This window comes from Prionailurus viverrinus, chromosome X (genome assembly GCF_022837055.1).
Source record: "Prionailurus viverrinus isolate Anna chromosome X, UM_Priviv_1.0, whole genome shotgun sequence".
Classification (NCBI taxonomy): domain Eukaryota; kingdom Metazoa; phylum Chordata; class Mammalia; order Carnivora; family Felidae; genus Prionailurus; species Prionailurus viverrinus.
The window spans coordinates 56,426,719-56,570,897 of record NC_062579.1 but is presented as its reverse complement, the minus strand read 5'-3'; the positions used below and the strand labels follow the sequence as shown (position 1 = coordinate 56,570,897).

The 144,179-nt window shown below is 36.6% G+C and overlaps 1 protein-coding gene across 5 annotated transcripts; it reads left to right on the top strand.

Annotated features, from left to right (window-relative positions):
- The first annotated feature begins 41,056 nt into the window (after positions 1-41,056).
- On the top strand, positions 41,057-89,028 carry CYSLTR1 (cysteinyl leukotriene receptor 1). Of its 5 annotated transcripts, XM_047844820.1 has the most exons (5): positions 41,057-41,486; positions 43,295-43,444; positions 62,760-62,817; positions 81,994-82,079; positions 85,530-89,028. In XM_047844820.1, the coding sequence occupies exon 5, from the start codon at positions 85,557-85,559 to the stop codon at positions 86,577-86,579; it is 1,023 nt and encodes a 340-aa protein (XP_047700776.1). In that variant the 5' UTR covers positions 41,057-41,486; positions 43,295-43,444; positions 62,760-62,817; positions 81,994-82,079; positions 85,530-85,556; the 3' UTR covers positions 86,580-89,028. The 5 variants fall into 5 exon arrangements, with proteins under 5 accessions (XP_047700776.1, XP_047700775.1, XP_047700777.1 ...); XM_047844819.1 differs by lacking the exon at positions 62,760-62,817; XM_047844821.1 differs by lacking the exons at positions 43,295-43,444; positions 62,760-62,817.
- The last annotated feature ends 55,151 nt before the right edge of the window (positions 89,029-144,179 follow it).

Sequence of the window (144,179 nt, the reverse complement as noted above, 5' to 3'; positions counted from 1 at the left end):
ACCAAAACTCAATCAGGAAGAAATAGAAAATTTGAACAGACCCATAACTAGTGAAGACATTGAATCAGTTATTAAAAAAATCTCCCAACAAATAAGAATCCTAGACCAGATGGCTTCCCTGGGGAATTCTACCAGACACTTAAAGGAGAGTTAATACCTATCCCTCTCAAGATGTCCCAAAAGATACAAATGGAAGGAAAACTGAACTCATTCTATGAAGCCAGAATTACTTTCATTCCCAAACCAGAGAGAGGCCCAGCAAAAAAAACCAGAACTACAGACCAATATCCCTGATGAATATGGATGCAAAAATTCTCACCAAGATACTAGCAAATTGAATTCAACACCATATAAAAAGACTTATTCACCATGATCAAGTGGGATTCATTCCTGGGCTGCAGGGCTGGTTGAATATTCGCAAATCAATTGATGTGATACATCACATTAATAAAAGAAAAGAACAATATGATCTTATCAATCGATACAGAAAAAGCATTTAACAAAATTCAGCATCCTTTCTTAATAAAAACCCTCGAGAAAGTCGGGATAGAAGAAACATACTTAAACATCATAAAAGCCACTTATGAAAAGCCCACAGCTAATATCATCCTCAACAGGGAAAAACTGAGAGCTTTCCCCCTGAGATCAGGAACACGACAGGGTGTCCACTCTCACCACTGTTGTTTAATATAGTATTGGAAGTCTTAGCATCGGCAATCAGACAACAAAATGAAGTCAAAACCATCAAAATTGGCAAGATGAAGTCAAACTGTCACTTTTCACAGACGACATGAAACTCTACATGGAAAACCTGACAGACTCCACCAAAAGTCTGTTAGAACTGACACATGAATTTAGCAAAGTCTCAGGGTACAAAATCAATGTACAGAAATTGGTTGTATTTTTATACACCAATAATGAAGCAACAGAAAGACAAATAAAGAAACTGATCCCATTCACAATTGCACCAAGAACCATAAAATACCTAGGAATAAACCTAACCAAAGATGTAAAAGATCTGTATGCTATAAACTATAGAAAGCTTATGAAGGAAATTGAAGAAGACACAAAGAAATTGAAAGACATTCCCTGCTCATGGATTGGAAGAATAAATATTGTTAAAATGTCGGGGCGCCTGGGTGGCTCATTCGGTTGGGCGGTCGACTTCAGCTCAGGTCATGATCTCACGGTCCGTGAGTTAGAGCCCCGCGTCAGGCTCTGTGCTGACAGCTCAGAGCCTGGAGCCTGTTTCAGATTCTGTGTCTCCCTCTCTCTGACCCTCCCCCATTCATGCTTTGTCTCTCTCTCTCAAAAATAAATAAACGTTAAAAAAATTAAAAAAAAATAAACATTGTTAAAATGTCAATAATACCCAAAGCAATCTACATATTCAATGCAATCCCAATCAAAATTGCATCAGTATTCTTCTCAACGCTAGAACAAGCAATCCTAAAATTTGTATGGAACCACAAAAGACCCCAAATAGCCAAAGTAATATTGAAGAAGAAAACCAAAGCGAGAGGCATCACAATCCCAGACTTTAGCCTCTACTACAAAGCTGTAATCATCAAGACGGTATGGTATTGGCACATAAGCAGACACATAGGCCAATGAAGTAAAATTGACCCACAAACATATGGCAAACTAATCTTTGACAAAGCAGGAAAGAATATCCAATGGAAAAAAGACAGTCTCTTTAACAAATGGTGCCGGGTGAATTGGACAGCAACATGCAGCAGAATGAAACTAGACCACTTTCTACACCATTCACACAAATAAACTCAAAATGGACAAAGGACTTGAATGTGAGACAGGAAACCATCAAAACCCTCGAGGAGACAGCAGGGAAAATCCTCTTTGACCTCAGCTGCAGCAATTTCTCACCAACGCCTGTTATTTCTTGTGTTTCTGATTTTAGCTATTCTGACATGTATGAGGTGATTTATCATTGTAGTTTTGATTTGCATTTTCTTGATGGTAACTTATGATGGATATCTTTTCAAGTGTTTGTTGGCCATATAGATTGTCTTCTTTGGAGTATTATCTGCTCATGACATCTGCCCACTTTTAATTGGATTATTTGTGTTTTGGGTGTTGAGTTTGATAAGGTCTTTATATATGTCAGATACTAACCCTTTATCAGATATGCCACTTGTAAAAATGTTTTCACATTCCATAGGCTGCTTTTTAGTTTTCTTGATTATTTCCTGCACTATGCAGAATCATTTTTATTTTGATGAGCTCCCAATAGCTTATTTTTGCTTTTGTTTTCCTTACCTTGGAGACGCATCTAGGAAAAAGTTGCTCCAGCCTATGTCAAATAGACTACTGCCTACATTGTATTCTAGGATTTTTTATGGTTTCAGGTCTCACATGTAGGTCTTCAAACATTTTGAATTTCTTTTTGTGTATTGTGTAAGAAAGTGGTCCAATTTCTTTCTTTTGCATGTTGCCATTCAATTTTCACAACACCATTTGTTGAAGAGATTTTTTTCCCACTAGATATTCTTTCCTGATTTTTCAAAGATTAATTGACCACATAGTTGTAGGTTTATTTCTGGTTTGTCTATTCTGTTCCATTGATCTATATGTCTATTAGTGTGCCAGAACCATACAGGTTTGAGGACTATATCTTTGTAATATAACTTAAAGTCCAGAAATGTGATGCTTTAAGCATTATTTTGTTTACTCAGGGTTGTTTTGGCTATTTGGGGTGTTTTGTGGTTCCATATAAATTTTAAAATTGTTTGTTCTAGTTCAATGAAAAATGCTGTTAGTATTTTTTTTTTTTAATTTTTTTTTCAACGTTTATTTATTTTTGGGACAGAGAGAGACAGAGCATGAACGGGGGAGGGGCAGAGAGAGAGGGAGACACAGAATCAGAAACAGGCTCCAGGCTCCGAGCCATCAGCCCAGAGCCCGACGCGGGGCTCGAACTCCCGGACCGCGAGATCGTGACCTGGCTGAAGTCGGACGCCTAACCGACTGCGCCACCCAGGCGCCCCGCTGTTAGTATTTTGATAAGGATCACATTAAATGTGTACATTGCTTTGGGTAGTGTAGATATTTTGTAAGTTTGTATTCAAATTACAATTAGTTAACATACAGTGTAATATGAGTTTGAGATGCAAATTACAGTGATTCACACTTCCACACAAACCTAGTGCTCATAACAAGGGCACACCTTAATCCTCACCACTTATGTTTTAAACATTTTTTAATGTTTATTTATGTTTGAGAGACAGAGAGTGAGTGGGTGAGGGGCAGAGAGAGAGGGAGACACAGAATCTGAAGCAGGCTCCAGGCTCCAAGGTCTCAGCACAGAGCCCAATGCAGGGCTCAAACTCACGAACTGTGAGATCATGACCTAAGCGAAGTCGGACGCTTAACCAACTGAGACACCCAGGTTCCCCCATTCACCACTTATTTAACCAATCTCCCCATTCACCTCCTCTGGTAACAATCAGTTTGTTCTTTATAGTTAAGAGTCCCTTGCTTGGTTTGCGTCTCTCTTTCCCTTTTTTTCTCTTTTGTTCATTTGTCTTGTTTCTTAAATTCCACGTAGGAGTGAAATCATATACTATTTCTCCTTCTCTGGCTGACTTATTTTAGTTAGCATAATACACTCTACCTCCATTCACATCAGTGCAAATGGTAAGATTTTTTTTCTTTTTTATGGCTGAGTTATACACCATATCTTCCTTATGCATTCATCAGTCAATGGACACTTAGCCTGTTTCTATAATTTGGCTATTGTAGATAATGCCACTACAAACATTGTGGAGTATGCTTCCCTTTGAATTAATATTTTTGTATTCTTTCAGTAAATACCTGAAGTGCAATTGCTGGATCATAGGGTAGTTCTATTTTTAACATTTTGAAGAACTTTCATACTGTTTTCCAGAGTGGCTGCACAAGTCTGCATTCCCACCAACAGTGCAAGAGTATTCCCCTTTCTCTCCATCCTTACCAATATCTATTGTTTCTTGTGTTGTTGATGTTAGCCATTCTGACAGGTGTAAGGTTATATTTCATTGCAGTTTTCATTTGTATTTCCCTGATTATTAGTGATGTTGAATATATTTCCATGTCTCTGTTTTGCCATGTATATGTCTTCCTTGGAGAAATGTCTGCTTATGTCTTCTGCCAATTTTTAATTGGATTATTCAGTTTTTAGATGTTTGATTTTATATATTTTGATGTATTTTGTATACTAAGCCTTTATAAGATAGGTCCTTTCCAAATATCTTCCCCCATTCAGTAGGTTACCTTTTACTTTTGTTGATAGTGTTCTTCACTGTGCAGAAGGTTTTTAACTTTGATGTGGTCCTAATAGTTTATTTTAGCTTTTCATTTCCTTGCCTCAGGAGACATATCAAGATGTTATGGCTTATGTCAGAGAAATTATTGCCTACACATTCTTCTAGGATTTTTATGGTTTCAAGTCTCGAGCATAGGTCTTTCATCCATGTTGAATTTATTCTTGTGTGTGGTGAAAGAAAGTGGAAAGATTTTATTCATTTGTATGTTGTGCTCCAATTCTCCTAACACCATTTGTTGAAGAGACTGTTTTCCCAATTGCATATTCTTTCCTACTTTGTCAAAGATTGATTATATAATAGTGGTTTTATTTCTGTATTTTCTATTCTGTTCCATTGATCTATGTGTCTATTTTTGTACCAGTACCATGATGTTTTGATTATGACAGCTTTGTGACATAACTTGAAGTCTGAACTTGTGATACATCTATTTTTTTTTTAAGATTGCTTTAGCTCTTCAGGGTCTTTTCTGGTTCTACACAAATTTTATGATTGTTTATTCCATTTCTGTGGAAAATGCCCTTAGTGTTTCGATAAGGATTGCATTAAATCTGTATATTACTTTGGAGAGTTTAGGCGTTTTAACAATATTTGTTCTTCCATTCCATGAACATGTCATTTCATTTGTTTGCATCATCCTCAATTTATTTCATCAGTGTTTTATAGTTTTTAGAGTACAGGTCTTTTACCTCTTTGCTAAGTTTATTCCTAGTTACTTTATTATTTTTGGTGCAATTGCAAGTGAGATCTTTATTTGATTTTTCCTTCTGGTGCTTTCTTATTAGTATTAGAAAAGCAACATATTTTTGTACATTGATTTTTGTATCCTACCACTTTACCGAATTAATTCAGCAGTTCTGGTAGCTTTTTATTGGAGTGTTTAAGGTTTTTTATATATAGTATCAGGTCATCTTCAATTACTGAAAGTTTTGATTTTTTAAACAATTTACATGCCATTTATTTCTTTTTCTTGTGTTATTGCTGTGGCGTGGACTTTCAGTACTATCTTGAATGAAAGTGGTGAAAATGGAAGAGAATCTAAGATGGCATGCTTACTTCCTTGAACAGAGCTAAATAACTATTGAATAATTCTGAATACCCAAGAATTTTTTTCCTGAGAACTGATGGAACAAATTTCAAAACTAGAGAGAGAGAAGAGGTCACATTGAAGAAGGTAGTAAGTGCAGAGACGTGGTTTGGGGGAGAAATGGATCAGGGGTGCTGCAGAAGGAAAGGAGCCCTCTTCATATAAAAAGGTGAGAGACTGTGGAGTGCACAGGGGTATGCACAAGACTACTTCCCCCAAAGCCATTGGCTTGGAAAGTGAGAAGGGATGATTTTTCTGTTTTTACAACCAGTGCGGCTCAAAGACTGGAGTTTTAGAGGTCCATGGGCTTGGATGGGATAGAGTTCTGAGAGTGCTGCCCTAGTCCTGGAGAGAAGGCAGGCAAGCAACCCCAGAGAAGAATGTGCAATCTGAGGATCTCCTAAGTCACACAGGGAGAGACTGCTTGTACTTCTTCTTGGAACACATCTGTGAGAGGAGGTATTACCTTTCCAAGTACAAAAGAGCTGGAAGGTGCAATTTCCCTCCCCACCCTTCAGCATAGGCACAGAAATACCTGCTGTGGGTGGCTGACCAGGACACTAGCTGTTTAGCTTGCTTTTCTCCAAATCCCATGCCCCAGTGCTCTGGTGTGACTACGTTTCTGGGTCAAGCCTGCATCCATCCAAATGTGGAAAATCCCTTTTCCAGAAGATCAGCATGGTCCCTGCCTGAAAGGGTCCAAAGAGACCCTGAAAGTTTGGAGTTTTAAAGTAAGCAGTCTTGGCTGTGGTAAAGCTAAAACTGCACCGCACTGCTCCAGGCGCCCAAGCAACCCAGAGACAGACAGTGTGAAAACAGCAATATGAAAAATGCCTAGGATGCATGAAAGGTCATTATTCACTCTTCTGAAAGTGTTTCTTTGAGAGCAATGAGCATGGACTCCCCACTCTGGGAGAAAAGGAACAGGCTGGCACCATTTTCCTCCCCCATGATGCAGCATTAACCAATTTCAATAAACAGCAGAGTGCCAACACAAGCTACCTAATCTGTGTGCACAAAGTCCTGCCCCCCAGAACTCTGCTGCTACTGATTTTCTCCAGCAAGTGTGCCTAAAGACCAGCACAGCTGACCCCTTCCATAGAAGACCAGCACAAACACCCACACACACAGTATCTACTGATCATAGAGTTCTACAAAGTTTCGGTTCTAATGGAGATAGCATCAGGTCAATTTTAACAAGCACACCAAAGCACACCTGGCTAAAACTCGACACACTCTGTTCAAGGTCCAAACGTTGCCCACTGCAGGCAGGAAAGGCCACTTCAAATGACTGAAATAAGGGATAGAGGAACCAAAATATAGCAGCACAGTGCATGCAGCCCACACCAGAGACTCTTCCTGAAGCACCAGGCCCTGGGCAATATATGACTTTTTTTTCATAAAGCCACTACTCTCAGGAGCAGAAAACATAATAGGATTTTCTAACACAAAAAAGAAAATAGACCTAGACAAATGCTAAGATGGAATAATCCATCTAAAAAGAAAGAACAAGAAAACGTCAAGGCCAGAGATCTAATTGAAACAAATAAAAGTAAGATGCATGATGCACAATTTAAGGCAAGAATCATAAGGATACTCTCTAGGCTTGAGTAAAGCATGGAAGACATCAGAGAGACCCTTACCTCACAGACAAAAGAGCTTGAAAACAATCAGAAATAAAAATGCAATAACTGACATTCAAAACCAACTGAACAAAATAACCACACGATGGAAGAAGCAGAGGAATGAATAAGTGACATAGAAGATAGAATTATGGAAAATAATGAAGCTGATCAAAAGAGAGAAAGAAGAATGATGGATGAGAGGAGATTTAGGAAACTCAGTGACTCCATGAAACACAATATTTGTATTATAGGACTCCCAGAAGATGAGAGAAAAAGGACAGGTTTAATTGAGGGAAAAATTAAATTAAATTAAATTAAATTGAGGGAAAAAGCATAGGTTTAATTGAGGGAAATAATAGCTGAAAACTTCCCTAATCTGGGGAAAGATACAGACATCCAAATAAAAGAGGCAAAGAGAAATCCCATCAAAATCAATGAAAAAGGCAAACACCAAGACATATTGTAGTTAAATTTTCAAAATATAGTGATAAAGAAAAATCCTAAAAGCAGCAAGACAAAAGTGACTAACTTACAAGGGAAGACACATCAGTCTAACATCATATCTCTCCACAGAAACATGGCAAGCCATAAGAGGGTGGCATGATATATTCAATATGCTGAATGGGAAAAATATGCCACCATGAATACTCTATTGAGCAAGGCTATCATTCAGAATAGGAGACATAATAAGTCATACAGAGAAGGACAGATTCCATATGTTTTCACTCCTATATGGATCCTGAGAAACTTAACAGAACAGAAGACCATGGGTGAGGGGAAGAAAAAAAATGGTTAGAGAGGGAGGGAACCAAAGCATAAGAGACTCCTAAAAACTGAGAACAAACTGAGGGTTGATGGGGGGTGGGAGGGTGGGGTGGGTGGGTGATGGGTATTGAGGAGGGCACCTGTTGGGATGAGCACTGGGTGTTGTATGGAAACCAATTTGACAATAAATTTCATAATGAAAATAAATAAATAGATAGATAGATAATCTATTGAAAAAAAAAACAGAATAGGATACATAAAGAATTTACCAGACAAACAAAAACTAAAGGAATTCATGACCACTAAACTAGCCCTGAAAAAAATGTTAAAGGGGACTCTTTGAGTGGAAATAAAAGACCAAAAGTGACAAAGACTAGAAAGGAATAGAGAAATTCTCCAGAAAAACATGACAAAACAAGTACCAAAATGGCACTAAATTCATATCTATCAATAATTACTCTGAATGTAAATAGACTAAACACTGCACTTAAAAGACATGAAGAATTAGAATGGATTTAAAAATGAGACCCATGTACATGCTGCCTACAAGATATTCATTTTAGACCTAATGACACCTGCATATTGAAGTGAGGGGATCGAGAAATATTTATTATTAAAATTAATATCAAAAGAAAGCGAGAGTAACAATATTTATCTCAGACGAATTAGAGTTTAAACCAAAGACTGAAGCAAAAGAGGGGTACTATATGATAATAAGGGAGACTATCCAACAAGATTTAACAATTGTAAATATGCCCACAACATGAGACCATCCAAATATATAAAACAATTAATACCAAACATAAAGGAACTTATTGATAATACAATAATAGGAAACTTCAACACCCCACTTACAGCAAGAGACAGATCATCTAAGCAGAAAATCAACAAGGAAACAATGGCTGTGAATGACACATTGGATAAGATTAACTTGACATATATTCATAACAATCTATTCTAAAGCAGCAAAATACACATTCTTTTCATGTGGACATGGGACATTCTCCAAAATGGAACACATATTAGGTCACAAATCAGGTCTCAAGAAGTATAAAAAAATTAAGATTACACCATGGATCTTTTTGTACAACATTATGAACCTTGAAGTCAACCACAATAATAAATTTGGAAAGACCACAAACACATGGAAGTTAAAGGATATCCTACTAAAGAATGAATGGGTCAATGAGGAAATTAAAGAAGAAATTTGAAAAGTACATGGAAACATCTGAAAATGAAGACATGACAGTACAAAACCTTTGGGATGCAGGAAAGCGGTCTCAAGAGGGAAGTATATAGCAATACAGGCCTACATCAAGAAACAAGAAAAATTTCAAATTAAAAAACCTAAACTTACATCTAAAGGAGCAACAACAACAACAACAAACAAAGCCTAAAGCCAGCAGAAGAAGGGAAAAACTAAAGATTATAACAGAAGTAAATACTATAGAAATAAAAAGTACAATAGAGCAGAAGAATGAAACCAGGAGGTGGTTCTTTGAAAAAAATTAATAAAATTGGTAAATATCTAGCCAGATTTATCCAAAATTAAAAAGATAAGATGGGGTGCTTTGGCGGCTCAGTCGGTTAGGGATATGACATCAGCTCAGGTCATGATCTCATGGTTTGTGTGCTCGAGCCCCACATCAGGCTCTGCACTGACAGCTCAGAGCCTGGAGTCTGTTTCAGGTGCTGTGTCTTCTTCTCTATACATTCCCCCCTCCCCGCTCATGTCTTGTCTCTCTCTGTCTCTGAAAAACAAATAAATGTTAAAAAAGTTTTTTCTAAATGAAAAGAGCTAAAGCAAAAAAAAAATCACTACAGAAAGAAAAGAAATAATAAACACCACAGTTATTCAAACAATTATAATAGAATATTATGAAAAATTATATGCCAACAAATTGGGCAGTCTGGGAAAAATGTATAAATTCTAAGAAACATATAAACTACCAAAACTGAATCTAGAAGAAATAGAAAACTTGAACATACTGATACCAAGAAAAGAAATTGAATCAGTAATCAAAAATATCCCAACAAACAAAAGGCCAAGACCAGATGGTTTAATAGGGCAATTCTACCAAGCATTTAAAGAAGAGTTAATACCTATTCTTTTCATTCTATTCTAAAAAATAGAAGTGAAAGAAAAACTTCCAAACTCATTCTATGAGCCCAGCATTACCCTGATTCCAAAACCAGACAAAGACCCTACTAAAAAAGACAACTACAGGCCAATATCCCTGATAAACATTGATGTAAAATTCTCAACATAATACTAGCCAATCAAATTCAACAATACCTTAAAAGAATCATTCACTACAGTCAAGTGGGATTTATGCCTGGGCTGCAAGGATAGTTTCATATTCACAAATCAATCAATGTAATTCACCACATTAATAAAAGAAAGAATATGAACCATATGACCTCTCAATAGATGCAGAAAAAGCATTTGACAAAATACAACATCCATCCATAATAACAACCCTTAACAAAATAGGGCTAGAGGGAATGTAAACTCAACATCATAAAGGCCATATCTGAAAAAGCCACAGCGAATATCATAATCAATGGGGAAATACTGAGAGCTTTTCCTCTGTGGTCAAGAGAAGACCGAGATGTCCATTCTCACCATTATTATTGAACATAGTACTCGAACTCCTAACCTTAGCAATCAGACAACACACAAAAAAGGCATCCAAATTGGCAAGGAAGAAATAAAACTTTCACTATTTGCAGATGACATGAAATTCTATATAGAAAACCCAAAAGATTCCACAAGAAAATTGCTAGAACTGATGCATGACTTCAACAAAGTCACAAGATACAAAATTAATGTGCAAGAATCTGTTGCATTTCTATACACCAATAATGAAAAAGCAGAAAGAGAAATCAAGGAATCAATCCCATTTACACTTGCAACAAAAACTATTAGATGCATAGGCATAAACCTAACCAAAGAGGTAAAAGATATGTACTCTGAAAACTATAAAACACTGACAAAAAAATTGAAGATGCAAAGAAATGAAAACACACTCCATGCTCATGGATTGGAAAACCAATATTTTTTTTAATATATGAAATTTATTGTCAAATTGGTTTCCATACAATACCTGGTGCTCATCCCAAAAGGTGTCCTCCTCCATACCCATCACCCACCCTCCAGAACCAATATTTTAAAAATGTTTATACTACCCAAAGCAATCTACACATTTAATACAATCCCTATAAAAATAACATCAACATTTTTCTCAGACCTAAAAAAGCAATCCTAGGGCCCATGGGTGGTTCAGTTGGTTAAGCATCTGACTCTGGCTCAGGTCGTGATCTCATGGTTCATGAGTTCAAGTCCCACATCGGGCTCTGTACTGACATCTCAGAGCCTGGGCCCTGCTTATGCTTCTGTGTATCCCCCTATCTCTGCCCCTACCTCGCTCACATTCTGTTTCTCTATCTCTCTCTCAAAAATATGTAAACATTAAAAAAGAGGAAAGGAAAGGAAAGGGAAGGAAGAGAAGAAGAGAAGAGAAGAGAAGAGAAGAGGAGAGAAGAGAAGAGAAAGAAGAGAAGAGAGGAGAGGAGAGAAGAGAAGAAAAAGCAATCCTACAATTTATATGAACAACAAAAGACCCAGAATAGCCAAAGCAATCTTGAAAAAGAAAAGAAAAGCTGGGGGCATCATAATTTCGGACTTCAAGTTATATTACAAAGCTGTAGTCATCAAGACAATATGGTACTGGCACAAAAATAGACACATAAATCAATGGAACAGAATAGAAAACCCAGAAATGAACCCAAAACCATATGGTAAACTTATCTTTGACATAGCAGGAAAGAATATCCAATGGGTAAAAAGACATTCTGTTCAACAAATGGTGTTGGTAAAGCTAGACAGCTACATGCAAAAGAGTGAAACTGGACCACTTTCTTACACCATATACAAACATGAATTCAAAACTGATGAAAGACCAAAATGTGAGACAGGAAACCATCAAAATCCTAGAGAAGAACACGGGCACCAACCTCTTTGACTTCAGCCAGTACAACTTCTTCCTAGAGACACATCACTGGATGCAAGGGAAACAAAAGCAAAAGTGAATTATTGGGACTTTAGCAAGATAAGCTTCTGCACAGTAAAGGAAACAATAAACAAAACTAAAAGGCAACTGACAGAATGGGAGAAGATATTTGCAAATGGGATGTTTGATAATGGGTTAGCATCCAAAGTCTACAAAGAACTTCGCAAACTCAACACCCAAAAAACAAATAATCCTGCTAAAAAATGGGAGAAAAGATGAATAAGCATTTTTCCAAAGAAGACATACAGATGACTAACACACATGAAAAGGTGCTCAACATCACTCACCACCAGAGAAATACAAATAAAGCAACAATGAGATACCACCTCACACTTGTAAAAATGGCTAAAACTAACAACACGGGAAACAACAGATGTAGGTGAGGATGCAGAATAAGGGAAACCCTCTTACACTGTTGGTGTCAATACAAACTGGTGCAGCCACACTGGAAAACAGTATGGAGGTTCCTTAAAAAGATAAAAATAGAACTACCCTACAATCCAGCAATTGCACTACTAGGTATTTATCCAAATGATACAAAAATACTAATTCAAAGGGGCACACGCACCCCGATATTTATAGCAGCATTGTCTATAGCAAAATTATCAAAAGAACCCAAATGTCCATTTACTGATGAATGGATAAAGGTGTGACATATGCACACACACACACATGCACGCACACACACACACACACACACACGCACACATGCACACAAACAGTGGAATATTATACAGCCATGAAACGAATGAAATCTTGCCATTTGCTGGGGCGCCTGGGTGGCTCAGTCGGTTAAGCGTCTGACTTTAGCTCAGGTCACGATCTCGCGGTCCGTGAGTCCGAGCCCCGAGTCGGGCTCTGGGCTGATAGCTCAGAGCCTGGAGCCTGCTTCTGATTCTGTGTCTCCCTCTCTCTCTGTCCCTCCCCCATTCATACTCTGTCTCTGTCTCAAAAATAAATAAACGTAAAAAAAATTTAAAAAAAAAAGAAATCTTGCCATTTGCAATGACATGGATGGAGCTAGAATGTATTATTCTAAGCTAAGTACCTCAGTCAGAGAACGATAAATACCACATTATTTCACTCATATATGGAATCTAAGAAACAAAATAGATTAAAAAAGAAGGGAGAAGAGAGGCATACCAGAAAACAGACTCTTAACTATAGAGAGCAAAGTGAGGGTTGATGGAGGGTTGATGGGTGGGTAATGGGTTAAATTGGTGATGGGTATTAAGGAGGGAACTTATTGAGATAAGCACTATGTGTTGTATGTATGCATTGTATGTAAGTGATGAATCCCTAAATTCTACACCTAAAAATAATAATAATAATAATAATAATAATTCTGACTTATTAATGTGTCTTATTTTCTCTTTTATGCTTAGATAAATCTTTTAGAATGTAATATCCTAGCAATTTCATTTATCTTAAACTAAAATAAATTTAAATTTAATAGTTTTATTTAAACTATAATCTCATTTATCGCTTCTTGGCCTTTTGGCTAAGATCAAGTGTAGATTATAATCTCATTGAAAACTAATTCCACCCTAAAATTTGTGAATGTAGACATCCTAGTATTATTTCTGACCTTAGTGGAAAAGCTTTTAGTTTTTCCCTTTGAGGGTGATGTTACCTGTGGGGTTTTCATATATGGCCTTTATTATGTGGAGGTGGTTCCCTGTGGCCATTCTTTGTTGTGGGCTTTTATCATGAATTGATGTTGTACTCTTTCAAATGCCTTTTCTGCATCTACTGAAATGACCACGTTTATCCTTTATTTTCTTCATATGATCTATCACATAGATTAATTTACAAATATTAAAACACCCTTCAATCCCAGGAATAAATACCACTAATCATGGTGAATGATTTTTTAAGTATATTGTTTGGTTCCACCTGCTAATATTTCTTGAGGATTTTTGCATCTTTCTGCATCATACATATTGGCCTGTAGTTCTCTATTTTGGGGGCTGGTGTCTATCTGCTTTTGTATCAGGGTACTGCAGGCCTCATAGAATGAACTTGGAAGTTTTCCTTCCTCTTCTACTTTTTGGAATAGTTTGAAAAGAGTAGGTATTAACTCTTCTTTAAATATTTGGTATAAATCACCTGTGAAGCCATCTGGTCCTGGGCTTTTGTTTTGGGGGGGATTTTTTTCATTACTGATTCAATATCATTGCTGGTAGTCAGTCTGTTCAAATTTTCTATTTCTTCCTGATTTAGTTTTGGCAGGTAATATGTTTCTAGGAATTTATCCATTTCTTGTAGGTTGTCCAAATTTTGGCATATAATTTTTTTAATATTCTCTTACAATCATTTGTATTTCTGTGGTGTGGGTTGTTATTTCTCCTCTTTCATTTTTGAATTTGTTTATATAAATCATCTCTCTCTCTCTCTCTCTCTTCATGCCTCTGGCTTGACGTCTATCAATTTTTTTTTTATCTTTTCAGGGAAACAGTCCCTGGTTTCATTGATATGTTCTACTGGGGTTTTTGTTTGTTTGTTTTGTTTATTTTAATTTTCTATATAATTTATTTGTGATCTATCTTTATTATATTATTTTCTTCTTTCTACTGGCTTTAGGTTTTGTTTTTTTCTTTTTCTAACTCAGGTGTAAGGTTAGATTTATTATTTGAGATTTTTCTTGCTTATTGAGGTAGGTCTGTATTGCTATAAACTAACATCTTAGGACAACTTTTTCTGCATTCTAAAGATTTTGGGCCATTGTGTTTTCATTTTTATTTGTCTCCATGCATTTTTTTTTAATTTTTTTTCAACGTTTTTTTTTAATTTTTATTTTTGGGACAGAGAGAGACAGAGCATGAACGGGGGAGGGGCAGAGAGAGAGGGAGACACAGAATCGGAAACAGGCTCCAGGCTCCGAGCCATCAGCCCAGAGCCTGACGCGGGGCTCGAACTCACGGACCGCGAGATGGTGACCTGGCTGAAGTCGGACGCTTAACCGACTGAGCCACCCAGGCGCCCTCCATGCATTTTTTGAGAGAGAAAAAGTGAGAGCATGAGCAGGGGAGGGCAGAGGGAAAGGGAGAGAGAGAATCTTAAGCAGCCTCCATGTCCAGCATGGAGCCCAACTTGGGGCTTGATCTCACAACCCTGAGATCATGACCTGAACTGAAATCAAGAGTTAGACGCTTAACTGACTGAGTCACCCAGGCGACCATCCATGTATTTTTTAATATTTTATTTTTAAATGATCTCTATGCCCAACATGAGGCTCAAACCCACAGCCCTGAGATTCAGAGTCACATGCTCTACAGAGTAAGCCAGACAGGTCTCCATGTATTTTTTTTTCTCTCTGATTTCTTGGTTGACCCATTTATTGTTTAGTAGCATGTTATTTAACCTCCATGTATTTGTGGTCTTTCCATATTTTTTCCTTGGTTGATTTCTAATTTCATAGCATTGTGGTCAAAAAAGATGCATGATATGACTTCAATCTTTTTGAAATTGTTGAGATTTCTTTTGTGGCCTAATATGTGATCTGTTCTAGAGAATGTTCCATATACATTTAAAAAGGATATATATTTTGCTCTTTCAGGATGGAATGTTCTGAATATATGTATTAAATCCATCTAGTCTAATCCAAAGCCAGCATTTCTACATTAATTTTCTGTTTAGATGATTTGTCCGTTGATGTAAGTGGGTGCTAATATCCCCCACTATTATTGTATTACTATAGGTTTGTTCCTTTGTTTGTTGTTAGCTGTTTATGTATTTGGGTTCTTCTGTGTTGGGGGTATAAATATTTTTAATTATTATATCTTCATGTTGGGTTGTTCATTTTATGATTATATGTGTCCTTTGTCTCTTGTTACGGTCTTTGTTTAAAGTCTATTTTGTCTTATCTAAGTATTGCTGCCCTGGCTTTCTTTACACATCCACTTGCTTGATAAATATTTTACAGTCTATTTTGCCTGATATAATTATTGCTATCCTGGGTTTTTTAAACATCCACTTGCATGATAAATGCTTCTCTATCCCTTCACTTTTAATCTGCCTGTGACTTTAGGTCTGAAATGAGTCTGTTATAGAGAGTATATAGATGAGTCTTACTTTTTAAATCCTTTTTGTTGGCCTAAGTCTTTTGATTAGAGCGTTTAGTGTATTTAAATTGAAAGTAATTATTGATAGATATGTTTATTGCCATTTTGTTACTTGTTTATGGTTGTTTTGGTAGTTCTTCTCTGTTCCTTTCTTCCCTTGCTCTCTTCTCTCATCATTAGTTGGCTTTCTTCAGTGATAAAATTACATTCCTTTGTCTTTATTTTTTGCATATCTATTATAGGTATTTGATTTCACATTACCATTAATTTTGCATATAATTATCTAAGGCATATAGCAGTGAATATTAAGTTGATGGTCGCTTAAGTTTGTTTTTTTAATATAAAATTTATTGTCAAATTGGTTTCCATACAACACCCAGTGCTCATCCCAACAGGTGCCCTTCTCAATACCCATCACCCACCCTCCCTCCCTCCCACCCCCTATCAACCCTCAGTTTGTTCTCAGTTTTTAACAGTCTCTTATGTTTTGGCTCCCTCCCTCTCTAATCTTTTTTTTTTCCTTCCTCTCCCCCATGGTCTTATGATGGTCACTTAAGTTTTAACCCATTATCTACTCTTCCCCACACGTTTTAGGTTGTTGATGTCATGCTTTATATTATTTTATTTTGTGACTCCATTGACTGATTTTTACAGATATAATTATTTTTCTCTTTTTGTGCTTCCTACTATTCTTACTCTTACATTTGGCCTTTCCACTCATAGAGTCCTTTTTAACATTTCTTGTAGGAGTTGTTTAGTGGTCATGAATTCCTTTAACTTTTATTTGTCTAAGAAACTCTTTATCTCTCCTTCTATTTTGAAGCATAGCCTTGCTGGATAGAGTATTTTTGGCTGCAGATTTTTTTTCCTTTTTCACTTTGAATATATCATGCCACTCCCTTGTGCAAGATTTCTGCTGAAAAATGTGCTGATAGTCTTATTGTGTGTCCCTTGTATGTGTTTTCGTTTCTCTTGCTGCTTTTAAAATTTTGTCTCTATCACTACTTTTTTTTTTTCATTTGTATTACTGTGTGTTTTGGTATGGACCTACTTTGGTTGATTTGGAGTGGGGGTTATATTTGCTTCCTGGATCTAGATTTCTTTACCTTTCACATATTCAGTAAGTTTTCAGCTGTTATTTCTTCAAATAAATTTTATAACCCCCTTTCTCTCTCTCTCTCGTTCTTCTAGAATCCCTATAGTGTGAATTATACTATACTCAATGGTGTTGCTAAATTCCCTAAGCCTATTCTTATTTTGCATTATTTTTTTCTCACATGTGTTCAGCTTGTTTATTTGCCATTACTCTGTTTTGCAGGTCACTGATTCGTTTTTCTGCTTCCTGTAGCCTAGTATATATTCCATCTAGTGTACTTTCCATTTCATTTATTCTGTTCTTCATCTCTGATTGGTTCTTTTTCATCTCTTTGTCAAGGGTCTCACTGATGTCCTGCACTCCTTTTTCAAGTCCAGTGAATATCTTTATGATCATTAATTTAAATTCTCTAACAGGAGTATTTCTTACCTCCATTTTGCTTAGGTCTCTTGCTGTGATTTTGTCCTGTTCTTTCATCTGGGACATATTCCTGTTTACTCATTTTGTTTATTTAACTCTCTTCTTCTCTTTCTTATGTCAGGAAAGTCAGCTACATATCCTGTTCTTGAAAGTAGTGGCCCCTCTCCACCAGAACCTCGTGCTCAGGAATGTCTACTAAGTATGTTGTGTGTGCCCTTCTGTTGTGGCTGAGCCACATTTTGCTTTAGTCCAGGCATTTTCAATGACTCTTTTTGACTCTTGTGAGCACTGTTTGGTCGCTGTGGTGGTAGTGGGCCATTCTGGGGCTTCATTGGGTTGATTTGAATCAGACCAGACATTTATCAGTGATGCAGTAGCACCAAACTGCAAGGTATTTTCCATCTGTTGTCACCTGAGCTTTTCTTTTTGGTGGGCAGGCCCTGCAGTCAGACCATGTGTCTACCCCCAGCCCACTGCTGGGGCCACATTCTTACTGCTGTATGTGGTTATCTTTCTCTCTCCCTGGGGTAAAAGTCACTTTGGAGTTGTGCTGGACCCTGTCAGGACTAGTTTCACACAGCCAGGCTTGTGGCACTGCTTTAGATGTGCTCTGGCCACAAGAGTATTGGAGGAGGCAGAACTGCAATGTTCCCAGGGTTCAGAGTTGCAGTATTAGCAAAAATAAGGTTCCAGTCCTCTGTGAGTGGAAACCTGCCATGGCTGGAACCAGGGCTGGTCAAGTGGAGGGGATGGATCCACAAATTTCATGAAGCCAGGAGATGTGGTGTTAACAGTTTGCTCCAGCCTTCTGGGTCTAGGGACCTGCAGTTCTAGTACTGAGTCAGGTCTGCCTGGGGGTGGGGATGGATTCACTGAAGGGGTGCAGGATGCATGGTGTTAACAAGATATATAGTGAGTGTGGACACCATGCTCGTTCCCATATGTGGCCAAGTTTTTATGCTGGAGGTTGGGTGAGGGAAATGGCACGTGCCAGCTCCTTTGTTCCTGGAGGAGTCTCCCAAAGATCTCTGTCCCTGCAGGACATGATTTGAGATTAGTAAACAACTCTTCCTCCTGTATGCCTTAGGTATTTTTCAAATTGCTGCTTCTCTGTTGTATCTCTTGGAGCTCTTTGCTGTGTTATCTCTTGAAGTGTGAAGACTCAGTTTCTTCTTGCGTTCCCAGCTTTCCCAGAACAAAACCAGCTGATTTTCAAAATTTCAGGTTTTCAGACTGGCTGGTTGTAAGAACTCACAAAATTCAGCTCTTCTGGTTTTCAAAGACAAATGTTATGGGGATTCTTTTGCCCCATGTGGGCTCCCCAGTATGATAGTCTATTTATCTCCCATCTCTGCCCCTTTTAGGTCACTCCCTCACACAGACAATCCAGTGAGTCAACCCTTCCTACCTTCATCAATGTGGCCTCTTTTCTATGTTAGGTTGTGGAGTTTGTTCTGCCAGTCTTCAGGTCATTTTCTGGGTTATTTATACAGATGTGAGTGTTACCCTGCTGCGTCCATGGGACAAAGTCAACTTAGGGTCCTCCTATCCTGCCTTCTTCCCCTTAGTCCTTCCCAACATATAATTGTAATTTTACAAATTTTAGCAAGTTTCCCCACCAACATATGCTGTGTGACTGGTGGAGGGTGGCCCCACTTTCTGAGCTACATTCATTCAGGGAAAAGCAGCTTTCTTCACCAGATCCTGTTATGGTGCACAATTGGGTACACTGAGCAACATTGGGGTGGAGGGTCCAGCTATCTAAGGCCAACCTAAGCTGTGTAGTAGCACTGCCATATAATTCCTCCTGGGTGGTATTTTGACTTAGAAGCGTTCAGGCATAATACAACAAATGGTGTCTTTGCCCCATTGGTTCCCCAGTGAAGCACATACAACATTACATTTTTTTTGCATTATTTTTTTTTTTACAAAACTTTGTTTGGAGTGATGACTTTCAATAGATCACAGCAAGGGAGATGCCCTGGAGATGACTTAGAATAAGGCTGCATACAAATGTTTTAACACCAGGAAAGAAAATAATGAAAAGAAACCCATATATAGAGAAAAGAGAGATTATATTTAATGTTACAGAAAAAAATCAATAATAATTTCTAAATAAAAATAGTGGTTTGAGGATGTCCATTGATAGACAAATGGATAAGGAAGATATGGTATATATACACAATGGAATGTTATGTAGCCACTAAAAAGATGAGATTATGCCACATATGGGAACGAGCATGGTGTCCACACTCACTATGCAACAACATGGTTGTACCTAGAGGGTGTTATGCTAAGTGAAATAAGTCAGACAAAGAGAAATACCATATGACTTCATTCACATTTGAAATCTAAAAAACAAAACAAATGAATAAACAAACAAAAAAATGGAATCGGACATGTAAATGCAGAGGACAAAACTTATGGTTGCCAGAGAATAGAAGGTTGTAGAATGGGCAAAATGGATGAAGCAGCGTGAGAAATACAGGTTTCCAGTTATGTAATGAGTAAGTCATGGGAATAAAAGGCATACCATAGGGAATATAGTCCATGATATCATAATAGCATTGTATGGTGACTCACAGTAGCTATACATGTGGTGAGCATGGCATAATGAGTAGAGAAATTGAATCACTATGCAGTACACCTGAAACAAATGTAACATTTTATGTCAACTATACTCAAATAAAAAAAATGTTTTAAAGACATAAATAGCTGAAAAAAGAGTTTGAAAACAATATTTTTAATTTGAATCCATTTTGATTAATACATCTATGTATATATGTAAAGAAAAGAGTATAAAAGGCTATACATATCAATATTAAGAGTGGGTTAATTCAGAAAGGTGAGATTATGGATGATTTCCTTAATTGATTTCTTTAATTTTTGTTTCATGATATTTGTAATTTCATATAACTAAAACAAAATAAAGTTACTTCAGGAAAAAAGAACAATTTGAAGTTATTTATGCTGAAATGTTAGCAATATCTCAGATCCACTTTCCTTCAAAACTTTGGAACTCAGCATAAGAAGAGAAGGACTGGATGCCTGGAAAGCTGAAGAGATAAAAATTGGAAAACATGAAAAGGATTAAAAGGCACAACTTTGAGTTATAAAATAATAATTCACAAGGATGAAAAATACCCCATATGGAATGAGTTAATCATATAGTAATAACTTTGCATGGTGACAGATAGTAATTACATTTGTGGTGAGCATTTAGGAATGTATAAGATTTCCTGGTTAATCCATTCATTCTTTGTTTTTTAATTTACACCCAAATTAGTTAGCATATAGTGCAACAATGATTTCAGGAGTAGATTCCAATGAGTCATCCCCTGTATATAACACCCAATGATTATCCCAACAAGTGTCTTTCTTAATGCCCCTTGCCCATTCAGCCCATCCCCGCACCAACAACCCCTCCAAACCCTCTTTTTCCTCTATATTAAATAGTCTCTTATGTTTTGTCCCTCTCCCTGTTTTTATATTAGTTTTGCTTCCCTTCCCTTATGTTCATCTGTTTTGTATCTTAAATTCCACATAAAAGTGAAGTCATATGATATTTGTCTTTCTCTGACTGACTAATTTCACTTAGCATAATACCCTCTATTTCCAACCACATTGTGGCAAATGGCAAGATTTTGTTCCTTTTGATTGCTGAGTAATATTCATATATATATATATATATATATATATATATATATACACACACACACACACACACATACATATTACATCTTCTTTATCCAGTAATCTATCAGTGGACATTTCTGTTTTTTTCCTTATTTTGACTATTGCCAATGGTGCTGCTATAAACATTGGGGTGCATGTGCCCCTTCAAAACAGTACACTTATATCCCTTGGATATATACCTAGTAGTGCAATTGGTGGATTGTGGTGTAGTTCTATTTTTAGTTTTTTGAGGAACCTCCATACTGTTTTCCAGAGTAGATACACCAGTTTGCATGCCCACCAACAGTGAAAAGGGTTCCTCTTTCTCCACATCCTTACCAACATTTTTTCTTTGCCTGAATTGTTAATTTCAGCCAATCTGACTCGTGTGAGGTGATATCTCATTGAGGTTTTGATTTGTATTTCCATTATGATGAGTGATGTTGAGCATTTTTTCATGTGTCTTCTAGCCATCTGGAAGTTTTCTTTGGAAAAGTGGATATTCATGTTTTTTGCTCATTTCTTCACTGGATTATTTGTTTTTTAGGTGTTGAGTTTGATAAGTTCTTTGAAGATTTTGGATACTAATGCTTTATCTGATATATCATCCACAAATATCTTCTCCCATTCCATCAGTTGCCTTTTAGTTGTGCTGATTGTTTCCTTTGCTGTGCAGAAGCTTCTTATCTTGATGAGGTCCTAATGGTTAATTTTTGCTTTTGTTTCGCTTGCCTTCAGAGACATGTTGAGTAAGAACTTGCTTCGGCTGAGATCAAAGAGGTTTTTATCTGCTTTCTCCTCTAGGATTTTGATTACTTCCTGTCTTATATTTAGGGTTTTCATCCATTTTGAGTTTATTTTTGTGTGTGGTATAAGAAAGTGATCCACGTTTATTCTTCTGAATGTCACTGTCCAGTTTTCCCAACACCATTTGCTGAAAAGACTGTCTTTAATCAATTGGATATTCTTTCCTGGTTTGTCAAAGATTAGTTGTCCATAACTTTGTGGGTCCATTTCTCGGTTCTCTATTCTGTTCCAGTGATTTGTCTCTTTTTGTGCCAGTACCATACTGTCTTGATGATTACAGTTTTGTAATACCTCTAGAAGTCAGGAATTATGATGTCTCCAGGTTTGGTTTCCTTTTTTTCAACTTTACTTTGGCTATTTGAGGAGTCTTCTGGTTCTATACAAGTTTTAGGACTGTTTTTTCCAGCTCTGTGAAGAATGCTGGTGTTATTTTGACAGGATTGCATTGATTGTGTAGATTTCTTTGGATAGTATCAACATTTTAAATATATTTGTTCTTTCAATCCATGAGCATGGAAAATGTTTCCATTTTTTTGTGTGTCTTCTTCAATTTCTTTCATAAGCTTTCTATAGTTTTAAGTGTATAGATTTTTCATCTCTTAAGCTAGTTTATTCCTAGGTTTTTATGGTTTTTGGTGCAATTGTAAACAGGACTGATTCCTTGATTTCTCTTTCTACTGATTCATTATTGGTGTATAGAAATGCAACTGATTTCTGTGCATTGATTTTATATCCTGCAACTTTGCTGAATTCATGGATCAGTTCTAGCAGTTTTTTGTCGAATCTTTTGTGTTTTCCATATAGAGTATCATGTCGCCTGCAGAGAGTTAAAGTTGCACTTCCTCTTTGCCAATTTGGATGATTTTTATTTCTTTGTGTTGTCTGATTACTGAGGCTAGTACTTCCAGTACTATGTTGAATAACAGTGGTGAGAGGGGACATCCCTGTAGTTTCCTGACCTTAGAGGGCAAGATCTCAGTTTTTCCCCATTGAGGATGATATTAGCGATGGGGCTTTTGCATATGGCTTTTATGATCTTGAGGTATGATCCTTCTGTCCCTACGTTCTTGAGGGTTTTTATCAAGAAAGGATACTGTATTTTGTCAAATGGTTTCTCTGCACCTATTGAGAGGATCATATGGTTCTTGTCCTTTCTTTTATGGATGTGGTGGATCACATTGATTTATTTGTGGATATTGTACCAGCCTTGCATCTCAGGTATAAATCCCATTTGATCATGGTGAATAATTATTTTAATATATTGTTGGGTCCAGTTGGCTAGTATTGTTGAGAATTTTTGTATCCATATTCATCAGGAAAAAATGGTCTAGGTCTATAGTTCTCCTTTGTAGTGGGGTCTCTGGTTTTGGAATCAAGGTAATTATGACCTCATAGAATGCATTTGGAAGTTTTCCTTATATTTCTATTTTTTGATCAGCTTCAAAAAAATAAGCTTATTTAATAACTCTTATTTAAATTTTTGATAGAATTCCCCTGGAAAACTATCCAGTTTTGGACTTTTGTTTGTTGGGAGATTTTTGGTTACTAACTCAATTTCTTTACTGATTATGGGTCTGTTTAAATTATCTTTATCTTCCTGTTTCAGTTTTCATAGTTTATACGTTTCTAGGAATTTGTCCATTTCTTCCAGATTGCCCAATTTATTGGCATATAATTGCTCATAATATTCTCTTATTATTATTTGTATTTCTTCAGTGTTGGCTGTGATCTCTCCTCTTCAATTCATTTTATTTACTTGGTTCCTTTCCTTTTTCTTTTTGATCAATCTGGCTAAAAGTTTATCAATTTTGTTTATGCTTTCAAAGAACTAGCTCCTAGTTTCATTGATCTGTTCTACTTTTTTAAAATTTATTTTGATAGCATTGATTTCTGCTCTAATCTTTATTATTTCCTGTCTTCTTCTGGTTTGGGGCTTTATTTGCTACTCTAGGTGTAAGTTTAGGTTGTGTATCTGAGACCTTTCTTCCTTTTTTAGGAAAGTCTGGATTGCTATATACTTCCCTCTTATGATGGCCTCTGCTGCATCCCAGAGGTTTTGGGCTGTCGTGTTATCATTTTAATTGGCTTCCATGTACTTTTTAATTTCCTCTTTAACTTATTGGTTAACCCATTTATTCTTGAGTACTCTTTTTTTCTAATGTTTATTTATTTTAGAGAGAGAGGAATGAGCCAGAGAGGGGCAGAGACATAGGGAAACACAGAATCTTAAGCAGGCTCCAGGCTCTGAGCTGTCAGCACAGAGCTCAACGTGGGGCTCAAAAACACAAACAGTGAGATCATGATCTGAGCTGAAGTTGGACACAACCAACTGAGCCACTCAGGCACCCCATGTTAGGATGTTCTTTAATCTCCAAGTATTTCTTGTCGTTCCAAATTTTTTTCTTGTGGTTGATTTCAAGTTTCTTAGCATTGTGGTCTGAAAACATGCACAGTATGATCTCAATATTTTTAAACTTGTTGAGTGCTGATTTGTGCCCCAGTATGTGATTTATTCTGGAAATATTCCATGTGCATTTGAGAAGAATGCTTATTTCACTGCTTTAGGATGAAATGTTCTGAATATATCTGTTAAGTCCATCTGGTCCAGTGTGTCATTCAAAGCCATTGTTTCCTTGTCGATTTTCTATTTAGATGATTTGTCCATTGTTCTAAGTGGAGTGTTGAAGTCCCTTACTATTATGTTATTATCAATGAGTTTCTTTATGTTTGTGATTAATTAATGGGGCATAAATGTTTACAATTGTTAGATCTTCTTGGTGGATAGACCCCTTGATTATGATATAATGTCCTTCTTCATCTCTTGTTACAATCTTTATTTTAAAATCTAGATTGTCTGAGATAAGTATGGCTACTCTAGCTTTCTTTTGGTGACCATTAATATGAGAGATTGTTCTCTATCCCCTTACTTTCAATCTGAAGGTGTGTTTAGATCTAAAATGGGTCTCTTGTAAACAGCATATAGATGGATTTGGTTTTCTTATCCATTCTGCTACCCTATGTCTTTTGATTGGAGCATTTAGTCCATTGACATTTAGAATTAATACTGAAAGATATGAACTTAATTCTGCTGTGTTTCCTGTAGAATTCAAGTTTCTGATGGTGTTTTCTGGTCCTTTTTAGTCTATGTTGTTTTTGGTCTTTTTTGCTTTGTCTTTTCTCCCATCAGAGAGCCCCTCTTAAAATTTCTTGCGGGCTGGTTTAGTGTTCACCATACTCGCTTAGTTTTGTTTGTTTGTTTCTTTGTTTGTTTTGGTCTGGGAAACTATCTCTTCTTCTATTTTGAATGACAGCCTTGTTGGATAAAGAATTCTTGGCTGCATATTTTTCCAATTCAGCACGTTGAATATATCCTGCCACTCCTTTCTTGCCTGCCAAGTTTCTGTGGGTAGGTCTGTTGTAAACCTGATCTGTCTTCCTTTATAGGTTAATGACTTTTTTCTCTTGCTGCTTTCATGATTCCTTCCTTGTCTGTGTACTTTGTGAATTTGACTATTATATGCCTTGTTGATGGTCAGTTTTTTTGAATTTAATGGAGGTTCTCTGTGATTCTTGGATTTTGATGTCTGTGTCTTTCCCCAGGTTAAGAAACTTTTCCACTATGAATTGCTTGCATAAACCCTCTACACCTTTTCCTCATTTTTCATCTTCTGGGACTCTTAGGATTTGGATGTTCTTCCTTTTCAGTGAGTCACTGACTTCTCTAATTCTTATATCATGCTCTTTTGCCTTAGTTTCCGTCTTTTTTTCTGCTTCATTACTCTCCATAATTTTGTCTTCTATATCTCTTATTCACTGCTCTGATTCATACATCCTTGCCACTGTGGCATCCATTCAAGATTGCACCTCAGTTATAGCATTTTTAATTTAGTCCAAACTAAATTTTACTTATTTTATCTCCACAGAAAGGGATTCTATGCTTGTTTCAATCCAAGCTAGTACTCTTCTTATCGTGATTCTAAATTATAATTCAGACATCTTGTTTATATCTGTGTTGATTAAGTCCCTGGCTGTACTTTCTTTCTGTTCTTTCTTTTGGGGTGAATTCCTTTGTTTTGTCATTTTGGAGGAAGAAAAACAATTAATAAAATAAAAACTAAAAATTAAAAAGAGCAAAAACAAAACAATAAAATCAAATAAAAGAACCTATATCCTATGTATGTTTTGGTCTGATTGTTGGAATAAGCTTGACTGAATAGAGAAAAAAGGGAAAAAGAAAAGAAAAAAATAAGAAAACATCTAAAATTTTAAAAAATGTTTACAGGGGTGCCTGGGTGGCTCAATTGGTTGAGTGTCCGACTTCAGCTCAGGTCATGATCTCACAGCTTGTGGGTTCAGGCCCTGCATCGGGCTCTGTGCTGATGGCTCAGAGCCTGGAGCTTCTTTGGATTCTGTTTCCCCTCTCTCTGCCCCTCTACCACTTGCACTCTGTCTCTCAAAAATAATAAAATAATAAAACATTAAAATTTTCTTAAATAATTTATACAATAAAATAGAATAAAATTAATTGAAGAAGGTAAAATAGAATAAAAAATAAATTTATAAAAATAAAAATATAGTAAATTTTTTTTAATTTTATATAAAAACAGAAAATAAAAATAAATCTTTTTCTGTATCCAAGAATAAGAAAAAAAATAGATGGACCAGCAAACAGAATGATATCTGAATGAAATTACATCCACTTTCCCCTAGAAGTCAAACTATGAAGCACTTTATTGTCCATACATTAAACAGGTAGACAGACTTGTGATGGTCCTCTAGGGCTTGGTTGGTGAAGTTGGATGGGGCTTGGTGTAACGGCTCCATTCTCCACTAGGTGGTGCTTCTTAGTTTACTGGGGTGGATCAGTGTGGTGCTCCAGCCTGTGTGTGTACATGTGTAGAAGAGGTGAAAATGGCGCCACCCAACTTCCCAGTCTCTAGTACCAGAACTCTGTGCTCTCACCAAATGGCAATCAAGCACCCCCCCCTTCATCTCTGGCTTCCATGCACTCCCTGCTTCTCTACTGTCTGCCTCCAAACCATTGGCCTGTCAGGCAGCACCTCCCCCCTGAATTTTATCTCAGATGGGTCTGTGTTTCCAAACCCCTCACTTCTGAGGGCCCTGCTGCTAGGACCCAATCTGACCCTCTGGGGGAGGGTCTCACCAAGCAATGGCCAAGTGCCAGAATGCCCCTGGGAACATACTTGTGATCACAATGTTGCAGAGGCTCAGAAGTTGTGGCCAGGTGTTGGCTTGCCCCAGAATAAGTTCATGATATCACAAAGAGACAGTGGTTCAGGGATTATGGTAAATCACAACACACAACCAGCTCCAGGTTTCACTGCACCCTAGACACTTTGTCCAATACCAGCAACTGTGTTCCCTAGGGTCCCCTAGGACCTTTGCCTGTGGGGAGGCTGTACAGCCTCTACCAAATTCTCTCCTAGTAGGGGACCCCCTTATCCCAGTGTGGCCCACAGACCCCTCGGACCTTGCTACCAGCTCCTGAGGATTTGCCCTTCCAAACAGAATGTTTCCAGCCATTGGGGAGTGGAATTCCAACACTGCTCTGCCTTTTTTATAGAGTCCTAATGGTATTGGAAGCCTCTCCTTTCTCCCTTTCTTGTTCAGTCACTTGTGGATGTTTCCACTCTTTCTCTTTCTCCCAGCTACTTTCAGGGTGAGTGCTTTTCCTGTACTCTCCCCACTTTCTCTGTCTTCTCTCTATAAATACTGCTCACTACCTCCCACAACTTCTCTATCCCCCAATTCACCTCGCTGCACCATGTGTCTGCCAAGTTCTGCAGCTCTAGTTATGCAGATTGTTGTGTTAATCCTAAGATCAGTTTTCTAGGTGTGCAAAATGGTTTGATTCTGATTTAGCTGAATTTCAGGGAGGAGAGAAGCAGAGAACTTCCATGCTGCCCCACCATGTTGGGACCCTGCCACTGCTCTGCCAGCCTACATTCATTCTTTAGTAGGATGTTCCTTCCAATTTTTTTTCTTGTGGTTGACATCAAGTTTAACAAGAGTTTTTCTCTAAAAATATGCATGGTATGATCTCGATCTTTTTTGACTTCTTGAGGGCTGATTTGTAACCCAGTATGTGATCTATTCTGGAGAACATTCCATATGCAATTGAAAAAAAATGTGTATTCTGATGTTTTCAGATGAAATGTTCTGAATATATCTGTTACCTATCTGTTCCAGTGTGTCATTCAAAGTCATTGTTTCTTTATTGATTTTCCACTTAGCTGATCTGTCCATTGCTAACAACCAGGACATTTAAGAAGAAATTACAAAATACATGGAAGCAAATGAAAATGAAAACATGACAGTCCAAAACCTGTGGGATGCAACTAAGGTGGTTCTAAGAGGGGAGTATATTGCTTGCAATACAGGACTACCTAAAGAAGTAAAACTAGTCTCAAATACACAACATAACTTTATGGTAAAGGAGCTACAGAAAGGAACAGCAAATAAAGACTAAAGCCAGTGGAAGAAGAGAAATAATAAAGATTAGTGCAGAAATAAATATGGAAATAAAAAACAGGTAGAACATATCAACAAAACTAAGAGCAGGTTCTTTGAAAGAATTAATAAAAGTGATAAACCCCTAGCCAGAATTATCAAAAAGAAAAGAGAAAAAACTCTAATATATGACAGAGGAGAGAACACAACCAACATCACATAATTATAAGCAATTATAAGAGCATATTACACACACACACACACACACACACACCAACAAACTCAGCAATCTGGAAGAAGTGAATAAATTCCTGAAATCATGCAAACTACCAAAATGGAAGCAGGAAGAAATAGAAAATTTGAGCAGACCCATAACCAGCAAAGAAATTGAATCAGTAATCAAAAATCTCCCAAAACAGAAAAATCCAAGGCCAGATGGCTTCCCAGTGGAATTCTACCAGACATGTAAAGAGTTAATACTTATTCTTCTCAAACTGTTCCAAAAAATAGAAAGGGAAAGAAAATGTCCAAACTCATTCTATGAGACATTACATTGATTCCAAAACCAAAGATCCCAATAAAAAAGAGAATTACAAGCCGATATTGCTTGAACATGGATGCAAAAATTCTCAACAAGATATTACCAAATCGGATTCAACAGTACATTAAAAGAATTATTCACCACGAACAAGTGGGATTTGTTCTGGGACTGTAAGAGTGGTTCAATATTCACAAATCAATCAACGTGACACATCACATTAGTAAAAGAAAAGAACCATATGATCTTCTCAATAGGTGCAGAAAAATTATTTGACAAAATACAGCATCCATTCTTGACAAAAACTCTCAGTTGAGTAGTTATTAATGAAACATACTTCAACATCATGAAGTCCATATATGAAAGACCCACAGCTAGTATCATCCTCAATGGGGAAAACGTGAGAGCTTTTCCTCTATGGTTAAAAACAAGACAAGGATATCCACTCTCACCATTACTATTTAACATAGTAGTGGAAGTCTTAGCCTCAGTAACCAACAACAAAAAGAAATAAAAAGCATCCAAATAGACAAAGAAGAAGTTAAACTTTCACTATTTGCTGATGACATGATGTTATATGTATAAAACCTGAAAGACTCCATGAAAAAAATTGCTAAAACTAATACATGAGTTCAGCAAAGTTGCAGGATATAAAGCCAATGTACAGAAATCTGTTGCATTTCTATACACCAATAATGAAGCAGCAGAAAATTAAATCAAGGAATCAATCCCATTTACACTTTCAGCAAAAACATTAGATAACTAGGAATAAACCTAACCACAGAAATAAAAGATCTGCACTCTGAAAACTAAAGAACACTTATGAAAGAGGTTGAAAAAACACAAAGAATCATTCCATGTTTGGAATATTCATAGATTGGAAGAACAAATATTTTTAAAATGTCTACAGTATCCAAAGCAATCTACAGATTTAATACAATCCCTATCAAAATAACACCAACATTTTTCACCGAGCTAGAACAAACAATCTTAAGATTTGTATGAAACCACAACAGACCCCAAATAACCAACGCAATCATGAAAAAAGAAAGCAAAGTGGGGACATCATAATTCCAGACTTCAAGTTATATTATAAAGCTGTAGTCATCGAGATAGTACTGGTACAAAAGCAGACACATAGATCAATGGAACAGAATAGAAAACCCAGAAATGAACCCACAATTATATGGTTAACTAATCTTCAACAAAGCAGGAAAGAATATCCAATGGTATAAAAACACTGTGTTCAACAAATGGTGTTGGGAAAACTGGAGAGAAACATGCAAAAAGAATGAAATTGGATCACTTTCTTACACCATACACAAAAAATAAATTGAAAATGGATGAAAGATCTAAATGTGAGACAGGAAACCATCAAAATCCTAGAGGAGAAAACAGACAGCAATCTCTTTGACCTTGGTCTAAGCAACTTCTTACTATACACATCACCAGAAGCATGGGAAACAAAAGCAAAAATGAACTATTGGGACCTCATCAAGATCAAAAACTTCTGCACAGCAAAGTAAATAAGCAACAAAGCTACAAGACAGCCTAAAAAATGGGGGAATATATTTTCAAATGACATATCTTATAAAGGGTTAGTATCCAAAATACATAAAAAACTTATCAAACTCAACACCCAAAAAACAAATAATACAGTTAAGAAATGGGAAGAAGACATGAATCAACATTTTCCCAAAATTGACATAGAGATAGCCAACAGACACATGAAAGATGCTCAATATCACTAATCATCAGGGAAATATAAATCTAAACTGTGAAGAAATACCACCTCATACCTGTCAGAATGCCTAAAATTAACAACACAGGAAACAACAGATGTTGGCCCATATTCAGAGAAAGGGGAACCATCTTACACTGTTGGTGTGAATGCAAACTGGTGCAGCTGCTCTGGAAAACAGTATGGAGGTTCCTCAAAAAAGTTAAAAATATACTTTAATAAAATACTAAAATTTAAAAAGGAAAATAGTTTTTTAAATAAAACAGAAGTCAAGAAGTGCTCACTTCACTTATTCCTAATTTTCTTCAGGGGTTATCCTATTGGACTGACAAGTTCTGACTTAATTTCACATGTGCAGTAGACAAAACATGGCCCCAAGAAAAATGTAGTATGAAGAGATTTTTAGGTTTCTAGCCTCTTTCTTCTGTGTTTAAAATGTTCTTCTGACTTGCTGCCCTGAGAACCTATTAAGTACAACTAAACTATCTGATACACTCTTAAAAGTCTGAAAGGAGGCACAGTTATGCAACATGGAGTGCTTATTTATATATAATGCTACCAGCACTTCCTGCTTAAAACAGGAAGGAAGAGAAGGACTGACAGTTATAAAACAAAAATAAGTAAATTATGAGTCCTCTTTATCTCAGAAACAAAGAGACAGACTTTTACAGGTACCATTTTGACTAATCCTGATGACTCCTCATTTGTTTAAATGATAATGGACTCAAGACAGCCTAGAGATTGAATAGTCATCATATTCAAAAACAAAAAGTAGAATCAGACCTATAAATACAGAAAACAAGCTGATGTTTACCAGAGGGAAGTGTTGTGAGGGGATGGGCAAAATGCGTGAAGGAGAGTGAGAGATACAGGTTTCCAGTTATGGAATGAAAAAGTCCCAGGAATAAAAGGCACATCATAAGGAATATGGACAGTGATATTATAATAACATTGTATGGTGACAGATGGTAGCTACGCTTGTGGTGAGCATAGCATAACATTGAGAATTTGAATCACTCTGTTGTACTCTTGAGACTAATACAACATTTGTATCAACTATATTCAAATAAAAAGAAAATTTTAAGAAAAATCTTAAAAATAAGTCAATAATTTTTAATCTATTTATAAATTGAGTTTGACCTAAATATAGTTACCATCTGATTATGTTCTGTATGTGGAAATTTTATTGGCAGTAAGAATAAACAAATAATATTTGTGCGAATCCAAAGAGAAAAAAAGTGCTTCATTTAGAAAAAAGTGGACATTAGAACCATTTCAGAGGAGGGAGCATACAAATAATATCTTTATGCAAATGATAAATTTCAATATTCTCTAACAAGAGCATTTCTCCATCAACATTAAGCTAATAACAAATAATGATCTCAGAATTTTACAGTGAATTCCTATTTTTTAAAGTGCTTTCATAAACTTCATTTGATCAACAGTGAAGAATTGGAAGATAACAGTTCAGATTCCATGCTAAGAGATGTAATAGGGGCGCCTGGATGGTTCAGTCGGATGAGCACCAACTCTTGATTTTGGCTCAGGTCATGATCCCAGGTGGGATCATGTTGTGGGATTGAGCCCATGTCCAACTTTGTGCTGAGCATGGAGCCTGCTTGAGATTCTCTCTCTCTCCCTCTGCCTCTCTCCCTGGATCACATTCTCTCTCTCTCTCTCTCTCTCTCTCTCTAAAAAAGAATAAAAGAAAGAAAATATATGTAACAAAAGTGATCAGTTTATGTTCCTGAACACCAGATAAACCTTTACTCCTCATCCTATTAAGTGTATTTTCCTGCTATAAGGAAAATGTTCAACCAACCAGTAACCACACATTTGTCTCCTTCCTTTCCCATATTTCTTCTCTATGGGTGAGAAATAAATTGTCATGTACAACTTCATGGAACAAAAGGTAATCTCTAAACTAACAAAATGAACTTGAGGTTGATCCATAGAAGTATGTTCAAAATCAAAAATCATGAAATTAAACAAACTAATCCCTTTTTTCCATAACCATATCTATTATACTTCTAAGGATTCAGCTTAGTCCCATGAGACAAATACTATATTCTGTGTGTTTTTTTTAGAACAGTAAACAAAATCTTCATTTTTGTTTGTTTTAGTCAAGTTCAAAGCTTCAAGCAGCCAATCTAGGTACCAGGTACTAGGTACTAGGTATTTAGTAGTGAGGAGCCTTCTGGGCTAAATTGTGATGCATGTATTTATTAGGATATAATCAATATCAAGTAAAGCACTTTGGTCACCTGAAAGCAAAAGTAAAAAAAAAATTACCAAAAAGTGTAAATTGGAAAAACTGCGGAAATAGAAATGAAAAGAAATAGAAAAAGTAAAGATTCTACATTGTATTCAAATTTGTGCCTAATATTTCCTGAGGGTTGGCTCACTTGTACAAATCACCAAATCACCAAACCAGAAAGGCTACAATGTGGGAAAGTTCTTAACACTCCAAACCAGAAGTCATCCTTCAGGACAGTGTCTAATTCCTGGTTGGTAATTTTAAAATATAATAACTCTGAGTGAGCAAAACCATAGTGTGAATAAAAATAAAGCTATGTTTATTGGAAACATTATGCCAGGCACTATTGCATTTAAGCCTTGTAACAACCCCATGAGGTAGTGTAATTATTGGTTCCATTTTACAGACCAGGAATTTAAGGAGCTAAGAGGTTGAATAACTTACCCAAGATCACAAATAGTAAATGGTGGAACCAAGATTGAGCCCAGATCTGTCTGTCTCCAGAGCTTACACTATTAACTACTAGTGCATACAATGCCTCAGAATATAGTTACTTCTGCTACCAACTACTCCATCTAAAGGAGGGGTTCTGAAAGGAAAAATGAAAAAGGGGAGTCATTGAAAACACTTCCATTGAAGCACTTTCCCTTCTTGGCCAGAGAATTGATTGGTCCCTGCCTAAATAAAGGAAATGCATCAAAGACAGCTTCTAAACACGTCCCTGGGGCATTTCCCAAGATACTAGGAAATAACAATTACGTTGTTTGTATAGCTACTGACAGTTCACAAGCATTTTCACATGCATTAGCTCACTCTTATTTCTAATGAAGTGATATAGTCGCAATTATTAACCCTTTACTGTTATTAATTACAAATGGGAGAACTGACACTCAGAAAATTCAAGTGACTTTCTCTCTTCCAGGTCACACCAAAAGTGATGTAGCCACAGTGAAACCAGGTTTTGGGATTTCATTTTCAAGTCAAATAAATGGTTTCACTTTACCTTCAGAAATCTCAGGTAGCTAAGGCAGTTTTACAAATAGCACTTCAGTAGCCCATACACACAGAAAACACATACAAGTAGGCCTGTCAGATATTGTCTCTGTGCAAACTTACCTCCAGGTATAAAAATAGCCTTTTGCAACTAGATCCTCAATGGCATCAATTCTCTGCTCTTGGATTATAACACCCTACAGGGTCCCAAATTATCTCAAAGTTACCTAAATTTCCCTCAAAAAATTTGCATGAGAACTCATGCAATATTTTAGGTGAGAAGTAGCACTGTGTAGAAGAGAATGGAGAAATAGTTAATGAAATAATTTTATCTGCATATTTCCTTATAGCTTATAAAGCATTTTTATGGCTCTCATTTTATTTTAAATGTTACAAAATAGGGATTGTTGATATTTTTTTCTAATAAGAACACTTAGATTCCCCATCCATAGTGGATGACCTCTCCTATGAGAATCAGTTCTTGGTTCACTTCTCCTTGGTGAACTTGGTTTTAAAGGCATCTAAGAGAGGACTCTCAGTGTGCACTACATTTAATAGTATTTCAGGCTTATGCTAGCAAGTATGGAGTAGCAAGAGCTTTGAGGAACTGTGGATTTCTTAAATACTCCTAAAATAACTCTTAGTAGTTGCCAGTCTCAACAGGAATTTATACTACTGTGATTTCATAGAAAATTTTGTTTCCCTGAAGAAACCTGAACTAATACACTTTTAAGTTGTTGTAGATAATCACTACAATTAAGGAAAGACCTACTTCTCACTAAAGATTTTGTCTAATTACTCCATTACTGGTCATCTCCTGGATCAAAAGCTGAGGTGGTGTCAAGTCCAACCAGCCCTAGTTCCTAGGTTTGCAGTCTATTTGCAGGTTCCCTGACCACACACATCCAGCATACTCTCTCTTATTTCAGTGGCCAAACTGACCTACCAGTCCAGCCAGTTTCCCCACAAACACCCATCTCTGCTCAACTCAGGGGCATTAAATGTAAGGAAGTAAAGCTGGAGTTGATCATCATTACTACACTTTCCATTTGTATACCTTTTTTTTTCACTCCACTTTTATGTATACTATCGCTTTTTGTCCTGTCAGGGAAGACAGATAAGAACTGTACAAATCCATGTAAAGGAGGTCCCTCATTCATTCTAACTAGATGCTTTCCTCCCAAAACTTCAAACCCACAAATAAAGTTACATACAGTCAGTGTACCTCAGTTATGCCCATAGATCTATAATGAAATAGAAATAACTGCAGGGTATGGAAATAAATCTGTTTACTCTTTGTTTTCTATTTTTTTAATGTTTATTTATTTTTGAGGGGGAGAGAGACAGAGCATGAGTGGAGGAGTTCAGAGAGAGACCGACACACACACAGAATCTGAAGCAGGCTCCATCCAGGCTCTGAACTGTCAGCACAGAGCCTGACAAGGGACTCAAACCCAGGAGCCATGATATCATGACCTGAGCTTAAGTCAGATGCTTAACTGACTGAGCCACCCAGATGCCCCAAACTGCTCATTTTAGATTGGGAATTCCGAAACCTGATTCTTTTTACCAATTTTGGCAGTTAATTATATGACCTTGCACTTGTGATATTTCTTACTCCAATCTAGATATTTATTTTTAAATCTGTTCTATTTTTGGGGCGCCTGAGTGGCACAGTTGGTTGGGCATCCGACTTCAGCTCAGGTCATGATCTCACAGTTCATGAGTTTCAGTCCCGCATTGGGCTCTGTGCTAGCAGCTCAGAGCATGTATGGATCCCTCTCTCTCTCTCTCTCTCTCTCTGCCCCTCCCCTGCTCATGCTGTTTCTCTCTCTCTCAGAAATAAATAAAAATTAATTTTTTTAAGTTCTAACTTGTCAATTATTTTAATGAAAGCTGTAAAGTTTTACTTACAGTGCTTTTGGAAAATGTCATATACTGTTAGAAGCAACATTTTTTTAAAATTTAGATTCAAATTAGTTAGCATGTAGTGCAACAATGATTTCAGGAGTAGGTTCCTTAGTTCCCCTTACCCATTTAGCCCACCCCCCTCCCTCTTTTTGTTCTCCATATTTGTGAGTCTCTTATGTTTTGTTCCACTCCCTGTTTTTATATTATTTTTGTTTCCCTTCCCTTATGTTCATCTGTTTTGTCTCTTGAAGTCCTCATATGAGCGAAATCATATCACTCATATGAGGACTTCAAGAGATAAAAAAAATTTTAATAAAATCTATTCTATTTTTTATTTTAATTCTAGTACAGTTAACATACAGTGTTATGTTAGTTTCAAGTGTACAAGATAAATGTACTCTCACTCCCATTCACTTATTTCACCATTCCCCCAACCACCTCCCCTCTAGTAACCATCACTTTCTTCTCTACAGTGAAGAGTTTTTTGGTTTGTCTCTCTTTTTCTTCCTTTGTTCATTTGTTTCTTAAATTCCACATACGACTAAAATCATGTAATATTTCTCTTTCTCTGACTGACTTCTTTCACTTAGAATTATACTGTCTAGCTCTATCCATGTTGTCGCAAATGGCAAGATTTTGTCCTTTTTTTTCTGGCTAAATTATGTAACACCTTTATCCATTCATCTGTCAGTCGATAACATGGGTTGCTTCCATAATTTGGCTACTGTAAATAATATTGCAATAAATATAGGGGTGCATGTATCCATTTGAATTAGTGTTTTTGTACTTTTTGTGTAAATACCAAGTAGTGTTGCTCCTGGACCATAGGATATTTCTATTTTTAACCTTTTGAGGAACTTCCATACTGTTTTCCACAGTGGTTACACCAGTTTACATTCTCTCACCAATAGTGCAAGAGGGTTCCCCTTTTTCAACATACTTGCCAACACTTGTTATTCCTTGTGTTGTTGATTTCAGCCATTTTGACAGGTGTGAGGTGATATCTCATTGTAGTTTTGATTTATATCTCCTTGATTATGAGTGATGTTGAGCATCTTTTCATATGTCTGTTGGCCATTCTGAATGTCTTCTTTGCAAAAATGTCTATTCATATCTTCTGCCCATTTTTTAACTGGATTATTAATTTTTGAGTGTTGAGTTCGATAAGTTATATTTTGCATACTAACCCTTTATCAGATATGTCATTTGCAAATATCTTCTCCCATTCCATAGGTTGTCTCTCAGTTTTGTTGGTTGTTTCATTTGCTGTGCTTTTTATTTTTATGTATTTTTATGTAGTCCCAAGAGTTGTTTTGTTTTTGTTTTTTGAGAGAGAAAGAGAGAGAGAGAGAGAGAGAGAGTGTGTGTGTTTGAGCAGGGGAGGGGCAGAAGGAGAGGGAGAGAGAGAATCTTAAGTAGGCTACATGCCCAGCAAGGAGCCTGATGTGAGGTTTGATCTCACGACCATGAGATGAATACCTGAGCCAAAATCAAAAGTTGGACACTCTACAAACTGAGATAACCAGACACACCAGTTTATTTTTGTTTTTTTTTCTCTTGTCTGAGGAGACATATCTAGAAAAATGTTGCTGTAGCATATGTCAGAGAAGTTACTGCCTGTGTTCTAGGATTTTTATGGTTTAAGGTCTCCATTTTGAGTTTATTTTTGTATATGATGAAAGAAAGTGGTCCACTTTCATTCTTTTACAGGTGGCTGGCCAGTTTTCCCAATACCATTTGCTGAAAAGATTTTTGTTTTACGTTGCATATTCTTGCCTCCTTTGTCAGAGATTAATTGACCATATAATTGTGGGTTTATTTCTGGGCTTTCTGCCCTATTCCATTGACCTATGTGGGGTTTTTTTTCATGCCAGTAGCGTACTGTTTTGATTACTACAGCTTTCTAGTATAACTTGAAATCTGGAATTGTGATACATCCAGCTTTGTTTTTCTTTTTCAAGATTGCTTTGGCTATTTGGGGTTTTTTGTGGTTCCATAAAAATTTTCAAGATTGTTTTTTCTAGTTCTGTGAAAATGCTGTTGGAATTTTGATAAGGATTGAGTTAAATCTGTATATTGCTTTAGGGTGCATGGGAATTTTATCAATATTTCTTCTTCCAATCCATGAATATGGAATATCTTTCCATTTGTTTATATCATCTTCAATTTCTTTCATCAATGTTTTAGTTTTCAGAGTACAGGTCTTTTTTCCTAGGTATGTTATTATTTTGGGCGCAATTATAAATTTGATTATTTTTTTTAATTTCTTTTTCTGTTGCTGCATTATTATGGTATAGAAACAAAACAGATTTCTGTAAATTGATTTAGTATCCTGCAACTTTACTGAATTCATTTATCAGTTCTGGTAATTTTTTGGTGGAGTCTTTAAAGTTTTCTACATATAATATCATGTATCTGAAAATAGTGAAACTTTTTGCTTCTTCCTTACTAATTTGGATGCTTTTTATTTCTTTTTGTTGTATGATTGCTGTGGCTAGGATTTCCAATACTATGCTGAATAAGAGTGGTGAAAGTGGACATCCTTATCTTGTTCCTGACTTTATGGGAGAAGCTCCCAGTTTTTCACCATTGATCGTCACTAAAATCTATTTTAAATCTGTGGTTTTCAATGCAGTTGCCACTATCCACATTACATGTGCCTATGAGCATCTGAAGATGGCTAGTTTTATTGAAGTATTTTATTTTATTTTATTTTAGTTTAGTTTATTATTCTACATTTTAGTTTAAATAATCACTTTGACTAGTGGCTACCACATTGGACAGAACAGAATAACATAAGGATGTTGACTTTAATGACCTGTATGATCTGTCCTAGGTTATCTATGCTATTCTGTACAAGTTTTATTCAAACTCATCTAAAATTCTGTTAGTGTACCCTGACCTCACCAGAAGTGAAAATCCGGGGTTGCTTTATACTCATGCAGTGAGTGGGCCCTGAGGCAGGAAGAAAGTGTTGAATGCCATATTTTCACAGCTTAGACTGATATATTTTTATTGTCTCTGAGTTTCCATGAATTGAAATAAAAGGATGAATAACAGCTATCTCGGTCTCTGTGAATGAATGTACATGTGTGTATATCACTGTACTATGAGTATAGTAATACTCTTTATCTTCCTTTCCAAAGTGCCATTAGTGTTTATTGTGGAACAATTTCAGTTCTTGGAGGAAAAAAAAATGATTCCTCTTGATTTTATGGTGAAATGAATACATCTTAAGAAAGTCTCTTTCTCTCTGGTTTCAGTTTCCTCATCTCTAATATGAGAGAGTTGGACTAGATTTATTTGGTTGACAAAACAAACAAGGCAGAAAGCTAACAGCTGGTGACACATGATAAATTAGACCTGTGATCAATTAGACCCTCAGGGACTCTATTGAATAAAAAGTCTAAGCAAAATGATTTTAAGGCTCCTTTTTCAGCTCTATAAGCTCATGTAAACTATGAATCCTGTAGCTCATAATTAATGAGTAAACATTCTATGACTGAAAATCCTTTAACCTTGTACCAAAGTCCTAGTTAATTAAGACAGTGTCTCCATCCAACTATATATTATTCCCCCTCTTCTTCACCATTCCCTACTTGGTCCTCTCCAACTCAGTAATAAAATAAGAACTGAAATAATCTGGGAAAATGAGAAAGAGTAGAGAGAAGGCAGCAAAGAGGTATCAGTTTTGGCATTTCATCATTTCCTGGAATGGTAAAAAAAAATGTTAGTTATTATATCAAACATGATATAAATTGATGCAGCTATACAGGGAAAAGACCCAATTGTGGATGGATGGAGCACTGCCCTTCCCATCACTCAGGAAGCAGAGAAGCAGCTAAGGAAGGAAATAAGTAGGGGAGCACACATGAGCATCACATGGCATCCCCTCTCTGTCATAGCTATTGTGGTGACATCTTGAAGCTCAAATATGTTAAAACCTTTCTCTTTTCTTCATTATCTGAGTACAAACTACTTTTCCACTATAGCTCAAGATGACTGTAATAGTCCAGACTAGAGATGAAGTGATAACTCATATTCTGCCTCCCTTATTAACTTTCCCCTAGGCCTCTGGGGATCCAAACTCAGCTGAAAAAATTCTAGTTATAATGTCACTTTAGCTAGTAAACGCCCCAGGGGAGGATTGAAGAGTCTGGTCTTGGATCCAAATGTTATCTCTCCCTTTAATTTGCTTGGACAGCTTTCTCTCTCATCCACTACCATAACTAAGAATTCTATGAAAGAAAAAGTAGGTTTCAGAATTTTTAGTGCCCTTGCCTCAAGTTTCCTGTCATATAATTGAGGTACCTACATATGCAAAGTTTGAGTATATGACTTTGCATCTACAGCAAGTAGTAAACAGAGGGCTGTTGCTGGGCTCATGTTTTACTGAGTACCAAATTAATTATTAATTATTAGTTATGGGAACATGTTTAAAAGGTGTTAAAATGAACATACTTGTACCCATCCCCATATATACCACCCTAATGTAGCTCAATATAATTGATGTAAACAATTCACACCTTGTTGTTCTCATCCATTTTGTTTATAATATCAAAGTGCCACCCCAAGCTCCAATCAAGGCATAGCAGACTGCCATATCCCTATTCTCCAGAAGACAGACAGGGCATCCCATTGTTCCAACACTCCAGAGCCTAACCAAAATCTAAGAGTATTTACCTGCCTTCCAGATTCCTAATACAAGACTACTGATGGCAAGTCTAGCCATTCCAGGTCATTCTCAGCGTGATGGAAACAAAACTACCTTTAATCCAATGGAGGCAATGTCTGTCATGGAGATTTGGGGAAATCAGACTCTAAGACAATTATTTTCCAGAACATAAGTCACCAAAAAGAAAAAGAATTTTTTAGAGTATGGATAGAGCCACAAATACAATTAAGGAAAGAGAGACAGACACAGAGAAAGAGACAGAGAAAGAGAGAGATACAAGGAGGGTGAGGGAGACAGAGAGAGATACAAGGAGGGTGAGGGAGACAGAGAAAAAAAGAGAGAAAGAGAGGTGAAATTTATCTTGCCTAAAATCAAGTTTCACATAATGGCAGTTAGATTACCATATCCTGGTAGGACTATCTTTCTCCGCCTACAAATACTCTAACCACCCTTAAGTCGTAAAAATTAGAACTAAACTTCACAGAGTATACGCCTTCCTGCTTCCCATCTCAGTGCAGCTACAAGATTTCCCGAGGATTCTGTTGCTAGAGCTAGGCATAAAATCTCACTTATATACACAACAACCTGCACGTCTCCAGTTTCTATTCCTCCTCCTTCCCTCTGCTTTCCCCTCCCCCACTTTGCACCAGAGAAGCCAAATTTAGGCGTGCTTTACAGTATGAGGACTAATCTGAAAGAGGAAGAAGAATCTGTATACATTGGCTAGCATATGTGCCCTGCCCTCTCTCTTCTTGAAAATCGCAGCAACTCATCTTTTCAAAGAAGTCTGCCTAAAGAACAGGCACCCTGTGAATGGAGTGTGCTTTTAGAACCCTCTAGGGTATTGAAATTCATTGTGGAGCTCACTAAGAAGGTTACCTCTCCAAGGGACGACTTATGGAAGACTTGGAGCTTGCCTCTGAGAATGAATGCAAAAGGACCCTAAACTGTCAGTCTTGAAGGTAGCAGGTAAGAAGATTTGATGTTTCAATGCTATGACTAAAATAGTTTGTAGTAAAATTCTTCTTTTGGCTTTTTGGCTTTTGGCTTTTTGGGATTTTAGCAAATTCCCAGGAGTTTGAGGGTAGCTAATCTGCCTTGCCTGTTTTAAATTAGACTGCTACTATGAATTCTTTATACTTTACTTATTGGCCAGAGATTTGATAATCTAATCAGTCTGTCAACAAGTGTTGTTCAGTGCTTCTGTTGGGGCTCAATATGGCAAAATATACAGGGGACACTACCCAAGTCTCCAGCACATTTGCAATTAAGTTAGAAATATATGAGTGAAGTCATATGATTTTTGTCTTTCTCTGACTGACTAATTTCACTTAGCATAATACCCTCCAGTCCCATCCACGTAGTTGCAAATGGCAAGATTTAATTCTTTTTGATTGTCGAGGGAAGGGAAACAAAAATAATATAAAAACATGGAGGGGGACAAAACAGAAGAGACTCATAAATATGGAGAACAAACTGAGGGTTACAGGAGGGGTTGTGGGAGGGGGATGGGATAAATGGGTAAGGGGCACTAAGGAATCTACTCCTGAAACCATTGTTGCACTATATGCTAATTTGGATGTAAATTTAAAAAAATAAAAAATAAAATAAAATAAACAAATAAATAAAGTACCTCATAATAATTTTTAAAAAGAAAAAGAAATATAAGGTATATTTTAGAATCTTATTTCAAGGGCTCAGAGGAGTTTCTCTAATCTGTAGTGGCAGTTTCTTTCATTATGGAAAAAAAAAACTATAAAGGGTTATCCTGAGTATACATGCAAACTCTCAAGTTTGGCCAAGCAGACAAGTTTCCACATTGCTGATAAAAGTAAAACAAATAGTGAAGAATGACCTAGCTTATTCACAAAGTAGTTTCACATTCATTATCCCACTTGAACCTCTCATCCTCATGCATTTTAGACAGGGTAAGTGTTACTATCCCTGTTTTGCAAATAAGGAAATAGACTCAGAGGCATTAATAAATTTTCTAACAGATTCTAACTAGCAACTGCAAACAGAAAGCTCTCACAACTATAAATCGATATAAGGAAATTACATGATCTATTTAGTAATTTAGACATATCTGACATACACCAGGTTTCCACAGAGCCAACACTGTATACATTTCAATGAAAATTTTTGACCAGGAACATAACTCTACTTAGCAGCAAAGAAGCTTTTTTCAAGGGTAAACAAATGAGTCGGTGAGTTCCACCCTTAGATAAAAAGAAAAAAAATCCTTGAATTTAGTGGTTCTGCCTTTCAGTACTCTGATTGTTTTGAAGACTAGAGAGAGGCCATGACATATAATTATCAGCTGATTATTCTAAAATAAAATGTAAGTAAACCTGGACTTCAGACTGTACTATGTTTCAAATACATTAGTGAAATTTGCTTCTAGATAATTTTAAGTTTTGGTATCTATTGCAATCACTCAAAAATATTTTCTGTTGTTGTTTTGCTATTAATTTCCCAATTAGAACTAAAGGTGGTCTCTGTTTATATATCAAATTAATGACCTCAGGTACTACATTTACATCCTTAATACACCCTTAATAAAAACTGTTTCCCTGGTCCCCAAAATAATCAAATGACTGCACTAGCCAATCAGTTCCTATAAATGACAGTGAACCCAAACAGTATAGGTAAAAGAAAGTTTCCAGATTGAGTCCAGTCTGAATCCAGCATTTTTGTGTCTTCCTAGCCCAAAATCATCAATTTCATTTTCTACTACTTTGCTTTCTTACTCTTAATCAAACTTTTGATGTGTTTAGGAAGTACTTATCTGAGAAAAAGCAAGATTCTACCATGGTGCAGGAAATTATAAATTTGCCTTTGCGAATCACTGACTGATAATAAGGCATTAAAGGATGGCACTGATCCTAAGGGACATATCTAATATTGTGGATTTGATGCCATGAAAGGTAACTATCATAATCTCTTAAATAACATAGCTCTGCATTGATCTACTTTGATCCATTTTGTTATTTCTTATGTTCTTATTAAAATATCTAGAATCTATTGTAATCCAGTTAAACAAATGTCAGTTAACCTCAATACAGTGTGTGACACAAAGGTAAGATGAAGTTCCTGCTCTTGGGGAACTTACAATGTTGGTGGGGATATAAGACTTACAGAACATAAAAATATGAGACAGTAAACCAGTGTTATATTTTTAATGGCAAAGGGGTTTGGAGAAGAAAGATAGCAGTGGGTTGGGCTGAATGGAGATGGCTTCATAGAGGAGATAAAATGAGATAGGCTTAAATAAACGTCTACAATATGGGACCATGCTAAACAAACCTTCTGTGCACATAGTAAGTGTTCAATGTATGTTGTTTGCATTCAATTCTAGTCATAGAAATGACAGAAATACATTGTATCAAAAGTGAATTTGGTACCTGTAGTGTACACCAAAGAACCTGATTTGGCTAGAGTAAAGGGACTGAGTTGAGGAGTAACAGTAAATAAATTTGGACAGAAATGTAAGCCCAGATTATTAGACTTTGAATTCTGGGCACTTTTTAATGGGAAATCATATCAGCAAGCTTTGAATAAATGAGTATATGATGGAAAAACATTTTTAGTTGATTAATCTAGCAGAGTTTCATAGGCTTAAGTACATTTGAGAAAACTGGAGATGGAGAAGCCACTTAAAGAGTAGAAATTAATTAGACTATAGGATAGGTGGATGCCAGTGGAAATGGAATGGAGAAACACTCAAGGAGACATTTAAGAGGAATAATAGATGGAAATTGGTGAGTGATTAGATATAGGCAGCATAAGAAAGTCAGAGCTGTCCCTAAAATTTTGAACCTGTGGGATCTGGGAAGTGGTGCTACACTATACACAATAGGTAATTTGGGGATGGAAATTGGGAATGTAAGACGTGATGAGTTCTGTTTTTGACCTGTCAAGTTTGAGGAGATGGCAAAAATTCCAAGAAGCAATGTCTTATGGATAGTTGGAAATAATGACCCTGACTGTGAGTGATGGTTAAGTGGTGGAAGCCAAAATTAAATCTGGGGCATGTGACAACCAAGGCCATAAGATTGGCCCATCTTAGAGAAAGCAAATCTAAGAGATGACCAAAGACTGAAACTTGTACAGTGCATACATTTTCGGTCAAGAGAAAGAAGAGACTCCTGAGAAATAAAAGCCACAGAAATATAGTTCTTCTCAAAATATACCAAGAGTCTTGACAAAAGGTGTCAGGTTATATATTCTTTTAAACTTCCTCTCCCCAAGTATAACTAGCATAGTGCCTTATACATACCATGAGCACCCAAAAAAATATTGTTATTCTACTATAAACAAGCATGGAGATATTTTGTTTCAAGTTATCTTTGAAACTGGACTCTGTCATAAACTCTGCAACCTAACAGTGGTATCTTTAAACTACCTTGCTGCATGTATTTCAATGGGAAGGAAACTTGGCCTGGGTAACTGGAAGTTTATCCTAGATTTGCCTTTTAATCAGTTGTGTGTCCTCTAGGAAATTGTTGAACATCAGTATTTCTTGGTTACCTCATGTATCCAATGTAATAATGAGCTTATAAAGATATTTTTCAGATCTGCTAAAATGATAAAGTGAAAGGGACTTGAAAATACAAACCATCATCCAAAAGGATTTTGTTTAAATTCCATTCTAGGAGAATAAGACACATAACAAGACTGCATGTGGACTGAGTAGGACCAGATACTTTCTGCTCCCAATACTGTACCTCTAAACAGGGGCCTCATTCTAAGTAAGCATCAGCAACTGCAATCAGCAATTCTAAGTAAGCATCCTATTTTTAGGACGCCAGTAGGAGCCAACTCTCTGGTTACTTTTAATTCTACCATACCTATGCAGTCCTCAATGTGCATGCCAATTTGTTGATTTGCATTGAGGAAATACAACTGCTAAGAGGTCTGCTGTACTCATAGCAGGTGGTGGCACATTCTCATCCTTACAGAAAAGGCACCAAAGTAAGCCATTTAACTTGATTTGATAAATCCAGACATCTCAGATCCATTAATTCATGCTACAGTACTGGTGTTAGTTACAATTACTTTTGCTTTCAACTGATAATTCTTCATAGGCCGGTAGAAAAGACCACTGTTTAAACAAGTTGTGCACAGCAAAACTCTTCTATCTTGCTTCCTCATTCCATCCCATTTTACTACATCCTATCATAACTTCTCTTTTCTTTGTGCCCCACCAGTTTTTCTTCTGGATTTAGGAGAGAAAACAGAAACAAAAATATTTAAATATTTGGGGCAAGTTAGTTAGAGATGGGCTCTGGTAGAAATAGGGGGAAAGACACAAAACAGAAAAGTAAACATAGACCCCTGAGCATTTAAACACAGAGGTGGTTTTCCTTTTGATGAATAAAATGTCATTATCATATTTACAGTGTTTGTAGAATCAATACATCCCAGACATTTGAGATCCTACTTAAATGTAGCTAATGGAAAAAGAAAAGGAGCTGATATCTAGACCTAGAGTCCCCTGGAACATTCAGGCTTTCTTTTATTATTTTTTAATTCCCTCCTTAAAAAGGAAAGAAAAATCCAATTTGGTATCACATTTTAAGATCTCTAACATGTAAGAATCCTAAAATTTCTCATCTATTTGAGATTAACAGTCTGTTTTTACACATGGCTGTATTTGTGTTGTCATGGATTTAAAATAAGTGGAATTAAGCTAACAATAACAACACTCAAACCTCTCTGACACACCTTATGTAAATATTCCAAAGTTCATAGGAAATTCAGGCCTCAGAAAATATAAAAAGTTTCTTTTCATCATAAATTGGTTACCTATTTGTTTAATCTGAATTTAAATTATTTGAAGACCTTATTTGGGCCTTCAATAAAAAACAGTCTCCTAGAAAACAGTTATCCTGCTTCCAAGATCCAGGCATCTAAATTCCAAGAAGTTAGAGGTAGGCCTCAGAGTCAGCTGTGATCAATGGTTTCAGAACGTAGGGGGATTCCAAGTTGCTGGTAATTAGGTAAAGACTTAACAGGTATCCCTGGAAGAAAGTAGGTCCTCTAGTTAGTGCTTTATAAAAAGTCCAAAAGTATGTAAGCTGTCTGTAACATATTTCTATCACCCAGACTAAAGTTAGAACTGTCTTCACACTATGCACTCCCACCACACCCATGCACTCCTCAATATCTCTATTGCTATTTTGTGACTTGTGTATCCCTTCAGGTATGTTCCCGATCACTTTATTCTGATTATACAGGATAAAACATTTGTGTCACAGTACTATGTAAAGGGACACACTGTGTCTTTAGCTCTGAATACCACATTCCAAGTTCGTTTGGGGCTTAACACTGTCCTGGGTTTGGAATCCAGCTGTCTGACAACAGAGTGGCCCAGTGTTATTAATGTAATGTTCTCCCCTTAATGGTAAATAAGCTATTGGAGGGAAAAACTTCTTAGAAATGTCAACAATGTAGTGACTCCCATGTAGTTTCTAATACCAGTGAGGATGCCGCTAAGCATTTCCATGGAAATGCCAACGTAAAAAGCTACTTATTGTGATAATAAAGTTATAGTGATGAGAGGAGGGTCTTTCTGCTCCCCTCCACAAAATTATTTATTGCCATGGAGGAAAGCCACTGAAATCATTAATACAAGCCATGTTGTTTATAGATTAAAACCTTATGGAGGATGTGTAGCTTTGCTCCAATTAATGACCAATCACTCAATAAGCACTTATTGCACATTTTTCTTTTTTTAATTCTATTTTTTAGAGAGAGAAAACACACAAGTGGGGGAGGGGTAGAGAAAGAGGGAGATAGGATCCAAAACAGGCTCTGCACTAACAGCAGAAAGTCCAATGTAGGTCTTGAACTCAGGAACCGCGTCATGACCTGAGCAGAAATCAGATGCTTAACCGACTGAGCCACCCAGGTGCCTCTATTACACATTTTTCTATTTGCAAAACATTGTGACAGGCTAGGTTTGTGGTTCACAGAGCTTAAGAATAAAAAGGCTGGACTTTTTTTCTCCCACCCTATGGGAGTTCACAATCTACCTATGGAGACAAGATTTATTTTCATTAAAAGATACAAGATAATAGAATAATGACTGCCATATTATTGGTAAAGACAATAAACATAATACAAGTTGAAAGAAGAGAGATATTAGTGTAGAATGGGGTGGCCAAAGTAGGTGTCAGGAAAAGGAACCTGAGCTGAGCCTAGTATGAGTATGAAAAAGAGTCATAAAAATTTACATCTGTGTAGTGTTCTACAGTTAACAAAACATTTATATTTGCTGGTTCTCCTATTTATTATGCATCATTCAACAAACACCTGCTGTATTAAAAAATTAACTAAACTTTGTCCCCATTTATTAAGTTGATGGGGAGAATCCCTTCATAATGTATATGTACACTTTAAATACATTACAATTTTATTTGTCTATTATACTTTAATAAAGCTGGGGAAAAATTGTACCTCACCTCCTTGAGATTATCTTTATAGGGTAAACAGAACAACTAACTTTTATCATTTGGCAATAATAGGATCATAAAGAAAGCAAAAAGGTCACTGTGGCATTGGCCAAATAAAAGTAGGGCCCCACTGAGCTGTACTTTCATGAAAATTAAGCTTCCTGCATCTTGCCGCTGCTCAGCAGAAGTATCTGCCTTAGAAGACTGAACCCTATGTCCTAACCTCCCCCACTTCCTCTTCTGCCTTGGCCCTGCCCTCCTCACCCTATCCCTGTTGGCAGTCGTCCAACACATGCACACACCATCCGGTGCATGCTAGCATTTATTAGAAAGGTAAAGGAAGTCTTGAGTGAGGCATTATGCTTAATGTAATCATAAACTACCCCCAAATATTGATTTAATCTTTAAGTCTCTCCTGGAGGCTGAATTAAAAAATACTCATAAACCCCCAAACCCCAAACCTTGTATAGCCAGACACATCCTTGGGTCTTGGGATTCTCATCAATCTCTCACCTATACCACTTCTGATTTCTCCTTCAGTCCCACTAAACTACTTTTGCTTTCTTGGTTTTATGTTCTTTTCCTTCTGTTCCTTCCTAAATATGTGGATTCTTCTGCCCCACCCCTTTTACTCTCTTCTCCAGTGATTTGTAGCGTTCATCCACAGGTCACAGTCCCTTACACTTTTTTTTTTCAGGTTTCTTTTTTAATAGACTCTACCCTGCTAGCGAAGTCCATATTTTACTTCCACTTTATGCCATTATCTAGATTCCTGCACAATAGCATCTGTGTTTCCACACTAAAAACTTGCTCCTTCCTCCACCCACCCCTAGACACCCATCCTGAGGAATTAAATACTGTATTACTCAAAAGTGCCTAATACTGCACAGTTATTCTTCCAAAGTTGCTCGATTAGGAGAGGAAGAGAGCAAAACTGAATAAAGCAGACTCACTGTCGTTAATAGGCTCACTGTCTAAATGGATATGACAGATATGTAATCAAAAAGAGTGATTACAGCACTCTAATAAATATGGTAATAGTATCACAAACAAGGGAACATTTACAAATAATAAAAACTTCAACTTAAATCTTGAAGTATAAGTATACATTTTCCAAGTTCACCTCTTTGTCTAGTGAAAGAAGGTACATAGTTTGAGTATCTTCAAGTAGACAAGATATGCTGATATAAGGATCCTGATCTAAGTTGGTGAGAGAAGGTCAGGAGAACTGCAAGATAAGCCTCAACAGAACTTTGAATTTACACATGAGAAATGAGGTCAGTAAAGATCAACTCTGACTACCAGCTTCTGTGCCAGAGTGACTGGAAGATGTTTAATGTCAATGAAAAAAAAAGTCCTTTGGAAGAGTTGATTTGGGAAGGAAGATAATATATTTGTATTTAAGCATGTTTAAATTGAGGGGGGAAAACATAAGATTCAAGAAGAGCAATATTCTAGGCAGTTGAAAATTAAAGACTAAAGTTCAGGTGAATAGTTTGTGGCTAAGACAGAGATTTGAGTCATCCACATGAAAGTGATCATTTTAAAACATGAGAGTTAAGTTATCCAAGGGAAAGAGAGAACCAAAGAGATAAACACCAAACATTCGCATTTCACAGATCTTAGATACACTAACAACCTCAATTGGCTATCTGAAAAAAACTGTCATTGACGAAAGGAGACCAAAGGGAAGAGTGGGTATTGGGGTATCAGTGTGGTAGTAGCAGATTTGGACTGAAGGTTGTAGTGCCTGGGTTCTAGTCCCAGCCCTGTCATTATCAATACACTCTTGAGCAAGTCATCACTACTTCACTCCCATTCATAGGTTTCATTTTTAAACATGTAAAAGTACATTGGAACAGGATCTCTAAAATCACTTCGACTCAATCTGGCACCTGTTCTTTGAATAGCAAAAAGCACATTCTACTGACATGGCTCAGTAATACAATTTTCTTTTAAAATAATGGTATAGAGGGGTGCCTGGGTGACTCAGTCCATTGAGCATCCAACTCTTGATCTCAGCTCAGGTCATGATCTCACGGTTTGTGAGATGGAGCCCCACATGGAGCTCTTTGCTGACAGCACAGAGCCTGCTTGGGATTCTCTCTCTTTCTCTCCCAAAATAAATAAACTTTAAAAAAATAATGGCATAGAATCTCACTAGACATTCATTGTGTTCCTGCTGTGTATGCAAATTACTATGGTAACCACTCTAGAAGAAAACTGGGGAAGTATAAAAGGAAGTAAAGTGGGAAAAGAAAACATGAAGATATAATCCCTGTTTCCAAGGAACTTGAAATCTAGTTGAAATTACTGGCCTCATATTCAGCTTATGCACAGTAAGTCATAATTCTGCTGCCAGACTTGTGTATCATTTTTTATATTGTTTGTTTAAATGTTTATTTGTTTATTTTGAAAGAGAGAGAGAGCAGGGAAAAGGTAGAGAGGGAGGGAGACAAAGAATCCAAAGCAGGCTCTGCACTGTGTAGGGCTTGAACTGACAAACCATGAGATCATGACCTGAGCCCAAATCAAGCATCAGACACTTAGCCGAATGAGTCACCAAGGTGTCCCCATACTTGTGTATCACTGTAGTTTGATGAGAAACAAGCAGCTTAAATTTATCTCTTATACAAAGTTGTACCTATTTTTTGCTTTCATAAAATGCTCTGGAAAAAAATCCCTGCTCCTGTTTCAAAAGTTACAACAAAGGAAAAATAAGTAGTAATATAATAAAAGAACTATACATCTAAGGTGACTCAGTAAAACAATTCTGAAATGAGTTGGTCTGATTCAACATATTTACTGAGCAACAAGTGTAATGTTCCTTACTAGGTTCTACAGAAACTATTTTATTATAAATTATATCTTATCTTTGTCCTCAAAAGTGTCTAAAAGTTAGTAGTGGACATTATGTAAATATACAAATTACTATAAGAAAAAATAAAAACAGGTAGAAATACAAAATTGAATTCTGTAATTGAACCATTGGCCACTGTGGTCAACTGCTCTCCAAGGTTCTGTCGTCCTGAGAATATCCTGTTCTTCCTGATTCTTCCTTCCACATTTAACCTTTCTACAAACTCTCTCTTCACTGTGCCCTCTACAACACCATTTTCATTATAAGTTCTTCTACATCCTAAATCGCTTCAAATAATTCTCCCACCACTTCATTGTCTTATGTAAAACTTGGTCCTCCCCATCAAAAGTAAGCTGCTTATTTTTCTACATCTCATCTACTGTGAAACCTAGAGAGTCTGTTCAATGTCTCCTGGCTTCCTAGTGCCATTTTAAATCATTACTTTTCTACTATAATGCAAACAGCCATTCACTTCTGCCACCCTTTAATCTTCCTTATTAATATCACCATTTATTGACCTCCTAGTTATTTTTCCCTAATTCACTGAATAATTTAGCATTCGGCTTGTGGTTTTCCTCTTTACCCCAAATCCTGCTATCACCTTTGTAACTTCGTATTCCATATAAACAACTAACCTAGGAAACTGATTTTAACTTATTTGACCTCCTTATTTAGAACAATATGCATTCACATTCTACCTTACCTACTCATTCCATGGCCATACTTGGAACCTCAATTTATTATCACACAACTGAAATCTGAAACTCCATTGTACCACACGCTCACCACAAACTCCTAGACTTTCAGTTCTCTCACACCCTTATTGCTACTACACCACTTCTTAAATCTCAGTGAATCTTCCAGTCCCTTGGTCCCTCCCTTTTCTCCCAATCTGTTAAAACTTCATAGTTTCATTGTTAACCACCCTTTTGGTAGCATTCTCAATCAATCTCCTTACCTATTGTTCTTCCGTAAGTTTTCTCTGTTACTCCCAATTTACCATTTGTATTTTTTCTTTCCTACATGCATGCTGTTGAACACCACTGGATAAATCACATAATTGTGTAGACTGGGGCCACTAAAAATCTACACTATCCAATTTCTCTTGGGCCTTCAGAGTCTTGGTCATAGTTCTCTTCCATTTCCCAGAGCTACCATTCAAACCTTTACCAATTGTCAGAAGACCTGAACCCAAGTGAAGCCATCTTTTTCTCACCAGACACCATCATTTCTTATTTTACCAAGAAAATTAAACCTCAGGGATGACCAACCTCTATTTTTTTCTGCTCCACTTCCACTTTCATTTACATGTCAGTATTTTCTCTCACTCTGCACCCTCTAATAGCTCCCTAATCCCTAGAGGATAAACCCAAATTCTCTAGAATTTCAAACCCCATAGTCCAATGACATACAGATACATACACCCAAATATGCACAGCTGCACACACCTTTATCTTATATTTCATCCTTATCACATTGTTACTTTTCCCTACACATATCAGGTTATTTCTTATCTCCAAGGCTTTGTTCATTCTACTTTCTAAACCTGCCTAAAATGCTCTTCTCCACTGCCCTACTCTTCTATATTTTATGAAGCCTTTACTAACATACATGAACAATTTGTATTTCCATTCTGTGTCCTTTATATTCTTCTATTGCTACAGCTGTAGTGGTGCAGTGAATTAATTTGTTAACACATCTGTGTCTCCCTTTAGTGGAGTGTAAACTTTTGATGGGCAGGGTTTGTGTCTTATTTTCCAAAGTGTCTAGGATAGAATTGACATATAGTAAGCAGCTAATACATCCTTTTTGATATGACTAACATATCACAATGGTACAGAAGACAAGGAAATTTTTTAAGAAGGATATGATGTAAGAGATAGTCATAAAGATTATTAGAATTACATATGATAGCAATGAGGAAAAAGAATATATCAGATGACAAAATGGCCTGAGCAAAGGAAAAGAGACCAAATAAGGATGGAGCTTGTCATAAGTTCACATTTATATATTATACATATAATAAATGATGGAGAGTGAAACTATAATGTTAAGATAGAATATTATTGTGGTCTTAAATGCTGCATCAAGCTTAACTTAAGTCACTGGAGACCTTTGAAAGGGAAGTGATATGATTAAAACTGTGCTTTAAGATGAATAATCTGGCATAAGTGATAAGGATAGACTGAATAGAAGAGAAGCAAGAAAGTTAAAATGAAAATTGTAACTTCTAATATTCATTAAAAATAGTCTCATATTATAACCAAAAAGAGGATCAAGAAATAGATCGATCCTTGGCTTATGTGCAGTTGTCTTCACAACAGTTTGTTCAACTGCCATGATTTGTACCAGTATTTGAATTTGTCTTATGTCAGTGTTTAGTGCTAGAGCTTGTATTATCTATAACGTAACAGTGTTGTGTAGTAAAAATAGCAATGGACAGTGAGTCAAGCATCCTGACTCTGCCACTAATTCTGTGTGTTACTTTTGCAATCATTTTATCTTTCTGGGTCATAAAGAGAGTTGAATTAGATGCATTCTAAGTTTTGTTCTACCTCTAAAATTCTATAAAACTACGTCATTGAATCCTAATCAGAGATTTTTATTTCCCTTTAGGGAAGCTTCAGTCAATGGAGTATTTCTGTTTAAGAATTGTTTTCAGTATCCTGACATGTACTTCCTTTTTTATTGACTTGTTCACAGTGACCTGGTTTCACCTAACAGTTGTGTGGGAACATAACTATTACCCCTTCTCATATGACTCAATCTGTGATCACGTTTGGTCTCAAATCCTCAGGAAAGCCTGAACACTGGGACACTGCTAAGTTACGTTTTTTCCTGCCATTTCTTATTGTAAAGAGTGCCCAGGTATCACAGGTAAAATTTTTCAAATAATTGGATATGTCTTAGAGAAACAAATCTGATATTATGCTAACAGATTTACAGTAACAAAAGGGACTCTAAGAAGCAACTTAGTATAAGTTAGTGGGAAAAAATTTATATTTGCTCCTATAGGCAATTAGAAGATTCTGAGGAGGGGGTGCCTGGGTGGCTCAGTCAGTTAAGCATCCAACTTCACCTCAGGTGATGATCTCACAGCTGGGGAGTTTGAGCCCCATATTGGGCTTTTTGCTGACAGCTGAGAGCCTGAAACCTGCTTTGGATTCTCTGCCTCCCTCTCTCTCTGCACCTTCCCTGCTGGCTATCTCTCTCTCTCTCTCAAAAATGAATAAACATTAAAAAATTTAAAAATGTATGATCAAGATGGTGTTCAGTGAGAACAACCTCCTCACTGCTGATTTATGAACAAATTAAAGCTTGCTTTTCACATGTATACCTAGCTTGTTCATTCTTCCTTCCTTCTTTCCTTTCTTCCTTCCTTCCCTCCTTCCTAGTTCTACTTGCAACAAAACACTACATTTCCTGACTGATATTTAAGAAACTATACAAACTTCGGGGTGGGGAAGAGCTAAGATGGCAGAGGAGTAGGAGGACCCTAGGCTTGCCTCCTCACTCCAACACAGGTAGATAAATATCAAACCATTGTGAATACGCAAGAAATTAATCTGAGGATGTACAGAACAAACTGCACAACTAGAGGGAGAGAAGAGGCCACATTGTGGAAGGTAGGAGGTGTGGATATGTGATTTGGAGGAGAAATGGAACACAGGTGTTGTGGAGGGGAGGCATGTCTGGCCACAGGGAGAGATGAGACAGAGACAGAGACAGAGACAGAGACAGAGACAGAGAGAGGAATGCACAGGAGATCACACAAAGAAAACACTACCTCAAAGCCATTGGTTGGTAAAATTAGAGGGGCTGATTTTCCTGAGATTTACAACAAGTGAGGCTCGAAGACTGGAGTTTTAGAGGTCCATAACATGGCCAGTATGGAGCCTGGCAGGTGCTGAAGTGTTCCTGTGGAGAAAGGGGGCAGATAGCCCAGTAACAGATGACATGATCTGAGGATCTCCTGTGACACATTGGGAGAGATGGTTCCCCCTTCTTGGAGCACAGAACGTAAAGGTGGCATTGCCTCTCTGGGGACAAGAACCATCAGGAGCCCCCACTCCTCAGCATAGGTGCAGAGGTACCTGCTGAGGGCAGTTAACCTAGGCACTGACTCTTTGCTGTGCTTTACTACAAAATCCAGGCTCTTGCACTTTGATGCAACTGCCCTTCTGGGACAAACCTAGATCAGTCCCAGTGCAGCAAGACCCTCCCTCAGATAAGCATGAATCCCCACAATGCCAAGTCTTTAAAGTTTGGGAGAGTTTTAAAACACCCTGCCTGCCTGCCTGGAATAAAACACATGTGCAATGCACTACTGGGAAGGCACACAGCTCAGACACAAACAGGGTGAATGCAGGGATCTAAGGGATGACAAGACACAAGAATGGAGATTATTTGCTCATCTTGGAGGGCTTCCTGGACAGTGGTGGGTGTAAAATCCCCTCTACAGAATGAGGGAAGGGTCTGGTGCCATTTCTGTCCTCCCCCCCCCCTTCAGCATAAACTAACTTCTGTAAGCAGAACAGACGGCACCAACACTAGTGGCCAAAACCGCTTACAACAAGGTCTGCCCCCTGCACTCTGCAGGTGCTGTTTTTCTGGGCAAGTGTGCCTGAGAATCAGAGCAGCAGGCCCTTCACACAGAAGACCAGCACACACCCACACCCACACACACACACCGTGTCTACTGACCATAGAGTGCCACAAGGCTTCAGCTCTAGTGGAAATCACATCAGATCTCTTTTAACAAGCAGACAAGAGCTCGTCTAGAAGAAACCAACCACAATCTGGCCAAGGTCCAAACACTCCCCAATGCAGTCAAGGAGAAACACTGCACAAGACAGACATGGGAAAAAGAGCAGCCAAAACACAATAACAGAGTGCACACAGGAAACACCACAGATACTTACTTCTTGCAGTGCCAGGCCCTGGACAATATATGACCTCTTTTATATAAAGTCATTACTCTCAGGAGCAGGAAACATAACAGGTTTTCCCAAACCTAAAACACAGAGGAAGACAGAGACCTAGACAAAATGCCAAGATGGAGGAATTCATCCCAAAAGAAAGAACGAAAAAGGTTCTCACCAGGGATCTAATCGAAACAGATATCAGTAATATGCCAGATCCAAAATTTAAAGCAACAACCACAAGGGTACCAGCTCAGCTTGAGAAAAACATAGAAGACACCAGGGAGTTTGTAACCACAAGATAAAAGATCTAAAAACTAATCAGGCTGAAACAAAAATGTTATAACCAAGATGTAAAATCAACTGGTGTAATGACCATAAGGATGAAAGAAGCCAAGAATGAATAAGTGATATAGAAGATAAAATTATGGAAAATAATGAAGCTGAAAAGACACAAAGAAAAATATTGGACCATTATTGTAGATGTAGGGAACTCAGTGACTCCATCAAATGTACTAACATTCATATCATAGGAGTCCCAGAAGAAGAAGAGATGGTAAAGGAGGCAGAAGGTTTATCTGAGGAAATAATAGCTGTAAATTTCCCTACTCTAGGGATAGAAACAGACATCCACATCCAGGAGGCACAGAGAACTCCCATCAAAATCAACAAATTAGGCCAACACCAAGACATATCATAGTTAATTGTGCAAAATATAGAGATAAATAAAAAAAAAATCCTAACATCAGCAAGAAAAAATAAGTCCCTAACTTACAAGGGAAGATACATAAGGTCAGCAACAGATCTGTCCACAGAAACTTGGCAGGCCAGAAAGGAGTGGCATAATATATTAAACATGCCGAATGGGAAACATATGCAGACAAGGATACTCTATCCAACAAGGCTGTCATTCAGAATAGAAAGAGAGATAAAGAGTTTCCCAAACAAACAAAAACTACAGGGGTTTATGACTACGAAACCAACCCTATAAGAAATATTAAACGGGACTCTTTGAATAGGAAATTAAGACTAAAAGTTAAGAAGACTATAAAGGAAAAGAGAAAACCTCCAGAAACAACAAAAATAATCATAAAATAGCACTAAATTAATATCTATCAACATTCACTCTGACTGTAAATGGACTAAATGCTCTAATCAAAAGACATAAAGTGCCAAAATGGATAAAAACACAAGACCAAATCTATATGCTGCCTACAAGAGACTGATGTTAAACCTGTAGACACCTGCAGATTGAAATTGAAGGGATGGGGAAATATTTATCTTGCAAATGGATGTCAGAAGAAAGCTAGAGTAGCTATATTATAGAAAACAAACTAGATTTTAAACAAAAGATTTTAACAAGAGATGAAGAAGGTATTATATCATAATAAAGGGGTCTATCCAACAAGATCTAATAATTGTAAATATTTATGCCCCCCAACCTGAGCGCCCAAATATGTAAAACAATTACTAGCAAACATAAAGGAATTCAATGATAATAATGAAATAATAGTAGGGGACTTTAACAACCCACCTACTTACAGCAATAGACAGATAATGTAAACAGAAAATCAACAAGGAAATGATGACTTTGAATGAAACACTGGGCCAGATGGACTTAACAGATTTATTTGGAACATTTCATCATAAAGCAGCAGAATACATATTCTTTACAAGTGCTCTTGGGACATTCATCAGAAATGATAACATACTAGTCACGAATCAGGCCTCAATCAGTAAAAAACGATTGAGATTATACCATGCATATTTTCCAACCACAATGCTATGAAACTTAAAGTCAACCACAAGAAAAAGTTTGGAAAGACCACAAATACATGAAGGTTAAAGAACTCCCTACTAAAGAATAAATGGGTCAATCATAAAGTTAAAGAAGAAATTTAAAAAATACATGGAAACTATGAAAGTGAAACCACTAAAGTACAAAATTTGGGGGATGCAGGAAAAGCAGTCATAATAGGGAAGTATATAGCAATATACACCTACCTTAAGAAGCAAGAAAAATCTCAAATACACAAACTAACTTTACACCTAAAAGAGCTAGAAAAAAATAACAAATGAAGCCTAAAGCAAGAAGAAAAGGGAAAATAATAAATATTAGAGTAGAAGTAAATGATACAGAAACAAACAAAAAAATAGAACAGATCAATGATACCAGAAGCTGATTCTTTGAAAGAATTTTTAAAAAATGATAAACCTCTACCAAGACTTACCAAAAAGAAAAGAGAAAGGACCCAAATAAATAAAATCATGAATAAGAAATGAGGGATCAGAACCAGCACCAGAGAAATACAAACAACTATGAGAATATTATGAAAAATTATATGGTAACAAATTGGGCAATCTTGAAGAAATGGAGGAATTCCTAGAAACATATAAACTACCAAAAGTGAAACAGAAAGAAATAGAAAACTAGAACAGATTGAGAACCAGCAAAAAAATTCAATAACTAATCAAAAAATCTCCCAACAAACAAAAGTAAAGGGCCAGATGGCTTCCCAGGGGAATTCTATCAAATATTTGAAACTATTCGTACCCATTCTTCTTGAAGTGTGCCCAAAAATAAAAATGGAAGAAATCTTCCAAACTCATTCTATGAGGCCAACATTACCTTGATTCTAAAACTAGACAAAGACCTTACTAAAAATGAGTATTGCAGGCCAATATCCCTGATGAACGTGGATGCAAAAATTCTCAGCAATATACTAGCAAATCGAATCCAACAGTACATTAAAGAATCATTCACTGTTATCATGTGCGATTTAATCCTGGGCTGCAAGAATAGTTCAATATTTGCAAATCAATCAACATGCAGTACCGCGTTTTTTTTTAAAAGATTAAGAACCATATGCTATTCTCAATTGATTCAGGCAGAAAAAGCATTTGACAAAGTAGAGCATCCATTCATGATAAAAATCCCTCAATAAAGTAGAGATACAGACAACATACCTCAACATCATACAGGCCATATATGAAAGACACACAGCTAATATCATCCTCAATGTGGGAAAAATGAGAGCTTTTCTACTGTGATCAGGAAGAAGACAGGGATGTCCACCCTCAACGTTGTTATTCAACATAGTACTGAAAGTCGTGGCCTCAGAAATCAGACAACAAAAAGAAATGAAAGACCCCCAAATTGGGAATGAAAAAGTCAAACTTTTACTATTTGCAGATGACATGATACTCTATGTAGAAAACCAGAAACACTCCACGAAAAAAATTGGGTAGAACTGATATGAATTCAGGTAAGTCGCAGGATACAAAATCAATGTACAGAAATCTGTTGCATTTCTATACACCAAAAATGAAGCAGCAGAGAGATAAATCAAGGAATCTGTCCCATTTACAATTCCACCAAAAAACTATAAGATACCTAGGAATAAACCTAACCAAAGAGGCAAAAGTTCTGTACCCTGAAAACTATAGAACACTTATGAAAGAAATTGAAGATAATGCAAAGAAATGGAAAAATGCTACATGCTCATGGATTGGAAGAACAAATATTGTTTAAATGTCTATAACTACCCAAAGCAATCTACATATTTAATGCAATCTGCACCAAAACACCACCAGAATTTTTCACAGAGCTAGAACAAGCAATCCTACAATTTGTATGAAACCACAAAAAAAAAAAACAAAAATGAATAGAGCAAAGCTGAAGGCATCATAATTCTGGACATCAAGTTTTTAATACAAAGCTGTATGTAGTCATTAAGACTGTATGGCACTGGCACAAAAACAGATCCATAGATCAATGGAACAGAATGGAAAACCCAGAAGTGGACCCACAGCTATATGGTCAACTAATCTTCAACAAAGCAGGAAAGAATATCCAATGGATAAAGACAGTTTCTCAACAAACGGGAAAACTGGAGAGAAACATACAAAAAATGAAACTAGACCACTGTCTTACACCATACACAAACATAAATGCAAATCGATGAAAGACCTAAAGGTGGAACAGGAAACTATCAAAATCCTAGAGAAAGACATGGGCAGAAACCTTTTTGACATCTGTCATAGCAACTTCTTACTAGATATGTCTCCTGAGACAAGGGAAACAAAAGCAAAAATGAGCTATTGGGACTTCATTAAAATAAAAATCTTCTGTACAGTTAAGGAAACAATCAACAAAACTAAAAGGCAACCTTCAGAATGGGAAAAGATATTTGCAAGTGACATATCTGATAAAGGGTTAGTATCCAAATCTATAAAGAACTTATCAAACTCAGCACCCGAAAAAAACAAATAATCCAGTGAAGAAATAGGCAAAAGACATGAATAGACACTTTTCCAAAGAAGACATCCAGACGGCCAACAGACACATGAAAAGATGCTCATCACTCATCATCAGGGAAATACAAATCAAAACTGCCATGAGATATCACTTCAGACCTGTCAGAATGGCTAAAATTAACACAGGAAAAAACAGATGTTGATGAGGACACAGAGAAAGGGGAACCCTCCTACATTCTTGGTGGGAATGAAAACTGGTGTAACCATTCTGGAGAACAGTATGGAGTTTCTTTAAAAAGTTAAAAATAGAACTATCCTATGACCCAGCAATTGCACTACTAGGTATTCACTCAAAAGATACAAAAATACTGATTCAAAATGACACATGCATGCCAATATTTATAGCAGCATTACCAACAATAGTCAAATTATCAAGAGCCAAATGTCCATCAACTGATTAACAGATAAATAATATGTATACATATATTTCATAAAATGGAGTATTACCCAGCCATCAGAAAGAATGAAATACTGCCATTACCAATGACATGGATGGAGCTAGTGCATCATGCTTTGTGAAATAAACAATAAGTTAAGTGAAATATACTGAGTGAAATAAAACAAATACCATATTGATTTCACTCATATGTGGAATTTAAGAAATGAAAGAGATGAAAAAAAGGGGGGAAATGAGAATGACTAACCATAAAACAGACTCTTAACTGTAGAGAACAAACAAGTTTGCTGGATGGAGGTTGGTGGCAGGAAGGGTTAAATATGTGATGGTTATTAAGGAAGGTACTTGTTGTGATGAGCACTATTATATGCAACTGATGAATCACTAAATTCTACTCCTGAAACTAATATTACACTATATGTCAAATAACTGGAATAAAAAGAAAACTTGAAACAATAACAACAAAAAGGAAACTACACAAACTTACTAGGCATTCACCCTAGTTACATCTCCTAACTCATTTTTCAAAATTATTCAGTTTTAACCTGTAGCTACCAACTGGTTACATCTGCATAAAGTAATGATTCTGTTTCCTTGCCTGTTATTAAGGATATCAGTTAAGAGTTATTGGCCAAGGCCCACACTGTGTAATATGGCTTATTCCAGTCTCAGGCCAATGCAGATCAGTTATCATTCTCAAGAATATTCCTGCCAATTCAATACCAATCAGTAACACCTTTGAGGACTTACCATGTCCCAAGCCTGGACTAAGATTGTTGAGAACACAAAGATGAGAAAGACATGGTACCTTCCCCAAAAGCTTCAGGTGAGAAGAGCTAAGCCAGGTACATAAATATAAATAACAGAGGCTTATAAAATACTTTTAATAAATTGATATAATATTAGGCATAAAGATATAAGTTCTATAGTTATACCACATTTTTTTGCTTTATTATTGAGTGTGTTATGAAGAATAAATGTAAATTTTAAAACAGGCTAATTGGCTCTTCTGTTTACAAAGTCAGCTTAACTTCTTTTTAAAAAATTTTTTAATGTTTATTCATTTTTGAGAGACAGAAAGAGACATAGTGCAAGTGGGGGAGGGGCAGAGAGAGAGGGAGACACAGAATCCAAAGCAAGCCTCAGGCTCTGAGCTGTCAGCACAGAGCCCGACATGGGGCTTGAACTCATGAACCATGAGATCATGACCTGAACCAAAGTCAGATGCTCAACTAACTGAGCCGCCCAGGCACCCCTTAATTTCTTCTTAATACAACTAGCACTCTTACTATATTTTCTTATTTATTTTTTAAGCTTTTATTTAAGTTCCAGTTAGTTAACATACAGCATAATATTAGTTTTAGGTGTACCATATAGTGATTCAACACCTCCATACATCACCCAATGATAACACAAGTGCACTCCATAATCTCCAGAACATATTTAATGCATTCCCCACCCAAATCCCCTCTGGTAACCATCAGTTTGTTCTCAATAGTTAAGAGTCTATTTCTTGGTTTGCATTTCTCCCACTGTTTTTTTTTACCTTTGCTCATTTGTTTCATTTCTTAAATTCCACATATGAGTACAATCATTTGTCATTTGCCCTTCTCTGACTTATTTTGCTTAGCTTAATACTTTCTAGCTCCATCCATATTGTTGCAAATGGCAAGTTTTAATTCTCTTTTATGACTAATATTCCATTGAGTATATATGTTACATCTCCTTTATCCATTCATGAATCAGTGGACATTTGAGCTGTTTTCATAATTGTTTTTTGTTTCCATACTTTGGCTATTATAGATAATGCTGCTATAAACATTGGGGTGCATGTTTCCCTTTGAATTAGTATTTTTGCATCCTTTGAGTAAATACCTAGTAGTAAGATTGCTGGATCATAGGGTAGTTATATTTTTTTAATGTTTATTTATTTTTCAGAGAGAGAAAGAGAGAGAGAGAGAGAGAGAGAGAGAGAAAACTGGGGAGGGGCAGAGAGAAAGGAAGACACAGAATCTGAAGCAGGCTCCTGGCTCTGGACTGTCATCACAGAACCTGACGAAGGGCTCAAACTCATGAACAGTGAGATCATGACCTGAGCTGACATATGATGCCTAACGGACTGAGCCACCCAGGGGCCCCTGGGCAGTTCTATTTTTAGCTTTTTGAGGAACCTCTGCACTGGTCTCCACAGTGACTGAACAAGTTTGCATTCCCACCAGTAGTGCAAGTGGGTTGCCCACTTTCCCCATCCTCACCAACACCTGTTGTTTCTTGCGTTCTTCATTTTAGGCATTCTGACAGAGTGAGATGATATTTCATTGTAATTCTGATTTGCACTTCCTTGATGGTAAGTGATATTGAGCATCTTTTCATGTGATGTCTCTTCATGCCCTCTGCCCACTTGTTAATTGGATTATTCATTTCTGGAGTGTTGTTTTATAAGCTCTTTATATATTTTGAATACTAACCCTTTATTGGATATGTCATTTGCAAATATCTTCTCCCATTCCTCAGGTTGCCTTTTAGTTTTGTTGATTTTTTTCCTTCGATGTGCAGAAGATTTTTATTTTGATGTAGTCTCAATAGTTTATTTTTTATTTTGTTTCCCTTGCCTCAGGAGACATATCTAGAAAGAAGTTGCTATGATCTATGTCAAAGAAGCTACTGCCTATGTTCTCTTCTAGGATGTTGATGGTTTCTTGTCTTGCATTTAGGTCTTTCATCAATTTTGCATTTGTTTTTGTGTATGATGCAAGAAAGTAGACCAGTTTCATTCTTTTGCATGTTGCTGACCAGTTTTCCCAGCATTATTTGTTAAAAGAGACTTTTCTCATTAGATATTCTTTACTGCTTTGTGGAAGATTAATTGACCATATAGTTGCAGGTTCATTTCTGGGTTTTCTGTTCTGTTCCATTGGTCTATGTGTTTCTTTTTCTGTCAGCACCATGTGGTTTTGATCACTACAGCTTTGTAGTATAAATTGAAGTTTGGAATTGCCATGCCTGTGGCTTTGATTTTCTTTTTCAAGGTTGCTTCTTTTTGGAGGTCTTTTGTGGTTCAATACGAATTTTGAAATTATTTTTTCTAGTTCTGTGAAAAATGATGTTAGTATTTTGACAAGAATTGCATTAAATGTGTAGATTGCTTTGGGTAATATAGACATTTTAAAAATATTTGTACTTCCAATCCATTAGCATGGAATGTCTTCTGTTTCTTTGTGTTATCTCCATTTTCTTTCATCATTGTTCTACAGTTTTCAGAGTACAGTTCTTTAACCTCTTTGGTTAGGTATATTCCTAAGTGTCTTATGGTTTTGTGTGCAATTGTAAATTGGATCAATTACTTGATTTCTCTTTCTGCTTTGTTATTGCTGTATAGAAATGAAACATATTTCCATACATTACTTAATTCATTTATCATATCTAGCAGCTTCTTTGGTTGAGTCATGTTTTCTATATAGAGTAACATGTCATCTGCAAATAGTTAAAGTTTTACTTCTTTGCCAATTTGGATGCCTTTTATTTCTTTCTGCTGTCTGATTGCTTTAGCTAGGACTTCCAGTACTGTGTTGAATAAGTGATGAGACAGGACATCCCTGTCTTGTTCTTGACCTTAGAGGGAAAACTCTCAGTTTCTCCCCATTGAGGATGATATAAGCTGGAAGTTTTTCATATATGGCCTTTATTATACTGATGCATGTTCCCTCTAAAGCTACTTTGTTGAGAGGTTTTTTTTTTTTTATCACGAATGTATGCTGTATTTCGTCAAATGCTTTCTCTGCATCCACTGAAGTGATCATATGATTCTTACCATTTCTTTTTCTAAGGTGATGTATCATGTTGATAGATATACAAATATTAAACAACACTTCCAACCCAGGGATAAATCCCACTTGATCATGTTGAATGACTTATTTAATGTAATACTGGATTCAGTTTACTAGTATTTTGTTGAGGCAGAATTAGTGTCTGTAGTTCTTTTTTAGTGGTGTCTTTATCTGGTTTTGGTATCAGGGTAATGCTGGACTCATAGAATGAATTTAGAAATTTCTTTTCTTTTCCATCTTTTGGAATAGTTTGAGAAGAATAGGTATTAACTCTTCTTTAAATGTTTGGTAGAATTAGCCTGTGAAGCTATCTGCTCCCTTCAGTTTTGTTTCTTGGGAGTTGATTATTGATTCAATTTCTATCCTTATTATTGGTCTCTCCAAGTTTTCTATTTTTTCCTATTTCAGTTTTGGTAGTTTATATGCTTCTAGGAATTGATTCATTTCTTCCAGTTTGTCCAATTTATTGACATATAGTTTTTCATAATATTCTAATTATCTGTATTTCTGTGGTACTCATTATTATTTCTCCTAATTTCTGATTTTATTTATTTGAGTCCTTTCTTTTTTTCTTGATAAGTCTGGGTAGAGCTTTTTCAATTTTATTAATTTTTTCAAAAAATCAGCTCCTGGTTACATTGATCTGCTGTATCATTTGGGGGGAGGGGTTTAGCTTGGGTTTTTTTTTTTTAGTTTCTGTATCATTTATTTCTGCTCTAATCTTTATTTTTCTTTCTTCTGCTGGTTTATGTTTTGTTTGTTGGTTTTTTCTAGATCATTTATGTGTAAGTTTATATCGTTTATTTGAGATTTATCTTGCTTCTGTCAGTAAGCCTATATTCCTATAAACTTCCCTTGTAGAACTGCTTTTGTTGCATCTGAAATGTCTTGGATCAGGGGCACCTGGGTAGCTCAGTCGGTTAAGCATCCAACTTCAGCTCAGGTCATGATTTCACAGCTTGTGAGTTCGAGCCCTGTGTCAGGTTCTGTGCTGACAGCCTGGAGCCTGCTTCTGATTCTCTCTCTCTCTGTCTCTCTCTCTCTCTCTCCCCCTCTCTCTCCCTCTGTCAAAAATAAACATTAAAAAAATTGAAGCATTTTGGATCATTGTGTTTCAATTTTCTTTTGTTTCTATTTAGTTTTTTTTATTTCTTCTTTGATTTCCTGGTTGATCTATTCATTGTTCAGTAGCATGTTATTTAATCTCCATGTATTTGTGGTCTTTCCACATCTTTTCTTGTGGTTGACTTCTAGCTTCATAGCATAGTTGTCAGAAAAGATGCATGATATGAGGTTGATATTTTTGAATTTGTTGAGGCTTGTTTTTTGAGCTAATATGTGATATATTGTGGAAAATGTTTCATGTGCACTGGAGAAGAATGTGCATTCTGCTGTTCTATGATGGAATGTTCTGAATATAGCTGTTTGGTCCATCTGGTCCAGTGTTTCATTCAAAGAAGTTGTTTTCTTGTTGATTTCCTGCTGAGATGAGCTGTCCATTGATGTAAGTTAGGGTGTTAATGTCCCTTACTATTATTATGTTATTATCAATTCCTTTATGTTTATTATTGTTTTATATATTTGGATGCTCACACATTGTGTGCATATTTATAATTGTTTTATCTTCTTGTTGGATTGTCCCCTTTATTATTATGTAGTGTCCTTCTTTGTCTCTTGTTACAGTCTTTGTTTCGAAGTTTATTTTTTCTGATTATGAGTATTGCTAGTCCAGCTTTCTGTTTGACATCCATTTGCATGATAGTTTCTCCATTTCCTCACTTTCAATCTGCAGGTGTCTTTAAGTCTAAAATGAGTCTTGGAGGCAGGATACAGATGGGTCTTGATTTCTTTTAATATTTGAGAGATAGAGAAAGACACAGAGTATAAACAGGGGAGGGGCAGAGAAAGAGGGATACACAGAATCTGAAGAAGGCTCCAGGCTCTGAGCTGTCATCACAGAGCCCGATGCGGGGCTCAAACCCACGAACTGTGAGATCATGACCTGAGCCAAAGTCGGATGCTCAACCAACTGAGCCACCCAGGCGCCTCAGATGGGTCTTGATTTTTTATCCATTATGACACCTTATGTATTTTCATTGGAGTGTTTAGTCAATTTACATCAAAATTATTTTTATATGTATTTATTGCCATTTCATTACTTTTTTTGTGCTTGTTCCTAGAGATTTACTCTGATCTTTTCTTTCTCTCATGTTTTGCTGATTTTTAGTGATATATTTGGATTTCTTTCTCCTTATTCTTTGCATATTTATTAGTGGCTTTTGATGGTTAACCTTAGGTTTGCATATAACCTCTTCTGCAAATAGCAGTGTATATTAGGTTGATGGTTGTTCAAGTTTGAACTCATTCCTTTCTCCTCTCCTTGTCACATTTTTGATGTATGTTATTATATTTTATATCCCTTTTTTGTGTGTGAATTCCCTGACTTATTTTTTTAGAAATATTTATTTTTACTGCTTTTGTGTTTCCTGAATTTATATTGTTTCCTTTGGTCTCTTCTTTTTACTCAAAGAGTCCCCTTTAATATTTCTTGCAGGGCTGGTTTAGTGGTCACAAACTCTTTTAGGTTTTGTTTCAGAAACCGTTTATCTGTCCTTCTATTCTGAATGATAGCCTTGCTGGATAGAATATTCTTGGCTGTGGGTTTTTCACATTCAGCACTTTGAATGTCATGCCACTGCCATCTGGTTTGCCAAGTTTCTGTTGATAAATCTCCATAGCCTTATGGGGCTTTCCTTGTAAGTTAAGGACTTATTTTGTCTTGCTCCACTTACAATTTTTCTTTATTATTTTTCAAAGTTAATAACAATTATGTCTTGGTGTTGACTTACTTTTGTCGATTTTGATGGAACCTTTTCAAAATGATGTATATTTCCCCAGTTTATGGAAGTTTTCAGTTATTATTTCTTTTTTTTAATATGAAATTTGTTGTCAAATTGGTTTCCATACAACACCCAGTGCTCATCGCAACAGGTGACCTCCTCAATACCCATCACCCACTTTCCCCTCCCTCCCACCCTCAATCAACCCTCAGTTTATTCTCAGTTTTTAAGAGTCTCTTATGGTTTGGCTCCCTCCCTCCCTAACTTTTTTTTCTTTCCTTCCCCTCTCCCATGGTCTTCTGTTAAGTTTCTCAGAATCCACATAAGAGTGAAAACATATGGTATCTGTCTTTCTCTGTATAACTTATTTCAGTTAGCATAACACTCTTCAGTGTCGATGGAACTGGAGAGTGTTAGGCAAAGCTATTATTTCTTCACATAAATTTTCTGCCCCCCTTTCTCTCTCTTCTTCTAGGACTCATATAATATGAATATTACTATGTTTGATGGAGTCACTGAGTTCCTTAAGTTTGTTTTTGTGCTATATAATTCTTCTTTCTCTCTTTTGTTCAGCTTTATGCTTTCCATTATTTTGTCTTCTAGGTCATTAATTTGTTTCTCCGATTCTTCTAATCAGCTGTTCATTCCATCAAGCATGTTTCTGATCTCATTTATTGCACTCTTCATCTCTGATTCTTTTTTAACTTTTTTATCTCTGTGGTAAAGGCCTCCCATATGTCTTCCATTCTTTCCTCAAGCCCACTGAGTATCCTTATGATCACTGCTTAAGTTCTCCATCAGATATGTTACTTATATCTGTTTCACTTAGATCTCTGGCTGTGACCTTATCTTGTTCTTTCATTTGTGAAAAATTCCTCTGTCTTCGTATTTTGTCTAAGTCTCTACTTTCTCTGTGTTAGAAAAGCCATTTATATCTTCTTCTCCTGAAAGTAATGGTCTTATGAAGAAGATACCATGTAATGCCCAGGTCGGCTTTCAGTAAATGCCTCCATTGTGTATTGTGTGTGCTCTGCTGTTATATTCTGGCTCCTGTGTCCTTCATCCCAGTCATCTACAGAGGCTCTCCTTGCCTACTGCGGGCAATGTTTGGTCTCTGATCTGAATGTGATGAGTTTTAGCTAGGTGTGCTCTGGTCTGCTTGTGAAATGAGACCTGTCACAACCCTTACTGGAACTGAGGCCTTGTAAAACTCTCTGGTTGGGAGACATGGCATGTGTAGGGATTTTACTGGTTTTCCAGTGGAAAGTCCTGCCAGACTAAGGAAAGCATGACTGAGAAGGGAAGTTCCACCAGAGCCAAAGGGTTGGAGCTTGGTATAAGCAAGTTAGGCAGCCAGTGTCTGTGCTGTACTGCTTCCTGTAGGTGGCTCTGTGTTTATGCTGAGGGGTAGGGAAAGGAAATGGTGGCCAACCAGTTCCTTTCCCTGACAGGTGTGTCCATAAATGCTCTCAGTGATGTGCTCTGATAAGAGCAAATAATATCCCCACTGTGTGCCCCAAGTGTTCTTCAAATGATTGCTTTCATGCTGTCCTCCTCTGGGGTTGTTTGCCTGTCTTCTCTATAGGAGCAGCTCAGTGCCTTCCAGGGTCTATCCCAGCCAATCCTGCTGACCTTTTAAACTCTAGATTTTAATCCCTGCTGGTTGCAAGAACTCACGAAATTCAGCCCCTCTTGTTTTCCACACCAATGGCTTTGGGGAAATGTTCTCCTTGTGAATTTCCTTGTGTTCTTATCTCTCTCTTGCCCTTCTCCAAGGACCATAGAACTTTTTTTTCCAAAGCACATGAAATCCATTTGTCCGCTATACCATGTCTTGACACTTCCTGCTTTCTTAAGTGTACAGTCTTCTCTACCTTTAGTTGTGGAGTTTGTTATGTCCAATTTTAGGTAAATTTCTGGAGTATTTTGGATGATGTGATAGTTATCTAGTTGTGTTTGTGGGACGAGGTAAGCCTAGGGTCCTACTCTGCTGCCATCTTCCTGCTCCACTTTTAGTATTTACTACATACTGGTCTTGTATTTTTACCAATATCTTTATATTGTAAATGTATTCTCTAAGGTCACCACTGACCTCCTAATCCAATCACTATGAACTTCATTCTCTTTGGTCTTTTGGAAACATTTAAAATCAATTGTCATATTTTTCCTAAAGATTGTTCTTAAATCTAAATATTTTCTATTTGGATGTTTCTTTCAAATTGTAAACTTTAAAATAACTACAGTTTATAACCTAACTGTGAGTTTTGGGTATTTTAAACAACAGTAGTCCTCTTGCTTGTTCATGATGTAAACTGAAGAAATTTTCTGCTATCCCCTCACCACCATAACCAATATCTACCTTTCAAAAACATACATTTTTAAAGCAAACAAACTTATCTTAAAATCAACCATGTTACTTTACCTCTAATTTTGAAATATTTCACTGGTTTCCTATATTTTGGAAAACAAAGTGGGCTCAATGTAAATGTTCACATCATCTCCTTGCTCCTTATAGAAAGTATATTTCTCCCCTAATGCAGACTAACTTTTTTCCTTGGGCACTTAATAATCCAAATGAGTGAGTCATTTTTCCCACGTAAAAAGATTTGTAATTTGCTTTATTCCAACAAAATGCGATCAGTAGTATAAAGTCCCCAAATTCAGATTAATACAGCTGCTCTTATTTTTGTGTTTTCAAACTCTTTTTCACAGTATTTAGGGAGCAAATTTCAGAATTAAGTTCTCCTAAGATCATTTTAGAGTCCAAATGACAGAACACAAACAAACTCCCACCTGTCATTCTGTTGATTAAAGTTGGCTCTGGCATCTCCCCTAATTAGGGTTATTAGAGACATCACATACACTTGACTACCTCTCAAGATGTTACCTATAAGTAAACAAAAATGTTTCTGATTTGTTTATATTGGATAAATAACAACTTCAAAATAGATGTTTTATTTCTCAAAAGATGATTCAAGTGGGGCAAAGCTGGAAGTGGACCTGGGGGGGAAGGGGTTGGGTAAAAACAATGGATACTTATAAATGATGACAAGATAACATTAAAAATAAATTAAACAATGGTATTATAACACATAGTCTAGGAAAAAAAATCACTGATCTGAAGAGCAAGGATATTAGCTTACTTTGGTGCATTCCTATTCTACACACAAGACACAGGCCTGTCTCAACAATCAGAATTTTAAACTAGCATGTCAGAGGAACCTTGTACCTGACCAAAGTTTTGTCAAGAGTCACTATTACAATAGTTGAACTGTCACTTTCATTATACAGAATATCTTAGTTTGAGAAAACTGTACGTCCAAAAAGATGCCACATATTTCAGGGCTCTCTGTCTGAGAACTCTAAGCACTCTTTCGTACTTACTAGTGGATTTTTCCTTTCTCCAGCTGGTAGTTCTTTGGCCTCTTCCATTATTTTCTTTCTCTGTAAGACAGAAGGTTGGATAGGAGATTAAGGCTAGATTGTGGAAGGGGTTGCCTGAAATATAAGGTTGGCATTTTATTATAGTCATTGTAGGCTCTTGAACAGCAAAAAGATTGGTGTATCCAAAGGTTAAAGAATGACCACTGTAAAAAAATAAATAAATGAATAAAAAGAATGACCAGTGTGGCAGTGGTGTGTAAGATGATTTTGAGAGAAAAGAGCCTGAAATTAATGGGGTATGAGAAACATCTCCAGGAATTACAAAAGTTCAGCATGGCTAAAATACAAAGTGCATGTAAAAAGTAGGTAATAATGTCACCTATGTATGAGGTAATGAGAGCCAGAAGTGAAGAAGTAACAGTAGGAATGAAGATAAATGAAGAGGGAAAGATTAAGACTTAGTATCAGACTATATAAAAGTTAGCTGGAACTGGAGCAAAATTGGGAAGGAGTCAGATTCCTCCTCCCTTCCCCCACCCCCAGCATCTATGGTGTTTTCCCTATCTGTAATTTTAACTTCAGTGTTTTCAAGTCTCAGATTTCCAGTGCCTTTTTGCTATTTTCCTCTTTCCACTATCAGCTTTAACAAAACTCTTCCAGACTCTTTCCATCTAATGGCAATGACAGAGTCTGATAAATTTGGGGATTGAATGACCTAAAGACAATGTCATTTTAACAGAAATTAAGGCTTATTATATACTCTGCAGGATAAATTTCACATATTAGCTAAGATATGAATGGATGTGCTGTTCATCCTGGCACCCTAATACCATATGATCAAGTAGGATGGGCATCTCATACAAGAGATGACAAAAAGGAAACAGCAAAGATGACTTTAGGGGCTTCTCTGTTAGATCTGAAGAATGGTGTTCATACTACCAAAATAAGAATGGTGTTCATAATACGAGAACAAGAGATGGTGTAACTTGTTATTGTAAAACAAAAAGGGTAAGGCTGGCTAGAAAGACTTCTGAGCCTTAGAAAGTGGGACAGCTTGAGGGAGGAGCCAAGATGGCAGAATAGCATGGAAGGTTTTTGTGTGTCTCGCGTCCATGAAATACAGTCAGACACCTAGAAAACTGATTAGAGGATTAACACAACAATCTGCACAACCTGAACCACAGAATTCAGCAGGTACGTGGCGTGGAGAGGTGAATTTGGGGAGTGAGAAGCCGCAAAAGGTAGGGAACCCCTTTTGTGGGTGGAGAGAGGATGGAGACTGGGGGGGGGGGGGAGCATACCGGAAAAGCACCCCTCCCCAAAAGCAGCTGGAGAGAAAGTGAAAAACTGGAAATAGCTGCAGGGACTAAACTAAAAAAGGAGAAAGAAGAAAGGAGAGGGTTTAAGTTCCGTTAAGACTGTAAATAAGGGGAGTGCAGTCTGCAACTCCACAGATCAATACCTGGAAGTGCTCTGGTGGGAAGGGTGAATCCCCAGGCACAGAGTGGGGTCCAGGAGGTTCTCAGGCCACACAGGAAAAAGCAGTTCCACTGCTGGAAGGACATTTGGTGAAGACTGTTGAAACCACCTGGTCCCAGCAGACCTCGGAAAACGGCCACATTCACTGGTGCTTGAACAAGGTCATTAAGGGTGAAGCCTGGTGCCAGATGTATGTTGTGATTTTCTGTAATCCCTGAAACGCTGCTGCTACACTATCTTGAAAATTTTTTTCTGGGGTGGGCTGGCACTTGGCCGCAGTCTCGGGGCACCGGCAGCAACAGGGTCCAGCAAGCAATCCTGGGTGCAGCCAACATTCGGCCATTGCTCAGTGAGACCCTCCTGCAGAGGGGCAGAACGGGTCAAAGCCGAAGTCCTTCAGAAGTAAGACGCCAAGGAAAACAGCCACATCTGAGACAAAACTTGGGAGAGAGGTACTACCTGGGACCTGGTCATGAAGAGTGAAAAGGCGGGGAGTGGACAAGAGCTGAAGACAGAGGACAGGTGCACGATTGCTGATCCGGAAGAGACTGGGTAGCTGGGTGGCGACATATTCACTGCTCCTGCTCATGCACATAAGCATCTACAAACACTGCAACAATCCACCCCAGTAGGCTAGCAGCGCTACCTAAAGGCGAGTGGAGCTGTTACACTGAGCCCCTCCCAACTGGGCCAACTTCACTCTTTAAGAACACAAGTCTTACTGCCGGTTTAGATTATGGACTACAAACTGCTACATAGACTGACTTCTATGGGAAAACAAAGTAATTTCAGTCCTACTTCAATCTGTTAGCAGGTTCATCTATTCAATTTTCTTTTTTATTTTTTTTCTTTTTCTCTTTTACACTTCTTTTCTTTTTCTTGAATACAGAAAGAAAAAAATTCATTTTTATTTTCAATTTTTATTAAAAATATTTTTTTAATTTTTATTACTATACTTTTTAGTTTTGTGTAAATTTTTTTTCAAATTCTATTTTACTTCTATCATTTTATTTTAGTCTACTTCAGTGTATTCAACATTTCAAATTTTCAAGCAATTTCCTTTTTACTTTTTTCTTTTCTTTTTTTCTACTTTTCATTTTGTTTCTTGAATGCAGAAAGAGAAAAACTTCATTTTACTTTCAATTTCTATTAAAAATATTTTTAATTTTTTACTATATTTTTTGCTTTTATGTAAATTTTTTCAAATTCTATTTTATTTTCATCATTTTGTGTAGTCTACTACAGTGTATTCACTTTTTTAAATTTTCAAATGATTTCCTTTCCTTTTCTTTCTTTTTTAAATATTTTCTCTTTTTAATTTCTTTTCTTTTTTCTTGAATACAGAAAAAGAAAAACTTCATATTTATTCTCACTTTTATTAAAAATATTCTTCTTTAATTTTTTTCTATTGTATTCTTTACTTTTGTGTATACTTTTTCAAATTCTATTTTACCCCATCATCTCATTTTAGTCTACTTCCGTGTATTCGTTTTTCAAATTCTCAAACAATTTCATTTTTTTTTCTTTTTCACATTTTTTTTTTCTCTAATCTGTCAAAGCACTTTCAACACCCAGACCAAAACACACCTAGGATCTAGCATCATTTATTTGATTTTATTCTGTGGATGTGTTTTTAATTTTTAATATTTACATTTTTTAATTTTAATTTTTTTGTAATTTCAATTTTTCTACCTCATTAATTCCTTTTCTCCATTCAAAATGACAAAAGGAAGGAATTCACTCCAAAAGAAAGAGCACAAAGAAACGACAGCCAGGGATTTAACCAACACAGACACAAGCAAGATGTCTGAACCAGAATTTAGAATCACAATAATAAGAATACTAGCTGGAGTCAAAAATAGATTAGAATCCCTTTCTGCGGGGAAAAAAAAAGTCAAAAATAGCCAGAATGAAATTAAAAATGCTATAACTGAGCTGAAATCACAGATGGATGCAGTGGCGGCAAGGATTGATGAGGCAGAACAGAAAATTAGCGATATTGAGGACAAACTTATGCAGAATAATGAAGCAGAAAAAAAGAGGAAGATTAAGGCAAAAGAGCACGATTTAAGAATTAGAGAGATCAGTGACTCATTAAAAAGGAACAACATCAGAATCATAGGGGTCGCAGAGAGGAAGAGAGAGAAATAGGAGTAGAAGTGTCATGTAAGCAAATCATAGCAGAAAACTTTCCTAACCTAGGGAAAGACACAGACATCAAAATCCAGGAAGCAAAGAGGACCTCCATTACATTCAACAAAAACCTACCATCAACAAGGCATATCATAGTCAAATTCACAAAATACTCAGGCAAGGAGAGAATCATGAAACCAGCAAGGGAAAAAAAGTCCCTAACCTACAAGAAAAGACAGACCAGGTTTGCAGCAGACCTACCCAGAGAAACATGGCAGGCCAGAAAGGAGTGGCAGGATATATTCAGTGTGCTGAATTAGAAAAATATGCAGCCAAGAATTCTTTACCCAGCAAGGCTGTCATTCAAAATAGAAGGAGAGGGGCACCTGGGTGGCTCAGTCGGTTGAGCGTCCGACTTCGGCTCAGGTCACGATCTCGCGGTCCGTGGGTTCAAGCCCCGCGTCGGGCTCTGGGCTGATGGCTCAGAGCCTGGAGCCTGCTTCCGATTCTGTGTTTCCCTCTCTCTCTGCCCCTCCCCCATTCATGCTGTGTCTCTCTCCATCTCAAAAAAAATAAACGTAAAAAAAAATTCAAAATAGAAGGAGAGATAAAAAATTTCCCAGACAAACAAAAATTAAAGCCGTTTGTGACCACTAAACTAATAAATTTTAAGGGGGACTCTCTGAGGGGAGAAAAGATGAAGAAAAAAAAAAATATATATATATATATACATATATATAAATACCAAAAGCAACAAAGATTAGAAAGGTCCAGAGAACACCACCAGAAACTCCAACACTACAAGCATCATAATGGCAATAAATTCATATCTTTCAGTACTCACTCTAAACATGAATGGACTCAATGCTCCAATCAAAAAACATAGGGTAACAGAATGGATAAGAAAAAAAGATCCATCTATATGCTGTTTACAAGAGACCCACTTTAGACCTAAAGACACCTTCAGATTGAAAATAAGGGGATAGAGAACCATCTATCATCCTAATGGTCAACAAGAAAGCTGGAGTAGCCATACTTATATCAGATAATCTAGACTTTAAAATAAAGACTGTATCAAGGGATGCAGAAGAGCATTATATCATAATCAAAGGGTCTATCCACCAAGAAGACCTAACAATTGTAAACATTTATGCACAAAATGTGGTACCACCCAAATATATAAATCAGTTATCACAAACATCAAGAAACTCACTGATAGTAATACCATAATAGTAGGAGACTTCATCTCCCCATTCACAGCAATGGACAGATCATCCAGTCAAAAAATCAACAAGGAAAAAATGGTTTTGAATGACACACTGGACCAGATGGACTTAACAGATATATTCAAAACATTTCATCCTAAAGAAGCAGTATATACATTCTTCTCCAGTGCACATGGAACAAAATAGACCATATACTGGGACACAAATCATCCCTAAGTAAGTACAAAAAGATTGAGATCATACCGTGTGTCTTTTCATACCACAATGCTATGAAACTCGAAATCAACCACAAGAAAAAATTTGGAAAGGTAACAAATATTTGGAGACTTAAGAACATCCTACTAAAGAATGAATGGGCTAACTAAGCAGTTAAAGAGGAAATTAAAAAGTATATGGAAGTCAATGAAAATGATAACACCAGAAGCCAAAATCTCTCAGATACAGCAAAGATGGTCATAAGAGGAAAGTATATAGCAATCCAGGCCTTCCTAAAGAAAGAAGAAAGATCTCAGATACACAACCTAACCTTACACCTTAAGGAGCTGGAAAAAGAACAGCAAATAAAACCCAGAACCAGCAGAAGACAGGAAATAATAAAGTTTAGAGCAGAAATTAATGCTATCGAAACCAAAAAAGCAGTAGAACAGATCAATGAAACCAGAAGCTGGTTCTTTGAAAGAATTAACAAAATTGATAAACCACTAGCCAATTTGACCAAAAAGAGAAAGGAAAGGGCACAAATAAATAAAATCAAGAATGAAAAAGGAGATATCACAACCAACACAACAGAAATAAAAACAATAATAAGAGAATATTATAAGTAATTATATGCCAATAAAATGGGTAATCTGGAAGAAATAGAAGAATTCCTAGAAACAGATACACTACCAAAACTGAAACAGGAGGAAATAGAAAACTTGTACAGACCCATAACCAATAAGGAAATCGAATTAGTAATCAGAAATCTGCCAAAAAACAAGAGTCCAGGGCCAGATGGCTTTCCAGGGGAATTCTAGCCAACATTTAAGAAAGAGTTAACACCTATTTTCTTGAAGCTGTTCCAAAAAATAGAAATGGAAAGAAAACTTCGAAACTCTTTCTATGAAGCTAGCATTACCTTGATTCCAAAACTACACAAAGACCCCACTAAAAAGGAAAGTATAGAGAGATTTCCCTGATGAACATGGATGCAAAAATCCTCAACAAGATATTAGCCAACTGGACCCAACAAAAAATTAAAAAAATATATTCACCATGACCAAGTGGGATTTATACCTGGGATGCAAGGCTGGTTCAATATCCACAAAGCAATTAACGAGATTCATCACATCAGTAAAAAAAAGGACAAGAAATACATGATCCTCTCAATAGATGCAGAGAAAGCATTTGACAAAATACAGCATCCTTTCTTGATAAAAACCCTCAAGATAGTAGGGATAGAAGGAGCATACCTCAAGATCATAAAGACCATATATGAGCAACCCAATGCTAATATCATCCTCAATGGGGAAAAACTGAGAGCTTTCCCCCTAAGGTCAGGAACAAGACAGGGATGTCCACTCTTGCCACTGTTATTCAACATACTATTGGAAGTCCTAGCCTCTGCAATCAGACAACACAAAGAAATAAAAGGCACACAAATTGGCCAGGAGGAAGTCAAACTTTCACTCTTTGCAGATGACATGATACTCTATACGGAAAACCCGAAAGATTCCACCAAAAACCTGCTAGAACTGATCCATGAATTCAGCAAAGTTGCAGGATATAAAATCAATGCACAGAAATAGGTTGCATTCCTATACACCAACAATGAAGTGACATAAAGAGAAATCAAGGAATAGATCCCATTTACAGTTGCACAAAAAACCATAAAATACGTAGGAATAAATCTAACCAAAGAGGTGAAAAATCTATACACTGAAAACTATACAAAGCTTATGAAAGAAATTGAAGAAGACACAAAGAAATGGAAAAAGATTCCATGCTCCTGGATAGGAAGAACAAATATTGTTAAAATGTTGATACTACCCAAAGCAATCATCATATTGAATGCAATCTCTATCAAAGTAACAGCAACATTCTTCACAGAACTAGAACAAATAATCCTCAAATTTATATGGAACCAGAAAAGACCCCGAATAGCCAAAGCAATATAGAAGAAGAAAACCAAAGCAGGAGGCATCACAATCCCAGACTTCAAGCTATACTACAAAGCTGTAATCATCAAGACAGTATGGTACTGGCACAAGAACAGACTCTCAGACCAATGGAAAAGAATAGAGAACCCAGAAATGGACCCACAAATGTATGGCCAACTAATCTTTGACAAAGCAGGAAAGAATAGCCAATGGAATAAAGACAGTCTGTTCAGCAAGTGGTGCTGGGAAAATTGGACAGCGACATGCAGAAGAATGAACCTGGACCACTTTCTTACACCATACACAAAAATAAACTCAAAATGGATGAAAGACCTCAATGTAATACAGGAAGCTATCAAAATCCTTGAGAAGAGAGCAGGCAAATACCTCTTTGATTTTGGCCGCAGCAACTTCTTTCTCAACACGTCTCTGGAGGCAAGGGAAACAAAAGCGAAAATGAACTACTGGGACTTCATCAAAATAAAAAGCTTCTGCACAGCCAAGGAAACAATCAGCAAAACTAAAAGGCAACTGACAGAATGGGAGAAGATATTTGCAAATGACATATGAGATAAAGGGTTAGTATCCAAATTCTATAAAGAACTTATCAAACTCAACACCCAAAAAACAAATAATCCAGTGAAGAAATGGGCAAAAGACATGAATAGACACTTCTCCAAAGAAGACATCCAGATGGCCAATCGACACATGAATAAATGTTCAACATCACTCATCATCGGGGAAATACAAATCAAAACCACAATGAGATACCACCTTACACCTGTCAGCATGGCTAACATTAACAACTCAGGCAACAAAAGATGTTGGCAAGGATGTGGAGAAAGAGGGTCTCTTTTGCATTGTTGGTGGGAATGCAAGCTGGTGCAGCCACTCTGGAAAACAGTATGGAGGTTCCTCAAAAAACTAAAAATAGAACTACCCTAGAACCCAGCAATTGCACTACTAGGCATTTATCCATGGAACACAGGTGTGCTGTTTCAAAGGGACACATGCACCCTTATGTTTACAGCAGCACTATCAAGAATAGCCAAAGTATGGAAAGAGCCCAATGTCCTTCGATGGATGAATGGATAAAGAAAATGTGGTATATATATATACAATGGAGTATTACTTGGAAATCAAAAGAATGAAATCTTGCCATTTGCAACTATGTGGATGGAACTGGAGGGTATTATGCTAAGTGAAATTAGTCAGTCAAAGAAAGACAAAAATCATATGATTTCACTCATATGAGTACTTTAAGAGGCAAAACATGAACATAAGGGAAGGGAAGCAAAAATAATATAAAAAGAGGGCAAAGGACAAAACAGAATAGAGTCGTGAATATGGAGAACAAACAGAGGGTTCCTGGAGGGGATGTGGGAGGGGATATAGGCTAAATGGGTAAGGGGCACTAAGGAATCTACTCTTTTCATCATTGTTGCACTATATGCTAACTAATTTGGATGTAAATTTTAAAAAATTAAAAATTAAAGAAACAAAAGAAAGTGGGACAGCTTTACATCATAAGATTAGCACTAGTTTAGAAACCACTAAAAATGCTTGTGTTGCCTTTAGAGGTTCTGACCAAGTTAATATTCTGAGAGCAGCTAATACATTCAAAGAAGAATTGAGTATTTCTCTCAAATGTTAACCTAAAACTCAGGGAATATCTTAATAGTCTTAAATCAAGCTTTCAAACAACTTTTGTCCATATTTCTCTTCAGTAAAGCCATAGATCTCTCATCCTACTTGCTCTTTTTTCCCTAGGATTAAAGTAAACCAAGGAAAAAAAGTACCCTGGTCTTCATAGTTTTATACAATGGGAAACTGAAAGGAAATTCAGAGATCATATAATATAAACCTATTTAATTGCAAATAAGTGAAAAGATCACAGAGTCGAAGTGATTTATTCAAGATCACACAATTAATCACCCACCATAGTCTGAGGATGGTCCAGGTCTTATGCCTATCAGTTCTACAAACTTTGTACCATGTTCATTGTCTTTCTACATGCAAAGATTCTCTCTTATTTTGATAAGACATTAATGAAAGTATATAAAAATTAATTCAAATCACCCAATATTTAAAACACATTGAACTGTACATAGCATGAAATACAAAAAGAATAAGACTTGTTTTTTGTTATTTAATTCTAGTGGAACTGGAGTGGGAATTATGAAGAAGTTTAAATTGAAAAACCAGGAGATGAGTATGACACAAAACAAGAAATGAAAATGATCAAGAACAGTAAAAACAAAATACTGCAGAACTTTAATGGAGAAAGATACTAAATTAGATTGAGAAGAACAGGAATGACTTTTTTTTATTAGAAATGAAAAAGAATCACTATTACTATCTTCATTTGATAGAAGACACAAGCCTAGGGACACTTGTATATCATCAGCTCTACCCAGACCATGCTTAGAGAACACAAAGTGTATAAGTCATTCTTGTTTGTAGGTAGTTCTAATGCAGCAACAATAAAGACTATGGTACATGAATTGGGGCCTTGTATTCTCAGATTATCTCTGTATCTCTTATTTCCCTCATTCACTGGAGCTTGACCATGTTACAGGTTCAATGGAAGTTAAGGGCTGAAGGAAAGAAATTTACACACACACACACACACACACACACACACGTTCATGGACTTCAAATGACCCAAATAAAAGTTCTGAGCAACTCCTGAATTAAATAATTAAAATTTAAAAATCACATACTCATACTCTTACTTTTTTGTCTGACGTCTACCCACCCAATCACCCAGATAAGAATGGTAGAATCTAATTTTGGCAGAAGCTGCTGTCAGAGACAAGAATCCTCTAGGAAACTGAAAAAAAAAAAAAGAAAAAAAAGAAAGGTAATGAGTCAAAGTATTGAATGCCCACTATGTGCAAAGCTCAGAATTTCTTAGGAAATAATAGAAGACACCTCAGAATCCCAAACTTGAGGAAACACTACACTGTTGCCCAGACAATGTGACATTTACTTATTTGTACATGTAGTGTGAATTAAGTTATAATTGCACAGCTACCATGGAAATGGATAACTAGTACATTAGTCTGGTAATATTATACTTCTCACAGATAGGTCTTGGAAATTCATAAACTTTCTTTCTCTTTGCACACTAGGAAAAAATATGTTTTGTCTAAATACAAAATTGTGACAGAGCCAAAGTTAATTTTCTCTATAAATGAATGGAATTATATAATTTAAGGTTCAGAGAAGACTTTTTTCATTCGATATTCTGTCAGTATACCTTTATTGATTACAGAGACCTAGGACAAGCTAAGCAAAAAAAAGTTTACTGAATAAAAGCCAACACAGTTTGACTAATTTGACTAATTCCCCACCTTCAGTCCATACTTCATCCAGACTGCTAGTAGTGCATTACCTATGTCAACTCCTTACCTGGAGAAGGAGGGAAATTCAGAAAGGGAAAAGAAGTTGGAGAACATCTTAAAATGATTATCTGAACACAGGGTGGATTCAGTACACAATATTATAGCTATAGGTTGAGATTCCTTCTTTTAAATATATCTATATTTTATATTTCTGAATTTCCTTTATTTTCCTTGTGATTTCCTTTTTTTTCAGCAGAGTTCTTTACAAAGGCCCAGTGTGTTTATACTTGCTAAGAATAAACTGGAGGAAGGTGTTTATTTTGTTGGTACTTAGACCATAGATAAATAAAAAAGTGGCCAGTCTCCGTAGTCCTTGCAGACAGGGATGAAAATTGCCATAGGGGAATACAAATTTAAGGGGGAAGTATCCAGGTTGCTAATTTTTCATGAAAACCCTTCTTTGTTCATTTCTTGGAGATTTGTTATACTTTGTTAGATTTTCTGATATGGTTTAATTGAAGAGAAGAAGCATATACTCATGAAAAGTTAACTGTACAAACTACAAAACAGTTGGTTTCTGCAGGTATATAATATATGCCAAATTAGTGATATAAACAATAACTACTATTATGAGATTTTTAGGGAGAAGAGTCCAAGGTCCTCTAATCTATTATTCCTTAAAGGAAAATTGTCCCTAAACCATTCCAGATAGATATATCTGAAATTTTTAATGTTCTAAGTCTTCTTTCTAGCAAACTATATCTTCAGATATGAACTTCCAAATTATTTCCCCTTTGAACTTAATACCAAATGGTTTAGAAAAGAAAATAGGGGAAATATCATGGTTTCATAGAGAGAGGAGTATTTTTATGATACTGTGTTCATCTTTAGATATGGAAGCTTCCTGCACACAGAAACAAATATCTGTGATCAGCCCTGGTCTGTATTCCAAGTTTCTCCCCTGGGGATGTAAAAATGAATGGAAGGAAAAGAAGGAAGCATGGAATCCAATAACTAGCCCTAAATCTGTCCTAAAGCTGTGATGTCCCATGACACACTCTGTATCTGTACTTAAGGCCACTAAGCTCCCATGACCCTTCCAGAATACTTCTAATGTCATTAACTTTTTTTTCAATCTTATGATTTCAGCTTAGGCTTCATCTGAAATTACATTATAAGAAGCACTGACCACTAACTAGGAACATTTGTGAAAGGCACTGCAGTGTCAGAAAGAGGTATGGCTCCATTTTCTAAATCAATCTTGTTTCTTCAACTTGCAAATTATCTTAACAAAGTAACCTTTTTTGTAATCTGAACCAAAAATTAATTTTATGTATGTTTATTTCTTGTTTATATTAACCAATTAATAGCCCATTTGCTTTGTTCTAAGATAGTTCTTATCATACTGTGTTGTAACCTCTCCATAATTCTCAGTCATCACTCCTCTCCATGAACAGATTATGAGCTGCTTGAAGGCATGGATGGGATCTTAGGTATCTATGTATCCTTACAGCATAGATCTCATTATTGGGGGATCATACATAGTAAGTTCTATAAAAATGAATTAAATGTTGTTTAAGATAAGCAAAGCCATCATTTGTGAAATGAGTGCCTTAGACTAAGTGATCTCTACCCCTCCAGGATTCATTACTTGTTTGAAAGTTTTATAATTTTCTTTTTATAATCTAATATAAGTCATGGATGTGACTTAATTATAAATAAACAATTGAAACTAAATACAAACATTACTAGGAAAACTTAAGTTGGTCTGTAAGGACTAGAAAGTTTATTAATGGGACAAATGACCATCTGTTTTTCGTTAATTTATTTATCAGTTTTATTTGGCATCTTTTATTCAAAGATCTGGGAATTTCAAATTTCTAATATTTAACAGAAAAATAAATGGGTGGTCTGTGTCAAGATATGAATGTTTTTTAATCTTACAGTTAGCTTTATTATTTAGTGCTTTTCTTAATACTTTAGGAAGCAACTTTGCTTTAGGCTCTGAGGGTGGAATAATTTTAAATGATATTGGAATGCAAAAATAACTCTAAGTGGTTTTAAATTATAAATAATACTTTAAGGGGCACCTGGGTGGCTCAGTCAGTTAAGTGTCCAACTCTCGGTTTTGACTTAGGTCATGATCTCAAGGTTCGTGGGTTTTGAGCCCTGCATCAAGCTCCACTCTGACAGTGTAGAGCCTACTTGGGATTCCCTCTCTCTCTCTGCCCATCCCCTGCTCATTCTCTCTCTAAAATAAGTAAATAAACTTAAAAAAAAAACTTTCAGATAACAAACTTGTTCACCATTCATGTATTCATTCATTCAACCAAAATTTATTGAGCACTTATGGTCAAGGTACATATGTATTAGCCCTGTGTGACATGCTTTCTTATATATCAACAAGATAGTCTGTAAGGAAAGACAACATATATGTACAAATTGCTGATCTGAAAGATAAATTTAAAGTTCCCCAGAAGAGAATATGATAGAAATTACTGTGGAAGGAGGATAAGGAAATTCTTAGTCAAGGAGGGTGTAATTTGAGCTAAAGGGGGGGGGGGGTAGTTTTTGCATATACATAGATGAAACAAAAAGCATTTAGGGAAAAAGAAATACCATGAAAAAAGATAGCAGATGGGAAAACATGTAACACATGTCCCTAGCATAATAAAATAGTTGTTTCATTGAAGTACAGTGTGTGTAGGGGTGCCTGGGTGTCTCAGTCCGTTAAGTATCCAACTCTTGATATTGGCTCAGGCCATGATCTCTCTGTGAGATCAAGCCCCGCATAGGGCTCTGGGCTAACATCACAGAGCCTGCTTGAGATTCTTTCTCTCCCTCTCTCTGCCCCTCCCCTGCTCATGCTCTATCTCAAAATAAATAAATAAACATTTTTAAAAAAAGAAATATAAGGTGTGTAAAAGAGAAAAGTGAAAGAGAAGCTAAGAAAATTCAGTTGCAACTAGAGTGTAGAGATCCTTAAATATCAGGCCAAGAAGTTTGGATTTTATTCTGAAGGCACTCAGTGACCATTGAAGGTTTTAGAACAGAGCATGACATAGTTGAAAGCTCCAATATAGGGAAATTATTCTGGAAATAATGATGTAGTGAGTAAAGATGGTGGTAGGAAAGACAGATGGTAATTATCTAATATCTTTCAAGTGTAGTTCTTAAAACAAGTTATATCAAAAATCTCAACAGCACCATCTAGTGCCTCAGCATAACACTGCCCAGTTTGTGGAAAACCTAGTAATAGGGCTAACAAAAAAAGACTAGATTAAGCTTAGGTGGTTTCCCTTTTTCCCATAATTGCACCTGAGTTCAGGGAGCCAATGGTGAAAGAGGTGGATAGCTGGAAAAAAACCCGAGAAATAAACCAGAAGTTGGGAATAGTCACCTCGTTTTTCTCTTTGATCTTAGATATCCACTCTCATTGTTTTTGTCATATACCAACAGTTCTTGGTGAAAAATAATGAAATTTTTTAATCAAAGAAAAAATGGAACTGGCCAAGTTGTTAGCAGTAGTAAACCCGGGAAGTTATATCCCACCTACAACCACTACCATAGCTGTCTGTTTCTGTATTTATAATTCAGAGACAAGATCAGTCCCCTCTATTGTTGGGACTTCTTTATATTCAGTCAGTCTTTCCACCTTACAAACCCCAACCAACTCTTTCTTACTAGGGAGCAGAAACTGTGTAAAAGTCCAAGAAATAAGACTTCAGTAAAAAATTATCCACCATATTATACATTGATGAGGTGCTCCCACTTTCTTAAAGAATAAAAGAATCTGGAGGAACACTAGAAATCATTACTTCTACATTGTCTCATCCCTAGCTCTATCTGATCAGAGCTTGTTTACTGCCTTAATTGACCGTCTTGATATAACTTAACTAAATTAGACCAAGTAACAACCCCTTGGTATAAAGAGAAATGATCGTGTATTGTTGAATAGTATGACTTTGAGAGTGAGTCTAGGAAGAGAACAAGGATAAACAGTTACAATACCCTTACCCAGAAAGTATATTTCAACTAGTTATGCTACATCTTTCCTCAGAGCCTTAACTTATGGTGCAGATTTTAGAAACGTGTTTTACCTCTGGAACTTTTTTCTCTAATTAAAGCAACTGGATGAGCATCAACCAGCAGATGTTACCTAGGCAGCTTTCTTGAAGAAAACAAGCATTTTCACCTAGATCATATTCTCCAAGTGAATTCAATACTCTTCCAATAGGTAGATGATGATAGATATATAACTATAGGTAGATAGAAGATAGATGAAATTTATATTTATGAAACTACTATCTTTAAAGATTTTATCTAATAGAGAAACAAACTCAATTAAAAGGAAGATTTACAGGATAGTACTAGAGTAATATGACTTAAAGAAAAGCAGAGATGTTTTAGCTAGGTCTTGAAGATTAAGAGTAAGTCCATTAGGCAAACTTGGATGGAAAAAAGAGGGGAAAAAGAGTTTTCTTTGAGCCTGTAGGACCCAAACCCTTCTCTTGGGGGCAAGATGCAGCTGAATATCTCTTCATTTCCCCACCACTTGTGCTTCTTACCATGGTCAAAAAGTATATATAATGACACTACAAAGTGAAATCTTAGTACTTCCTGTAATTTATTATCTGGTAAAAAATGGCAAGAAAAAAATTTTTATATATATGTATGTATTTTAGGCACCAAGCAGACATTCCTAGAGAAATATGGATGGAGTTGGAAATCTGACAGTTTCTTCTGCCAGTAATAACACGTGCAATGATACCATTGATGACTTCCGCAATCAAGTGTATTCTACCCTGTACTCTATGATCTCCGTCGTGGGCTTCTTTGGCAATAGCTTTGTGCTCTATGTCCTCATAAAAACATATCATGAGAAGTCAGCTTTCCAAGTATACATGATTAATTTAGCAGTAGCAGATCTACTGTGCGTGTGTACACTGCCTCTCCGTGTGGTCTATTATGTTCACAAAGGCATTTGGCTCTTTGGTGACTTTTTGTGCCGCCTCAGCACCTATGCCTTGTATGTCAACCTCTATTGTAGTATCTTCTTTATGACAGCCATGAGTTTTTTCCGGTGCATTGCAATTGTTTTCCCAGTCCAGAACATTAATTTGGTTAAACATAAGAAAGCCAAATTTGTGTGTGTTGGCATTTGGATTTTTGTAATTTTGACCAGTTCTCCATTTTTAATGTCCACATCTTACAAAGATGAGAAAAACAATACCAAGTGCTTTGAGCCTCCACAGGACAATCAGGCTAAAAATCATGTTTTGGTCTTGCATTATGTGTCATTGTTTGTCGGATTTATTATTCCTTTTGTTATTATAATTGTCTGTTACACAATGATCATTTTAACCTTACTGAAAAATTCAATGAACAAAAATCTGTCAAGCCGTAAAAAAGCTATAGGAATGATCATAGTTGTGACAGCTGCCTTTTTGATCAGCTTCATGCCATATCATATTCAACGCACCATCCACCTTCATTTATTACACAATGAAACTAAACCCTGTGATTCTGTTCTTAGAATGCAAAAGTCAGTGGTCATAACCTTGTCTCTGGCTGCATCAAATTGTTGCTTTGACCCTCTCCTATATTTCTTTTCAGGGGGGAACTTTAGGAGAAGGCTGTCTACAATTAGAAAACATTCTTTGTCCAGTGTGACTTATGTACCCAAGAAAAAGGCCTCTTTGCCAGAGAAAGAAGAAGAAATATGTAAAGAATAATTTAAGCCTATTTCTAATGCAAATCAATGAAAAGAGTTTCCCAAACAAGTATTATCTCAAACTATTTGTAATAAAAATAAGAATTTCCATTAATAATTTACAAATACTTAAATGAATATGTGCCTATAAATATATCTCATTTATGAATCCACACTGTTAGGGGTTGTAAAGATATTTTAAGTGTTAAAAATTCGGTCCACAACTATGAACTAAATTATAAGTGGTTTGTTTGATCATTCACCAAAAGGTGAAGAATATTTTTGTCTTGGCATTGTTAAAAAAAATGGATCTGAGATCAAAGATTTTCTCCTCAAATAAAAACTTTACAAAGGATAAGAAATAGCTTTTTAAGATACAAAATTAGCAATTAGTCCCCAATCATCCTAACATATCCCTTTGCAGGCATGTCATCAGATGAGAACTGGAATAACCGAGGACCTACATAAAATGTCCCATCACCCTCTTTCTTTGTAATATTGACTGACTAGGCAAAGTAGGGCCATTTTTTTTCCAAAATAGAATATGCAAGTGATAGAACAGTAATATCCTACCAAATAGTCCTAAAGGCCCCATGCAATGTGCAATCTGGAAACTGAAGAATATAAGCCTGGTCAAAAACCAGTTTGTGTCCAGTTTTCTTCTGCTCCTAACCCCAGGCTCTCAAAAGAGAATAGTGGAGTTTTTGTGGCTTATTGACATTATTATAGGTAATTCTCTCCCTATATGACATACAATCCTTCCTTAAGAAACTAGACAACTGGCACCTCCATATATGAACAAAAGTAATTTAAAATTTATCTAAAGAAGAGAGAAGGGATTCTACTTTTCTTCTACATGCTTATTACTGGTATCAAAACTAGCTCCAATAGGTTTCTGAATAAAAATTTGAATGTTGATATTACAAATTGTTTTAAGAAGTACTTATATTTATACAACTATGTCAGAGATTTTGCTCTATGATATACATTTATGAGTAGAAGTTGTTTTATTATTGTTTTATACTTTTTACTTCTTTATTGGCATATTGACAGGAGTATCAAGGATATATTTACAGTGGGTTTTATATTACAGTGGAATCTTTGTTCTTAAGACACAACTTGATTATAGCTGAAATATAATATTCATGGCAAGGTTTTGCTGAAGTGTGGTCTGTTCCTTTATTATGTGTTTCAAAAGGCACATTACCTCAGAGGAAATAAATGATAATGGTGAAGAAAAAAAGAAAGTTATGAAAGGAGAAGTTCTATCTGAATCTTCCATGTGTATGTTATTTCTATTTCACTTCTAATGTTGCAGCCCTTTAGGAAAACACTCAAACCAGAAATAAAGAGGACTTCTAAGGCATAGTAATAACTGGTGCTTACTTATTTTTATTTTTAACATACCTGAGATTTAGCAGTATCTACACTTTTATCCTATACCATTTTTCCTTGGTTGAGACAAAGATCAAACATACTATTTATCAAAAAAATCAGTCCTCATTTATCATGTACTAAGCTTTCTGTTATTCAGTAAGTATAGTGTGGTAGAAGAGCACTAAATTGGAAGCTAGAACACCTGGTTGCTAATCTTGTCTCTATTACTTACAAGTGGTATAACTTTAAGCAAGTGACATGAGTTCTGATCGTCAGCTTCCTCATTTATAAAATAAGAATAATAATACTCCTGCCTTATTACAGGGCATTTTTGAAACTCAAATGTGATCATAACACACATACAGATGTTAACATACAGATGTTAAAGCTTTACTTTTAAATAATTTTAAAGTATATAGATGGTTTTGTTAAAAATAATGATTCGTATTTATTACATGGATTCTAAATTTTGAAAGAATTAGAACAAAATATAGGCATAGTGAAATTCTAATGCACATAAAAGAAACTTGTGTCTTACTTATTCCCACCTCTAGGTGTTTTCCTATGTTTTCACTTCCACTAGCAGTCCCACTTTCTCCCACATAGAAACATACCATAATTCAATCACCTACAATCTAACCATGATTTGTTATTCTTTAATGTCATTTATTTTTGTATCTTATATGAAACTGTTTAGTACTTATTTTCCTTTTTTAATATGTGTATGTATTTTCTCCCAAAGTGGAATCATCATTTTATGGGATTATAAATTCCTTGAGGTTGAAAAATATGCCTTTTAACCATGGTACCTAATAATTATTGAGCTTTTATTCTGTTTTAAGTGCTTTATCTATATCAACTTATTTAATGCTTACAATTTCCCTGTGATATATATAACATTCTTATCCCTGTTTTGCTGACTTAGGAACCAAGGCACAAAGAAATGAAGTAAATGTCCATTGTCAGGCAGCTAGTAAGGATCAGAACTAAGATTCAAATCTAGGTAGTCTGACTCCAGAGCTCAATTCCTTAATTTTCTATGCTATCCTGCTGGACCATGTTCTATCTTCAAAATAAAGAGTAGAAGCAAGGGTTTTTCAATGATTTATTTGTTTATTTGACAAAATACATTTAAATAACCTACAGTCTTAATTTGTTTACATGAACACATGAACCATGAACTAAAGCCTATGATTTTATTTGGAAAAAAAATCTTAAGAATATTGTATACTATCCTAGAATATTGACATTAGAAGGACTCTAATGTTTATAATTTCTAATGACTATATAATACCCTGTGGCATTACCATGACACAGTCTTCACATATATTTGGTCTATAACAGTTCGTTGAAATCCCATCAGCTATTCAAGTTCATTTTCATTATACACTTGACTTTTTTTAATTTTGTTCAGCTAATATAGGTCTGTATCTCAAAAAACGATTTCAAATGTTAAAGCAATGTTTTGTATTTTGTTCTCCAGAATAAACATAAATGGCTTTGTATACTCATCTCAGACTCTAAACTTTGGGATTTGGAGTTCTCAAAATCACCTGGCTTTCACTCTAAAGATTTTTCATTTTTAATTCACTTTTAAATGGCCTTTTGAGATAATTAAATATATACCTCAATATTTAACTTTTACTAATCCTTTAGTAACTCCAACAGTGAAAATTTTTTAGGAACTTGAAAGATGAGATTATATTTTAGAGCAATGTAAATTTGTTGGCCCTTTTTAGTAAGTACTGTACTGGAGGTAGGAAAAGAAGCTCACTTATTCTATTCATCTTCATGTGTACATCCTGGGTTAGATTGCCTCGGTCCAATACTAAAATAACAACGTGGAGGAAATTTTAGGAAAATTTCAGAGTAGGAAGATCCTAAGCTTACCCCATCCCATGGAGACACCTAAATAACAGCCACCTCAGTGCAACTAACCCAGAAAATTACCCAAAGACTGGAAGAATAAACTGTCCACAGTTAATTGTAGAGAGCAGACAACATCAAAAATGGTAGGAAAGTCACCCAGTTTGAAACCAAACTTCTGGTGAGACTAACCACAAATGAGAGGGATACCACAAACACAAAGAAAGAAGAGGAACAGACCTCAAAACAGGCACCCCAGACATGAGGACCTGCAATGGGAAGACAAGTCCACATAAAACTTGGTTTTGTAAACCAGTGGAGCTTAACTTCATGAGTTATTACAATCAGTGAGGCTTAACTTTAGGTATTTTAAAAATCAGCAGGCTTAGCTCTGGGAAAGCTGGAGGATGATAGGAAAATGAATCCCCACCCTTAAAAAAACAGCATAATAAACAATTCTGGCAAGATACACCATAGAAGCAGCAAACTGAAAAATACCTAGTTATATGGAATTGAGATTTATTTACTAATCTGAGAACTTGCACTTGAGGGACAAGAATCTTTAGAAGATTTATCCAAGAACAAAAGAGTGGGTAGGCATCATTTCTGCAACCCACCCTCAAACCTAGATGCCCAGATACCTGCATGAACCAGCATGAACACTTGCCACATAGCTTGCTAACACTGAGCTCACCGTACCCATGGTCTCCCACAGACTTGCCCCACCAAACCCAACCCACTTGTAGGAGTTCCTCCAAAGTGGCTCTGACCAGTTCTCATTCTGTATACCCCAACAGTGACTAGTACCCCTCCAAAGTGATGCTTGCCCTGAAAAAAACGGGAAGATAAACAAACACATGAGTTCAACTTTATCCCCATTAGTGGCCTAGAAGCAGATCACTGAACTGACTTCAGGCCCTGCCCACCAACAAAAAGAAGCATAAAAATAAAGCCCTGTAGTTTAAAGTCACTGAAAACTCCACAGATGTACTGTAGGCAGACATGTGGTCTGACGGCAAGACCTGCCCACCAAAAGAAGCCTCTCAGGGGACAACACAGAAATAGCACCCTGCAGTTCAATGTGACCCAAACCTCAGCAAGTGGGCTGAGGGCATACTTTTGGTCTGACCCAACTACAACCCAAAAGTGTCCCAGCCTGACCCATTAAAAGCACAAGGATCGAGCCATTCTTGCAAAACAAAGAGGTTTTGCAGCTGACTGGACTGAAGACAAACACAACTCAACCAAACAGTAGGGTACATGCAACACACATAAGAGACACCACTGAAGCACCTGGTTCTGGTGCACAAGGGTACATGGCACTACAAGGCACTGCAAGACCTCTTCCTAGGACCACTATTTTCAAGATCAGGAGACATGGCTGACTTTCCAAATACATAGAAACAAACAGAGAGTTAGATAGAAGAATATGTCCTAAATGAAAGAAAAGGAAAAAAAAACACAGTCAAAAAGCAAAATGAATCAGAGATAAGCTATATACCTGATAGAGAATTCAAAGTAATGGTGATAAAGATACTCACTGGACTTGAGAAAGGAGTGGAGGATCTCAGTGAGACATTCAAAAGAGATTGAAAATGTAACAAAATAAACAATCAGAGATGAAGAATAACATAAATTAACAATATACTAAAGGGAATAAATAATAGACTAGAAAATGAACAAGAATGGATCAGCAAGAAGGATGACAGTAATAGAAAGCATCAAACTGAACAAAAAAATAATAAATGAAAATGTGTTAAAGGAACTTGGTGACATCAAGTGTAATAACATGTGCATTTTAGATGGGTCACCTGGGTGGCTTAGTCAGTTAAGTGGACAACTATTGATTTTGGCTCAGGTCATGATCTCACATGAGATCATGCCCCATGTCAGGCTCTGCACTGACAGAATGGGGCCTGCTTGAGATTCTCTCTCCTCTCTCTCTCTGTCTCTGACCCCACTCACATGCTCTCTCTTTCTCTGAAAATAAATAAATGAACATTAAGAAAAACATTTGCATTATAGAGATACCAAAAGGGGAAGAGAAAGAAAAAGGGGCAGATAATTTACTTGAAGAAACAATAGTTGAAAAATTCCTTAATCTTGGAAAGAAAACAAATATCCAGATCCAGGAGGCACAGAGAGACCGCCAACAAAATCAACTGAAGGAGATTCACACGAAGACATACAGTAATCAAAATGGCAAAAGGTAGTGATAAAGATAGAAGTTTATTTTTTTAACTTTTTAAATATCCATTTATTTTTGAGAGAAATAGAGAGAGAGAGTGCAAGTCAGGGAGGGGCAGAAAGAGACACTGAATCTGAAGCAGGCTCCAGGCTCTAAACTGTCAGCATAGAGCCCCACACAGGGCTTGAACCCACAAACCATGAGACCATGTCCTGAGCCAAAGTTGGACGCTTAACCAACCGAGACACCCAGGTGCTCCAAGAGAGAATTTTAAAAGCAGCAAGAGAAAACAGTTACATACATAAAAAGGAAACTCTACTGAGCTATCAGCTTATATTCTTTAGCAAAAAAAAAAATTTGCAGGACAGAAGTGACTAGCATTACATATTCAAAGCACTAAAAAGAAAAAAAGCATGCAGCCAAGAATACAGCAAAGTTATCATTCAGAATAGGAGAGATAAATAGTTTCCCAAACAAAAGTTAAAGGAATTTATTACCACTAAACCAGCCTTACCAAAAAAAATTTAAAGAGAATTCTTTGAGTGTAATAGAAAGGCCATAATCAGGAGGAAGAAAATTGGGAAAGGAAAAAATTTCACAGGTAAATACAAGCATAATAAAAATAGTAGATTAATCGATCATAAAAGCCATATATGAAAGACCCAATGTTAATATCATCCTCAATGGGAAAAAACTGAAACCTTGACAGGGATGTCTGGAACATGACAGGGATGTCCACTATCACCATTGTTATTCAACATAGTATTGGAAGTCCTAGCCTCAGCACTCAGGCAACACACAGAAATAAAAGCCCTCCAAATTGGCAAGGAAGAAGTCAAGCTTTCACACTTTTCAGATGACATGATACTCTGTACAGAAAACCCAAAAGATTCCACCAAAAACTGCTAGAACTGATCCATGAATTCAGCAAATTTCATGATATAAAATCAATGCACAGAAATTGGTTGAAATCCTATACACCAATAATGAAGCAGCAGAAGAGAAATCAAGGAATCGATCCCATTTACAATTGCACCGAAAACGATAAAATACCTAGGAATAAATCTAACCAAAGAGGTGAAAAAACCTATACACTGAAAACTATAGAAAGCTGATGAAATAAATTGAAGACACAAAAAAAATGGAAAAAGATTCCATGCTCATAGATAGGAAGAACAAATATTGTTAAAATGTTGATACTACCAAAAGAAATCTACATGTTCAGTGCATTCCCCATCAAAAATAACACCAGCATTCTTCACAGAGCTAGAACAAACTATCCTAAAATTTGTACGGAACCAGAAAAGACCCCAAATAGCCAAAACAATCCTGAAAAAGAAAACCAAAGCTGGAGGCATCACAATCCTGGACTTCAAGATGTAATACAAAGCTGTAATCATCAAGACAGTATGGTACTGGCACAAAACAGACACTTAGATGAACCTAGAAATGGACCCACAAATGTATGGCCAACTAATCTTTGACAAAACAGGAAAGAATGCCCAATGGAATAAAGACAGTCTCTTCAGTAAATGGTATTGGGAAAACTGGACAGTGACATGCAGAAGAATGGACCTGGACCACTTTCTTACACCATACACAAAAAGTGAACTCAAAATGGATGAAAGATATAAATATAATACAGGAAGTCATCAAAATCCTTGAGGAGAAAGCAGGCAAAAAGCTCTGTGACCTCACCCACAGCAACTTCTTACTCAACACATTTCCAGAGGCAAGGGAAACAAAAGCACAAATAAACTATTGGGACCTCATCAAGATAAAAACCTTCTGCACAGCAAAGGAAGCAATCAGCAAAACTAAAAGGCAACAAATGGAATGGGAAAATATATTTGCAAATGACATATAGGATAAAGGGCTAGTATATAAAATCTATAAAGAATTTATCAAACTCAACACCTAAAAACAAATAATCCAGTGAAGAAATGGGCAAAGGACATGAATAGACACTTTTCTAAAGAAGACACCCAGATGGATAACAGACACATGAAAAAATACTCAATATCACTCCTCATCAGAGAAATAAAAATCAAAACCATGATGAGATACCACCTCACACTAATCAGAATGGCTAAAATTAATAGCTCGGACAATGACAGATGCTGGTGAGGATGCAGAGAAAGAGGAACCCTTTTCCATTGCTGCTGGGAATGGAAACTCACGCAGCCACTCTGGAAAACAGTATGGAGGTTCCTCAAAAAATTAAAAATAGAACTTCCCTACAACCAGCAATTGCACTACTAGATATTTATTCAAAGGATACAAGTGTGCTGTTTCAAAGAGGCACATGCACCCCAATGTTTATAGCAGTGCTATTGACAATAGTCAAAGAATGGAAAGAGCCCAGATGTCCATCGATGGATGAATGGATAAAGATGTGGTTTATATATACAACGTAATACTACTTGGCAGTCAAAAAGAATGAAATCTTGCCATTTGCACCAACATGGATGGAACTAGAGTGTATTATGATAATGGAAATTAGTCAGACAAAGACAAATTTCATATGACTTCACTCATATGTGGAATTTAAGTACAAAACAGATGAAGAGAAGGGAAGGGAAACAAAAATAATATAAGATTAGGGAGGGGGACAAAATATAAAAGACTCCTAAATATAGAGAACAAACTGGGGGTTGCTGGAGAGATTGTGGGTGGAGGGATGCGCTAAATGGGTAAGGGGCATTAAGGAGGACACTTGTTGGGATGAGCACTTGGTGTTATACATAGAGGGGTGAATCACTGGATTCTACTCCTAAAATTATTATTGCACTATATGCTAACTAACTTGGATGTAAATTTTGAAAAAATTTAAAAAAGAGAAAAAGAAAGAAAAAGGAAGGAAGGAAGGAACATTTAAATATGGGAGTAGTGTTTGCCTGGAAGGAAGGAAGGAAGGGAGTGAGGAGGAAGAAAGGAAGGAAAGAAGGAAGGAAGGAAGGAAGGAACATTTCAATATGGGGGTACTGTTTGCCTTGGAAATCCAGAGTCAAGCATAGGGTAGGCCATTCAATGCCTACAAGTTGAGTTTTGGTTCCATTTTCATAAAAATAAGCTCTAACCTAGACTACATGTTAATCTTCCTGTTCTATCAGCTGCACTTGGATGATGTATCTCAAATGTAAATTGTGTCCATTCATTTCATCTTTATAACAGTCAAGGACTTGAACCTTACAAAGTACTTAGTCTGTTTCATTACTTGTTGAATAATGAAATCAGAGAACCTCAACATCACAAGAGACCTACAGAGTGAGTCCTATCGCTTGGATAGTGCTTACTGATCCAGTGCTCAAATCCCATCTTCAACATTGCCATCAAGCAAAGGAGATAACCATGCAGAACAGATGAGTAGACAGCCTGCTTTCTCTTTCAGTTGTGTTTATTAATGTCATTTGATAAAAGAAAGTACGGGAACCTTCTAATCTAGTGCAATAGGCAAAAGATGGCCAATGCTCTGATAATGCAAAATTCAGGTTGCAGAGAAATACCAGACCAGGTATATTCCTCAGGTTTTGTTATATTTTAAAATTTGCATTCCCTAAGGATTTGCATCAAGGTTTATCTTTTTCTACAATAGAGATTAAAACTATAACTAAAGCCAGAATTTCATTTGATATCCAAACACTCTTCAAGATGGAAAACTTGTTCATGATTGAGCATAATATACTCTGTTCTTGTGTAAATTTAATTAGTTTAATTTTATACTTCTGGTTGCTATCGCCAATGAATAAAATACCCACAATTGCTCTAACACCATAGTAAGAATATAGTTAAACATTATTTATTTGGGCTGAACTACGCAGAATGAGTGCAAAGTCTGAATTTTTTTTCTTCAAAATGGAAGTATCTTCATTGCTTCTGCTGATTGTAAGGGCAATTATTGCTTATTTGAAGATATCAAGTGCAGGTAAAATCACACCATTTTCCCATTCCTAAAATATAATCAACATTAAACAATCTGGTATACAGCCTTCCAAATATTTAACTATTGCTTAATAACAAATTATGTGACATTTTCCATAGCTTATAATAAACGTCTGTAAACCACAGCCTGTCGGCCTACTTCCTGGTCTTGTGAATAAAAGTTGAATTAGGAGAAAAAGAAAAGAAAAGAAAAGAAAAGAGAAGAAAAGAAAAAAAAGAAAAAAAGTTCATTATGTGGATGTGGGATGCTGTTGGTCCTGAATACTACTTAGTGTAACTTCTAAATATACTTCTAAGTGCCCAAGTTTTCAGGAACTGAGGAATGTTCTCCTAGGTCCATGTTTTCCTTTCCCCAGAAGGCTGAACTTTCCCACCCACGGTTTTGGTATCAATGGGTGGTCCGTGTTAAAATGGTGTTTCCTCTCACTAATTTGATTTTTGTGTTTACCACATCTATATCTACATCCTTAAATGTAAAATAAACTATTTCAAAATGATTTTTTTTGCACTTCCAGAGTTGAAACAGGCAGAAATGCGTAGTTCTGTTAAGGAAAAAATATATGAACCAGGGTAAAATAAAAACATTCATTTTCCAAAAAAAGAAAAATAGTAGATTAACCAATTATAAAATCAGAGTGGAGGCTAAAGCATAAAAGCAGTAAAGTAAATTATATCTATAAAAATTTCTCAAGGTATTCACAAAATAAAAGGATGTAAAGTAGGACATCATATACATAAAACATGGTGGGGGCAGTAAAAAATAGTCTTTTTGGAATGAGTTCAAACTTAACTGACCATCAAACCAATAGACTGATATATGTATGGGATGTTATATATACATATAATGATATCACAAATCAAAAACATGTAATAGATATGCAAAAAATAAGAGAAGGCAAATAAAGCATATCAGTAAATAAGCCATCAACCACAAGGGAAGAGAGCAAGAAAAAAGAACAAACAAGAACTAAAAAACAATCATAAAACAAGTTTAAAAATGATAATAAGTACATACCTATGAATAATTACTTTGAATTTCAATGGCCTAAATGTTCCAATCAAAACTCATAATTCCACTGAATGAATAAAAGAAAACAAAGTCAATAATCACTTTGGCACCAGCCATAGAAACATTTTTCTATATAAGTCTCCTCTGGCAATGGAAACAAAGTAAAAAATAAACTATTGAGACTACACCAAAATAAAAATCTTTTCTTTAGTGAATGAAACCATCAATAAAACAAATAGGCGATCTGCTGAATAGAAAATGATATATGCAAATGATGTACCCAATAACAGATTACAATCCAAAATATAGAAAGAACTTATAAGACTCAACACAAAATAAAAGCAAATAATACAATTTAAAAATGGGCAGAAGAACTGAGAAAGACATTTTTCTAAAGAGGACTTACAAGTGGCCAACAGACAAATGAAAAGATTCTCAACATCACTAACCATCAGGAAAATGTAAATCAATACCACAATAAGATATCAACTAATACCACTCAGAATGGATAAAATCAAAACCAAAATAAATAACAAGTGTTGGCTAGAATGTGGAGAGAAAGGAACCCTGCAATGTTGGTGGAAATGCAAACTAGTGCAGTCACCATGGAAAATAGTATGGAGGTTACTTAAAAAATTAAAAATAGAATTATCATATATTCCAGTAATTCTACTGGGAATTTACCCAAAGAAAACAAAAACACTTATTCAAAAAGTTGTATGCAGCACATTTATTGCAAAATTATTTACTGTTACCAAGATACAGAAGAAATCCAAGTGTCCATATGTAAATGAATGGATAAAGAATGTGTAAATAGGGGCACCTGGATGGCTCAGAGGATTAAGTATCCCACTCTTGATTTCAGCTCAGGTCATGATCTCATGGTCATGAGATCAAGCCCTGCAACAGGCTCTGAGTTGAAAGTGCGGAGCCAAGCAGAGCCTGCTTGGGATTCTTTCCTTCCCTCTCCCTCTTCTCTCTGCTCCTCCTCCATTTGCTCATTCTCTTTCTCTCTCTCAAAATAAATAAACATTTTAAAAAGGAATGTGTATATATATATATATATACATATGTATATACACAAATGTGTGTGTACACACACACAATGGAATTTTTTGTGTTTGTTTAATTTTTTTTAATTTTATTTTTTATTTTTTTTTAATTTACATCCAAATTAGCGTATAGTGCAACAATAATTTCAGGAGTAGATTCCTTAGTGCCCCTTACCCATTTAGCCCATCCCCCCCCACAACCCCTCCAGTAACCCTCAGTTTGTTCTCCATATTTGAGTCTCTTCTGTTTTGTCCCCTTCCCTGTTTTTATTTTTGTTTCCCTTCCCTTATGTTCATCTGTTTTGCCTCTTAAAGTCCTCATGTGAGTGAAGTCATATGGTTTTAATCTTTTTCTAATTTCACTTAGCAAAATACCCTCCAGTTCCATCCAAGTAGTGGCAATTGGCAAGATTTCATTCTTTTTGATTGCTGAGTAATACTCCATTGTGTGTATATATATATATATATATATACCACTTCTTCATTCATTCATCGATGGACATTTGGGCTCTTTCCATACTTTGGCTATTCTTGATAGTGGTTCTATAAACATTGAGGTGCATGTGTCCCTTCAAAACAGCACACCTGTATCCCGTGGATAAATGCCTAGTAGTGCAATTGCCGGGTCGTAGGGTAGTTCTATTTTTAGTTTTTTGAGGAACCTCCATACTGTTTTCCAGAGTGGCTGCACCAGCTTCCATTCCCGCCAACAATGCAAAAGAGACCCTCTTTCTCCACATCCTCGCCAACATCTGTTGTTGCCTGAGTTGTTAATGTTAGCCATTCTGACAGGTGTGAGATGATATCTCATTGTGGTTTTGATTTGTATTCCTCTGATGATGAGAGATGTGGAGCATTTTCTCATGTGTCAGTTGGCCATCTGGATGTCTTCTTTGGAGAAGTGTCTATTCATGTCTTTTGGATTGTTTTTTAGGTGTTGAGTTTGAAAAGTTCTTTATAGATTTTGGATTCTAACCCTTTATCTGATATGTCATTTGCAAATATCTTTTCCCATTCTGTTAGTTGCCTTTTAGTTTTTCTGATTGTTTCCTTTGCTTTGCAGAAGGTTTTTATTTTGATGAGGTCCCAGTAGTTCATTTTTGCTTTTGTTTCCCTTGCCTCCAGAGACGTGTTGAGTAAGAAGTTGCTGCGGGTAAGATCAAAGAGGTTTTTGCCTGCTTTCTCCTCAAGGATTTTGATGGCTTCCTGTCTTACATGGAGGTCTTTCATTCATTTTGAGTTTATTTTTGTGTATGGTGTAAGAAAGTGGTCCAGGTTAATTCTTCTGCATTTCGCTGTCCACTTTTCCCAGCACCACTTACTGAAGACACTGTCTTTACTCAAAGATTAATTGGCCATACATTTATGGGTCCATTTATGGGTTCTCTATTCTGTTTCATTGGTCTGAGTGTCTGTTCTTGTGCCAGTACCATACTGTCTTGATGATTACAGCTTTGTAGTATAGCTTGAAGTCCGGGTTTGTGATGCCTCCTGCTTTGGTTTTCTTTTTCAAGATTCTTTGGCTATTCGGGGTCTTTTCTGATTCCATACCAATTTTATTATTTCTTCTAGCTCTGTGAAGAATGCTGGTGTTACTTTGATAGGGATTTCATTGAATATGTAGATTGCTTTGTGTAGTATCAACATTTTAACAATATTTGTTCTTCCTATCCAGGGGCATGGAATCTTTTTCCATTTCTTTGTGTCTTCTTCAATTTCTTTCATCAGCTTTCTATAGTTTTCAGTGTATAGATTTTTCACCTCTTTGGTTAGATTTATTCCTAGGTATTTTATGGGTTTTGTGCAACTGTATGTGGGATCACTTCCTTGATTTCTCTTTCTGTCGCTTCATTGTTGGTGTATAGGAATGCAACCAATTTCTGTGCGTTGACTTTATATCCTGAAACTTTGCTGAATTCATGAACCAATTCTAGCACTTTTTTGGTGGAATCATTAGGATTTTCCACATAGAGTATCATGTCATCTGCAAACAGTGAAAGTTTGACCTCCTTTTGGCCTATTTGGATGCCTTTTATTTCTTTGTGTTGTCTGATTGCAGAGGCTAAGATTTCCAATACTATGTTGAATAACAGTGGCGAGAGTGGACATCCCTGTCTTGTTCCTGACCTTAGGGGGAAAGTTCTCAGTTTTTCCCCATTGAGGATGATATTAGCGTTGGGTTGTTCATATATGGCCTTTATGATATTGAGGTCTGCTTCTTATATTCCTACTTTCTTGAGGGTTTTTATCAAGAAAGGATGCTGTATTTTCTCAAATGCTTTCTCCTCATCTATTGAAAGGATCATATGATTCTTGTCCTTTCTTTTATTGATGTGATGAATCACATTAATTGTTTTGCAGATATTGAACCAGCCCTGCATCCCAGGTATAAATCCCACTGGGTCATGGTGAATAATTTTTTTAATGCATTGTGGGATCCAGTTGGCTAATATCTTGTTGAGGATTTTTTGCGTCCATGTTTATCAGGAAAATTGGTCTATAGTTCTCCTTTTTAGTGGCATCTCTGTCTGGTTTTGGAATCAAGGTAATGCTGGCTTCATAGAAAGAGTTTGGAAGTTTTCCTTCAAATAATGGAATATTTTTTAATTAATTAATTAATTCATTCATTCATTTTAATTCCAGTATAGTAAACATACAGTGTATATTAGTTTCAGGTGTGCAATACGGTGATTCAACAACTGTATACATTACTCAGTGCTTATCAAGATAAGTGTACTCTTAAGCCCCCTCACCTATTTCACCCATCCCTCCCACCCAACTCCTCCCTGGTAATCATCTGTTCTCTATAGTTAAGAATCTGTTTTTTGATTTATCCTTTCCTCCATTGTTCATTTGTTTTGTTTCTTAAATTCCATATATGGGTGCAATCATATGGTATTTGTCTTTCTGACGGACTGATTTCACTTAGCATTATACTCTCTAGCTCCATCCATGTTGTTGCAAGTGGAAAGATTTCATTCTTTTTTGTAGATGACTCATATTGCATTGTAAATACACAAAATATCTTCTTTATCCACTCATATATAGATGGACATGGGCTGCTTGCATAATTTGGCTATTGTAACTAATGCTGTAGCAAATATAGGGGAGTATATATATGTTTGAATTAATGCTTTGTATTATTTGGGTAAATACCTAGTATTTGAAAATAATTTCTCCCATTCAGTAGGGTTTGTTTTAGTTTTGTTGATTGTTTACTTTTATTTTGATGTATCCCCAGTAGTTTTTTTTGTTTTTGTTTCTCTTGCCTCAAAAGACATATCTAAAACTTGTTGGTACACCCAATGTCAGATAAATCACTCCCTGTACTATCTTCTAGGATTGTTATGGTTTCAGGTCTCATATTTTATACAATGGAATATTAATCAACCATAATAAATGATAAAATCTTGCCATTTGCAGCAACATGGATGGATCTAGAGGTTATAATATTAAGTGAAATAAGCCAGTCATAGAAAGACAAATACCATATGATGCCACTCATTTGTGGAATTAAAGAAATAAAACAAATTAACAAACAAAAGTGACAAAAAATACTCTTAAATTTATAAAGGAGTTGGGTGGAAAGATGAATGAAATAGGATGGGACCTAGAGTACACTTATGGTGATGAGCACTAAGTAACATATAGAATTGTTGAATCATTACATAGTACACCAATACTAATTTAACACAGTGTGTTATTTATGCATGAATAAAAAATGAAACTCAAAAATTTTTATTTTTTAAGTTTAAAAAAATAGCAAAATGTTTCTGGAAGGTCAAACACAAAACATTTTCTTTGGTCCATCCTAGAGCTCTGCTACCACAGAAGACAAATTCTAACTCTTTATTCATCTGTTTATTTCTTCTTTTTTCTCTGAACCATAGAAATCCTTTCCATGATAACTCTACAAAATTACAAGTACATACTTCTAGCCTAAATTACAAAAGCACAATTACATTTTATCAAACAGATTTACATAAAACACTTATTCAATTGACATTTAAATTTGGATCTCCAAGCACCTGGCATTTACTGTTTCTCTTATAAAGCTAGTCACTTGATCTAAGAAATGTTTTACACATCACTAGCACTATCTTTGAAATTTAACACAACTAAATTTTCCAATGGAAAATTGTCTTTTGGGCAAAGAAAGGTATATTATTATCTATCCAAAACAGAGAAATAAACATTTACAATTGCCTGCATCATTACACTATTGGTAGACAAAAATAACCATTTTAATATGTCCTGAATACTCACAATACTTTTATTTTTGTGTGGTGGGTAATTTTCCCATCCTAACTTGAAAGATTAATGGTCTCTTGCAGACACAAACAACATTTAAATTAAAGATTAAACAATAATGTCTACCATGTAGGGTGACGGAATTGATTTAAAAAAAAAAGACCAATCCATATGCAGCCTACAAGAGACAAATATCAGACCTAAACATACATGCAGATTGAAAGTGAAAGGATGGTAGGGTTTATCCATCAGGAAGAGCTAACAGTTATAAATGTCTATGCACTGAATTTGGGAGGAAACAAATATATAAAACAACTAATCACAAACATAAGCAATCCTATTAGTAAGAATGTGGTAATTGCAACAGACATTAATACTCCACTTACAACAATGGACAGATCATCTAGACAGAAAACCAATAAATAAACAACGGCCCTTAGTGATACACTGGACCAGATGGACTTGACAAATAGGTTTAGAACTTTTAATCCTAAAGCAGCAGAATATACTGTCTTCTCAAGTGCACATGGTACATTCTCCAAGATAGATCACATACTGGGTCACAAAACAGCCCTCAATAAATATAAAAGAATTGAGATCATACCATGCACACTTTCAGATCACAATGGTATGAAACTTGCAATCACCCACAGGAAAAAGTTTGGAAAACTTCCAAATGCATGGAGGTTAAAGAACATACTACTAAAGAATGAATAGGCCAACCAGGCAATTAAAGAAGAAATTTAAAAATATATGGAAACAAGTGAAAGCAAAAACAACAACAATCCTAACCCTTTGGGATGTAACAAAGGTAGTCCTAAGAGGAAAATACGTTACAATCCAGGCCTATCTCAAAAAACAAGAAGAATCCCAAATATAAAATCTAACAGCACACCTAAAGTAAATAGAAGCAGAACATCAAAGAAACCCCAAACCCAGCAGAAGAAGAGAAATAATAAAGATCAGGGCAGAAATAAACAATTAGAATAAAAAAAACACAGTAGAACATATCAATACAACTAAAAATTGCTTTTTTGAAAGAATAAACAAAATTGATAAACCTGCAGCCAGGTTTCTAAAAAAGAAAATAGACAGGACCCAAATAGTCAAAATCAAAAATGAAAATGGAATTTTACAACCAATACCTCAGAAATACAAGCAATTATCAGGGAATACTATGAAAAACTGTATGCCAACAAACTGGACAACCTGGAAGAAATGGACAAATTCCTAAACACCCACAAACTTCCATAACTTAAATGGGAAAATAGAAAATTTGAATACATCCATAACTAGTGAAGAAATTGAATCAGTCATCAAAAATCTCCCAACAAATAAGAGTCCAAGAACAGATTACTTCCTTGGGGAATTCTACCAGACATTTAAAGCATAGTTAATACCTATCTTTCTCAAGCTATTCCAAAAAATAGAAATGGAAGGAAAACTTCCAGACTCATTCAATGAGGCCAGCATTATTTGATTTCCAAACCAGACAGAGACCCAACAAAAAAGGAGAGCTACAGGCCAATATCCCTGATGAACATAGATGCAATAATTCTCAAGAAGATACTAGCAAATAAAATTCAATATCATATAAAAAGAATTATTCACCATGATCAAATAGGATTCATTCCAGGGCTACAAGGCTGGTTCAATATTTACAAATCAATCAATGTAATACATTACATTAATAAAAAAAAGGATAAGAACCATGATTCTGTCAATACATGAAGAAAAAGCATTTGACAAAATTCAACATCATTTCTTAATAAAATCCCTCAAGAGAGTCTGGATATAAAAAATATACTTGAACATTATAAAAGCCATTTATGAAGATCCCACGGCTAATATCATCCTCGATGGGGAAAAACTCAGCTTTCCCCCTGAGATCAAGAACACGACAGGGATGTCCATTCTCACTACTGTTGTTTAACATAGTGTTTGATGTCCTAGCATCAGAAATCAGACAACAAAATGAAGTCAAAGTCAACAAAATTGACAAAGATGAAGTCAAACTTTCATTTTTCACAGACAACATGAAACTCCACGTGGAAAACCTGACAGACTCCACCAAAAGTCTGCTAGAACTGATACATGAATTCAGGAAAGTCACAGGGTGCAAAATCCATGTACAGAAATCAGTTGCATTTTTATACACCAATAATGAAGCAACAGAAAGACAAATAAAGAAACTGATGCCATTCACAATTACACCAAGAACCATAAAATACCTAGGAATAAATCTAACCAAAGATGTAAAAGATCTGTATGCTGAAAACTACAGAAAGCTTATTAAGGAAATTGAAGAAGATACAAAGAAATGGAAAACCATTCCATGCTCATGGATTGGAAGAATAAATATTGTTATAATGTCAACACTACCCAAAGCAATCTACACATTCAATGCAATCCCATTCAAAATTGCACCAGCATTCTTCTCAAAGCTACAACAAACAACCCTAAAATTTGTATGGAACTACAAAAGACTCCGAATAGCCAAAGTAATTTTGAAGAAGAAAACCAAAGTGGGAGGCATCACAATCCCAGACTTTAGCCTCTACTACAAAGCTATAATCATCAAGGAAGCATGGAATTGGCACAAAAACAGACACATAGACCAATGGAATAGAATAGACTCCAGAATTGGACCAACAAAAGTATGGCCAACTAATATTCGACAAAGCAAGGAAAGAGTATCCAATGGAAAAAAGACAGTCTCTTTTACAAATGTTGCTGGGAACACTGGACAGCAACATGCAGAAGAATGAAACTAGACCACTTTCTTACACTATACACAAAGCTAAACTCGAAATGGATGAAAGACCTGAATGTGAGACAGGAAACCATCAAAACCCTGGAGGAGAAGGCAGGCAACAACCACTTTGACCTCAGCCACAGCTATTTATTACTCAACACATCTCTCAAGGCAAGGGAATTAAGAGCAAAAATAAACTATTTGGACCTCACCAACATAAAAAGTTTCTGCACTGCAAAGGAAGCAATCAACAAAACTAAAATACAACCAATGGAGTGGGAAAAGATATTTGCAAATGACATATCAGATAAAGGGCTAGTATCCAAAATCTATAAAGAACTCACCAAATTCCACACCCGAAAAACACATAATCCAGTGAAGAAATGGGCAGAAACATTAATAGACACTTTTCAAAGAAGATGTCCAGATGGACAACAGACACATGAAATGATGCTCAATGTCACTCATCATCAGGGAAATACAAATCGAAGCCACACTGAGATACAACCTCATGCCAGTCAGAGTGGCTAAAATGAACACATAAGGTGACTATAGATGCTGGCAAGGATGTGGAGAAATGGCTACCCTCTTGCTCAACAACCCCTGTTGGTGGAAATGCAAACTGGTGCAGCCACTCTGGAAAACTGTGTGGAAGTTCCTCAAAAAATTAAAAATAGAACTACCCTATGACCCAGCAATAGTACTGCTAGGAATTTACCCAAGGGATACAGGAGTGCTGATGCAAAGGATATAAATCCCAATGTTTATAGCAGCACTTTCAACAATAGCCAAATTATGGAAGGACCCTAAATGTCCATCAACTGATGAATGGATAAAGAAGTTGTGTCTTATATATACAATGGAATACTACTTGGCAATGAGAAGGAATGAAATCTGGCCATTTGTAGCAACGTGGATGGAACTGGAAGGTATTATGTTAAGAAAACAGTGCCTTTAACAAGTGGAAAAAATAATAAAATACATAAAATAAACTTAATCAAAGAAATAAAAGACCTGTATTTTGAAAATTATAAAACACTGATGAAAGAAAAATGACACAAAGAAATGGAAAAACATTCCACACTCATGGATTAGAAGAACAAACATTGTCAAAATGTCTCTACTACTGAAAGCAATCTACACATTTAATTCAATTCCTATCAAAATATCAACTGGATTTTTCATGAAACTAGACCAAACAATCTAAAATTTGTATGCAACCACAAAAGACCCCAAATTTCCAAAGCAATCTTGAAAAAAAAAGAAAAAAAAAGCTGGAGGCATTATAATTTTGGACTTCAAGTTATCTTACAAACTATGGTAATCAAAATAATATAGTATTGACATAAAAATACACACATAGATCAATGTAACAGAATAGAAAGTCCAGAAATAAACCCACAATTATATGTTCAGCTAATCTTTGATAAAGTAGGAAAGAATATCAAATGGGAAAAACAATGTTTCTTTAACAAACGGTGTTGGGAAGACATGTTTCATGGGAACAGGAACATGCAAAAGAATGAAACTGGACCACTTTCTTACATCAAACACAAACATAAATTCAAAATGGATGAGAGGCCTAAATGTGAGACAGGAAACAATCAAAATCTTAGAGAGGAACACAGGCAGCAACCTCTTTGTTATCAGCCATAGCAACTTACTAGATAGGTCTAGATATGTTTCCTGAGGCAAGGGAAACAAAAGCAAAATAAACTATTGGGACTTCACCAAATAAAAAGCTGCACAGCAAAGGAAACAATCAAAAGAATTAAAAGGCAACCAATGGAATTGGAGAAGATATTTGCAAATGACATATATGATAAAAGGTTAGTATCAATACATATATACATTATATAAACATATTATATTTATAATATATTATATGTATAACATATATTATACAATATAAACATATATTATATATATAAAGAATTTGTAAAACTGCATAGCCAAAAACCAAATAATCCTATTAAAAAATGGGCAGGAGACATGAATAGACATTTTTCCAAAGAAGACATCCAGATGGCCAACAGACACATGAAAAGATGCTCAACATCATTCATCATCAGGGAAATACAAATCAAAACTACAATGAGTTATCACCTTCCACTGTTGGTGGGAATGCACACTGATGCAGCTACTATGGAAAAAAGTACGGAGTTTCATGTTTGTCATTTTGAAAAATATTCAGACTCACCAATTACTGAGGTCTTGGAATGCTCAAGAAGAGGAGTACAGTTGGATCAATGGGCACATAGGAGAAATTCAATATCCCTAAGTAATGGGTCCTCACCAACCCAAGTGAAACTTAATATAATAAGGCCTTAGAAAATAGGTGCATTAACATGGAAAAACCAACTCCCACTTTCTAGAAAAAAAAAACCTTACAAAAAAAACTTATCCCTAATTTTTATTGCTAAAGTATCACCTTTATAATTATTAATGTATATTGATTATTTCAACCAATTATTAAATCTAATATATTAAAATATAATTATAAGAACATTCCAAAGTAGATCCTATAGCACTGTTGGGCTTGATTTCTGACTGTGTGCCTTTTCCTGTCATGCCAAACTTAATATTCAGCAAAGCTCAAACGTTGACTATTACCCTTTCTTCTTCTATGTTTGAAGAATTCCATCAACAAGCTATAATATAATTTTGCCTGAGTGTTGGAAGAAAAAAAAATCCTTAATTCAAGAGAATTAGAAGCTAGTGTATTAACAAAAATTGCACTTTTCTCATATCTGGAATAACTAGGGACTCTTAATGTGGATGTTCATAATGTCAGAAAACCTCAGGAAACCCCTTGAAATGCTAGAAAAGAACAAATTGAGGCAATATTGGGACAGTATATACTCAGGCATACTCAAGGAAGCACCCATATGGATGATAGTAGATTTTGATTAGTTTGTGCTGTCTCCTCCCTGATCAACTGTATTCTTAATCAAACTTTGGATATTCATTTTTTTCCTAGCTTCCTTGCAACAAAAAAAAAACCATATTGACTGGCCAATAGGGATATCCATCTGTTTGCCTATTCTATTTTGACTGTAAATTATTCAATTAACTTTATGGCAGAAAGTCTCTTTTGGTAAGTTTGGGCAACATGAGCCAGTTTCCTTAGAGCCTTGTCTTTATAGCTTCCTCTCTCAGTCCCAACTCAACCCTGAGCAAAAGAAGTTGACTAAGAATGGAGGTTTCTAGAACTAAAGCTTTGAAAGCCTCAACTCTGGAATAGAGAAAAAAATGTAACCAAAAGTTCTTGCTTATCAAGCTACTTATAAATATCACAAATGATACTTTAAAAATAGAAACCTATTACAATCACCATGACAGTGTCTGCAAGCAACTTTTTAAATATTTTCTAATTAAAAATTTTAGCCTAGGAATTGGAAAAATTTTAGAGGTCACACAGCCCACGTTCCTGTATGTTATCTGAGTTCCCTCTCTAGAGCATAATGCCAAGTAGTTATTTAAATCCCTCCTTAGATGACACACTACCTCTTGAGATAGCAAATAAAAGAATTAGTCCAGTAAATTAGAGAACATTTGCTGATATCAAGAAGAATATACAGAAAAACACTTAACTTATTATTTCTGATCTAATATGTAAATAATTCAAAAGTTGACATTCCCAAAACCACAACAAGAAAGAAAGCCAAACAAACTAAAAATCAACAACACTGCTTAGACCCATCAGAAATCTGAGATCACAGAGCAAGCTATAATCCCAAAAATTGGAGAGAAAAGTGAATACAGAGAATCACATATTATCAGGAGCAAAAACATGACACTGGAGACAGTACTGGTAGGAACACTTAAACTATATTTCAAACATTGCTGGAGGCTTGGTGAGAACTAGTTTGAGAGCTGAAAAAACCAGGGTCTTAGTTCTGCTGGGAATTCCACTTTTGTGAGGATGAACTCCAGGAACCCCACAACATTATCACATTAAACGTCAGAGAAAAATGAATTCTTAATTCTGAGTAGTGGAAAGGAAAATTAGCTAGTGTGAAATACTCCCACAGCACTCTGTTCTCTTTTAAAGTTTCCACCCCTAGCCAGCACCCAGCCATTGCTCAGTGAGAATAGAGTGTCAGAACAGGTCAGAGCTGTAGTCCCTCAGAAATGAGGGGTTGGGAAACAGACCCATCTGAGATAAAACTCAGCAGGGAGGTGCTGCCTGGAAGCCTGATGGCTTTGTCATGGACAGTGTAGAAGTGGGCGGTGGATGGAAGCCAGAGACAAAGGAGGGGTGCTTGATAGCCAGTAGGGGAGAACACAGAGTTCTGATACTAGAGAAGGGTAACTGGGTGACGCCATTTTCACCCCTCCAGTTCATGCATATAAATGCTTAAATGTGCCACGACAATCCACCCCCGTAATGCACCTATTTTCCATTTTTATTAAAAATATTTTTCTTGAATATTTTCTACTTTTTTGTAAATGTATGAAATTCTTTTAATTTAATCATTTCTTCTTATTTTATTTTATTATATTCATTTTTTCACATTTTCAAACGTTTTCCCTTCCTCCCCCTTCTTTTCTTTTCTTATCTTTCCTGTTTTTTCTAATCTATCAAGCTTCTTTCAACAACCGGATCAAAACACACCTAGGAACTAGCATTCTTTGCTTATTTTTTTAGTGTTGTTTTTAATTTTTTAATTTTTTTTTTTTACTTAATAAATTCCCCTTTATTCCTTCAAAATAACAAAATTAAGGAATTCACCCTAAAGGAAAGAACAGGAAGAAACTACAGCCAGAAACTTAACACAGATACAAGAAAGATTTATGAACCAGAATTTAAAATCACGATAATAAGAATACTAGCTGGAGTCAAAAATATATTAAAATCCCTTTCTGTGGAAATAAAAGAAGTAAAAGCTGTTAAGGATGAAATAAAAAATGCTATATAGCTGAGCTGCAATCTCATATAGATGCCATGGCAGCAAGGATGGATGAAGCAGAGCAGCGAATCAGTGATATAGAGGACAAACTTATGGAGAATAATGAAGCAGGAAAAACAAGAGGGAGACTAAGGCAAAAGAGGATGATCTAAGAAGTAGAGAACTCAGTGACTCATTAAAAAGGAATAACATCAGAATCATAGGAGTCCCAGAAGATGAAGAGAGAGAAAAAGGGGTAGAAGGGTTAAGCAAGCAAATCCTAGCAGAAAAATTTCCTAACCTAGGGAAAGACACAGACATCAAAATCCAGGAAGCACAGAGGACTCCCATTAGATTCAACAAAAACCGACCATCAACAAGGCATATCATAATCAAGTTCACAAAATACTCAAGCAAGGAAAGAATCATGAAAGCAGCAAGGGGAAAAGAGTCCTTAACCTACAAGGATAGACAGTTCAGGTTCGCAGGAGACTTATCCACAGAAACTTGGCAAGCCAGAAAGGCGTGGCAGGATATATTCAATGTGCTGAATCAGAAAAATTGAAGCCAAGAATTCTTTATCCAGCAAGACTGTCATTGAAAATAGAAGTAGAGATAAAAAATTTCCCAAACAAAAATTAAAGGAGTTTGTGACCACTAAACCAGCCCTGCAAGAAATTTTAAGGGGGACCCTCTGAGGGGAGAAAAGATGGGGACAAAAAGACCAAAGGCAAAAAGACTAGAAAGAGCGAGAGAACACCACTAGAAACTCCAACACTACAGGCAACAAAATGGCAATAAATTCATATCTTTCAGTACTCACTGTAAATTCCAATGGACTAAATGTTTCAATAAACAGATATAGGGTAACAGAATGTATAAAAAACCAGATCCATCTATATGCTCCTTACAAGAGACCCATTTTAGACCTAAAGAGACCTTCAGATTGAAATTAAGGGGATGGAGAACCATCTACCATGCCAATGGTTGACAAAGAAAGCCAGAGTAGCCATGCTTCTATCAGAAAATCTAGATTTTAAAGTAGAGTGTAACAAACTATGAAAAAGGGCATTATATCATAATTAAGGGGTCTATCCACCAAGAAGATCTAACAATTGTAAGCATTTATGCTGTAAATGTGGTGGCACCCAAATATATAAACCAATTAATCACAAACATAAACTCATTGAGGGACACCTGGGTGGCTTAGTCAGTTAAGCATCCGACATCAGCTCAGGTCATGATCTTGTGGTTCGTCAGTTCAAGCCCCACATCATGCTCTGTGCTGATAGTGCAGAGCCTGGAGCTTACTTCAGATTCTGTGTCCCCCTCCCTCTCTGCCCTTCTCCCACTCTGTCCCTCTCTCTCTCTCTCAAGAATAAATATTTAAAATTTTTTAATAAAGAAACTCATTTACAATAATACCATAATAGTAGGGGACTTCAACACCCCACTTACAACAATGGACAGATCATCTAAACAGAAAAACAAGAAAACAATGACCTTGAATGACACACTGGACCAGATGGACTTAACAGATATATTCAGATCATTTCATCCTAAAAAGGTGGAGCACATATTCTTCTCTGGTACACATGGAACATTTTCCAGAATAGATCACATACTGGGAAACAAACCGGCCATCAACAAGTACAAAAAGATCGAGATCATACCATGAATATTTTCAGACTACAACACAATGAAACACAAAATCACCCACAATAAAAAATTTGGAAAGATAACAAACACTTGGAGACTAAAGGACATGCTACTAAAGAATGATAGGGCTAACAAAGACGTTAAAAAGGAAATTAAAAAGTACATGGAAGACAATGAAAATGATAACACCACAGCCCCAAACCTCTGGGACACAGCAAAGGTGGTCATAAGAGGGAAGTATATAGCAATCCAGGCCTTCCTAAAGAAGGAAGAAAGGTCTCAGATACACAACTTAACCTTACACCTTAAAGAGCTGGAAAAAGAACAGCAAATAAAGCCCCAAACCAGGAGAAAACAGGAAATAATAAAGATTAGAGCAGAAATCAATGCTATAGATATTTAAAAAAAAAATTAGAACAAATCAATGAAACCAGAGGTGGTTTCTTGAAAGAACTAACAAAATTTAATTAAATAATATAAAAAGAAAAAATATTTAAGGCAGGAAGACATTTAAAAATACTTCTATCATTCAAGAAAACCTCCATAATAATATTAGTAGATTTCTCATCAGAAAATTTGCAGGCTGGAAGGGAGAGGCATAATATATTCAAAATATTGAAAGAAAATTTCCAACAAGAATATTCTACCTTGCAAAGTTGTCATTCATAATTGAAGAAGAGGTGTAGTTTTTCAGATGAGCAAAAGCCAAAGTAGTGCATCACCACTAGACCTGCTTTACAGAAAATGTTAAGAATTTTTTAAAATGGAATGAAAGGTTGCTTATTAGTAACATGAAAACATGTGAAAGCAAAAATCTCACTGCTAAATGAAAATATATAATAAAATTCACAATAATACAGTATTGTAAATGTGGTATACTAACAACTTATAAAGCTACAATGAAGGCTAAAATACAAAAGTATTTAAAATAACTATATCTACAAAAGTTTCATAAAGGTTACACAAGATAAAAATGTGTAAATTGTGGGAAATAAGGGAAGATTATGGCTTAGGAGGATGCTGGGCTCACCTCGTCCTGCTGATCACTTAGATTCCAACCACATCTGCCAAAATAACCCAGAAAACTGCTGGAAGACTACCAGAACAGACTTTCCAGAGCCAAGCGTAGACAAGAGACCCATGGAAGAGGGTAGGAAGGGCAGAGAGGCAGTGCATGCTACATGGACTGGTGTGAGGGAGCCAGGGTGGTGGAGGGGCAGCCCGCCCAGCAAGGCAGAGCCCCTGAAGTCTGGCTTGGAAAAATGGAGGGGCTGGACTGTGTGACTTCTGACCTCCAGTGGGATTAACATCTGGAATGCTAAAGTCAACTCAACCTTCAGTTAGCGGGGAAGGCAAGAGGACACCGGGAGGGAGAGTTATTGAGCCCCAGAGCACAGAGCTCAGTGGGGAAACAAAGGCTCTGGAAAGCGCCATTTCCCTCTCCCATCCCACAGCTGAAATTCCAAAGGGAACCAGTTCCAGTCACCAAACTTGCTTGCACTGCACAAATGCCAAACACTGTGCTTCTGTGGATCTATCCCTCCTATGAGCCTGACTTCCTCCCGGTGCTGTAGGGCCCCTCCCTCAGGGGACCACCAATGGTAAAGCTAGGTGAGCCTACCCCTCCCACCGTGTGCACCTTGAAGATCCACCCTGGCTAATACACCCTTGGACAGATCCCATCAAAGCAGCACCATAAGCCTGGCAGCGGGCAAGCAGCCAAGACAGGGGCCAAACCAATCCACAGTGAGTCCTGATCCTAGGAGAGGAGAAGATAAGGTACACACCAGTCTGACTGTGGCCCCAGCAGTCAGCTGGGGCAGACATCAGATCTGACTGTGGCCGTGCCCACCAACACGAGTTTCTCTGCACAGCACAGGGGAAGTGCCCTGCAGTTTGGAGCTACTGCAGGGACTACCCAAAATGACGAAATGGAAGAATCCTCCTCAAAAAAACTCCAGGAAGTACTGACAGCTAACGAATTGATCAAAACTGATTTAAGCGGCATTAGAGAAGATGGCGGCATAGGAGGACGCTGGGCTCACTGCGCGTCCTGCTGATCACTTAGATTCCACCTACACCTGCCTAATAACCCAGAAAACCGCCAGAGGATTAGCAGAATGGAGTCGCCGGAGCCAAGCGCAGATGAGAGGCCCACAGAAGAGGGTAGGAAGGGCGGCGAGGCTGTGCGCTCTCCACGGACTGGCGGGAAGGAGACGGGGCGGAGGGGCGGCTCGCCGGCCAAGCAGAGCCCCCGAGTCTGGCTTGCAAAAGCGGAGGGGCCTACGGACTGAGTTCCGACAGCAAGCGCGACTTAGCGTCTGGGACGTCATAAGTTAAAAGTTCTGCTCCGAAAGCAGGAAGGCTAGAGGACAAAGGGAGGGAGAGCTGCTGAGCCTACACACAACAGAGCTCAGTTTGGTGGGGAACAAAGGCGCTCAGCAGCGCCATCTCCCCCGCCCGTCCCCCAGCCAAAATCCCAAAGAGAACCAGTTCCTGCCAGGGAACTTGCTCCCTCTGCGCAAACACCCAACTCTGTGCTTCTGTGAGGCCAAACCTCCAGCAGCAGATCTGACTCCCTCCGGCTGCCACAGGGCCCTTTCTGAAGTGGATCACCTAAGGAGAAGCGAGCTAAGCCTGCCCCTCCTGCCCCTGTGCACCTTACTTACCCACCCCAGCTAATACGCCAGATCCCCAGCATCACAAGCCTGGCAGGGTGCAAGTAGCCCAGACGAGCCACACCACCCCACAGTGAATCCCGTCCCTAGGAGAGGGGAAGAGAAGGCACACACCAGTCTGACTGTGGCCCCAGGGGTGGGCTGGGGGCAGACATCAGGTCGGACTGCGGCCCCGCCCACCAACTCCAGTTATACACCACAGCACAGGAGAAGTGCCCTGCAGGTCCTCACCATGCCAGGGACTATCCAAAATGACCAAGCGGAAGAATTCCCCTTAGAAGAATCTCCAGGAAATAACAACAGCTAATGAGCTGATCAAAAGGGATTTAAATAATATAACAGAAAGTGAATTTAGAATAATAGTCATAAAATTAATCGCTGGGCTTGAAAACAGTATAGAGGACAGCAGAGAATCTCTTGCTACAGAGATCAAGGGACTAAGGAATAGTCAGCAGGAGCTGAAAAACGCTTTAAACGAAATGCATAACAAAATGGAAACCACCACGGCTCGGATTGAAGAGGCAGAGGAGAGAATAGGTGAACTAGAAGATAAAGTTATGGAAAAAGAGGAAGCTGAGAAAAAGAGAGATAAAAAAATCCAGGAGTATGAGGGGGAAATTAGACAACTAAGTGATACACTAAAAAGAAATAATATATGCATAATTGGTATCCCAGAGGAGGAAGAGAGAGGGAAAGGTGCTGAAGGGGTACTTGAAGAAATCATAGCTGAGAAATTCCCTGAACTGGGGAAGGAAAAAGGCACTGAAATCCAAGAGGCACAGAGAACTCCCTTCAGACGTAACTTGAATCGATCTTCTGCATGACATATCATAGTGAAACTGGCAAAATACAAGGATAAAGAGAAAATTCTGGAAGCAGCAAGGGGTAAACGTGCCCTCACATATAAAGGGAGACCTATAAGACTCGTGACTGATCTCTCTTTTGAAACTTGGCAGGCCAGAAAGAATTGGCACGAGATTTTCAGTGTGCTAGACAGAAAAAATATGCAGCCGAGAATCCTTTATCCAGCAAGTCTGTCATTTAGAATAGAAGGAGAGATAAAGGTCTTCTCAAACAAACAAAAAATGAAGGAATTTGTCACCACTAAACCAGCCCTACAAGAGATCCTAAGGGGGACCCTGTGAGACAAAGTACCAGAGACATCACTACAAGCATAAAACATACAGACATCACAATGACTCTAAACCCGTATCTTTCTATAATAACACTGAATGTAAATGGATTAACTGCGCCAACCAAAAGACATAGGGTATCAGAATGGATAAAAAAACAAGACCCATCTATTTGCTGTCTACAAGAGACTCATTTTAGACCTGAGGACACCTTTAGATTGAGAGTGAGGGGATGGAGAACTATTTATCATGCGACTGGAAGCCAAAAGAAAGCTGGAGTAGCCATACTTATATCAGACAAACTAGACTTTAAATTAAAGGCTGTAACAAAAGATGAAGAAGGGCATTATATAATAATTACAGGGTCTATCCATCAGGAAGAGCTAACAATTATAATTTTCTATGCACCGAATACCGGAGCCCCCAAATATATAAAACAATTACTCATAAACAAGAGCAACCGTATTGATAAGAATGTGGTAATTGTAGGGGACTTTAACACCCCACTTACAGAAAAGGATAGATCATCTAGACACACGGTCAATAAAGAAACAAGGGCCCTGAATGAGACATTGGATCAGATGGACTTGACAGATATATTTAGAACTCTGCATCCCAAAGCAACAGAATATACTTTCTTCTCGAGTGCACATGGAACATTCTCCAAGATAGATCATATACTGGGTCACAAAACAGCCCTTCATAAGTTTACAAGAATTGAAATTATACGATGCATACTTTCAGACCACAATGCTATGAAGCTTGAAATCAACCACAGAAAAAAGTCTCCAAAAACCTCCAAAAGCATGGAGGTTAAAGAACACCCTACTAACGAATGAGTGGGTCAACCAGGCAATTAGAGAAGAAATTAAAAAATATATGGAAACAAACGAAAATGAAAACACAACAATCCAAACGCTTTGGGACGCAGCAAAGGCAGTCCTGAGAGGAAAATACATTGCAATCCAGGCCTATCTCAAGAAACAAGAAAAATCCCAAATACAAAATCTAACAGCACACCTAAAGGAAATAGAAGCAGAAGAGCAAAGGCAGCCTAAACCCAGCAGAAGAAGAGAAATAATAAAGATCAGAGCAGAAATAAACAATATAGAATCTAAAAAAACTGTAGAGTAGATCAACGAAACCAAGAGCTGTTTTTTGGAAAAAATAAACAAAATTGACAAACCTCTAGCCAGGCTTCTCAAAAAGAAAAGGGAGATGACCCAAATAGATAAAATCATGAATGAAAATGGAATTATTACAACCAATCCCTCAGAGATACAAACAATTATCAGGGGATACTATGAAAAGTTATATGCCAACAAATTGGACAACCTGGAAGAAATGGACAAATTCCTGAACACCCACACTCTTCCAAAACTCAATCAGGAGGAAATAGAAAGCTTGAACAGACCCATAACCAGCGAAGAAATTGAATTGGTTATCAAAAATCTCCCAAAAAATAAGAGTCCAGGACCAGGTGGCTTCCCAGGGGAGTTCTACCAGACGTTTAAAGCAGAGATAATACCTATCCTTCTCAAGCTATTCCAAGAAACAGAAAGGGAAGGAAAACTTCCAGACTCATTCTATGAAGCCAGTATTACTTTGATTCCTAAACCAGACAGAGACCCAGTAAAAAAAGAGAACTACAGGCCAATATCCCTGATGAATATGGATGCAAAACTTCTCAATAAGATACTAGCAAATCGAATTCCACGGCATATAAAAAGAATTATTCACCATGATCAAGTGGGATTCATTTGTGGGATGCAGGGCTGGTTCAACTTTCGCAAATCAATCAACGTGATACATCACATTAACAAAAAAAAAAAGAGAAGAACCATATGATCCTGTCAATCGATGCAGAAAAGGCCTTTGACAAAATCCAGCACCCTTTCTTAATAAAAACCCTTGAGAAAGTCGAGATAGAAGGAACATACTTAAAGATCATAAAAGCCATTTATGAAAAGCCCACAGCTAACATCATCTTCAACGGGGAAAAAATGAGAGCTTTTTCCCTGAGATCAGGAACACGACAGGGATGTCCACTCTCACCGCTGTTGTTTAACATAGTGCTGGAAGTTCTAACATCAGCAATCACACAACAAAAGGAAATCAAAGGCATCCAAATTGGCAAAGATGAAGTCAAGCTTTCGCTTTTTGCAGATGACATGATATTATACATGGAAAATCCGATAGACTCCACCAAAAGTCTGCTAGAACTGATACATGAATTCAGCAAAGTTTCAGGATACAAAATCAATGTACAGAAATCAGTTGCATTCTTATACACTAACAATGAAGCAACAGAAAGACAAATAAAGAAACTGATCCCATTCACAATTGCACCAAGAAGCATAAAATACCTAGGAATAAATCTAACCAAAGATGTAAAGGATCTGTATGCTGAAAACTATAGAAAGCTTATGAAGGTAATTGAAGAAGATTTAAAGAAATGGAAAGACATTCCCTGCTCATGGATTGGAAAAATAAATATTGTCAAAATGTCAATACTACCCAAAGCTATCTACACATTCAATGCAATCCCAATCAAAATTGCACCAGCATTCTTCTCGAAACTAGAACAAGCAATCCTAAAATTCATATGGAACCACAAAAGACCCCGAAGAGCCAAAGGAATTTTGAAGAAGAAGACCAAAGTGGGAGGTATCACAATGCCAGACTTTAGCCTCTACTACAAAGCTGTAATCATCAAGACAGCATGGTACTGGCACAAAAACAGACACATAGACCAATGGAATAGAATAGAAACCCCAGAACTAGACCCACAAACGTATGGCCAACTCATCTTTGACACAGCAGGAAAGAACATCCAATGTAAAAAAGACAGCCTCTTTAACAAATGGTGCTGGGAGAACTGGACAGCAACATGCAGAAGGTAGAAACTAGACCACTGTCTCACACCATTCACAAAAATAAACTCAAAATGGATAAAGGACCTGAATGTGAGACAGGAAACCATCAAAACCTTAGAGGAGAACGCAGGAAAAGACCTCTCTGACCTCAGCCGTAGCAATCTCTTACTCGACACAGCCCCAAAGGCAAGGGAATTAAAAGCAAAAGTGAATCACTGGGACCTTATGAAGATAAATTCTTCTGCACAGCAAAGGAAACAACCAACAAAACTAAAAGGCAACCAACGGAATGGGAAAAGATATTTGCAAATGACATATCTGACAAAGGGCTAGTATCCAAAATCTATAAAGAGCTCACCAAACTCCACACCCGAAAAACAAATAACCCAGTAAAGAAATGGGCAGAAAACATGAATAGACACTTCTCTAAAGAAGACATCCGGATGGCCAACAGGCACATGAAAAGGTGTTCAGCGTCGCTCCTTATCAGGGAAATACAAATCAAAACCACACTCAGGTATCACCTCACGCCAGTCAGAGTGGCCAAAATGAACAAATCAGGAGACTATAGATGCTGGAGAGGATGTGGAGAAACGGGAACCGTCTTGCACTGTTGATGGGAATGCAAATTGGTGCAGCCGCTCTGGAAAGCAGTGTGGAGGTTCCTCAAAAAATTAAAAATAGACCTACCCTATGACCCAGCAATAGCACTGCTAGGAATTTATCCAAGGGATACAGGAGTACTGATGCATAGGGGCACTTGTACCCCAATGTTTAGAGCAGCACTCTCAACAATAGCCAAATTATGGAAGGAGTCTAAATGTCCATCAACTGATGAATGGATAAAGAAATTGTGGTTTATATACACAATGGAATACTACGTGGCAATGAGAAAAAATGAAATATGGCCTTTTGTAGCAACGTGGATGGAACTGGAGAGTGTGATGCTAAGTGAAATAAGCCATACAGAGAAAGACAGATACCATATGGTTTCACTCTTATGTGGATCCTGAGAAACTTAACAGGAACCCATGGGGGAGGGGAAGGAAAAAAAAAGAGGTTAGAGTGGGAGAGAGCCAAAGCATAAGAGACTCTTAAAAACTGAGAACAAACTGAGGGTTGATGGAGGGTGGGAGGGAGGAGAGGGTGGGTGATGGGTATTGAGAAAGGCACCTTTTGGGATGATCACTGGGTGTTGTATTGTATGGAAACCAATTTGACAATAAATTTCATATATTAAAATATATATATATGTATATATATATTATCATTGACTATAAAAAAACTGATTTAAGCAATACTACAGAACAAGAATTTAGAACAAAAGCCATAAAATTAATTCCTGGGCTAGAAAAAAAAGCATAGAGGACAGCAGAGAATCTATTGATACAGAGATCAAGGGACTAAAAAACAGTAATGAGGAACTAAAAAATGCTATAAATGAGGTGCAGATTAAAATGGAGTTGGCCATAGCACAGATTGAAGAGGCAGAGGAGAGAAGAGGTGAATTAGAGGATAAAATTATGGAAAAGGAGGAAGCTGAGAAAAAGAGAGATAAAAAAAATCCAGGATTATGAGGGGAGAATTAGAGCACTAAGTGATTCAGTCAAACAGAACAATATCCGTATCATAGGAATTCCAGAAGAAGAGAGAGAGAAAGGGGCTGAAGGTGGACTTGAACACATCATAGCTGGGAACTTCCCTGATCTGAGGAAGGAAATAGGCATTGAAATCCAAAAGGCACAGAGAACTCGCTTCAGACATAACTTGTATCAATCTTCTGCACAACATATCATAGTGAAACTGGCAAAATACAAGGATAAAGATAAAATTCTGAAAGGAGCTAGGGATGAAAAGGCTCTAAAGTACAAAGGTAGACCCATAAAAGTAGTGGCAGACCTATCTACTGAAATATGGCAGGCCAGAAAGGAATGGCAGGAAATCTTAAATGTGATGAATAGGAAAAATACACATCCCAGGATCCTTTATCCAGCAAGTGTGTCATTCAGAATAGAAGGAGAGATAAAGGTTTTCCCAAACAAACAAAAACTGAAGGAATTCATCACCACTAAGCCAGCCCGACAAGAGATCCTAAGGGGGACTCTGTGAGTGAAATGTTGCAAGAACCACAAAGTACCAGAGACATCACTACAGACATCACAATGACTCTAAGCCCATATCTTTCAAAAATAACACTGAATGTAAAAGCACTAAATGCCCCAACCAAAAGACATAGGGTATCAAAATGGATAAAAAAAAAACAAGACCCATCAATTCGTTGTCTACAAGAGACTCATATTAGACCTAAGGACATCTTCAGGTTGAAAGTGAGGGGATGGATAACTATGTATCATGCTACGGGAGGTCAAAAGAAAGCTGGAGTACCATACTTATATCAGACAAACTAGACTTTAAATTAAAGGCTGTAACAAGAGATGAAGAAGGGCATTATATAGTAATTATAGGGTCTAGCCATCAGGAAGAACTAACAATTATAATTGTCTATGCACCGAATATGGAAGTCCCCAAATATATAACACAATTAATCACAAACATAAGCAACCTTATTGATAAGAATGTGGTCATTGCAGGGGACTTTAATACTCCACTCACAACAATGGATAGATCATCTAGACACACGGTCAATAAGGAAACAAGGGCCCTGAATGAGACATCGGATCAGATGGACTTGACAGATATATTTACAACTCTGCATCCCAGAGAAATAGATTATACTTTCTTCTCGAGTGCACATGGAATATTCTCCCAGATAGATCATATACTGGGTCACAAAACAGCCCTTCATAACTATAAAAGAATTGAGGTCATACCATGCACACTTTCAGACCACAATGTTATGAAACTTGAAATCAACCACAGGAAAAAGTCTGGAAAACCTCCAAAAGCATGGAGGTTAAAGAACACCGTACTAAAGAATGAATGGGTCAACCAGGCAATTAGAGAATAAATTAAAATATATATGGATGGAGCACCTGGGTAGTTCAGTTGGTTAAGCATCCGACTTCAGTTCAGGTCATGATCTCACAGTCTGTGACTTTGAGCCCCACATCGGGCTCTGTGCTGACAGCTCAGAGCCTGGAGCCTGCTTCGGATTCTGTGTGTGTCTCTCTCTCTCTGCCCGTCCCCACTCATACTCTGTCTCTCTCTGTCTCAAAAATAAAATAAAAACATTAAAAAAATTAAATATATATATATATATATGGAAACAAATGAAAATGAAAATAAAACAATCCAAACCCATTGGGATGCAGTAAAGGCAGTCTTAAGAAGAAAATACATTGCAATCCAGACCTATCTCAAGACACAAGAAAAATCCCAAATACAAAATCTAACAGCATGCCTAAATCAAATAGAAGCAGAACAGCAAAGACACCCCAAACCCAGCAGAAGAGAAATAATAAAGATCAGAGCAGAAATAAACAATATAGAATCTAAAAAACCAGTAGCACAGATCAATGAAACCAAGCGTTGGTTTTTTGAAAAAACAAACAAAATTGATAAACCTCTAGCCAGGCTTGTCAAAAAGAAAAAGAGATGACCCAAATAGATAAAATCATGAATTAAAATGGAATTATTACAACCAATCCCTCAGAAATACAAGCAATTATCAGGGAATACTAGAAAAAATTTTATGCCAACAAACTGGACAACCTGGAAGAAATGGACAAATTCCTTAACACCCACACACGTCAAAAACTCAAACAGGAAGATATAGAAAATTTGAACAGTCCCATAACCACCAAAGAAATCGAACCACTTATCAAAAGTCTCCCAACAAATAAGAGTCCAGGACCAGATGGCTTCCCAGGGGAATTCTACCAGACATTTAAAGGAGAGATAATACCTATCCTTCCCAAGCTGTTCCAAAAATACAAAGGGAAGGAAAACTTTCAGACTCATTCTATGAGGCCAGTATTACTTTGATTCCCAAACCAGACAGAGACCCAGCAAAAAAAGAGAACTACAGGCCAATACCACTGATGAATATGGATGCAAATATTCTCACCAAGATACTAGCGAATCAAATTCAACAGCATATAAAAAGTGTTATTCACCATGATCAAGTGGGATTCATTCCTGGGCTGCAGGGCTAGTTCAACATTCGCAAATCAATCAATGTAATAAATCACATTAATAAATGAAAAGAAAAGAACCATATGATCCTGTCAATAGATGCAGAAAAAGCATTTGACAAAATTCAGCATCCTTTCTTCATAAAAACCTTTCAGAAAGTCAGGATAGAAGAAAATACTTAACTATCATCAAAGCCATTTCTGAAAAGCCCACAGCTAATATCATCCTCAATGGGGAAAAACTGAGAGCTTTCCCCCTGAGATCAGGAGCACGACAGCGATGTCCACTCTCACCGCTGTTGTTCAACATAGTGTTGGAGGTGCTAGCATCAGCAATCAGACAACAAAAGGAAATCAAAGGCATCCAAATTGGCAAATATGAAGTCAAGCTTTCACTTTTTGCATATGACATGATATTATACATGGAAAACCTGATAGATTCCACCAAAAGTCTGCTATAACTGATACATGAATTCAGGAAAGTCGAAGGATACAAAGTTAATGTAAAGAAATCAGCTGCATTCTTATACACTAATAATAAAGCAACAAAAAGACAAATAAAGAAACTGATCCCATTCACAATTTCATAAAGGATCATAAAATACCTAGGAATAAACCTAACCAAAGATGTACAAGATCTGTATGCTGAAAACTATAGAAAGCTTATGAAGGAAATTGAAGAAGATACAGAGAAATGGAAAAATATTCCATGCTCATGGATTGGAAAAATCAATATTGTTAACATGTCAATACTACTCAAAGATATCTACACATTCAATGCAATCCCAATCAAAATTGCACCAGAATTCTTCTCAAAGCTAGAACAAGCAACCCTAAAATATTTATGGAACCACAAAAGACCCCGAAGAGCCAGAGTAATACTGAAGAAGACCAAAGCAGGAGGCATCAAAATCCCAGACTTTAGCCTCTACTACAAAGCTGTAATCATCAAGACAGCATGGTATTGGCACAAAAACAGACACATAGACCAAGGGAATAAAATAGAGACTCCAGAATTGGACCCACAGAAGTATGGCCAACTAACCTTTGACAAAGCAGGAAAGAATATCCAATGGAAAAAAGACAATCTCTTTAACAAATGATGCTGGGAGAACTGGACAGCAACATGCAGAAGAATGAAACTAGACCACTTCCTTACAACATTCACAAAAATAAACTGAAAATGGATGAAAGACTTGAATGTGAGACAGGAAACCATCCAAACCCTAGAGGAGAAAGCAGGAAAAAACATCTCTGGCCTCAGTAGCAGCAATTTCTTACTTGACACATCCCCAAAGGCAAGGGAATAAAAGCAAAAATGAACTATTGGGACCGCATCAAGATAAAAGCTTCTGCACTGCAAAGGAAATAATCAACAAAACTAAAAAGGCAGATAAAGGAAAGGGAAAAGATATTTGGAAATGACATATCGGGCAAAGGGCTAGTATCCAAAATCTATAAAGAACTCACCAAACTCCACACCCAAAAAACACATAATTCAGTGAAGAAATGGGCAGAAGACATGAATAGACACTTCTCTAAGAAAACATCCAGATGGCCAATAGGCACATGAGAAGTTGTTCAACATAACTCCTCATCAGGGAAATATAAATCAAAACCACACTGATATATCACCTCACACCAGTCAGAGTGGCTAAAATGAACAAATCAGGAAATTATAGGCGCTGTTGAGGATGTGGAGAAACGAGAACCCTCTTGTACTGCTGGTGGGAATGCAAACTGGTGCAGCTGCTCTGGAAAACAGTGTGGAGGTTCCTCAAAAAATTAAAAATAGATCTATCCTATGACCCAGGAATAGCACTGCTAGGAATTTACCCAAGGGATACAGGAGTGCTCATGCATAGGGGCACTTGTATCCCAATGTTTATAGCAGCACTTTCAACAAGAACCAAATTATGGAAAGAGCCTAAATGTCTATCAACTGATGAATGGGTAAAGAAATTGTGGTTTATATACACAATGGAATACTACATGGCAATGAGAAAGAATGAAGTCTGGCCTTTTTAGCAACATGGGTGGAACTGGAGAGTGTTATGCTAAGTGAAATAAGTCATACAGAGAAAGACAGATACCATATGTTTTCACTCTTATGTGGATCCTGAGAAACTTAACAGAAGACCATGGGGGAGGGGAAGGTAAAGGAAAAGGTTAGATAGGGAGGGAGCCAAAACATAAGAGACTCTTAAAAACTGAGAGTAAACTGAGGGTTGACGGGGATGGGAGGGAGGTTAAAGTGGGTGATGGGCATTGAGGAGGGCACCTGTTGGGGTGAACACTGGGTGTTGTATGGAAACCAATTTGACAATAAATTTCATATAAATAAATAAATAAATAAATAAATAAATAAAACTGTATTACTAAGCTATAGTAATTATAACAGTATGGTATTGGCACAAAAACAGACAAATAAATCAATAGAACAGAATAGATGGCTCAGAAATAAACCCACACGCATATGGTCAATTACCTTATGGCAAAAGAACCCATAATATATAATGGGGAATGAAAAGACTCTTTAACAGATAGTATTCAAAGAATGGAGAGGCACATGTGATGGAATAAAAGTGAACCAGTATCTTACAGCATACAAAGCAATTAACTCAAAATAGATTTAAAAATTTGAATGTAAAGCTTGAAACCATAAATCTCTTAGAAGAAAACATACATGGTAAGCTCCTTGATATCAATCTTGATGGCTTTTTTAGATTTGACACCAAAATCAAAGATAACAAAAGCAAAACTAAACAAGTGAAACCTCATCAAACTAGAAAGCTGTGCAGCAATGAAAACATTCAACAAATTGTAAAAGCAACTCACTGAATAAGAGAAAATATATGGAAATCATATTTGATTAGGCGATATTATATAATTTATAAAAAGAAATTATTCAACCCAACAGAAAAAATGTAACTAAAAAATGAGCAGAGAATTTGAATAGATATTTTCCAAAAAAGACGTACAGATGACCAACAGGTACATGAAAATGTGTACAATATCACTAATCATCAGAGAAATGCAAATAAAACCACAATGAGATATCAATGTACATAAGCTGGAAAGATTTTTATCAAAATGACAAGAAATAACAAGTGTTGGTGAGGATGTGGAAAAAAGGGAGCCCTTGAATACTGTTGGTAAAAATGTAAATTGGTGCAGCCCCTATGAAAGACAGTATGGAGTTTCCTCAAATAATTGAAAATATAACTACATGAGAACCAGAAATTCAAATTTGGGATATTTATGTGATGAAAATAAAAATGCTAACTGAAAAACATATATGCACTCCATATTCATTGCAGCATTATTTATAATAACCAAGATATGCAAGCAGCCCAAATGTCCATCCATAAGTAGATTAAAAAAATGTGACAAACATAATGAAATATTATTCAGCCATTAAAAAAAGAAGAAAATCTAAGAATTTGCAGCAACATGAATGGACTTTAAGGGTCCTATGCTATGTGAATTAAGTCAGAGAGAAAGACAAATACCATATAACCTCACTTATGTGTAGAATATTTTTATAAATTGTAAAAATATCAAGTATGGAAAGATGGAATAGTAGAAGGACCCTAGTCTCACCTCCTTCCATGGATACAACTAGATAAAACTGACACCAGTGTAAATAACCCAGAAAATGTGCTGAAGACTGGCATAACAAACTCCACAACTGAACATGAAAAGAGGCAACATCAAAGAGTATAAGAAGGGCAGAGAAGTATTGGAGAGCTAAAGAGACCACAGGACTCTCCCCAGAAGGAAAGGACCTACGGATGTGGAGAAGGAAGAGAAGCAGACTATCACACAAGGAAGCTTGCATAGGGCAGATGAATTCCTATGACATTTGGCTGTGAAAACGAGAGGCTAAATTTGTGAGTTCTTATAACCAGCAAGATGTAAAGCCTGGAATTTTAAAAGTCAGCGGGCTCAGCTCTGAGAGAGCCAGGAGGGTGGAACAGAAGCTGAGTCCCTACCCTTAAAGAGACAACACAACAAACAGCCTCCACAGATACAACATAGAAACAGCAGTTTGAAAAACTCCTGGGGCATAGGGGAGAGAAACTTATTTACTAAATTCAGAGCATGTCCTTAAGGGGAAGAGAATCGTGGGGAAGGGCTCCTCCAAGAACAAAGGAGCTGGTAGGGGCCATTTCCCTCCCCAGCATAAACACATGGCCACCTGCGGGAACCAGTGCAACATGGAAATATACTACCTAACTTGCTTACACCATGTCATGCACACTGTGCTGTGATTTGGAAGATCTTCCCCTTCCAGACAGGCCCACTTCAGTCCTGGTGCTACAAAGCCCTTCTTGCAAAGGACCTGGGGTGTGTTTTCACACCGTTGCTAACACTGTTGCCATGCTGCTGCCTCCATTCATGTTGTGGATCTGCCCCCTCCAATATGCTCTTGGCCCATTCAAACTTGCAGGGAATAAGCTTAGAAATTCCCTGGGCTGCACCAATGGGTTAACAAGGCATAAAGAATTACAAAGCCATAGGATGCTCACACCCAAGTTTGGATAAACAAGATTAGGTGAATGAGGATAGAGATGGGGGGCTAAGGCCCCCAGAATAAGGGGGGGCAAAGGCCCCCAATATAAAGAATATGAGGTAAGGAATATTAGGATTTCAGGGCAAAAGTGCCCCCCAATTTAGTACTATAGCAGAAAGCTACTTTCATAGGAAAGAAGGACCAAATTAGGTAAACAGGTAAATAGGGCTAGGTAAACAGGTAAATAGGTAAATAGGCCACTGCACTGTGGGTGATGCTGCCCAGAGCAGAGCTGATTAACAAAAGAAAGGTGCCTTGTTAACACTGAGGTTACATGCTCTATCTGTCTTATCCCCTAGGCTAGCTAAGATAAACAGATATGGTACCTCCTGTCTGCCATTAACAACCATCTGCCCATCTGCCCAGTGCCAGGATTTTGTTTTATATTGGCCCAAACACCAAATACCATATATCTTCAAAACCTCCTTTCCCTCATGTCCATGAGTTAATGTTCACAGGTTCATTGTCTCTTTGTTCATGCCCATTACATTTGTAAGCCTTCTGATCTTAATAAATACAGAGCAAGGACCTTATTCAGGGTTTTTGTCTTTTCCCAGACGTTAGCCATCTCTCACATTTTAATCCTGCATCTGCTTTCTTGCTAGGTAAGAATGAAATTTAGACTTAGAGTCTACAACACAAACTGGGGCCACAAGCCTGGCAGTGTGCAAGCAGCCCTAACAGGAGACAGCACCACTGCAAACTGACTCCTGCTTTTGGGACAGGGAAAGATAACCACACATAGCAGTCAGAGAGTGGCCCAGCAGTGGGCTGGGGGGGACAGACAGCTGGTCTGACTGAAGGCCCCTCCGACAAATGGAAGCTTCTTAGAGGACAGCACAGGGAAAGCACCCTGAAGTTTGATGAGAGAGACAGAGAGAGAGAAAGAGAGAGCAAGCGGGGGGGGGGGGCAGAGAGAGAGGAAGAGAGAGAATCCCAAGAAGGTTCCGCATGTCAGTGCAGAGCGCGATACAGGGCTCAAACCCAAAAACCGTGAGACCATGGCCTGAGCCAAAATCAAGAGTTGGTTGCTTAACTGACTGAGACACCCAGGCGCCCCTAGTTAGAGAATTTAATGTGTTGATCATAAAGATATCCACTAGACAGAAGAAAGAATGGAGAACATCATTGAGATCCTTAACAAAGAGATAAAAATAACCAATCAGAGATGAAGAACACAATAAATAAAATAGCACACAAGAAGAAACAGAATAATGGATCAGCGATCAGGAGGGCAGAATAATGGGAAGTAATCAGGCTGAGCAGGTGAGAGAGAAAAAAGAAGCATGATGCAAAATGAGAACATACTTAGGGAACTCAGTGACTCCACCAAGAGTAATAACATTTGCACTATAGGGATCTCCAAAAGGAGAACATATATTTAAAGAAATATGTCTGAAAATGTCATGAATCTAGGGAAGGAAACAGAAATTCATATCCAGGATGCAGAACAACAAAAAGTCCAACAATACCAACCTAAATAGGTCCAAGACACGTAGTAATTAAAATGACAATTTTAAAAGGAAGGAAAGAAAACAGTTACACACAAGGAAAATCCCATAAAGCCATCAGCATTTCACAGCAGAAACCTTGCATTCCAGAAGGGATGAATAACATATTCAAAGAGATAAAAGAAAAAATCTACAGCCAATAATATTCTATCCATCAAAGTAATCATTCAGAGTAGAAGGAGAGATAAAAAGTTCCCCAAATAAACAAAAGTTGAAGGAATTAATGGCCACAAAACCAACCATACCAAAAATGTTAAAGAGAACTCTGAGTTGAAAGGAAAGACCATAAGTATCAGTAAGAACAATAGGAAACACAAAATCAGTAAAAATAAGTATACCTATAACAATGTCAGGGGATTCACAAAATAAAAGGATGCAAAGAATAACACTGTATACAGAAAATGTAGGGGAGAGATGAGTAAAGAATGTGTTCAAACTTAAGCAACTATCAGCGTAACATTCACTGCTACATTCATAAGATGTTACATACAGACCTAATGTTAACCAAATATCAAAATCCAGTAATATATCTGGAAAAAATGAGGAAAAGGTCAAAATATATCACTAAAGAAAGCCAATTAATCATGAGAGAAGACAGCAAGGAAACGATGGAACAAAGAAAAACTACAAGAACAAACATAAAACAAGTAACAGAATGTCAATAAATACATATCCATCAATAATTACTTTGAAGGTAAATGTACTAAACTCCCCAATTTAAATACATAGGGTAGTGTTTCCAGAAAATGGTGGTAGAGTAGGAGAACTCTAGGCTCCTCTCATCCCTAGAAAAGAGCTAGATAACTATGAAAACATTCTAAAAATCACAGAAATCAACCTGAAGATCAACAGAACAAACTTCAAAACCAAAGGTAAAGAAGCCACCTCAAAGAAGGTAGGAAGTGTGATAATGTGGTTTGAGGGCAAAATGGATCACAGGTGCTGCAGAGTGGTAAACAGAGAAAGGTAAGAGTGGAGCACATAGGGGACACATAAGAATCCCAAAGCCATTGGCTGTGAAAATGAGAGAGGCTGATTTTCCTGTGCTTTTGCAACCAGTGAGGCTTAAAGATGGGAGTTTTAAAGATCAGCAAGCTTGGCTGGGACGAAGCCCTGAGGGCACTGCCCTACTCCTGGAGAATAGGCAGGCAAACAACACGGGAGAAAGCATGTAAACAGAGATTTGAAGAATGCTGGGGGCACACAGGATGGAGATTATTCGCTCTTCTTGGAGCATGTCCCAGAGAGGCAAAGGTTCAGGTTTCCTGAGGAAGAAGGAATTCTCCTCAAAATTGCAAAATAGAAACCCTTCCTGAGGTCTGCTCTACAGGTTTTTGATTTGCCAATCTCCTCTATCTCAAATCAAGTAAGCCAATTCCTCTCTCTCTCTCTCTCTCTCTCTCTCTCTCTCATTTCCTCTCCTATTACTCTGGAGAACTCTGATACAATATCTTAAATGATTGAAGAAAATCATGCTTAATTAGAAGGAAATGATAATTAATGGAGATTTACAGGTTAAAATTGATCCTTTGGATAAAATTTCTTCAAAATATTTTAAGGGAAGTTTAGACAAGGCTTCTTTTCCTCATAATATGTAAAGGAACTTTTACTTCTTTTGAAATAACGCAATTATTGACTACTTGAACTTTTTCTCCTTTAAAAGTTCCATAGTCCCTTGCTTACCAAATGTTGGCAAACAATGGCCCATAAGCCAAATCAGACTCAGCTTGTTTATGTAAAGTTTTATTGGAACCCATATTCCTTTATATAATTGTTCATGGTTACTTCTTTTTATTTTATTCAAATCCAAGTTAAGAGTCTCTTATGTTTTGGCTCCCTCCCTCTCTAACCTCTTTTTTTTTCCTTCCCCTCTCCCATGGTCTTCTGTTAAGTTTCTCAGGATCCACATAAGAGTGAAAACATATGGTATCTGTCTTTCTCTGTATGACTTATTTCACTTAGCAGAACACTCTCCGGTTCCATCCATGTTGCTAAAAAGGCCAGATTTCATTCTTTCTCATTGCCAAGTAGTATTCCATTGTGTATATAAACCACAATTTCTTTACCCATTCATCAGTTGATAGACATTTAGGCTCTTTCCATAATTTGGTTCTTGTTGAAAGTGCTGCTATAAACATTGGGATACAAGTGCCCCTATGCATGAGCACTCCTGTATCCCTTGGGTAAATTCCTAGCAGTGCTATTGCTGGGTCATAGGATAGGTCTATTTTTAATTTTTTGAGGAACCTCCACACTGCTTTCCAGAGCGGCTGCACCAATTTGCATTCCCACCAACAGTGCAAGAGGGTTCTTGTTTCTCCACATCCTCGCCAGCATCTATAGTCTCCTAATTTGTTCATTTTAGCCACTCTGCCTGGCATTAGGTGATATCTGAGTGTGGTTTTGATTTATATTTCCCTGTTGAGGAGTGAACGTTGAGCATTTTTTCATGTGCCTATTGGCCATCTAGATGTCTTCTTTAGAGAAGTGTCTATTCATGTCTTCTGCCTGTTTCTTCACTGGATTATTTGTTTTTTGGGTGTGGAGTTTGGTGAGCTCTTTATAGATTTTTGGATACTAGCCCTTTGTCCGACATGCCTTTGCAAATATTTTTTCCCACTCCGTCGATTGCCTTTTAGTTTTGTTGATTATTTCCTTTGAATTGCAGAAGCTTTTTATCTTCATTTAACCAGATCTATTTAACAGATATATTCAGAACATTTGATCCTAAAACAGCAGAATATACATCTTTGCAAGTGCACGTAGAACATTCTCCAGGTTAGATCACATATTAGGTCACAAATCAAGCCTCACCAAATGCAAAAATATTGAAATACTATGCACCTTTTCTGAACACAAAGCTAGAAAAGTAGAAGTCAACCACAAGAAAAAATCTGGCAAAACCACAAACACATGAAGGCTAAATGACCTTCTACTAAACAATGAATGGGTCAACCAGGAAATCAAAGAAGAAATTTAAAAGTACATGGAAACGAATGAAAATAAAAACATAATGGTCAAAAATTTGGGGGATGAACCAAAAGTACTCATCAGATGGATGTATATAGCAATAGAGGTCTGCCTCAAGACACAAAAAAATCTCAAACAAACAACTTTACACAAACAAAAACTAGAGCTAACAGAAGGAAGAAAGTAATAAAAATTAGAGCATAAATAAATTATAGAAAAATTTTAAAAGGCAATAGAAGAGATCAATGAAACCAAGAGCTGGTTCTTTGGAAAAATTAATAAAACTGATAAATCTCTAAGAGTTATAAAAAAGAAAACAATAAGGACACAAATAAATAAAATCAGAAATGAGATAGGAGAAATAACCAACACCACAGAATTACAAACAATATTAAGAGAATATAATGAAAAACATTATGGCAATAATTTGGACAACCTAGAAGAAATGGGTAAGTTCCTAGAAACATACAAATTAGCAAAATTGAAACAGGAATAAATGGAAAACTTAAAAAGGTTGATAACCAGCAAAGAAATTCAATCAGTAATCAAAATCTCCCAACAAACAAAATCCCAGGACCTAATGACTTTACAGGTGAATTCTACCAAACATTTAAAGAGGAGTTAATACAGTAAAACCTTGGTTTGAAAGCATAATTCATTCTGGGAACATGTTTGTAATCCAAAGCACTTGTATATCAAAGAGAATTTCAATAACAATTGGCTCAGTTGTGATCATGTGATGTTTGGTGTCATGTACTACTTGTATTGTAAGACATCACTCATTTATCAAATTAAAATTTATTAGAAATGTTTGCTCACCTTGAAGAATACTCACAGACCAAGTTCCTCCCAGTCCAATGTTTTACTGTACTTTTTTTTCAAACTATTCCAAAAAATGGAAATGGAAGGAAAACTAACAAACTCATTATAAAAGGCCAGCATTACCCTGATTCCAAAACAACAAAGACTCCACTAAAAAAGAGAATTACAGGCCAATAACCCTGATGAACATGGATGTAAAAATTCTCAACAAAATACTATCAAATGGAATCCAACAATACGTTACAATAATTATTCATCACAATCAAGTGGGATTTATTCTTGGGCTACAGGGATGGCTCAATATCTTCAAATCACTGAACGTGATACACCACATTAACAAATTAAAGAATAAGAACCACATGATCATCTCAGTAGATGCAGAAAAGCATTTGACAAACTACAGCATCCTATCATAAAATCTCTCAATAAAGTAGGGAGGGTGAGAACATACCTCAATATAATAAAGGTCATATACAAAAAAAATCCACAATTAATATCATCTTGAATGAGCATAAACTGAGAGCTTTTCCTCTACAGAAAGAAACAAGACAGAGATGTCCACTCTCACCACTATTTATTAAAATAGTACTGGAAGTCCTAGCTTCAGCAGTCCGATAACAAAAATAAATAAAGGCATCCAAATTGACAAGGAAGAATTCAAACTTCCACTATTTACAGATGGCATAATATTCTATAAGAAAACCCAAAATAATCTACCAAAAAATTGGTAGAACTGATATGGAAATTTAGTAAAGTTGCAGGATACAAACTCAACATACAAATATCTAACCTGTTGCATTTCTGTACATAAATAATGAAGCTTCAGAAAGAGAAATCAAAAAATTGATCTCATTTATAATTGCACCAAAACCCATAAGATAACTATGAATAAACCTAACCAAAGAGATAAATGACCTATGTTCTGAAAACTATAAAACACTTATTGAAAAAATTGAAGATGACACAAAGAAATGGAAAAACATTCCAAGTTCATGGATTGGAAAAACAAATGTTGTTAAAATGTCGTACTGCCCAAAGCAATCTACATACTTAATGCAATCCCTTTCAAAATACAACCAACATTTTTCACAGAGGTAGAACAAACCATCTTAAAATTTGTATGGAAGCACCAAAGACCCTGAATAGCCAAAGCGATCTTGAAAAAGAAAAAAAAGGCTGGAGGCATCGTGATTCTGAACTTCAAGTTACCTTACAAAGATATAGTGAACAAACAGTATGTTACTGGCACAAAAAGACACATAGGTCAATGGAACAGAATAGAAAACCCAGAAATGGACCAACAACTATATAGTAAACTAATCTTTGACAAAGCTGCAAAGATTATCCAATGGGAAAAAAGGTAACCGCTTCAACAAATAGTGTAGGGAAACCTGGACAGCAACATGCAAAAGAATGAAATTGGACCACTTTCTTAAACCATTCACAAACATAAATTCAAACTGGATGAAAGACCTAAATTTCAGACAAGAAACCATCAAAGCCCTACAGAAGAACACAGGCAGTAACCACTTTGACCTTGACCATAGCAACTTCTTACTAGATACTTGCCTCTTTGGAGGCAAGGGAAACAAAAACAAAAATGAACTAGTTGGACTTCACCAAGATAAAAAGGCTTCCGCACAACAAAGACAACAATCAACAAAACTAAAAGGCAATCTATGGAATAGGAGAAGATTTGCAAAGGACATATCTAATAAAGGGTTACTATCCAAAATCTATAAAGAATTTATCAAACTCAACATCCAAAAAATTGCAAAAAAAACAAATAATCCAGTTAAAAAATGGACAGAAGACATGATTAGACAATTTTACAAAGAAGACAACCAGATGGCCAACATACACATGGAAAGATGCTCAACATTACTCATAATCAGATAAATATAAATCAAAACTACAATGAGATATTACCTCACACCTCTCAGCATGGCTAAAGTTCACAGGAAACAACAGATGTTTACAAGGATGCAGAGAAAGGGGAGCCCTCTTCTACTGTAAGTGGGAATGCAAAATGGTGCAGCCAACTCTGGAGAATGGAGGTGATTCAAATTTTTAAAAATAGAACTACCCTATGATCCAGTAACTGCACTACTAGGTATTTACCCAAAGTAAACAAAAATTCAAACTCAAAGTGATACATGCACACTGATGTTTATATAGTATTATCAACAATAGTCAATTATGGAAAGAGCCCAAGTGTCTGATGAATGGAAAGACCCCAATTATCTGATGAATGATATATGTATACAATGGATACGACTCAGCCAAAAAAGGAATAAAATCTTGTCATTTGCAACGACATGGATGGAGGTAGAGAGTATCATGCTAAGCAAAATAAGTCAGTCAGAGGAGGGCAAATACCACATGATTTCACTCATATGTAGATTTGAAGAAGCAAAACAGATGAACATGGTTGGGGGTGGATAAAGAGAGGCAAACCAGAAAACAGTCTCTTAACTATAGAGAACAAACTGAGGGCTTCTGGAGGGGAGGTTGGTGGGGGAATGTGTTAAATGAATGATGGGTACTAAGGAGGGCACTTGTTGAGGTAAACACTAGGTGTTGTATTTAAGTGATGAATCACTAAATTCTATGCCTGAAACTAATGCTACAAAGTATGTTAACTAACTGGAATTTAAATAAAAACTTGAAAAATAGAAAAAGTATTCACAAAACAATCAACATAATACGTAACATTAATATAAGAAAGGATAAGAACCATATGATCTTCTCAATAGATGCAGAAAAAGCATCTTACAAAGCACATTTATTCATGATAAAAACCTTCAACAAAGTAGGTTTAGACAGAACATACCTCAACACAACAACAGCCATATATGAAAAATCCACAGCTAATATCAGCCTAAATAGGAAAAAAAAATGAGGTCATTTCCTCTATGGTCAGTAACAGGACAGGGATGTCCACTGTCACCACTGTTATTTAACATACTGCTGGAAGTCCTAGCTTCAGCAATCATACAACAAAAATAAATAAAAGGAATCAAAATCAGCAAAGATGAAGTAAATTTTTGATATTTGCAGATTACATGATAGTATAGATAAAAACTAGAAAGACTCCACCAAAAAGTGCTAGAACTGATACAGGAATTCAGTAAAGTCAGAGGATACAAAATAAGTGTGCAGAAATCTGTTCAATTTCTATACATCAGTGATTAAGCAGCAAAAAGGGAAATTAAGAAAACAATCTTATTGAAAATCGCACCAAAAATAATAACATACCAGGAATAAACCAAACCAAAGACATGAAAGACCTGTACTCTGAAAATTGTAAACACTGATAAAGGAAATTGAGGATGGCACAAAGAAATGGAAAGAAAGTCTATGCTAATGCTTGGAAGAACAAATATTGTTAAAATATCTATACTAACCAAAGCCATCTACGTATTTATTGCAATCCTTGTCAAAATAACAATAACATTTTTCACAGAGCTAGAGCAAACAATCCTAAATTTGTATGCAACCACAACAGACAGTGTGTAACCAAAGTCATGTTGAAAAGGAAAAGCAAAGCTGGAGGCATTACAATTCTGGACTTCAAATTATATTACAAAGCTATACTGATCAAAACAGTATGGTACTGGCACAAAAACAGACACATAGATCAATGGAACAGAATAGAAAACCCAGAAATGGACCCGCAACTGTGTGGTCAACTAATCTGCGAGAAAGCAGGAAAGAATTTCCAATGGAAAAAAAAGACATCTCATCAACAAATGGTATTGGGAAAACTGGACAGCAACATGCAAAAGAACAAAACTCTACCACTTTTTTATACCAAACACAAAAATAAATTCAAAATGGATAAAATACCTAAAAAAGGCATCTTATCAACAAACGGTGTTGGGAAAACTGGACAGTAACATGCAAAACAACAAAACTCGACCACTTTTTTACACCATACACAAAAATAAATTCAAAATGGATAAAATACCTAAATCCTAGAAAAATCCTGGAAAAAAACACAGGCAGTTCTTTGACATCAGCCATAGCAATGTCTTTCTAGATATGTCTCCTGAGTCAAGGAAAACAAAAGAAAAAATAAACTGTTGAGACTACATCATAATAAAAAAAAACTTCTGCACAGTGAAGGAAACAATCAAGAAAACTAAAAGGCAACCTAGAGAATGGGAGAAGAGTTTTGTAGGTGACATATCTGAGAAAAGGTTAGTATCCAAAATATATAAAGAACTTATCAAACTCAATACCCGAAAAATGAATAATCTTTTTTTTTAATTTTTAATGTTTATTTATTTTTGAGAGAGAGAGAGAGAGCGAGCAGGGGAGGGACAGAGAGACAGAGGGAAACACAGAATCCAAAGCAGTGTCCAGGCTCTGAGCTGTCAGCACAGATCCTAACGTGGGGCTTGAACTCATGAACCATGAGATCATGACCTGAACTGAAGTTGAACGCTTAACTGACTGAGCCACCCAGGAGCCCCGAAAAAAGAATAATCTAATTAAACATGGGCAAAAGACATGAATAGACATTTTTCCAAAGAAGACATCCAGATGGCCAACAGATCCATGAAATGATGCTCAATATCACTCATCATCAGGGAAATGCAAATCAAAATTACAATGAGATATCATCTCACACCTGTCAGAATGGCTAAATCAACAACACAAGAAACAAGTGTTGGCGAGGATGTGAAGAAAGGTGAACCCTCATGCTCTGTTGTTAGTGAGAATGCAAACTGGTGCAGCCACCAGTTTTCTGCATAACAGAAAACAGTATGGAGATACCTCAAAAAGTTAAAAACAGAAATACCCTACAATCCAGTAATTGCACTCCTAGGTATTTACCCAAAGTATACAAAAATACTGATAACGAGGGATGCATGCACCCTAATGTTTATAGCAGCATAATCTACAATAGCTGAATTATGGAAAGAGCCCAAGTGTCCATCTACTGATGAATGGATAAAGAAGATGTGGTGCATACATACAATGGAATATTATCCACCCATAAAAACCAATGTAATCTTCATGTTTGCCACAATTTGATGGAGCTAGAGAGTATTATGCTAAGCGAAATAAGTCAGTCAGAGAAAAATAAATACCACATGATTTTACTCATATGTGTAATTTAAGGAAAAAAATGAGCAAAGACTACAAAAAGAGAGGCAAACCACAAAAGACACTCTTACTATCGAGAACAAACTGATGGTTACATGAAGGTAGGTGGTTGTGGGGATAGGTTAAATAGATGATATGGTGCACTTGTGATGAGCACCAGAAATTCTATAGAAATGTTGATTCTGTTGATTCACTATATTGTACACCTGAAAGTAATATAACACTGTATATTGACTGGAATTCAAATAAAACTTAAAATTAATAACTAAATAAATTTTCTTTAAAAAGCACAAAAAAATCGGGGCACCTGGGTGGCTCAGTCAGTTAAGTGTCCAGCTTCAGCTCAGGTCATGATCTCACTGTTCATGAGGTTGAGCCCCACATCAGGCTCTGTGCTGACAGTTCAGAGCCTGGAGCCTGCTTTGGATTCTGTGTCTCCCTCTCTCTCTGCTCCTCCCCCACTCATGCTCTGTCTGTCTCTCTCTCTCAAAAATAAATAAACATTTAAAATATTTTAAAAAGCACAAAAATCACTACATTGTATACTTGAAAAATGATATTGTACCTTATGTTAACTAACTGAATTTAAATAAAAACTTGAGAACCCCTACAACACAACAACAACAACAACAACAACAAAAACTTGATTTTAAAAATGGTCAAGGGACTTTAACAGATATTTCTCCAAAGAAGATATACAAATTACTATGTACATGAAAAGATGTTGAAAAATCACTAATCATTAGGAAAATGCAAATCAAAATCAGAATGAGATACCACCTCATACCCATTAAGGTGGCTACTCTCAAAAAAAAAAAAGAGAGAAAATAAGTCTTGATGAGAATGTGGAGAAATTGGATCTCTTTTGCATTATGTGTAGGAATGAAAAATTATGCAACCACTATGGAAAACAATATGGTATTTCCTACAAAAATTAAAAACAAAATTACCTTCATCCAGCAATCCCACTTCTGGCTATATACCCAAAAGGACAGAAAGCAAGATCTGGAAGGGATATTTGCACATTTATGTCATAGCAGCATTATTCACAATAGCTGAAAGTTGTAATCTACCCAAGTAGATTCATCAATGGATGAATGGGTAAGCAAAATTGGTGTGCACATACAATGAAATATTATAAACCCTTAAAAAGGAAAGAAATTCTGACACATGCTACAACATGGATGAAACTTCAAAATATTATGCTAAGTGAAATAAACCAGCTACTAAAGAACAAATATGAGGAGTTAAGATGGCTGAGAATTAGGGGTACCCTGGGCTTTCCTCATCCCTCAAACACAGCTGTATTGAAGTCAGATCACTTAGAACACCCAGGAAAGTGATCTGTGGAGTGGCATAAAGATCTCCACAGTTGCAGGGAGACAGCTTAGAAGGTGCGAAGTGTGTGGAAGTGAAATGGAAAAGAGAAAAATGGCGGTGTTGCAGAAGGAAGAGAAAATTTCCGTGGAGAGACACAAGAGAGAGAAAGAGAGAGGGGTTGAGAAAGTATGGCATAAAGTTAGCATAAGACAAAAACCTCTCTGGAGCCTGGACTGGGGAGTGAGAAGTACTTAGTATCTTAGTTTTATTTTTTTTTCCAGACTTTGGAGCTCAAACTCTAAGGATTTGGAAGTGTGTGACTTTATCCAGAGTGGAGCAGTGTCATGCGGTCCTGGGGAAGAGGGAGCTGGCCCCAGAGTGCATAGGGTGGTGAAGAGATCGTTGGGTCATACTAGGAGAGAACATTCCCCATTTGGAGTACTTTTTGGAGAGGGTTTATTGTCACCCCAAGAAGAAAAGACCCTGCAGGTGCCAGCCAAAGATGCTTCATCCATAGAGTGGAGACGCTCTACTCCAGAGGAGGGAAGCAGATCTGCACAGTGCAGGGTCCTTTAAGACTTTGGGTTTTGAATCCTAGCAACAGGCCAAAGAAAAAAATGCAGGGGAGTTGTGACACAGGGTGAGCTGACTGCCCTCACTATTCTGTAAGGGCTGCCTGAACAGTATGGAGGTAAGATCCCTGGCCCAGGAAGAAAAAATTGGGGTTGTGCAATTTTCCTCCCAACATGGTGGTACTTCAGAGAGCATCACAACAACCATCAGTGGAGGTGGGATCCACTTACACCAAAACCCACCACCCACGGTGCCTGGCAACTGCTTATTTAGTGGGGCAAGATGGACTCTGAGCCAATGCATCTGGCTTCTCCTCAGAAGACCAGCACAGCCAGTACCTCCCATGCACCAAGTGAACTAAAAATCAATTGCTCAACAATGACACCTACAGTTCTTTCTTCATTTCTTCTTCCTTCTTTTTTTCTCTTGAACTCAGGCTAATAGTTTCTTGTTTTTTTCACTTCCTTTTCTCTTTTCTTTAGATCAGACTTTTTTGTTCTTTTCTTTTTCTTTTTTTTCTGTTTTATTTTTTTTTCCTTTTTTACATTCGTTTTCTTTGGAATTGGCCTTACAGTTTTTTGATTCTCTGGAGTTTTTTTCTTCTCTTCTCTTTTCTCTTTTTTGGGGGGATCAAGTTTCCTCTCCCCTTTTTTCATATAATATAAACATTATATCTGAACAAGAAATTAGAACTACATTCATCAGATTACCAGCTTGGCTCTAAAAAAGCAAGGACGACACCAGAGAAACCCTTGCTGCAGGCATCAAAGACCTAAGAGCTCATCAGAATGAAATTTAAAAAATTCTATATGTAAGACGCAAAACAAACTGGATACAGTGACAGTAAAGATTGAGAAAGCAGAGGAGAAAATAGGCAAATAGAAGATAAAATTATAGAAAATAGTGAAGCTAAAAAAAAGAGGGAAATAAAATTATTAGATCATGAGGGGATATTAGAGAACTGATTCCATGAAACAAAACACTATCCCTACATAGTTATCCCAGAAGAATAAGAGCAGAAAAAGGGCGAAGAAGGTTTCTTTGTACAAATTATAGCTGACAACTTCCCTAATCTGGGAATGAAACAGGCATTCAAATCCAAGAGGCACAGAGAAATCCCCTCAAAACTCAACAAAAACAGGTCAACACCATGACATATCATAGTGAAACTTATAAAATACAAAGATAAAGAGAGAATTCTGAAAGCGTCTAGGGACAAAAGGCCCTTAATATACAAAGGTATACACATAAGTTTAGTAGCAGACATGTACACTGAAACTTGGCAGGCTGGAAAGGAGTGGCAAGAAATATTCAATGTGCTGAATGCAAAAAAATATGCAGGCAAGAATTCTTTACCCAGCAAGAGTGTCATTCAGATTGAAAAAGAGATAAAGAGTTTCCCAGACAAACAAAAACCAAAGGAGTTTGTGACCACTAAACCAGCCCTGAAAAAATTTTAAGGAGGACTTTCTGAGTGGATAAGAAAAAAGAAGGCCAAAGCAACAAAGACTAGAATGGACCAGAGAACAACACCAAAACACCAACTTTACAGGTAACACAATGGCAATAAATTCATATCTTTCAATAATCACTCTGAATGTAAATGGACTAAATGCTCCAACTAAATGACATAGGGTATCAGAATGGATAAAACAACAAGATCCATCTATATGCTGCCAACAAGAGGCTCATTTTAGACCTGAGGACTGAGACTTGCAGATTGAAATTTAGAGGATGGAGAACCATCTATCATGCTAATGGACATGAAATGAAAGCCAGAGTATCCATACTTATATCAGAAAAAATAGATTTTAAACAAAGACTGTAACAAGAGATGAAGAAGGGCACTATGTCATAATTAATGAATCTGTCCATCAAGAAGATCTAACAATTTAAATATTTATGCCCCCAACTTGAAACACCCAAATATATGAATCAATTAATCACGAACATAAAGAAACTCATTGATAATAATATTAAGATATTATTAATATCTTAATAATAATAGTAAGAGACTTTAATACCCCACTTACACCAATGGAAGGATCATCTAAGCAGGAAATCAACAAGGAAATAATGGCTTTGAATGATACACTGGACCAAATGGACTTCACAAATATATTCAAAACTTATCATCCTAAAGTAGCAGAATACACATTCTTCTCGAGTACACATGCAACATTCACCAGAATAGATCACTTACAAGGTCACAAATTAGCCCTCAATAGGTACAAAAAGAATGAGATCATACCACACATATTTTCAGATCACAACACTATGAAACTTGAAATCAACCACAGGGGGAAAAAATGGAAAGCCCTAAAATGCATGGAAGTTAAAGAACATAAGGGAAGGGAAACATAATATAAAAACAGGGAGGGGGACAAAACAGAAGAGGCTCATAAATATGGAGAACAAACTGAGGGTTACTGGAGGGGTTGTGGGAGGGGGGATGGGCTAAATGGGTAAGGGGCACTAAGGAATCTACTCCTGAAATCATTGCTGCACTATATACTAGCTAATTTGGATGTAAATTTTAAAAAAGAAAAAAGAGAAAAAAATAGAACATCTCACTAAAGAAAGAATAGGTTACCAGGAAATTAAAGAAGAAATTAAAAAATACATGGAAGCAAATGAAAATGAAAACACAACAGTCCAAAGCCTTTGGGATGCAGCAAAGGCAGTACTAAAAGGAAAGTACATGGCAACTTAGGCCCATCTCAAGAAGCAAAAAGGTCCCAAATACATAACCTAAACTTACACCTAAAGGAGCTAGAAAAGAAGTAGCAAATAAAGCCTAAAGCCAGCAGAAGAAGGGAAATAATAAAGATTAGAGCATAAATAAGTGATATAGAAACAACAAAAAAAGTAGAAAGATCAATGAAACTAAATGCTTGTTTTTTTAAGAATAAACAAAATTGGGGGCGCCTGGGTGGCGCAGTCAGTTAAGCGTCCGACTTCAGCCAGGTCACGATCTCGCGGTCCGTGAGTTCGAGCCCCGCGTCCGGCTCTGGGCTGATGGCTCAGAGCCTGGAGCCTGTTTCCGATTCTGTGTCTCCCTCTCTCTCTGCCCCTCCCCTGTTCATGCTCTGTCTCTCTCTGTCCCAAAAATAAATAAACGTTGAAAAAAAATTTTTTTAAAAGAATAAACAAAATTGATAAACCCCTAACCAGACTTATCAAAAAATAAAAGAGAGAGGACCCAAGTAAATAAAATCATGAATGAAAGAGGAGAGATTACAACACCACCACAGAAATATAAACAATTATGAGAATACTATGAAAAAATATATGCCAACAAACTGGGCAATCTGGAAAAATGGACAAATTCCTAGAAACTCACAAACTACCAAAACTGAAATAGGAATAAGTAGAATTTTTGAACAAACCCAGAACCAGGAAGTAAATTGTATCAGTTATCAAAAATCTCCCAGCAAACAAGAGTCCTGAGCCAGATGGTATCACACAGGAATTCACCAGCCATTTAAAAAAGAGTGAATACCTATTCTTCTCAAACTGTTCCAAAAAAGTAGAAATAAAAGGAAAGCTTCCAAACTCATTCTAATTAACCAGTATTACCTTGATTCCAAAACCAGCAAAGACCCCTCTAAAAAGGAGAAATACAGGCTAATATACCCAATGAACATGGATGCAAAAAAATCTCAGCAAGATACTAGCAAATCGAATGCATCAATCAATTTATTAAAAGAATTATTCACCATGATCAAGTGAGATTCATTCCTGGGCTGCAGGGCTGGTTCAATATCCACAAATTAATCAACGTGATATGCCACATTAATAAAAAAAAAAACAAAGGATAAATCCATACCATCCTCTCAATTGATGCAGAAAAAGCATCTGACAAAACACCGCATTCTTTCTTGATGAAAACCCACAAGAAAGTAGGGATAGAAGGAATATGCCTCAACATCATAAAGGCCATATATGAAAGGCCCATACCTAATATTATCCTCAATGGGGAAAAACTGAGAGCTTTCCCTATAAGGTCAGGAACATGAAAGAGATGTCCACAGTCACCACTGTTGTTCAACATAGTGTTGGAAGTCCTAGCCTCAGTAATCAAGCAAAAAAAGAAATGAAAGTCAAAGACGTTGTCAAAGAAGAAGTCAAACTTTCACTTTTCACAGATGACATGGTACTCTATATGGAAAACCCAAACGACTCCACCAAAAAAAAAAAAACCTTCTAGAACTGATACATGAATGCAGCGAAGCTGCAGGATATAAAATCAATGTACAGAAATAAGTTGCATTTCTATACACCAATAATGAAACAGCAGATAGAGAAATCAAGGAATTGAGCCCATTTGCAATTGCACCAAATACCATAAGATACCTAGGAATAAACCTAATCAAAAGGATAGAAGTCTGTACCCTGAAAATTATGGAAAGCTTATGAAATAAATTGAAGAAGACACAAGTAAATGGTTAAACATTCCATGCTCATGGATTGGAAGAATACATATAGGTAAAATGTCTATACTATCCAAAGCAATCTACACATTCAATGCAATATCAAAATAACACCAGCATTCTTCACAGAGCTAGAACAAATAATCCTAATTGCATGGAACCAGAAAAGACCCTGAATAGCCAAAGTAATGTTGAAAAGGAAAACCAAAGCTGGAGGCATCACAATTCCAGACTTTAAGTTGTATTACAAAGCTGTAATCATCAACACAACACGCTACTGGCACAAAAACAGATACATAGATCAACAAAACTGAATGGAGCACCCAGAAATGGACCCACAAATGTAGGGCCAACTAATCCCTGACAAATCAGGGAAGAGTATCCAATGGAAAAATGTCTCTTCAGCAAGTGGTGCTGGGAAAACTGGACAGGGGCATGCAGAAGAATGAAACAGGATCTCTTTCTTTCACCATACACAAAAATAAAATTAGAATGGATGAAAGACCTAAATATGATACAGGAAGTCATCA

What these genes read in the sequence shown, in the direction of transcription:
- CYSLTR1 (XM_047844821.1), top strand. Translation starts at nt 85,557, where the DNA reads ATGGATGGAGTTGGAAATCTGACAGTTTCTTCTGCCAGTAATAACACG.